This window comes from Prionailurus viverrinus, chromosome A3 (genome assembly GCF_022837055.1).
Source record: "Prionailurus viverrinus isolate Anna chromosome A3, UM_Priviv_1.0, whole genome shotgun sequence".
Lineage (NCBI taxonomy): Eukaryota > Metazoa > Chordata > Mammalia > Carnivora > Felidae > Prionailurus > Prionailurus viverrinus.
In genome coordinates, this window is record NC_062563.1 from 15,081,362 (window position 1) to 15,192,900 (window position 111,539).

General features: G+C 53.8%; 11 protein-coding genes across 23 annotated transcripts; 6 read left to right on the forward strand and 5 right to left on the reverse strand.

The window, feature by feature from the left end:
• The first annotated feature begins 3,397 nt into the window (after window positions 1–3,397).
• On the forward strand, window positions 3,398–22,362 carry ZNF335 (zinc finger protein 335). 2 transcript variants are annotated; one of them, XM_047852447.1, is made up of 28 exons: window positions 3,398–3,526; window positions 4,205–4,455; window positions 5,752–5,992; window positions 6,829–6,906; window positions 7,157–7,456; window positions 7,554–7,697; window positions 8,536–8,682; window positions 9,977–10,229; window positions 10,314–10,491; window positions 11,462–11,574; window positions 12,404–12,422; window positions 12,552–12,668; window positions 12,752–12,828; window positions 12,911–13,071; window positions 13,786–14,018; window positions 14,934–15,027; window positions 15,149–15,243; window positions 18,022–18,281; window positions 19,118–19,229; window positions 19,350–19,724; window positions 20,524–20,666; window positions 20,746–20,900; window positions 20,991–21,094; window positions 21,185–21,262; window positions 21,461–21,544; window positions 21,627–21,692; window positions 21,776–21,857; window positions 21,944–22,362. In XM_047852447.1, the coding sequence occupies exons 2-28, from the start codon at window positions 4,255–4,257 to the stop codon at window positions 22,069–22,071; spliced, it is 4,038 nt and encodes a 1,345-aa protein (XP_047708403.1). In that variant the 5' UTR covers window positions 3,398–3,526; window positions 4,205–4,254; the 3' UTR covers window positions 22,072–22,362. The 2 variants fall into 2 exon arrangements, with proteins under 2 accessions (XP_047708403.1, XP_047708404.1); XM_047852448.1 differs by lacking the exon at window positions 3,398–3,526 and having other exon boundaries at window positions 3,775–4,455; window positions 7,557–7,697.
• Window positions 22,363–23,092: 730 nt separating this feature from the next.
• On the reverse strand, window positions 23,093–34,784 carry PCIF1 (phosphorylated CTD interacting factor 1). Of its 6 annotated transcripts, none has more exons than XM_047852455.1 (18): window positions 34,410–34,784; window positions 32,129–32,403; window positions 31,817–31,993; window positions 30,713–30,855; window positions 30,498–30,622; window positions 29,193–29,330; window positions 28,873–29,003; window positions 28,581–28,735; window positions 27,857–28,004; window positions 27,687–27,770; window positions 27,374–27,473; window positions 26,142–26,304; window positions 25,299–25,471; window positions 25,067–25,153; window positions 24,796–24,980; window positions 24,002–24,095; window positions 23,724–23,899; window positions 23,093–23,586 (listed from the first exon to the last, which is right to left on the reverse strand). In XM_047852455.1, exons 3-18 carry the CDS (start codon window positions 31,837–31,839, stop codon window positions 23,532–23,534), a joined length of 1,980 nt encoding a protein of 659 aa, XP_047708411.1. In that variant the 5' UTR covers window positions 31,840–31,993; window positions 32,129–32,403; window positions 34,410–34,784; the 3' UTR covers window positions 23,093–23,531. The 6 variants fall into 6 exon arrangements, with proteins under 6 accessions (XP_047708411.1, XP_047708408.1, XP_047708407.1 ...); XM_047852452.1 differs by having other exon boundaries at window positions 23,093–23,638; window positions 31,817–31,930; window positions 32,231–32,403; window positions 34,410–34,783; XM_047852451.1 differs by having other exon boundaries at window positions 23,093–23,638; window positions 31,817–31,930; window positions 34,410–34,783.
• A 13,106-nt stretch (window positions 34,785–47,890) lies between these two features.
• On the forward strand, window positions 47,891–58,316 carry PLTP (phospholipid transfer protein). The gene is made up of 16 exons (XM_047851225.1): window positions 47,891–48,141; window positions 48,749–48,859; window positions 48,947–49,046; window positions 49,717–49,845; window positions 50,127–50,282; window positions 51,672–51,735; window positions 51,816–51,879; window positions 52,574–52,665; window positions 54,263–54,439; window positions 54,530–54,589; window positions 55,815–55,979; window positions 56,077–56,144; window positions 57,138–57,180; window positions 57,285–57,348; window positions 57,433–57,509; window positions 57,923–58,316. The coding sequence occupies exons 2-16, from the start codon at window positions 48,760–48,762 to the stop codon at window positions 58,052–58,054; spliced, it is 1,491 nt and encodes a 496-aa protein (XP_047707181.1). The 5' UTR covers window positions 47,891–48,141; window positions 48,749–48,759; the 3' UTR covers window positions 58,055–58,316.
• On the reverse strand, window positions 58,159–64,221 carry CTSA (cathepsin A). 2 transcript variants are annotated; one of them, XM_047851220.1, is made up of 15 exons: window positions 64,082–64,221; window positions 63,700–63,890; window positions 63,431–63,542; window positions 63,121–63,171; window positions 62,943–63,029; window positions 62,557–62,712; window positions 62,152–62,243; window positions 61,720–61,804; window positions 61,011–61,102; window positions 60,851–60,929; window positions 60,626–60,765; window positions 59,881–59,956; window positions 59,139–59,228; window positions 58,847–58,951; window positions 58,159–58,593 (listed from the first exon to the last, which is right to left on the reverse strand). In XM_047851220.1, exons 2-15 carry the CDS (start codon window positions 63,888–63,890, stop codon window positions 58,510–58,512), a joined length of 1,440 nt encoding a protein of 479 aa, XP_047707176.1. In that variant the 5' UTR covers window positions 64,082–64,221; the 3' UTR covers window positions 58,159–58,509. The 2 variants fall into 2 exon arrangements, with proteins under 2 accessions (XP_047707176.1, XP_047707174.1); XM_047851218.1 differs by having other exon boundaries at window positions 58,847–58,984; window positions 64,082–64,217.
• Window positions 64,222–64,464: 243 nt separating this feature from the next.
• NEURL2 (neuralized E3 ubiquitin protein ligase 2) lies at window positions 64,465–66,258 on the forward strand. The gene is made up of 2 exons (XM_047851229.1): window positions 64,465–65,255; window positions 66,017–66,258. Exons 1-2 carry the CDS (start codon window positions 64,514–64,516, stop codon window positions 66,130–66,132), a joined length of 858 nt encoding a protein of 285 aa, XP_047707185.1. The 5' UTR covers window positions 64,465–64,513; the 3' UTR covers window positions 66,133–66,258.
• A 196-nt stretch (window positions 66,259–66,454) lies between these two features.
• On the forward strand, window positions 66,455–68,719 carry SPATA25 (spermatogenesis associated 25). The gene is made up of 2 exons (XM_047851230.1): window positions 66,455–67,474; window positions 67,848–68,719. Exons 1-2 carry the CDS (start codon window positions 67,354–67,356, stop codon window positions 68,477–68,479), a joined length of 753 nt encoding a protein of 250 aa, XP_047707186.1. The 5' UTR covers window positions 66,455–67,353; the 3' UTR covers window positions 68,480–68,719.
• Window positions 68,720–69,129: 410 nt separating this feature from the next.
• ZSWIM1 (zinc finger SWIM-type containing 1) lies at window positions 69,130–72,189 on the reverse strand. Of its 4 annotated transcripts, none has more exons than XM_047851224.1 (2): window positions 71,982–72,189; window positions 69,130–71,140 (listed from the first exon to the last, which is right to left on the reverse strand). In XM_047851224.1, exon 2 carries the CDS (start codon window positions 70,993–70,995, stop codon window positions 69,625–69,627), a length of 1,371 nt encoding a protein of 456 aa, XP_047707180.1. In that variant the 5' UTR covers window positions 70,996–71,140; window positions 71,982–72,189; the 3' UTR covers window positions 69,130–69,624. The 4 variants fall into 4 exon arrangements, with proteins under 4 accessions (XP_047707180.1, XP_047707178.1, XP_047707177.1 ...); XM_047851222.1 differs by having other exon boundaries at window positions 71,936–72,189; XM_047851221.1 differs by having other exon boundaries at window positions 71,869–72,189.
• Window positions 72,190–73,528: 1,339 nt separating this feature from the next.
• On the reverse strand, window positions 73,529–83,397 carry ZSWIM3 (zinc finger SWIM-type containing 3). Of its 2 annotated transcripts, none has more exons than XM_047851216.1 (2): window positions 82,881–83,397; window positions 73,529–75,948 (listed from the first exon to the last, which is right to left on the reverse strand). In XM_047851216.1, the coding sequence occupies exons 1-2, from the start codon at window positions 83,033–83,035 to the stop codon at window positions 74,013–74,015; spliced, it is 2,091 nt and encodes a 696-aa protein (XP_047707172.1). In that variant the 5' UTR covers window positions 83,036–83,397; the 3' UTR covers window positions 73,529–74,012. The 2 variants fall into 2 exon arrangements, with proteins under 2 accessions (XP_047707172.1, XP_047707173.1); XM_047851217.1 differs by having other exon boundaries at window positions 73,529–75,778; window positions 82,881–82,993.
• Window positions 83,398–83,437: 40 nt separating this feature from the next.
• On the forward strand, window positions 83,438–94,932 carry ACOT8 (acyl-CoA thioesterase 8). Of its 2 annotated transcripts, XM_047851226.1 has the most exons (6): window positions 83,443–83,657; window positions 84,947–85,083; window positions 90,227–90,452; window positions 92,354–92,511; window positions 93,071–93,265; window positions 94,701–94,932. In XM_047851226.1, exons 1-6 carry the CDS (start codon window positions 83,539–83,541, stop codon window positions 94,817–94,819), a joined length of 954 nt encoding a protein of 317 aa, XP_047707182.1. In that variant the 5' UTR covers window positions 83,443–83,538; the 3' UTR covers window positions 94,820–94,932. The 2 variants fall into 2 exon arrangements, with proteins under 2 accessions (XP_047707183.1, XP_047707182.1); XM_047851227.1 differs by lacking the exon at window positions 94,701–94,932 and having other exon boundaries at window positions 83,438–83,657; window positions 92,799–93,199.
• A 378-nt stretch (window positions 94,933–95,310) lies between these two features.
• On the reverse strand, window positions 95,311–104,235 carry SNX21 (sorting nexin family member 21). The gene is made up of 5 exons (XM_047852727.1): window positions 104,218–104,235; window positions 100,299–100,613; window positions 99,700–99,967; window positions 99,114–99,271; window positions 95,311–95,986 (listed from the first exon to the last, which is right to left on the reverse strand). The coding sequence occupies exons 1-5, from the start codon at window positions 104,233–104,235 to the stop codon at window positions 95,312–95,314; spliced, it is 1,434 nt and encodes a 477-aa protein (XP_047708683.1). The 3' UTR covers window position 95,311.
• Window positions 104,236–105,969: 1,734 nt separating this feature from the next.
• Window positions 105,970–107,192, forward strand: TNNC2 (troponin C2, fast skeletal type). The gene is made up of 5 exons (XM_047852728.1): window positions 105,970–106,072; window positions 106,208–106,351; window positions 106,444–106,558; window positions 106,727–106,863; window positions 107,029–107,192. The coding sequence occupies exons 1-5, from the start codon at window positions 105,970–105,972 to the stop codon at window positions 107,058–107,060; spliced, it is 531 nt and encodes a 176-aa protein (XP_047708684.1). The 3' UTR covers window positions 107,061–107,192.
• Window positions 107,193–111,539: the final 4,347 nt, after the last annotated feature.

The window sequence follows — 111,539 nt, forward strand, 5'->3', positions numbered from 1 at the left end:
TCGCGGTCCACGAGTTCAAGTCCCACGTCAGGCTCTGCGCTGACAGGAGCCTGTTTGGGATTCTCTCTCTCCCTCTGTCTCTCTGCCCCTCCCCCACTCTCTCTCAAAATAAATAAATAAAATTTTTTAAAATGTTGGGGCTGCTGGGTGACTCAGTCAGTTAAGCCTCTGACTCTTGGTTTTGGCTCAGGTCATGATCTCATGGTTCATGAGTTCAAGCCCTGCATCAGGCTCTGGGTGGACAGCATGGAGCCTGCCTGGGATTCTCTCTCTCTCTCTCTCTCTCTCTCTCTCTCTCTCTCTCTGCCCCTCCTCCACTCTCTCCGTCTCTCAAAATAAACATAAAAAAAATTTTTTTTATGGGGTGCCTGGGTGGCTCAGTCGGTTGAGCATTCAACTTTGGCTCAGGTCATTATCTCTTGGTTTGAGTTTGAGCCCCATATCCAACTCTGTGCTGACAGCTCAGAGCCTGGAGCCTGCTTCGGATTCTGTGTGTGTGTCTATCTCTCTGCTCCTCCCCTGTTCGCACTGTCTCTCTCTCTCTCTCAAAAATAAACATTAAAAAAAATTTTTTTTAGGGGCACCTGGGTAGCTCAGTCAGTTGGGTGTCTGACTTCGGCTCAGGTCATGATCTCACAGGTGGTGGGTTTGAGCCCCACGTTGGGCTCTTGGCTGACAGCTCAGAGCCTGGAACCTGCTTCGGATTCTGTATCTCCCTCCCTCTCTCTCTCTCTCTCTCTCTCTCTCGCTCTCTGCCCCTTCCCCACTCGCACTGTCTCTTTTTTTTTTTTTAATTTTTTTAAACATTTATTTATTATTGAGAGACAGAGAAACACAGAGCGTGAGCAGGGGAGGGGTAGAGAGGGGGAGACACAGAATCCGAAGCAGGCTCCAGGCTCTGAGCTGTCAGCCCAGAGCCTGACGCAGGGCTTGAACTCACAAACTGCAAGATCATGACCTGAGCCAAAGTCGGTCGCCCAAGCAACTGAGCCACCCATGCACCTCTCTGTCTTTTAAAAATAAATAAATATTTGAAAAATTTTTAATTGTTTTAAATAAAAAATGCATAAGAAGCACCTACTGTATCATTCGGTATTTGGTAAGTGCTCAGTAAACATTTACTAGTATGATTAATCCTCCCCAATCCTATTAGAAATTCACTGTGTGATCTTGAGCAAGTCTCTTTCTCTGGGCTTCAGTTTCCTCACCTGTAAAATGGGAAAATAGTAACCACCCTAGCTCAGGAAAGAACAGTTAAAGTATCACCTATTACTACTATTACTACATGAGCAACCGTACAACAATCGAAAAGTGTGGAGTCTGGGGCCACATTGCCTGGTTTCCAATCCCAGCTCTACCCCCTACTTAGATTCCTTTACTGCTCTGTGCCTGTTTCCTCATACCTAAAATGGAGACAATGATGGCAACTACCTCACAGGGTGGTTGTGAGGATTAAATAAATTAATGCAGGTGAAGTGCTTAGAACAGTGACTGGCAACAGAGTATTTTAAGTGTTGCGATTACTAAGCATACAGCACTTGGCACCTCAAGTGCTTGGGGCTTTGAAATCAGATAGACCTGCGTCTACATCCCACCCTCCTGGTGGTGTGACTTTGGACAAATCACCACCCTTCCCTGAACCTCAGCTTCCTCTTCTCTACAATGCAAAATGAGAACGACCCCTGCTTCCTTAAGGCACCATGATGCAGCAAAGTGCATGTGCAGCCTGGCACATGGTAGGTACTCGTTCAAAGTGTTTCCCTCCTCTTTCCCTCTTGGTTCCTCTTAGCACTTCTCTCAATGGTGTGCCCTGTCCTTCTGACCCAGACCCACTTCGCTGCTTCTAAAAAATCCCATCGGGGCTAAGGCCACAACTACAAACTGCATGTTTTGGTGGGAAGAACCGTGGGATGGCGGTCGGAAAACCGGGGTTGGCTTGCTTCTTTTTGTAACGGAAGGACTCTGACATGCTGTTTCCAACGTGACCTTGGGCCGTGAGCTTTCTGTCTTTGGGCCTTGGGCTCCTCAGTTCTGTTCCATGATGAGGTTGTTGCCTTTTATTTACATCATGACATTCTGCAATCTTGTGATTTGGTGCCAAAGACCAAGGTTAGGGTTGAGCCTTAGTTGGGCTGGGGATGGAATGGTGCTGTGGGACTAGTCCTGAGTACCCCCAACATCCTTGGCAGAGGTGACTTGTCAGAGTAGTGGCAAGTGGTGGGGGTTGGGGGTGGCTCTACAGAGCTGAGAAATCAGGTCCTCATGGGAAACCTGCTCAGGGAGTGCAGAACCAACCTGTCATCATCCATGTCGGCCCAGCTTTCCGGGGCTGCTCTGGGGGCCTGATCCTGCTGGATGGGAGGTAGGAGGTGACGAGGGGACCTAGGCCATCCAGAGGCCTCATGCTTTATTACCCCTCGCAAAGCCTGCTCCTAGTAAAGGACCAGGGAAACCCCCTCATACTCGAGTACACACAGATTTTAACAACTCAAAGCACATTTGCCCTTTTAAAGTTGTTTTTTTTTTTTTTTTTTTTTTTAATAGGAGTCTTTTGAGATTCTTCCTCTCCCACCCCATTTGTGTTTTTCAATTGAGGAAAGTAACTAGCGCAACGCAGAATTAGGGACAAAGGAGAGCACCCGGCTTAAACAAAAAAGTAAGGCCAAAGGTGGCATTTGCAGTATCAGGAGAAAGGGGCCTACCTGAAGGGCTGTAGACCTTTAAATACACCTACACAGGTCTACACTGAGCAGACGAGGGTTGTGGAGGAGGTCTTGACCTCCATCTCTATTAATGCAACAAATACGTAAACAAAGTTCACTAAGGGCCGCGCTTTGATTCCCTCCATTTTCCCGCATGCAGCCATCCGGGCTTGCCTCCCGAGTGCCTTGTTGTGATTTTGGACCAGCCACTTACAATCTCCCGACCCGTACAGTTTCCCCATCTGGACAAGGATTATATGCTCCCCTCCTCCCAGGACATATCAAACCTAATCGGGAAGGATTCGATTAGGCTCGATAAGAGCGTTAAGTCATCGGTCACGAGCCAGGCGAAATGACTAATGATGTCTACTCCTCTCCCGCCAAGTTAAAACCTCCCGGTGGCCCACACTCTCAGGATTGGTTCCGGGAGGGGCGTGGCCAGGTCACTGAAAGCCACGCCCCCAGACGTGGGGCAGCCTTCGCCGCGCCCAACCCTGCGGCCCAGGGAAGGGACCCAGCAATGACGTCTCATAACCACTCCCAGTGTAACCCTCCGCCAAGCGAGAAAGTAGTTCCCAGCCCATAGCGGACTCCGTCACCCATACTTGGCAACATATAAAATCCTAGACTCTCTCCGGACTGGACTAGGGTTCTGAGGCCTCAGGGCGACCTGCCGACACACCGGAAAGCGGTCTTTCTCTGGGTCGGCGTAGGAAGTAGTTCCGGCCTACGGTGGGCCGATGGGTCCCTCCGCAGCGGGGGAAAGAGGATGGCGACCTCGTCGATGCCGGAGTCGGAAAGAAGCACGGCTACGAAAGCGTCAGGTGAGCGTCTGGTAGAGTCAGGTCGCCCCACTGCACCCTGCCGCGAAGTGGGGCCAGAATACGGGGATAGCCGGCGGCGAGCTCCCGGGCCGGCGGGGCTGTCCGAACAGGGCCCCGGGGTCCCAGGCCCTTTAGTCGCTCTCGCACTTGCCTGAGCGGAAACCCGGCGCCGCCACAAGATGGCGTCGGGCCTGGAGCGCAGGCAGCGCCGGGGACAGCCCCGAGTCGCCAGGCCCCGGGACCGTCGCTGTCAGCCCCCTCCGCATGGGAACCAGGGGAGGGGGGGGAGCGAGCCACTGACCCAGGGGGCCTGCGGGCTGTACCACCGACCCTGCACCCGGGGGGACTCGGGGGGCCGAAGGGCTGAACCACTGAGCCCGGACAGGGCTCTTAGAGCGAACCACGCTGCGGGAATCATGGAGGGGAGACGAGGAGGGTCAAGATTACCGGCCACTGACCATCCTCCTGGGGCTGGGGAAAGGCTCTAGACTGGGAGGCCAGGCTTCTCGGTCCTGTTTTCCCAAAGCTCCTGTCTCTGTACACGAGAAAGCCCCTCCCCGTCGGGGACTCCGTCATTGCACCTGCGAAATGGGCACACGGGTGCAGCTGGGTGGGCCGTGGTTGCCGGGGCCGGGAAGGAGGCCCACCTGTTCCAGCCCGGGTCACCTCTTCTGGCAGAGTGAAGGATCCAGACCCTGCGAGTCCCTGTCAGGCGGCCCCCCGAGCCGATGGAGGAGAACGAAGTGGAGAGCAGTAGCGACGCGGCCCCTGGGCCTGGCCGGCCCGAGGAGCCCTCTGAGAGCGGCTTGGGCGTGGGCACCTCTGAAGCCGTGTCGGCCGACAGCAGCGACGCCGCGGCCGCCCCGGGGCCGGCTGAGGCCGACGACTCTGGCGTGGGGCAGAGCTCCGACCGCGGCAGCAGCTCTCTGGTATGGACCGTGCTGGCCGGCGTGGGTGGAGGCAGGGACCGCAGGCCAGCATGCCTGGCAGCCAAGGGCAGCAGTCAGAAAGGCTAGCTTGTAACTAATATTTGGTTTTGGTTTACTGTGTGTCAGGCACCATGCCAAACCCCTAACATGGATTTTCTCATTTAAGCCTCATACCTTGTAAGGCATATCACTCTTTTCCACATCTTACAGGGCACAGAGAGCAAGCCGACAGAGCCAAGGTTCAAATCTAAGCAGTGGCCTTACCCACTCCACTCTCTTCCTTCTTTGAGATGCAGGTGTCCTGGTTCAAGTCTTACCTCTACCTCCGATTCACTGGGGGACCTCTTTGAGCCTCATTCTTCTGTCTGTAAAATGGAGCAGGAATGCCTGCCTCATAGAGAATACTCTTGGAAATGCTTTGTAAAACTGTCTCCTTCTGGCTCTGCCATTCCTGGCTTTGTGATTTTGGACATGCTACCCCACTTCTAGCTCTCAGTTTTCTCATCTGTAGAGTGGGAATGATAAATACATATGCCTTAATAGAGCTTTTGTGAGGATTAAATGAATTAGCATATACAGAGCAATAGAAACAGTGCTCAGCACATAGTAAGCACTCAGTAAATATTAGCCATTACCATTATTATTATCTGCAAGATAATGACATCACATTGTGGAGCTGCACGATGATGGACCCCATTTTGGGGTCCAGGATTTCATTAATTCAGCAGAGATGGGCCTACCGTGTGCCCAGCTTGTGTTGGACCCGGGGGATACAGCAGGACACAAGACAGATGTGAGCCCGGCCTTAATGGAAAGTACCGTCTGACCTAGATCTGACCTAGAACATATTACTCTAGAGTGAACCATAATGGAGGGGACACAGACAACTGCGGCACTGAGGACAGAGGGGTCCTACTCTGGCCTTGGGGGTCAGGGTTAACTTCCTAGAAGAGGTACCAAGTAAATGGTGGTGAGAAGGCTGGGCAGGAATTAGCCATGGTGCAACGCTGGGAAGCATTTCAGACAGAGGAAATAGCTAATTCAAAGGCCCAGTGAAAATAGCTCTGCCTGGTTGTTGTGTGGGTGTGGGGATTATGGGGCCTCTTACCTGACCAGAGCCAGGGACCCTGAGACTTGTTCTTGTGTGGCTCTGTGACTGGAGGGCTTCTGCTGGTCCTTTGTGGGGCTGACAGCGTGGATGCCTCTACTCACCGTGGCCAAGGAGCTCTATCTAGTGGGTGGCAACTGGTCCTGCTCCATCCGTGGCTCCTAAAATCCCTGTTTCCAATCACCCAGGAAGAAGTATCTGAGAGCAGCTCCAGCACAGACCCCCTGCCCCACGGCTACCTCCCTGATTCCTCTTCTGTGTCCCGTGGGCCAGTGGAGGGAGTGACAGGCGGCCCCCCAGCACTGGTGCACTCCAGCGCTCTCCCAGACGCCAACATGCTGGTGTCCGACTGCACGGCTTCTTCCTCGGACCTGGGCTCAGCCATTGACAAGATCATCGAGTCCACCATCGGGCCAGACCTAATCCCAAGTGAGTCAGGCAGAGGGCAGTAAGAGCTGACCCACAGGGGTCTTCCTGTGGGGTCCAGCAGAACCAACCATGCAAACTTGGACACATAACCCTGCCACTCTAAGCGTATGATGGGGGAACGGCAGCCTCTGTCTCGTAGTGGTAAGTGAGGTGAGGATTTAATAAGACAGTTCAGTGTAGTGCCTGGCATGGGCATGTGATAAACAATAAATATAGAAATAATAATACCTAATTTGTACTGGAGTTCGTGCCAAGCACTTTACATATGGTAGCTCATTAATCCTCCCAGTGACCCCCCAAAAAGCTGGATGCTATTATCATCCTCACAGTCGAGATGAGAGTTTTGAGGTACAGAGGACCCACTGCAACCAGCAGGTGTTGGGCCATGGGCTCAGATGGTCTGACTCCAGATTCTGTACTCGTGATTGACCACACTGTACCTTCTGTTGTTAATGGTGTAAAGGCCACAGTCTTCAAATAGTCCTGGGGTGGTGTGGAAAGCCAACCCTGATAAAGTGGTGCAGGGGCTAGGCCTTGACCTTGGAGAAGTTTGGAGACAGGAAGGGAGACTCTCCAGGTTTAGTGGTCAGAGGTGGGGCAGCTGGGGTAGCCATGGCATCTGTGTGACCGTAGGCCAGCTCCTGGGCCAGCGTGTCATGCACACTAGACCTCCCAACAGCCCTGTTCTGGGTGGGGGCGTGGACAGGGGCAGGGCACAGATGAGGCTCCGGGGGGCAATGCAGCTGGTTCATAGTTGCATGGGTGAGCCAGAATGAATATGGGCGGTGACGGTTGTCATTGTCAGCTGGGAATCCCCTCCCCCCATCTCTGCCCAGGCTGCATCACCGTAACCAGTGCTGAGGATGGCGGAACCGAGACTGCCCGGTACCTGATCCTGCAGGGCCCGGACGATGGTGAGACCCCAGGCAGCAGACCCAGGGCGCCCTGCAGTGGGCGAGGGAGTTGGAGAGGGAGGCTCCGCCACAAACTCACTGTGTGATCCTAGCAGGTCGTCCTCTGCTCTGGGCCCTAGTTTCCCCACTGCCACTCTGGTGGGGGGGTTGGGTTCTAGGATCCCTGGGCCTGCCTGGGAGGGACAGCTGTTGTTCATGGCCAACCTTCCCCTCCACCCCCCTGCCCTCCGACTCCCTCACCCACCCACAGGTGCCCCCATGGCTTCGCCGATGTCCAGTTCCACCTTGGCCCACAGCCTGGCAGCCATCGAGGCCCTGGCTGACGGCCCCACGTCCACATGCCTAGAACCCCCCGAGGAGGCACGGGGGAGGCCCAGCTCCCCAGCACAGCCGCCCCCAAGCTCTGGTACCGAGGAGCCAGACCTGCAGAGCCTGGAGGCCATGATGGAAGTGGTGGTGGTACAGCAGTTCAAGTGCAAGATGTGCCAGTACCGGAGCAGCACCAAGGCCACGCTGCTGCGCCACATGCGGGAGCGGCACTTCCGACCAGGTGCGTGGACGGCGGCCTGCCTGGCTGGGGCTGTGCGGGTGGCGGGGGGTGGGGGGTGCCGCCAGCCAGACGTGGCAAGCTTGTCTTCTCTTCACAGCAGCAGCAGCAGCAACCGCAGCCGGTAAGAAGGGGCGTCTGGTAAGGAAGTGGGGTACCTCTGCCAAGACCCCAGACGAAGAGGGGCCAGAGGAGGAAGATGATGATGACATTGTCGACGCTGGTGCCATTGACGACCTAGAGGGTAGGTCACCTTAGCTCCCAGGAGTGCCATCCCCATCTACAAATACCGAATTCCCTCTGGCCCACATAGAGGACTGGGAAAGAGGAGTTGGTACACATGTGTGCCTCCGGTATAAAACAGAGGAGTTGGGGCTCTGGGGTCAGGACCTCTGTGTGCGGTCGTGGAGACTGCACACTGAAAAAGAGCACCACCTTTAAGAGGGCCACGTTCACATTTGTCCAACAGAAATAGAATAAGCTGCATATGAACTTCTTACATAGCTTTGTAGCTATGTTTTAAAAAGTTAAAGAAAAAAGATGAAATTAAGCTTTATCAGAATTATCAGTGGGTTGTTTTACTTTGCGTTTTTATACTAGTCTTCTGAAAGCCGGTATGTATTTTACACTTAATTATCTGTTACTGAAAAAAAAAAAATTATGTGTTAGTGTAGACAAGGCACAAGTTCTCGGTCGTTGCATATGGCCAGTGGCTCCTGCACTGGATAGCATAGTCGTCACAGTTTGTAGACTTCATTGTTTATTTCAATTATCTTCTAACAATGGCTATGAAGTGTCTTAAGAAACGGGCACCTTTTTCTAATTTTCATAGTGGAGCGCTGCCTGAGTTGGCGGTAGGAGTCAGGAAAGGTACAGAGAAAGGGGCTTGGAGAGAGGCACTCATAGTCAGCTAGTGGGAGGCCAGGAGGGCTTTTTGGAGGGAGGCATCACTGGTTGATAGGCTTGAAGGAGGAGTAGGCAGGGATGGGAAGTGGGCCTCTTCCTAGGGAAGTTGGGCCAGGGATTAGGGCTGAAAGGGCGGGTCCGGCACTGATGCCCACCTTTGCTTGCGGCCCCCACAGAGGACAGTGACTACAATCCGGCCGAGGATGAGCCCCGGGGCCGGCAGCTACGGCCCCAGCGCCCTACTCCCAGTACCCCAAGACCCCGAAGGAGACCTGGCCGGCCTCGGAAGCTGCCTCGCCTGGAGACCGCAGACCTCTCAGATGGTGAGAGTTGGTCACGTGGGGCCGTGTGGGGGGCTGAGGGATGGCCTCCTTCCCTGCTTGCTTCTGTGGAGCCCTGGGAACTGAGGGTGCCACTCAGGGCAGCACATATCAAGTCAGGGTGACCTGAAGGCCGCCTCATAAAGGGACGGCCCTCCGAGACCAAGCTTGAGAAACCCCGATAAGCAATATATCAGCTTTGTGACAGGGCCTCTCGGTGGTAAGATGTTGGAGCGCGGGAGAAGTTTAAATCTTTATAATTGAACTAAGAAGATAAGTTGTAAGTGTGATTACTGAAATGAGAACAAGTCTGAGGGCTGAAACTGTGTCCAAGAAACACTGGCTTGGAGCATTACAGGCTGGGGACTAGAAAGCACGATCATGGCCATGAATGGCTCCACCACCTACTGGCTGTGTGACTCAGAGTGTGTTATTTTGCCTCTCGAATCCCCTGTTCCCTTGTTAGGAATGGAGGTGATAGCATCTGGCTTTTCGGGATCGCTTTAAGGGGTAAACATACACACACAAAAACACATGATAACTGTTTTTGTATGTGCTGTATAGGGGAGATTGTTACACATTTTCAGTGTCTTTTTTAAGAATAGCATTTTATTAAGGTCTGCATGGGAAGGCACACACATCCTAAGTGCAAGGCTTAGGGAATTTTCACAAGATGAATGCGCCTGTGTAGCTGAGCATCCCAATCAAGAAGCAGGATGTTGCCAGCATTGTCTATGTCACTTTTAATTTTTAAAACATTGCATTGGAATACAATGGATGTTTTTGGATAGGTAGCACATTCAGACTGTTCAGACTTCAGAAGGTTAGGAGTGCGTGCAGCGATGCTCTGTCTTCTCTCTTCCTCCCATCTGCCCTCCAGCCACCCGGCCTCCCTAAAGAAAGCCAATGTTAAAGTACTGCTGTCGTTCCCAGACTCTAGAATGTTCCCATGAGGTCACTAGAGCAGCACTTATCGTCTCCATCTGACAGATGGGAAAATGAGACTCAGAGAGGCGCGAGGAGGCACCGAAGTCTGGTGTCAGAGCTGAGCTGGCACGCGGGTCTCTTGACGGGGAGGTCGCCAGCTCTCTCGCTGCTGCCGCAGACCGTCCTGTTTAAGTTGTGCCATCTAGCAGCATGTCAGTTGCAGGAGGGGCCTGCGTCTGTCCCACGGCCTGACGTGCCCGTCAGTGGTCTGTGACAGTGGTTGAAGGAAGTATTTTGGCTGGCCTCTGGCACACCTGTCCACGTCTGTCCTGGTGCGTCCGTGGCTGATTTGCCACCATGTGCCCGACAGGTGTGGAAGGAGAGCCTCTAGTGAGTTCCCAGAGCGGACAGAGCCCACCAGAGCCTCAGGACCCCGAGGCACCCAGCTCCTCCGGCCCGGGATGCCTGGTGGCCCTGGGCAAGGCCGATAGGGGCCCCGTGGAACCTGGCGTGAGCCAGTCGGATGCAGAGAACGCAGCCCCCTCTTGCCAGGATGAGCCCGATGCCCCACCCCGCCGCCGGGGCCGACCCTCCAGGCGCTTCCTCGGCAAGAAATACCGCAAGTATGTGGAGCAGAGATGAGGGTAGGGGGAGACAGCCCGGCCGCCCCGGCCCAGCCACACCTCTTCCCAACACCCTCCTGGCAGGTATTATTACAAGTCACCCAAACCGCTCCTGAGGCCCTTCCTGTGCCGCATCTGCGGCTCCCGCTTCCTGTCCCATGAGGACCTGCGCTTCCACGTCAACTCCCATGAGGCCGGGGACCCCCAGCTCTTCAAGTGCCTGCAGTGCAGCTATCGCTCCCGCCGCTGGTCCTCGCTCAAGGTGCGCGGCGGGGAAGGGCAGGCGCGGCACGGGACCAACGTGAGGGTGCCAGGAGGGAGTGGAGTTGACGGGTCGTTCGCTGGCACCTTCTGCCCCTTCGCGGGGCACGCGCCTGGGCCGCTGCCGTGCTGAAGGAGCTGGGGGGGGGGGAGCCGCGGGCACTTCCGCAGACTGCACGCGACATAGTGGCGTCGCATCTTCAGGGGGGCTGTTCACGCCGCAGCCAGCACAGATGTGCCTGTTCACCACACGCACTGGCAAATGGCAGGGAAACGGGCTCTCCCTAATTCCGTGTGTTAGAAAGTTTTCCGGTAGGTGGCCGTCAGGTGTCTCCAGAAAGGGGCTCTTTTTTTATCATTTACCCAAAAGCGCCAGTGGGCTTGCTGTGACCCTGAGCCGTTTTTATCCAGTACCTGGGCCTGGCAGGCAGGCACGCTCGGGTTCCAGGCTTGCGCAGCCTGGAGAGACTGTAGGTATCGATAGTGCCATTTTACTGACCCAGGAAACCGTGGCTTGGCCAAAGTGAGGCAGAGAATTGGCCGCTGTGGGGAGTGGGGGCCACCTGAAGCACAGCTGGTCAAAGCCCCCGTGCTTTCTGCACGCGGTAGTTCCTCCCCAGACAGGGCCCCGTGACCTGGAAGTTGTTCTCCGGAGCCCTACCGGGGCTGGGTTGTGCCAGAGTACGCTGGGGCCGTGCCGCTTGGGTTTGGCTCCAAGCTCCACTGTTCACAGGGTCACTGTGGGACCCCAGCACGTCCCTTCCCTGTGAGCCTCAGTTTCTGCCTCTGTCAGATGGTGAGCTGCACAGGGCCTGGTGCCAAGTAGGTGCGCGTGTTGGGGAGAGTCCCCAGCCCTCACAGGCTCCGGCCCTTCCTGCACTCGTTCTGGGAGCAGCTCTGAGGCTGTGGGCACAGGCTGGGGGGGAGGGGGAGGCCAGCCCCAGCCCACTGTCCTCTTGCCTCTGTCCTAGGAGCACATGTTCAATCACGTGGGCAGTAAGCCCTACAAGTGTGGCGAATGCAGCTATGCCAGCGTCTACCGGAAGGACGTGGCCCGGCACGCAGCCGTGCACAGCCGAGACCGGTCAGTGTGCGTGGGTGGGGTGGGCCAGGGCAGGAAGCAGAGGCCCGGCGTGACCACATTCCCCCTTTACTGAGCACCTGCTCTGGGCCACACTATTCACAGCACGTCACAGACCTGTGAAAGATAAGGCCGTTCATCCCAGCTCATGTGGCTCAGAGCAGTAGCAGGGCCTGAAGGGTTCTTGTTCCGTCTCTTCCCTGCTATGAGCTTTGTAAGATGGGGACAGTCATTGTTGAGGGGATTAAAGGAGCTCAGTAAATGATCTAAAGATCTTGCAGACTCCCGACTCTCAGCACTGACAGAGCAGACATGGGACAGATGGGTGGAGGAAAATCCTTAGGGGCCCTGTGATTGCTCACTACGTTGTCGTTAGATCTACAGCTTTGGGAAGGAGTTCACTCTGCTTAGGATGGTACGTGAGCAGAGGTCAGATACAGGATTTCAGGAGAAAAGTGACTTTCAAATTGTGCTTGTGGGAAAGGCTGTTCTCCATGATGCTAATGGGTTTTCTTAAGAAAAGGGGAGAGCGGAAGTAAGATTAGGGACACCAGGTTGAACACGTGCTTTGCCAGCTCTTTTCTACAGGACTTCTCAGGGCCTTTAAAATGCATGTGTATTTTGTGACAGGAAGAAGGGACCATTCTAGAATTTGTTTACAGCGTGCCTCTTAGCATTTCTTAGCAAACTCCACTTGGGGAAGCCCTATTCTGAGAGAAGGGCTTGGCTGGGCAGAAGGGACACTCAGGGCCGAGACAGTCCAGTCAATGTGAGAGAGTTTGTGGTGGGGTTGGGGAAGCAGTGGTCTAACCCCTATGCCTTTCTCCCTCAGGAAGAAGAGGCCAGATCCGGTGAGTCTGGGGCCTGGCCCGGGAAGGGAGCCTGCTTGAGGGCTGCTTATCAGGTGGGGGCAGGAGGTGAGGTCTCCCCCTCTCTCCTCCCCTTCTCTCTTCATCTGGTCCCGTCTTGTCCCTTCCCAGACTCCGAAGCTGAGCTCCTTCCCGTGCCCTGTGTGTGGCCGTGTGTACCCCATGCAGAAGAGACTCACACAGCACATGAAGACACACAGCACTGAGAAGCCCCACATGTGTGACAAGGTGGGTGGGGCCAAGGGCTGGGGGCAGGGGCTCAGGGTCTCCCTGGGCAATCTCCCATCTCTAACTCACCCTACCCCTCACAGTGTGGAAAGTCCTTTAAGAAGCGCTACACCTTTAAGATGCACCTGCTCACACATATCCAGGCTGTCGCCAACCGCAGGTATATCCATCCCTAAGGAGGCCCCTGGGGCTGGAGCACCCCACCCGACCCCACCACTGAGCTTTCCTCCAACCACCTCCAGGTTCAAGTGCGAGTTCTGTGAATTTGTTTGTGAGGACAAGAAGGCGCTGCTGAACCACCAGCTGTCCCACGTCAGCGACAAGCCATTCAAATGCAGCTTTTGCCCCTACCGCACCTTCCGAGAGGACTTCCTGCTCTCCCATGTGGCTGTCAAGCACACAGGTCAGGCCAGCCCCACCCTGGCCTGAGGGCAAGTTGGGGAGCCCTCCACTTGCCATGCCCCTAGGCGGCAGGCTCGGCTCTGTCCTCTTCCTCCCCCTCCGCAGCCAGCCGGGCTTCTCAGGTATCAGGACATCCCCTCTGGGGTGTCACCCGCTCTCCTGGGCTAAGCCAGCTCTTCTCTGTGTGGCCAAGGGCTAACTTGCTATGAGAGGGAGTCAGAGCACCTAGCATGTGGTGGTTGCCAAAGTGAGTTCTGTTTGTGTCTGGAGCCCTGTCTGTACTGGGCGCTGGGTGCTGGGGAAGAGGTGTTTCTGGAGGCCCCGGTCTCACACGTGAAGTAGGAGAAGAAGCGTCACGTGCTCGGCCCGCCGAAGGTGGACAGAACGGTTGGTTCTTTCTCCTCCTCGGCGCGCAGCCCTCTGATGGGCACACTAGAGATGAGACACCGTAGTGGGCCAGATCCCCGTCTACCCGGGAGGGATGGTTCGTAAGAGAAGTGTGTGGTCACCTGACATGAAAATAAGACGCTCCTGCGAAGGCTGGGAGTGCCGGAGGTGGGCCTGGTTCCTCTCTGTCCTGGCCCACCAGATCGGACAGCGGCATGTGTTGGGAGCGAAGCCCCAGGAGTGAATCCCTCAGAGGGGTCCTTGGGACCACGGAAGGCTTCCCGGAGAGGGTGGGGAAGCCTAAGCGTCCCTTCCCGTGTGCCTGCAGGGGCCAAGCCCTTCGCCTGTGAGTACTGCCATTTCAGCACCCGGCACAAGAAGAACCTCCGCCTGCACGTACGGTGTCGGCATGCAAGCAGCTTCGAGGAGTGGGGGCGGCGCCACCCTGAGGAGCCCCCTTCCCGCCGTCGCCCCTTCTTCTCTCTGCAGCAGATTGAGGAGCTGAAGCAGCAGCACAGCGCGGCCCCCGGGCCACCCGCCAGCTCCCCAGGGCCTCCTGAGGTAAGCTCCGCCAAGCAGGCAAGCGGACAGAAGGGGCTGGGGAGCATGGGCCAGGATGACCGTGTCCTGTCACCCCTCCAGTCCCTGGCATCCTCATTTACGCATTGAGGCAACAAAATGGCCCCAGCTTCTCCAGTTGAGCAGATGGGGTCACACACATGTCAGCCCTAAGCTCAGAGTGGGCGTGGCTTTCCAGTGCTAGTAATAGAGCATGGAAATACGAGTTTAATTGTGGCAATAGTTCATTTTTCTCTTGCATAAAAGAAGTCCAAAGGTTAGCAGTTTAGAGCTAGTTTGGCAGCTCTGTGGTCAGTCATCAGGGACCAAGTTCTCTCAATATTTTTTCCCAGCCATCCTAGGCATACGACTTTCATCTTTGTGGTTGCCTCATGGTCCAGTATAGCTGCAGGAGCTCCAGCCTTCTAGCCACATCCCAGGCAAGAAGCAGGAGGAAGGGATGGGAGAAGGGCAGAAAGGAAGCCTGCCATCTCTCCCATCTGTCTTCCTCATGAACTTAACCGGAAGCTCCTGCTTAGCCACAAGGCCACACTTTACCTAGCTGCAAGGCAGGCCGAGAAGTATAGTCTCATAGCTGAGTATACCACCTACTCTTTTTGTGCCCCAGAAGATGGACCACTGCGATGTGCTGGTAGAACACAGCCTCTAGTGTCAGTCTTGTGTTCAGACCCCAGTTCTGCTACTTACTCGCTGTGGGATCTTAAGCAGTCGCTTCATTTCTCTGAGCCTCGGTCAGTTCATCTGTGGCACCGAGCTGATAAATACCTGGCATTGTAGTTGTGTGAAGGTGAGACAAGCCGGCAGATGTGAAGTGCCTGACACACAGGAGGTGCCTGGTAACCGGTGCTCGAATCTGAGCTGCCCCCTCTCAGGTTTGGCCACATCCCCACCCCGCAGATTCCCCCAGAGGCAGCACCTTTCCAGGCACCTGAGACCCCCCCACTGCTCTGTTCCGACACCCTTGGTGGCGCCACCATCATCTACCAGCAAGGTGAGCCCTGGGGGAGCTGGGGAGCCTGGGGAGCGGGGCAGGGGCGGGGCACGTGCCGGGGCTGGAGGAGGGAGAGAGGGGGCCCCGGCCCATCCTAAGGCTCAGGTCTCACCCGACCCAGGAGCTGAGGAGTCAACGGCAATGGCCACACAGACAGCCTTGGATCTGCTGCTGAACATGAGTGCTCAGCGGGAGCTGGGGGGCACAGCCCTGCAGGTGAGCTGCCCGAGGCCGCCACCGCCTCCCCCGTGCCGCCACCTTAGGCGCCCGCTGTGCACTGGACACTGGGAGGGGAGGAGGGTGGTGAGGCAGACATGCCCTGCCCTCGGGGCGCGCCCAGTTAACCGGGAGACAGTCCACTGAAACCCTGTGGGCAAACACAGAGGAGGGGGACCCACTGTGCCAGGGAGGTCAGAGGGGCTTCCGCTCAGCTCCAGTCACCAGCGGCCTCTGCCAGGCCGAGCGGTAAGCGCTGCTCTCGTGGCTTCTGGGGTCCTGCTGGTTCAGGTCTCCTAGCTCTGCGGCCGCCCTGTACTGCAGGTCCCGGCCAGCTTCTCATCCAGCCTAGCACCCTCGTTCCGCGACACCCCCTCCCACGGCCCGGAGGCTCCCAAGGCTCCCTCCCCTCTAGCCTGTCTTAGCCCTGAACCTCATCCCCAGCAGACCCCCTGCCCCCAGCTCATCATCTTCACTTCTGCCGCCTTCTGGCCGCCTGGGGTCACCCTTCCACTACCCCCGCCCTGCCCGTACTGCACACCCCACACTCCTCTAAGGTAGGGAGAGGTTTGTTATCGGTCTCCCAGCCTCTCGAAAAGATGTAGAATGTGTGTTGAGATGATAAATTCCAGGAACTGGGAGCAGTGATGTGCTTCCAGGGGCTGGAGGGCAGACAGAACTCTGTGGAGGGGGGAGCCTGGTGTTGGGCCTGGGGACCTCCGTAGGGTTTCATTATGCCTTTGGGGGTGTTTGGAAGTTCTACGTTTTTAGTTAGTTAAATCGGTCTTTCATGGTTTTTGCCTTTGATATCATCCCTAGAAAGGCCTGTAATCACCCCAAGATTATATAAACATTTGTATATTCTTCTTAGGGTTTCTTTCTGCTTAGGGTTTCACTTTTTTACACTTAAATCTTTACTCCACCTGGAATTTATTTTTGGTGTATACAGAAAGGTAGGGGACTCGCTTTATTTTTTTTTTCCCAAAAGTTGTACAGTGTAGTATATCAAATCTTCCCCTGTGGTTGGAAATGTCTGCTTTATCACGTTCTAGATTCCCATATTTATAGGAGCCCATTTCTATACAAGTTCTGTTTTATTGCTGTCTCTTGTTCTCATGCCAGTTTTTTTTTTTTTTTAATCTGATTACAAAAACATACGTTAAACCAAAATGACCATTAGGAAATGTTCTATACAGAAAGTGAAAGTCCTTAACAACCCTCCCCCCCACCGCCACCGCCGCCAGCGACAAATAGGCATTTCTCCAGTTTTGACCATGTACACGGTAACATGGAGACATTGTTTCTAAAAAAGATGGGATCACACAATTCATGCTCATCAACACCTCCACTTTTGCTTGCTCTGGAGTGTGTGAGGCGTGGCCTGGCCGGCACGCAGAGTCCTCTCTCTTACTGTTCCCATTTCACATCCCCAGGCCACTACACCGTAGAGATGCTGTGAGCACGTTCGGTCCTGTATGGCTTGGGTTTCCGGCTTTTTGTCAATCAGGGCAGTGCTTTAGTGCACACTTCAGGTGGTCCTAAAACATTCTTTTGTTGTAAAAAAAAGCCTCCTAGGGGCGCCTGGGTGGCGCAGTCGGTTGGGCGTCCAACTTCAGCCAGGTCACGATCTCGCGATCCGTGAGTTCGAGCCCCGCGTCGGGCTCTGGGCTGATGGCTGAGAGCCTGGAGCCTGTTTCCGATTCTGTGTCTCCCTCTCTCTCTGCCCCTCCCCCGTTCATGCTCTGTCTCTCTCTGTCCCAAAAATAAATAAATGTTGAAAAAAAAAAATTAAAAAAAAAAAAAAAAAGCCTCCTAGAAGTAGAGTTGGTGGGTCTGAACGTGTGAAGCCTCATAAAAAGAGAGTTTATGTGACCACCTCTAAAATTGCGCTCCCTTCCACCCTTGCCAACACTTGGGTATCCCGAGCTTTAGAAATGTCTTCCGCATGGCAGAAGTATGTTTCATGGTTTTGGTTTTTTTTATATATAATTTTATAACCGTAAATGAGTTTGAACTATGTTCGTAGAGTCATTTTATTTTCTGACTTGTGTTCTATATCTGTTTTTCTATTGTTGGTGTTTTTAGCGTCACTTTGCAGGAGCTCTTTGCAGATGAGGGAGACTCCCCTTTTCTCGTATTTATTGTTAAATACCCCCTCCCCCCATTTCTTCGTTTTCTAATTGCAGTTTATGGTTTGTTTTGCTGTAGGCTTTAGCATCTTTTTCTGTCATGATTATAGAAAAATCTTCCCACCCCAGATCATAAAATATCCATCCACATTTTCTTTTCATATACTTAGAGTTTTATTACATTTCGGTCTTTAATCTATTTGAAGCAGGCTCTGGAGCAAGATGTGAGGTCAAGCTTTTTTCTTCTTAAATGGTTTGCTAGCTGTCCCTTTACCAGGGTTTCTCAATCTTGGCCTTTTGTGCCAGATAGTTCTTCGTTGTGGGGGCTATCCTGTGTGTCGTGGGGTTGTCAGCTGCATCCCTGCAGATAACTCCTAGGTGCCAGGACCACCCCTCTTCCGATTGTGACCACCAAAGAATGTCTCCAGATGTTGCCCGACGCCCAGGGAGGGCAGGGTTGCTCTCCCCGGGTCTTGTTTCTTTGCAGGTGCCAGGCAGGGCTGGGAGAGCCAGGGTGTGTTTTAGATCACACAGTGGGGTTTGTACAAGTGAGTGGTGGTGGCACGGGCCCTGGCCAGTGTGGGTGAGCTGTGAGGCCCTGCGTGCCAGCCTCTGTACCTGCTTGTAACACCCTCCGGTTCCCTCACAGGTGGCCGTGGTGAAGTCGGAGGACGTGGAAGCAGAGTTAGCCTCCCCTGGCGAGCAGCCTTCCCCGGCAGGTGCCGCTCCCCAAGTGGTCACCCTCCACGTGGCAGAGCCGGGGAGCAGCCTGGCAGCGGAGAGTCAGCTGGGTGCCCCCGACCTGCCCCAGATCACCCTGGCACCCGGTCCATTTGGTGGGACTGGCTACAGTGTCATCACAGCACCCCCTATGGAGGAGGGGACATCGGCTCCTGGCACACCTTACAGGTGAGACCTGCTGCCCGCGAGACCCCCTTCAGCCATTTATAAGGTGTGCTGGGAGGTGCCAGAGAAGGGCTCTGCCTGCTCGAGCTTAGTTGGCAGGAGGCAAAAATCCTAATACATACCATGTGATTAGCCATCGGAGTCTCTCTTGTTAGGAGGTTGGAAGCTACTATTTCTTGGTCTCGTAGATGTTCCAGGCACTAGACCTAAACACCTAAACATTTGGTGCACTCACCAAAACCATTCTCGTGAGATCCAGGTGTCCCTCATCTCACAGGTGAGGAAATAGGCCAGGGACATTGAATAACTTACCTAAGGTCAGATATGTAGTGAGGAGTCGAACTTTGCGTTCCAAAACCATGTGCTCTTTGTTCTGGGTGATCCCTGAACACACCTGGGTGATTCCAGTTCTGACCTCCAGAGCCAGCTCAGGCTCCTTGCCAGCATTGCAGGCCTGACAGCTGCCCTCAGTGTCCTCCACACCCAGCAAGTTCAGGGCAGAAAGACTGTGTGTTTGCTGCACTCCTGGGCAGCCTAAGAAAGCCCTTAATCCAAGCACCAAAGTACCACAGTGTGTGGCTGGGGTGGAAAGCAGGACCCCTGGGCTGGCGGCAGGCAGCCCAGTCTCCACATCTGCCCTCCACTCTCGGCCCCTGCTTGCCTCCCGCGCTGGCCCGCCCGCTGCCGCACTCGGCCAGACCCGGGCTGGAGCGCTGGGCTTCGCTGCCTCACCACCATCACCCCTCAGTTGATGACTTTTCTTGGGGAAGAGGACTCCCGTGGCCTTCCATCCCCTCCTAGAACCCCGCCTCACTCCTCCCCGCTCTCGGTGCCCACAGCGAGGAGCCCCCAGGGGAGGCAGCCCAGGCCGTGGTCGTGAGCGACACCCTGAAAGAAGCTGGCACCCACTATATCATGGCAGCCGATGGGACGCAGCTGCACCACATTGAGGTGAGGCTTGGGGTGGCTGGCCCCGCCCCCATTCCCCGTCAGTCCCCCCCCCACTCCCCGTCAGTCCCCCCCCCCACCCCAATCCTCCCCAGTCCATCACGCTCCCCCGTCTGTCTACAGCTGACTGCAGATGGTTCCATCTCCTTCCCGAGTCCGGATTCGCTGGCCCCTGGAGCCAAGTGGCCGCTGCTGCAGTGTGGGGGCCTGCCCAGAGATGGCCCTGAGCCCCCATCTCCAGCCAGGACCCACCAGGTGGGAGACCCCCAGGGCTCTGCCTCCCCACCTCCTGCAGCCAGCAAAGCCCCGGGCTTGGTAGTACCCCCCTCGCCGCCACCTGCAGGCACGGCATCATCAAAGAAGTTTTCCTGCAAGATCTGTGCCGAGGCCTTCCCTGGCCGAGCAGAGATGGAGAGTCACAAACGAGCCCACGCCGGGCCTAGTGCCTTCAAGTGCCCCGACTGCCCCTTCAGTGCCCGCCAGTGGCCCGAGGTCCGGGTAGGTGCTGCCCCCTGGTGCTCATTTGGCCACTTGTTTGTGTAACAGACTTTAACTGAACACCGCAAGCCGGGCCCGCTGTCCCTCTCTGGGGTCGGAGAGGACTCTGTGAGGCCTCAGCATTGAGGGAGCTCTGTCTGGTGGGGAAGCAAACCAGATGGTGTGACTAATGCCCCACGGTGTCCCCAGTGTGAACAGAATGCATATGGCAGAGCAGAGACAAACCGGGAACAGGTCGTGTGGACTCGGGGTGCTGGCAACAACCGGGCTGGGCCCGTAGGGGCAAAGGCACAGGCATGGCAGCACCAGGCACGTTTAGGGAAACACAAGGCATCTAGAATAGGGAACGCACACGGTACGAGGAAGGTGGTGGAGACAACATGGAGAAGGCGAGGAGGGAGTAGTTCTGGGTAGGAGGCGGGGGTCCCTTTTGAGGACTACCGGTTTTCACTGCCACCATGCACCAGATCCTCACAGCAGCTCAGTGAGGGGAGCAGGGCCTAGAACCCCAGAACATCAGGGCTGGAGGAGACCTCCAGGGAGGGGTTCCTTCATCTGAACCTGTACCTTACGTGACATGGCGGTAACCTGAATCTAAGCAGGGACAGGACTTCCTAACTGACCTAATGGCAGGGCCTGTGGCTTTGCCCTCTCTTGGCACACAGCAGCACCAGGTCTTGGTCTGGTTTGTACTTGTCACCCAGTTCTTCCATCTGAGGACAGACTCCCCAACAGTTGTCTCAGTGGGAGGCTGCTTGTCCTCACGTGGCCAGTGCCCCTGACTCTGCTCCTGCTCCAGGCCCACATGGCACAGCACTCGAGCCTGCGGCCCCACCAGTGCAGCCAGTGCAGCTTTGCCTCCAAGAACAAGAAGGACCTGCGGCGACACATGCTGACCCACACCAACGAGAAGCCTTTTGCGTGCCATCTCTGCGGGCAGCGGTGAGGCTGGGGACAGGTGGGTAGGGGCTGCTGGGCACGCGTGACGGGACTGCCCTGAGCCTTCTTCCTTCCCCCACAGTTTCAACCGGAATGGGCATCTCAAGTTCCATATCCAGCGGCTGCACAGTCCTGATGGGAGAAAGGCGGGGACACCTACTGCCCGGACCCCAGGCCGGACCCCCACCCAGACCATCATCCTGAACAGTGATGATGACACGCTGGCCACGCTGCACAGTGAGCCGCCCCTGGGAGACCAGGGTGGGTGCTGGGGCACCTCAGGTTTCCCTGGATCCGCTGTATGAGCACCCTCTCTTCTCTGCCCAGCTGCACTCCAGTCCGGTCATGGGGTCCTGGGGCCAGAGCGGCTACAGCAGGCACTGGGCCAGGAACACATCATTGTCGCCCAAGAGCAGACAGTGACCAATCAGGTGAGAGCCTGGATTGGGGCCCTGCTGGCAAGTCACAGGCTGGGGTGGGGGCACACAGAGCTGAGGCTAGAGCTGACTTGGTCCTGGCAGGAAGAAGCCACCTATATCCAAGAGATCACCACAGCTGATGGCCAGACAGTACAGCATCTGGTTACCTCTGACAACCAGGTGAGCACCTGCTCAGCCAGGAGAGCCTGCCCTGCCCCTCCCCCAGACTCCACTCTGGGGAGGACCAGTACTTCCCCAACCACTCCTCCCAGGGTCTGTGCGGCTTTCATCGTTGATGGTGGGTGTCCCTGGCCCCCTGCTCGATCTTCCTGGTTCAGCAGGGCCCCCAGCGCCTGCCTCTTCTCCACCCTTCTCCAGGTACAATACATCATCTCCCAGGACGGAGTCCAGCACCTGCTCCCCCAGGAATATGTCGTGGTTCCAGAGGGCCATCACATCCAGGTGGGCCAGGCCTGGGCAGGGATGGGAATGAGGGGAGGGGTGGACAGCCTCCTCAATCACCAGATCGGCTTCCTCTCTCCAGGTACAGGAAGGCCAGATCACACACATCCAGTATGAACAGGGGGCCCCGTTCCTCCAGGAGTCCCAGGTAGGACCTTTGGGGAATCGTGCGGAGTTGGGGCACAGGCAGTACTCCTCCAAGGCCACATCTCACTGGCTTCTCCCCTCTAGATCCAGTATGTGCCCGTGTCCCCAGGCCAGCAGCTTGTCACACAAGCCCAACTGGAGGCAGCAGCACACTCAGCAGTCACAGGTATGGGGTGGGACCCTGAAAACCATGGGGACCCAGGCCCAGCTTCTGGGGCCTCAGGCTCACCGTCCTTTCCCCTCCCCTGGCAGCGGTGGCCGATGCTGCTATGGCCCAAGCCCAGGGCCTGTTTGGCACAGAAGAGGCAGTGCCTGAACACATCCAACAGCTGCAGCACCAGGGCATCGAGTACGACGTCATCACCCTGACCGATGACTGAGCCCCAAGGGCCCAACGCAGACCGTGGATATTGGGGCCAGCCATGTTAGGGGTGGGGGGACCCAGTGGGACTCACCTCCCTGTTCCACCTAGGGTCTCCAGACACTGGGCAGCCAGCATCCTGTCACTCTAAGAGAGCCAGACCTGTGCTGCTGGCTTTAGGGGACAGCCATGGGCCCCAGCCAGGACATGCTGGGTGCCCTAGCCTGCAGGCAGGCTTTGGGGAGAAAAATTTATTTTTGTTTGGATGGACCCACTGGCCCCTCAGTCTCAATAAAGGGACCAGAGTCCAGTCCTGACCATCTTACTTTGTCCGCAAGGACTTGGGAAACAGAGAGGAAGAGCCTGTCACAGCTCCCAGGAGCTGCCAAGCCCCACAGTGCGGCCTGCCCGGCCTCTCAAAGTGCAGTGGCCCGACAGCAGGGCAGGCCCTTGGGGCAGAGGCCTGATACTGGGACAGATGGCTGAGCTGGTAAGAGCCCCCTCACCCCCCACCCCCCCAGCACCTTCAGACCCTCTTCCTCCCCTGGGCTCCAGGGGAACATCTGCTCCATGCCTAGAGGTCCTCAGGACAGCTCAGCCGGGTGCCTGTCTGTACAGAGGCCATACCCTGAAGCCCATGGTGGCTCAGAGCTGCTCTTCCTCCTGACCCTTGACTGTGAAGCATACCTGGCTGCTCACTCACTGTGGTGGCTGCAGGTCAAGCAGGAGTCTAGCTCGCTACCTGGGCACAGCCTCCCGTCCTCTGCTCCCTAGAGGTACGAGGGCAGGCCTGGCTGTGGGAGTCTGGGACTTACAGATGGATGGTGCTGGGCTCTGGACTCTTCAGACCCGATGGACACAGGCAGAGGCCACCAGGGACCCAACTGTGGGGTCAGCAGGGTGAGAAGTTAGACACTGGATCCCGGGGCTGGGGCGTGGAGGCCCAGGGGTCCAGAAGGTGAGCCTGAACGCAGAGGGTGTGGTCCCAGGACTAGCTCCAGACTCTCCGCCTTCTCTGCCCTCAAGACCCTCACGCGTTCTTAGGGAGGCTTCTGTATTTCCTTTTACAAATGAAACGAGGTGGCAATAAGACGGTATGGGTGAGGGGGTGGGGGTGGGTAGGAAGGGAAGGGATGGGGCCTATTTACACGGGAGCTGGAGCAAGTCTGAGGTGAGGAGTCAGGGGATCGGGCAGGGAGGGGGAGCCCTGGCAGAGCCATAATCTTCCTATGTCACTGGCAGCCTGAGCCCTGCTGCCACCTCAGGGGGAGGGTCCTGGGGTCTGCTCAGCCCCAAGAGGCCCAAGTCCCAGCAGTCCGTACCAGCACCCTGGGGCTCCTCCTCCCCGCAGGATGTGTTAAGTGGGGTGAGGCTCGCGGCTGGGGCCCTGCTCGCGGCCGGAGTCCCGGTCCTTGTTCTCGGAGGAAGACGACGAGGAACTGGAGCCGTGGCTGCGGCCTGACTGCCGGTAGGCGGTGCTCAGCTCCTGCAGCCGCTCGGGCGTCGGCCCCCACTTGGCAAAGCCAGGGTCGTTCTGTAGGAAGAGCACGGCCGTGTTGTGGACGGCCTTGTAGTGCATTTCCTCCCTGTGGGCAAAGGAGCAGCTCAGGGTGGGGCTTGGCCCGGCCCGATCGGCCGGCCCTCCTGCCCCTGCCCTCCCCAGGCACCCACTTCTTGCAGACGTGCTGGGAGCCACTGCGGTACTCGTGCTCAAAGGCAGGCAGGACCAGCTGGTGGCGTTTGAAGCGGCTCTGCTCCATGCGGGTGAGCGCCGGTGTGGGGGGTTCTCGCCACTCCGGGATAAACACGATGAAGGACAGGGGCTCCGGGGAGCTCTCGAGCAGTTTCTGTGGGAGGGGGTACGGGGTGGACGTCAGAGGCTGCCCTCCGGGTGGCTGGCGATCCCGCTTGCCAACCTACCCCACCCCCACCGCCAGCTGCACACCCACCTCAAAGTGAGAGACCATGGCATCCATGAGTTCCTCGCAGAACGGAGGGTTGGCCTCAAAGGAACCACTCAGCGGGGAAAAATCCAGGCAGGGCCTGGGGATGGAGGTGAGCACTCTAAGTCCTGCCAGAATCCCAGCCCTCAACTGGAAACAGGTGCCGCCCCCACCTCGTTGAAAGGACGGCCCTGGTCAGGCCACAGGCCGACATTCACCCTTAATTCATCCTGGGACAAGGTGTGGCCGACTCCACTGGAGTGCTGAGGACAGAGAGGCTCGGGCTGGGCAGCCAAGTCCACCAGGCTGCTTAGTGGAATGGCTGGAGCTCAGATCCAGTTCGAGCCCCGCTGCCACCACAGCACAAGCCACAGCCAGGAGTTCCCCAGCTGCTGTGCTTTCCCTCTTGCTGGCCCAGGCTGGTCTTCTTACTGGAAGCTGTGTCCCCTTTCACCCATGCTCACCCCCCTCCAACACCCCACATTAGTCTGTAAGGTCCCCGAGGTCTGAACGATCTCTGAGCTCTGAATTACCATTTCCCATGTCTCTCAGTGCTGGGAACCACATGCTCCTATCCCAGCCTGGGCTTATTCACAGAGAAACCCACAAGATGAGTTAGGGACTATCACAGGCTCCTGAAGTTCAGCGATAAGTCCAAAGTCACACAGCTAGCAAGGGGTGAAGGCAGGGACTACACCCAACACTGCCCAATCCCAAGTAGCTGGCCCGGGTGCTATCTATGCTCTAGAAGACCCCTTCCAGGGCCTGGGCAGAAGGGCCCAGCAGCCCCTGGCTCTCACCCGCGGGAGCCGAAGTAGCCATCTGTGTCTGGGAAGGCAGAGCAGTACTGGCGGAAGTAGCAGTTGAGGGGCGAGGCGAAGCACTCAAAGCTGACACTGAAGAGCCGGTGGAGGGCCTCAAAGACGTGCACGGGCAGCGATCCCTGCAGGCCTGTCCCCTCGTAGAGGCCCACGCCAAACATCATCTACACAGAGGCCACGGTCAGCCTCCAGGGCTCAGCCTTCCCCCTGCGTCTAGAAGAGCCCACCCCCAGCTGCCCCAGGCCCATACCTGGTACCGTCGGAGAAGACACCAGACTCGGGGCAGGAACCGCTCAAAGGCAGAGTCGTCAATGCAGCTGTAGCGGTAAAGCAGCCACTGTGGGACAGAGAGCAAGGCCCTTACACAGCGGCCCCTCACTCCCTCGTAACTGGCCTCTTGCTGAGGACGCTGGGTCAAGGAGGAGGCAGCCCTCACTTCTTGCACCTGTGGGGACCTGCCTCCCCTTCACCCTAGCTCTTACCAGCTTGCTGAAGTAGTTGCGGCTGACCTTGACCATCTCCCCCTTATACCGGATGCAGACCACGTTATTCTCCATATGCATCTCCACGCTGGGCATGGGGGGCGCAGACACGGCCAGCCGGACCGGGTAACAGTACACCAGGCGGGGCTCCACTTCTGGGGCCTCCACCTCCTCTGTGGGCAGGGAGAGCAATGAGGGGCCTCCCTGCAGCGGCTCTGCTAATCCTCACCCCGGACGGACGGCCTCTGCCCCCCGTGTGCTCACACACGTACCCCAGTAACCAAGGGAGGTAAGTCTAATCCCACGGAGGAGCAGAATGCAGCTCAGATGGTTTGAGAACAAAGTTCTTGGCAGGGGCAAGAACTGGTGGCCTGTGTCGCCATGCTGCATACTGACACAAACCCCCGGTTGGCCACGTGGAAGTAGAACTGTGGCACGTCCGTGATTACGGTACCCTACTTAGGCATCTTTTTGGGTCAAGCGCTTCGAATTACCACTGAGTTCTCGTATGATCCTACGGCTGGGTATTAGCCTGCAGGGTGGGGGAACCGGGGCTTGCAGAAAGCAGCTGTAAATGCAAGTCGTCCACCTAACTGCTTACCCCTGGCCTGTCGTGTCCACCCCCTTCCAGCTCCCCCATTCCCAACCCTTCTCCAGTTCCTGGAGGAGTGCTGGGAACCCTGCACCGAAAGACAGCAGGGCCTGCCTCAGACACTGCCGGGAGAAACGGGCTTGCCCAAACCAGCCGTGGCCTAGAGGCTCAGCCTTGCTTGTCCCTTCACTCAGGGCCTGGGGTACACCGTTGACGGCATCACAGCTGGCTCCCTGCCACCGGCCCCTCACCTGGGATGTTGTTTTCCTTGAGGATGGCCAGGTGCTTCTCTCGGATCCGTTTGACATACTCCAGGGAGATGTGGTAGATCTTACTGCAGATGCCCTCCACGGAGTCCTTGGCCGCGGCCGAGACGTGGGGGCCACACTGCCTCCGCAGATGCTCCAGGCGGTCCTGGAGGAGACACTCTTGATCAGGGCTCTAGGTGGCTGTTGAGGGAGGGCTGGTGGATTCTAGCAGTCCGCGCTTTGAAACCGGTGGTTACTTACTAGCTGTGTCACTTGGACAAGTCCCTTGGCATCTCTGAATCTTAATTCCTCTACTGTTAAGGGAACACACAGTACTCACCTGATAAGGCAGTTTAAGTATTAAATGTGATCATTCCCATTAAGGGCTTACCAAGCCCCTGGCATACAGCAAGTGTCCGATAAATGCCAGCACCTATGGTTGGGGTTACACTGTGCCAGATCCCATGATAATTGCTGGGGAAACACACAAACCAGGCACAGTCCCCGCTTATAAAGCATTTGCCAACTATCAGGGAGAGACACCATTACAAAACGGGGTCCTTGGTCATTGCAGATTTGAAATTTGAGCTTTTAGCAACTTGCAAGGATTTAACTAGGCATTTGTAATTTTGCCGAATCACACGTGTGAAAGTGATGAGTGAAAATGAGTCACTCTGGCTAGTGAGCACACCTACCTTTGTCACTCTACGTGTCAAGTACAGTTACTATCGTGAAGTGCGAAACCTTGTCTCTTGTGAAAAATGGTCCTGAAAAGAAAGCCCATTGCTAGTGCTGGCGGACAGTTAGAGAAGTGACGGGTCTGGGCCAGAAAACAGAACTGTTGTGGACACAGTAAAGTAGGGAAATGAGTCTGGTGCCAGCTCGTAACTGTGAAGTCGCACACACCCCAGAAAAGGCAGTCTGTCAATCTGTGTCCAAAAATCTATTCAAGGGAGATGCTGAACATTAAGTTGAAAAAGCTACTTATGGTGTGTAGCTGAGCACGGGATTCTGTTAAGAACCTTAATGAAGAGAGTCTTTTAGGAGAGAGCCAGGAACCTGGACAAACCTCTCTACATGCAGGAGTTTAGGGACCAATGAGTGTCAAAGGTTTACTGAAGTGCACAGGAACAGGATGCTGTGGGGCTCCGCCCGGCCTGGGCAGGCAGAGTGGGCTTCTTGGAGGAAGCAACCCCAGAGCCTTTCCACGGGCCTCCTTACCCGGGGCCACTCACCATGTAGTCCTCCTTAGAGGCAGAGTGGTCCTTCCGCAGCCAGCTGAAGGTGTCCTCCACGTTCCATTTGACCACCTTCCTGCTGTCGGGGGACGCACTCCTGCCGGTGGGGGGAGCTATCAGGCATCTGTCCACACTCCTTACTCCTCCCACCCCACCTGCACTGACATTCGGGCTCTTGTTCTGCCTTTGGGAGCCAGCCCTCCTCCTGCCACCAAGCACAATGACCGCACTCCATTAGATGGGCCACATGGCCCAGGACCTCCCCACTTTGATCACACACCCAGCTTGCTGGGGGCAGGAGAGAGCAAACCTGGATTCGATGAGCCGCCTAGCAGCCTCTGCATATTTAAAGAGCAGGCGCTTGGCTTCCTCCCGGAACTTGATTCGGGATAACCTGGGATAGAGAACGGATAGAGTTAGGAGCCTTCAATGCAGAACTGGCTACACAACCCTTAGCTGGCCCCAGCTGCGCAGGTGTACCTGATGGGAATGTCATTCATGATTTCTCGAAACATGGAGGGCGACACGACCGGTTCACAGTTGCTCGGCAACAGGGGGTCAGAGCCTTTGTCCACGACCTTGCGCTCCAGCATCCAGCGGTTGAAGGATTCTCGAGGGGGCTCGATGCCTGCAGGACAGAAGAGCTGGTGAAGGTCTGGCTTTAGACAGGAGGCATCTTGTGGGTACTGGAGGTGCAACAGTGAATGACAGCCTGTTAAGTCAGGAGCTCATGTTCCAGGCAACACCTCCCAAAGTATATTCTAAGAATCGCTAGTTTTATAAAGGGTTAGATGATCCTTAGAGTAAAAGGGGAAAAGAGAAACACTATATTCCAGCAAAGTTAAGCAGGCTTATTTACTAATTAATAAAAGCTGCAGTTTACTGAGGACTTTCCATTCCTCTTACTCCTAGTAGTAGCAAGGCCACCAGGACAGATACTTCTGTTTTTGTATCACAGATACATAAAAAGGCTTCAAATGATACCTGGCAAACGAAGCACTCTGGAAGTGTTAATGATTCCTTTTGTAGTTACTGATGCCAGCCACCCTTTCTGGAAGCGGTTAGAGGAGCTGGGGCTCCAAGCAGGCCCGTCCCCATCCACTGCCTATGCTCTGGGCCACTAGGCTCCCCTGCACCATTCCCCAAGCCCGGTTCTTGCTCGCAGCAGGTGGAAACAGGGCTCTGAGGCCCCGGAGGCAGTTACCCTCTCGCTGCTGGCACAGCTCCCGATAGTGCTGCCGAAGCTTGAGGATGAGCTGGGAGCGCAGCAGCTCCACCTCGGGGTGCGGGGGCAGCACCTCTGAAGGCCCCCGGTGCTTGATGACCGCGTTGGTCTGGATGTCCAGATCCCAGTACACCCTTGGGGCACAGAAAAGAGCAACGAGGACAGTAGAGGAAAGGGAAGGAGGGGTGCCCTGGCTGCCACCACACCCCAGTCTCCCAGGCACGCAGGCCGCATCAGTGCGTGCCCCCGAGGGACTATAGCAGGGACTCACTCGGTGGGCCGGAGGAGAGCCGCCTGCTGTTTATCTTCAGGGGATGTCCCCCACATCTTCAGTGTTGGGGTTCCTGGGATACTGGGGGAGCTAGGCACCGATGGGCCCGTGGGTGTCACAGGGATTTCAATCTGGAGCAAAAAAGGAGAAGGCATCAGGGTCAGGAGTCAGCCTATGGTTCCAGCGCCAAACCCAGCGAGCTGTGCCCAGGCCCCGCTCCTGACCGACCTGCCACTGCCCGGCCTTTGCAGGGAAGCTGCTGGCTGCCCGCCTGGCTTGGCCACTTGCCAGCCAGGTCCTCAGAGCCCGCCAGCACTCACCTTGGGCTTCTTCACACCATTGCCGCTTGGCTGCTCTTCCGAGAGCTGCCGCTTTCGGGGCTTGTTCTCAGCCGGGGGGGTTTCCACCAAACTGGAGTCTTGGGGCAGTGGGGTCGCATTCAGCCCCAAAGGGTCCGACTGGTGGAGGGAGACCAGCAGAATTGCAACCGGGGCCAGTGGGTTAGGAGTCCCGGTAATACGGAATCCTGATGCCCTCCTGACCCCTGCTCCTACTGCTCAGAGACTGGGATGCAGAAAGAACGCTGGGCTCCAGTCCCACTGGCTACTTGCAACCATGTGACCTTGGCGGAGTTCCATCCTGTCCTAATTCCCTCACATTCAAAATGGCCCTCCTGCTAAACAGGCCCAACCTCCCACTGGGAAGACGATTAAATGAGTCAGTGAATATGACCAGCTTAACATGACCTCTGGTATGAGATAAACACACTGTACACATTAATTTCTTAAATACCAGAGAGTCAGGAATAAAGGAAAGAGTCAAGAAATGCTTGTTTTTGAAAAAGCAAGGCCCTGTGGGTGGAATGCCTTTGGCAACACCAAAAAGAAGCATGATGGTAGGCAGGGTGGCCCTGAGATCCTAAGAGGTTTGAGTCCAGCTCTGCCTCTTACTGGCTTGAGGTCTCAGGCCAATCATTTCCCATCTCTGAGCCTCAGTGGCTTCATCTGCAAAATGGGAGTGCCAACTGGCTTGATTATGCCCAGAAAAAAAAGTTCACCCCAACTGACAGGGATCCAAAAGCCCACGTTTCTGGCAGACAGCTCGTGTTGCTACTTCCCTATCACATTGACCTTTCCACTTCTAGAACGTGCTTCTCCCCAACTTTTCTCTTTCTAACTCTGTCACCTTAAATGCTAATTCAAAGAGACGCTTTCCTGTCCCGTCCTGTCCACTCCCCTCCCCCAAACCGGACCATGGTCCCTGCTGTACTCTAACACTATTCTTCATACACAAGCCAAATATAATCGTACTGGCCCCTCAGTAGACTGTGGGCCCCCCGAGAGTACAAGGGAACGACCATGTCTGTCTTGGCTCACAACTGCATTACAGGCACAGTAACAGGTAGTTCAATATCACATACTATTTACAATCGTCTCTTTACATGTCAGTCTCCCCTATTTGAGTATAGGTTCCTTGCGAGCAGGGAATATGTCTTCTCTCGTGTATCACTATATCCCCAGGTCCCAACACAGGACTAGGCTCATAATAGCTGCTCAAGATACGTTTGGGGGAAGGCCCAGACGCCAGAAGCTGCTTTGAGACCCCTGCCCTAGGCTGGCACTCACAATCACGTCATGTTGGCCCAGCACAGGCATCTCCCACAGGGACTGGTTGGTAAATCGGTTGAAGTAGTAGGGACGGTTCTCCCTCCTGCTCCAGCACTTCTCCCAGCCCGCGTGCACCAGCTCCTCTGCAAACAAGCATGGAACCCAGCCAGGGTCAGGGCTGCTCCTGGGGCATCTTTCCTACCCCACCACCCTACCCTGCCCCTCGCCAGTACCTGGGAGGTCCTGCACCAGGCGGATGGGCTTTGGAGAACAGGGCTGGCTCTGATTGGAGGTGCCCGGGGAGTGACTCAGCAGGGACGCTTCCTCCCGGGGGCTGCCGTGATTCTCATTGGCCATCTCCGCACCCACACCGGACCTGCCACACAGAGGACCGAAGGGTGTTAGGCCAGCAGGGTGTGGAGGTCAGCTCCACCCCCAGCCCCCACCCACCAATTACAACCCACTGAGGGCCCCCCTGACCACTTGTAGATCTGAAAAAAGTCACTCTGGTCCTGTCCTGGAGGGCCAGTGTGGTACCACGGGAGCCCTGGGACCAAAGTTGCAGTTCTCTCAACTGTAAAATGGGTGCAGTCCTGTTGCTCCTTCTGCCTGAAATGCTCTCCCCAGTTCTCTGCCTGGCTTGTCACTATGTTCACATGCTCCAGGAAGCCTTCCTAGACTCTCCCTTCCCAAAGCTAGGTGGTCAGAGCCCATCCGCAGGGCCATGAACACCTCCACCGTAGCACTCAGTCTGGTCTATGAACTGGATTTGTCTCCCCATCAGACTGTCAGAACTCCCAGGGCTAGGAACGGGGTCCAGTTCTCTCCAGCGCTCAGCATGGTACCTGGACCCAACAGGAACTCCATTCATTCTGCAAATATTTACAAAGCACAGAGTGCCACAGAAGACAGAACAGGGTCTGCCCTTGGGAAGCAACTCCCACAAAAAAGAACAGTAAATCCTCCTCTTCCCTGTTCCTATCCAATAAAATCTAACTGGAACAAAGTGCAGCCCAGAGTGGGCCATGGCATCTAACTGGCTGCTTCATTCTACACTTCAGGGCAGGAAACAATCTGTTGCTAAAGAAACCAGTGGGACTGAGAAGAAACATCTAATTCAGTCCTTCCTAATCCCCAGGTGAAAATTTACCAGGAAGCAGGTCAGCTCCTTCAGATTTGTATTCTCCGCTACCTTCGCCCAAAGCACACCCAGCACGAGCCTCAATGGCCAAAGTGATTCCCAATCTGGCTGTTAGACTTCTAGGGGCCCAACTGAGATTGAACTGGTGATCCCAAAGTTGTTTTCAATATGCCACAGCACCCAAAGAAACATTTACCCACAAAAAGAGCACGAAGCCATGTTTAACCATCAGTTATCTTTGCTTGCTGACATTTTATCAACTCCTTGTGGTCACACTGATTATCTCATGCTGATCAGAAGCTCTGATTGGCTGTTGACGACATCATAGGAATCACTGGGACATTAATTTTATTGTACACTCAGTCATAGATGTCTTTGTTAATTTGGAAAGAGAAAAGTGAATGGTTACTTTGTCAGTACAGTTTGGCAGATAAAAAATGCACGGAGCAAGAGGACATACATACAACCAAAGGGGGCCATGATAACAAAAAGGTTCGGAACCACTAACCAAGGGGAGAAAAAGCTTGATTCTCTGGGTAGGAGGGATTCCCGATGCCTTGGGGCTGAGCCCACAGGTCTCAAGGCTGGACAAGGTCCCTCTTTTTCTCACCCTCTGGGGTCTGCAATGCTAGCATGAGAGGGTTTTCTTCTCCAACCAGGTGGACCCCCACGTCACAGGGTCCAACAGAGGCAGGGGGAGGCCTGCAGGAAGGCTCAGCACAGGTGGGTGGCCGGGTCAGCAGTGGAGTGAACGGGGGCCCAGGGACCTCCTCGCATCAGCAACTGCAGAGCAAATAGAAGAGAGAGTCACAGACCTGTGAAATGCTGCACAGCAGGGACAAAATAAGAGGGGCAATGACACAGCAAGTTGGGAGCCCCCAGGACAAGGCAGGAGACACTGTGGGAGATCTGGGGATTCAAGGGATGAAATGGTACTTCTCAAGGTTCCCAAACCAAAACATTTCACGGACTTGCCGCCTGAAGTCACATGGGCTCCGGGATGAGGAGGGCCCTAAGCCTGGTTTAATGCTCCACTGTTACTGTCTTTGAAGTTTTTAATAAATTTTTAACAGAGGGGACCCACATTTTCATTTCGCACACGGGACCCCACAAATTGTGTAGCTGCTCCTATCAACCAAAATATCCCTAAGATAAAAGTGAACATATAGTTGTCCCTTAACAACATGGGTCCAAACCACACGGGTCCACTTACACATGGCTTTTTTTCAACATGATACAGCGCTATAAATGTATTTACTTGTCCTTATGATTTTCTTAACATTTTCTTTCCTCTAGCTCATTTTAAAAATACAGTATATAATTCATATAACATACAAAACATGTGTTCACCGACTGCTTATGTTGCCAGAAAGGCTTCTGGTTAACTGCAGGCTATTAGTGAAGTTTTGGGGAGTCCAAAGTTATACTGGGATTTTCCACTGCACTGGAGATCAGTGCCCCCAACTCTTGTGTTGTTCAAGGGTCAACCGTACTTATCACAGATCAGAGGCCACAAAAAACACGTTTCTTGGAATCAATCTTTTAACACGTTACATGCAAATGCATTACATAACTCGGCATGTTCAACTTTATTGAAAAATATTTTTGCCAATAAATATCGTGTGACGTTGAGGCACCACGTAGCTGAACCATGCACAGGCAGCACATGCAGCCCAGCTCGGTGAGGCCAAACAGGGACACTGCAGTGTTTCCAAAACCCGTATCACAGCCATCAGAGGGCCTGTAATAGAAATCCAGATTCCCGCCCGTCCCTCACCTCACATCGTAGGAGTCAGAAATGGAGAAGGGAGACACACGAGAATTTGTATTTTTTTAAACGCACTCCAGAGGTGGGACTGGGAAACAGGATGACAAATTTTACACCAGTTCAAACCTTTACCAATTTTTTACGATTAAAACTTTTTCTTAATTTCCCAGGTGATTTGGAAGCAGCGGGTTGGTGGCCAAAGAACCTGCTCTGGGTGTGGACAGACCCGGGGTCCAGATCCTTCTGCCGCGCATTCCGACTTAACAAACAGGAATGACTCGATCTCTATGGTCTCTACACGTAGAGTCTATTGTATATTGTACACTTTAAGTAAGAAATAACTCTATTATTAAGATAACGTTTTTATTTATCCTGAGGTTTCCCGGCCCTTCGCATACCACAGTTAATGCCGATCAGCTTACTAAACAACTGTATCTGCGCAACCGGAGGAACCCACCAGAAGGAAAAGAACCCGGTTACGGGATTGGAAGATGGGGCGGGACCATCTCAGTAATGGGCCAATCAGAACCCTCCAAACCAATAGGGCGGAGTCAAAGGACTTGCAAAATGCGCAGGCGCGGGGGCCACAAGAGACGGGGACTACACCCCCCCACCGCCAGCGCGCGCACCCTTTCCCTTCCCCTCCCCCCAAACCCCAGCGGGGGCGGGCTGTTTGGCGCGCGCGCGCCGGCCCATCTCCCGGACTCCGCCCCCCGCCCCACCGCGCGCTCCCGCCCCCGGGCTGAGGCGACTCAGAGTCGGAGCCCGACACAAAGGCGGTGGCGGCGGCAGCGGCGGAGGGGCCCTAGAGGCCGCTCCGCCCGCGCTCTCCGGGCCCACCTCCCTCACCCAAGCTACCGGCCCGGCCGCCCACCCGCGGGCCTAAGATGGCGGCGGCGGCAGAGACAGGGCAAGCGGTGGCCCCGAGCGGAAAGCGCCGGAGGGGCCACCGCAGCCCGGCTTCGGATCCCCGGAACCCGGAGCGGCTCGCGGCGGGACCATGGCTTCCTGGGGCTCTTACCTGCCCGGAGCGGACTGGAGGGGACGCGGCTACACGTTCTGCTCGACCTCCCGTTTTGCCGCCTCCGCCTCGCCCTCCCCAGCGCCGCTGCCGCCATCTTGTGTCCCGGGCCGGGACTCCGCGCTGCGCATGCGCCGGTACCGCCTCTGAGGGACCTCGCCGCTGCCGCGCCGCCATCTTGAGTGTGGCAGAACCGGCCGACTCCTCAGAGCCTGCTTGCTTTCGGCCCCTTCCCTTCCTCCCGTCCTTCCCTGCTATTCCATGCGGGTCTCAGGAGGGCAGGGCAGCTTTGCGGGCCGTGGGGTGTGAACTGAGGAAGGAACGAACTCACAAGCACGCTCCCTGCCTCTGTTTCCCCCGCGAGCACACCCGCTGGGGCTGGAGGACCTAGGTGGGAGGTGCACCAACCGGGCCGGACTGAGTGTGCGCACCGGGGGGCGCGGGGCGGGCTGGGAACCTGCGGGCGCTCGGCAAAGACGCCGGCCCGGGGGCGGGGTTGTGGTGACGCAGCTCTGGGCGTAGCGGGGGCCTGGGTCCTAGTTCCGGCGCGGCTGTGTCATTGATGTCCAGTCGCTTACCCTCTCTGAGCATCTGTCAAGAATGTTTTCCAGCCATTTTCTATGTCGAGGCTGCATGCAAATCGGATCTTCTCCCAGGATGAGGCTTCACAAGTTACAAGTGTTCCTGAGTAGAAGAAACTTAAAACAGCCGTGGGAGCCATAATAAAGGTGGCTTTGGCGAAGTTAGGAATGCAACTAAAATGCATCAGTGGGGCTCTTCCAACACTGACCTATCTATGGCTACTAGTTGCGGTGCAAAGCCTCACTGAGACCTCAGACCAGCCATAAATGCCCAGCAGGAGATACAGTTGCTAGGTTCCCCCACGCGCGGCTCCCTACAGGATTCTTGGGCAGAGGCTGTCAGACGACTCAATAGCCCCACCTCCGTCGGGCCTCCTTAGTAAACTGACCTCAACAGTGGCTTGAGACGAACACAAGGTTGCCATCTGCCGTTCGCCTTGCATCTCCCAAGTGGAGCCAGAGACTGCAGGTACCCGGGCTGGGCTGCACGCAGCCTCCGGTGTGCATGATGTCTGGCCCCGTGCAGCTGGGGGGGTGGGGGAGTGTCAGCAAAACGCGAGGCAAATAGTATGAACTAGGGTGCTCCTGAGTCTGGCTGGTTCAGATCTGTATCCTCCGCCCTGGACGTGTGGCCTTGAAGGAGTTGTTCGACATCTTTAAGCTGTAGTTTCCTGTAATGGAAGAGAAGTCCACCTGGCGAGAACTGAGATGGCGTCTGTAAAGTACTCAGCACATGTGGGACCTGGCATTTAATAAATGTTAGCTGTTACGTCTCACGGGGTTGTGAGGGTTTCTCCAAGTAGATTTGAGCCTTCCCCAAATACACCTGCTCCGGATAGGCCCAGTAAGTGCAGCCAAATCCTGCCCTTACAGAGAGTCCAGTTCACTTGGGAAGCTTGATGGGAAATCAGATGCCTGGTGCCCACCTTGGACCTACATAGGGGGGACCAGATGTCCTGCTCTCCCTGGGACAGTGTTGGTTTATATCTGTTGTCCTGGCATAATTATTAATATTGCATCCTTTCTCAAAAGCGCCCTGGTTTGGACAATAAATTATACGGTCTCTCTAGATTTACAGAATACCTAGTTTTTCTTCTTAAGATTTTTTTTTTTTTTTTTAAGTAATCTCCACACCCAATGTGGAGCTTGAAATCACAACCCTGAGATCAAGAGTCTCAAGCTCCGCTGACTGAGCCAGCCAGGTGTCCCAAAAGGCCTAGTTTTGCAAGCTCCCCAGCTAGTACTTACTAACACAGGAGTGTAAAAACCATGTACTGATTGCTATCTGTTCCTGTTTTTTTGCTTTCAAAGTACGTTAATTTGTTTCTCAGAGTCTCTTAATTGGTAACTAAAGCACCGAGCATCCCAAGTGCCTATCCCTGTTTTACCATGTAACCCTTTCCAAGAACTATGAGAGTAGAAATGATTATCTCAAGTCCACACGTGAGGAAACTGAGGCTGGGGGAAGGGGCAGGGGTCAAGTAATTATATGAAGTATCAGAACTGGTTTTTTCTTTTTGTGTTTTTTTAATGTTTACTTATTGAGAGGGAGAGAGATTCTCAAGCAGGCTCTGCACTATGGGCTCAGGGCCCAATGCGGGGCTCGATCCCAAATACTGTGAGATCATGACCTGAGCTGAAATCAAGAGTCCGACGCTCAACCAACTGAGCCACTCAGGTGCCTCCAGAACTGCGGTTTTAAAGACGAAGCTTCCCAGCGTTAAAACCCAAAGCTGATTCCATGAAGCCACACTGCTTCCCTCTCTTGTGGAGAAGGGACTCTGAACTTGAGAAAGTGACTTTTCTGAGCTCACACAATGGTCCTGGGCATTTCCACTTCAGTATCTTCCAGGTCTCAAACTCAGTGTTAAACACTGCTCTTTGCTTTCACCTCCCTCCCCAGACTCGTTCCTCCCAAAGGATTCCTCACCTTCCTGTTCTCACTTTCTGCACAACAGTCAAAATCAGCCTCTTCTCTCCAACCTCATTCCTGCTACCTTAGAGCGAAGCCCCATTATTTTGGAAACACTTTTTATTGTTAAGAGTAGCACACATACAGAAAAGTGCACAAAACAGAAATGTAAAGGCCACCTGGGTGGCTGAGTCGGTTAAGCGTCTGGCTCAGGTCTTGATCTTAGGGTGGTGAGTTTGGCCCTGCATCAGGCCTGCGTTGGGCTCTGCGCTGCATGTGAAACTTCTTAAAAGGAGAGAGAGAGAGAGAAATGTAAAACCTAGTGATTTGTCACAGAGTGAACACCCAGGTGAACGTCACTCAGGTCAAGGTATCATTGAGCCCAGGGGCACCTGGATGGCTCAGTCGGTTGAGTGTCCAACTTCAGCTCAGGTCATGACCTCACAGTTTGTGAGTTCGAGCCCCGTGTTGGGCTCTGTGCTGACAGCTCGGAGCCCGGAGCCTGCTTCACATTCTGTGTCTCCCTGTCTCTCGGCCCCTCCCCTGCTCATGCTCTGTCTCTCTCTCTGTCTCTCAATAATAAATAAATGTTAAAACATTTTTTTAAAAAAGGGTATCATCAATCACTGTTAATTTTGTGATAATCACTTCTTTCTTTGATAGTTTGACCACTGGGTGTCTCTAAACACTATAGTTTCACTTTGCCTGTTCCTTGAACTTCATTTAAATGGAATTACGCAGTTCTATATTGTGTTGGCTTTCTTTTGCTCGACATTGCACTTGTGAGACTCATTTATGTTGTTGCATGTAGCTATAGTTCATTCTCATTGCTGTATTCTGTCTTCCAATGTATATTTATCTATTCTACTGTTGGGATATTTGAAACTGCTCCCCCAACCCTGTATCTCCTTTCTGAATTATTACAGATGCTTAATAATAATAACAAAACAATTATATTTAAATAAATAACAAGTTAATAATCCACTGATTCTTTACATGTTTGAGTGAATGAATGAATGAATGAATAATAAGACTAGTCTCCACACTGGTCTTTTGGTCCTCCAGCCTTGCTTCTCTCCTCCATAATCCACCCTGTAGTCACAGAGATCTCCTTAAGTCTGGTCATATGGCACATCTGATCAAGTCACCCTGGGCTTAAAACCCCTGAATGTCTCCCCACTGACTGCAGGATAAAGTCCCAAACCCTTAGCTTGGTTTACAACACCATAATGATAATGACCGCTGCCATGGCAGAGTATTTGCTGTGGGCTGTGCCAAGCACTTTAAATACATTCATGTTATTCACGATCCGGATCTTCAAACCACCTCTCCTCATCAGGCCCCAGCCATCTTGAACGACGCATAACTTCCCCCAAAGTGCCAGGTTCTCTCTTGACCCCGGGCCTTTGCATACGCTGTTTGCTCTTCTCTCCCCCCGCCGCCCCCCGCCTTTGACTAATTCAGGCTTCAAGTCTTTATTTTTTTCAATTTTTTGTCTTTTTCGAGAGAGACAGCAAGGGAGGGGCAGAGAGAAAGGGAGACCCAGAATCCCAAACGAGCTCCAAGCTCCATGCTGTCAGCACAGAGCCTGACGCAGGGCTCCAACTCGCAAACCGTGAGATCATGACCTGAGCTGAAGTCAGATGCTTAACCGACTGAGCCCCGCTCCAAGTCTTACTTTAGATGGCACCTCCACCCGGCAGGCTTCCCTGAACTTGCCTTCACCCAGGCTAGGTCAGGCCCCCTCTTCTGTATTCCTATTCCTGCACTCAGTGGACTGCTTGAGGGCGGGGCTGGGGCTTGTTCACATCTGGAGACCCCATGCCCAGTGCTGTGCTTAACTAACCCTCTGTAAATATTTGTTGACCACGAACAGACCACATTGGGTTGAAATCTGGGTGACTTTTTCAGGTATCCCTGCTTCTATTCCAGGCTCTGGTTTCTGCGGTGGGCACACCAAGGCTGTGCCCTTTAGGATGCCAAGAAAAGCATGAGCTGCCTGCCGTGGCAGAGTCCCTGCCAGCAGCCTAGAGTCCTCTACTCCGAAGATAGGGATGGGCAGGTCGAGCAAAGATCCTGGGGCTTTCAAGCACTCCATCCAGTTTCCTGAAGTAAGATGCCTGGTGAGTTGGGAGAGATGGTTGAGATAAGCGGGGCTCCTCCAGCTTTAGCCAGCTCTGGCTGGGAGCCTGCTGGCAGGGCCTCTGAGGACCTCAGCCTCAACTCAGGACAAAGCCCTGTCTCCATATTAAAGCAGAAACATAAACATACAGGCTCAGGTTGCCACATACCTTAACCCCCTTGTTCTTTTCCACGACAGCAAGAGGCTGCGAAGACAGAACCACACATCTCAACCCCTGAGGTCCTGGCGGTGGGGGGAGGGAGGCTCCAACGTAATCCTGATCCAGGCCGCCCCCACCTGGGTCCGGTCAGAGCTGCCCATAGACTCTGTTCTGCAGTTTAAATAACACTAAGGCAGTTTCCAAGGCCAGTGGGCCTGGCCCCAGGGAAACTGCAGAAGAAATTCTTCCAACCCAAACTGTGGTTTCCACTGGGAGTGGCTCTCCGGCCATTCTGGGGCCAGATGAGAGAAACCATGTAGGCCAAGAATAGATGAGGGGAGTGGGGCGTCTCCTCTGGTCTTCCTGGTCCCGTAAGTGTCTGATGTGGTGTCACGGCCCCCTCCGTTTCTTCATCTGACCGGACCCAACGTGTGTTGGGGCCTGCCCCAGGACCGTGAGCACCAGAGATACATAAGACAGATGTTTTGTCCTCAGGGAGCCCACAGAGGAGGCAGGGGGCAGACACATAAATAAGCCCTCTGCTATGGGGAGATAAGGGTTCTGTTGGGATGGCCAGGAGGGTGGGCCCTGCAAAAGAGAAGGCTTCAGAAGAGCTGGCAATGAGCTGAATCTTGCTGGAAGGGTAGGATTTTGCAGGTGGGCAAGGACACAGCCTGTGCCGAGGGCTGGAGGGGTGGAAAGGGGTGGCGTGTTTGGGGAACTAGTCAGCCGGAGCACCGCCAGGCACGGGGGAGGTGCAGGTCGAGCCGGGGCCCTCGACCCCAAATTCAGTGTCTGTTCTGCGCCCAGCATCTCCAGGTGGCATCTGAGTCATCTCAGGATGGGGGCGGCGGGCACCTCCACCCTCCCCACCCATTCCTTCTGATGCCCGTTTTTCTACTTTGGGCAGAGTGGCCACGAACCAGGATGTTTATACTCACATAAGCTGAGTCTGCAGAATGAAATTCCAGACTTCTCCAAAAAAGAAGCCAGGGTGACAGCTGGCAGCTTCCTGAACGTCTGCCATCGGAGGAAACTTTGACCTAAAGAAGGGGGTGGGGGAGGACACCAGCTGAGCCTGGGTCCCAGCTGAGGGGTTCCTGGGACGCTTGGCTTCTAACCCGGATGTCTCAAGCCCGGTGGGAAAAACCTGGGGTATAATTTATGTGCCACACGATTCACCTGTTTCACATGCACAATTTCAGTGATTTTGACTAAATGTACACAGTGGTGCAAACATCGCCACAACTGAGTTTTACGACCTTTCCGTTTCCCCCAAAATGAGCTCCTATGACTGTTTGCTGTCACCTCTTCTTCCCACGCCCCAGGCCCAGGTGACCACTACTCTGCTTTCTATCCCCTTAGACTTGCCTTCTCTGGGTTTGTCATACAGATGGAATCATACAGAATGCAGTCTTCGCCCTGGTCCCTTCGCTTTGCATCACGTTTTTTTTTTTTTTAATGTTTTTTTTTTTTTTTTTGAGACAGAGAGAGACAGAGCATGAACAGGGGAGGGGCAGAGAGAGAGGGAGACACAGAATCTGAAACAGGCTCCAGGCTCCGAGCGGTCAGCACAGAGCCCGACGTGGGGCTCGAACTCACGGACCGTGAGATCATGACCTGAGCCGAAGTTGGACGCTTAACCGACCGAGCCACCCAGGCGCCCCACATCACGTTTTTCTTAAAAAAATTTTTTTTGGCGGGGGGAGGAGTGCCTGGGTGGCTCAGTCAGTTGAGTGTCTGACTTCGGATCAGGTCACGATCTCATGGTTCATGAGTTCAAGCCCCACACTGGGCTCCCTGCTGACAGCGTGGAGCCTGCTTGAGATTCTCTCTCTATCCCTCTTTTTCTGCCCCTCTCCCACTCATGCTCGCTCTCTCTCTCTCAAAATAAATGAACTATAAAAAATACTTAAAAATGTTTTAATGTTTATTTTTGAGACAGAGAGAGTGGGAGCGGGAGAGGGACAGACAGAGAAGGAGACATAGAATCTGAAGCAGGCTCCAGGCCCTGAGCTGTCAGCACAGAGCCCGACTTGGGGCTTGAACCCACAAACCGTAAGATCATGACCTGAGCTGAAGTCAGATGCTTAACCGACTGAGCCACCCAGGTGCCCCTGAGGAAGTTAAAAAAAAAAAAAAAAAAAACAAAAAACACCCACTGATGCCCAGGCTTCATCCCAGACCAAATAAACCAGAGTCTTGTGGGGCGCCTGGCTGGCTTAGTCCATACAGCATGTGACTCTTGAGCTCAGGGTCATGAGTTCAAGCCCCACACTGGGTATGGAGCCTACTTTTAAAAAAATCAGTCTCAGCATTTGGGGCCCAGACATAGGTATTCAAAACATAACAAAACAAAGCAAAACCCTTTCTACTTTAAAAGCTACTGACGTACAGAAGGGTTGAGAACCAGCGACCTAGCTCTGGGCCTGCAGTTCTGGCCTATGGGTCACTGAGAGGGGCCTCAGGCTGGCCGGCAGCCTCTCCCAGGCCAGGAAACATATGTGCTTGGGGTTAGGAAACAAGCTGCCTGCCAAGAAGTCACATGAAGTCCTGGGACAGATGAGACTTTTGGGAGGCGAGGTGAATGGGGCCTGGTGGTGGGTTGGGGCAGGGAGTCCTGATTTCTGCACAGACAGCTGAGATCCTGAGGGAGTACCCTCCCCCCCCGCCCACCGACTTCAAGGACTGTTCAGGCCTCTGAAGAGATTAGGAAAGTATGGCATTCCTGGCTGCAGACCAGCTCCAGAGAACCCCAGAGAGATGGAAGGGGATGCGTGGTGCCAGCGGGGAGCGGAGGGAGCTTAGAGGCTCAGGAGGGAATTAGGCTGGGGCTGCTCAGTCTGTGATAAAATATCCTCCTTTTGAAGGGTCTGCAGATGGTAATAACCGCCCACACTCCATGTACCAGACTCTGTGACGGGCCCTGGGGACACAGCCATGAGTAAATGTCAGGCGTCTACCCCACTGGGGCCTTCAGTCTGCTGGAAGAAACAGACAATGAGGAATTAAACAGAACAACAGGCAGCGATGGGGAGGGGGCCTTCCAAGGCAGGTGACGCTTGAGTAGAGACTCGAGGGCTTGAAGGAAGCCAACCAGGCAAGGTCTGTGGAGGGAAGAAGGGTAAATGGCCAAGTTTGAGGCTGAGTGAGTGGGTGTCCCAACAGCGGTAGCAGATAGGTGGAGAGGAAGGTAGGCAGGAGCTAGACCACCTAGAGTCCTTCTGGGCTCATGGCCAGAGTCCAGATCTTATTTTGTGTGTGATGGGGAGTGACCGGAGGCTTTTGGACAGGGTAGTAAGATACTACGGTTTCTACTTTTTAAAGATCACTGTGGTTGGTGCAGGAAGGCTAGACCTTTAGGGGCAATCATGAGGCAGGGAGAGGAGACTAGTGGTCCAGGTAAAAGAAGAAAACAGCCTGGCCCAGTGGTGGTGCGAAGGGAGAGGTGTGCACGGATGCGGGGCACCTTTTGGAGTTAGGGACACCAGGATTTGCCGCAAAGGAAACAAGAGAGTCGAGGATGAGTCCTGTGCTTCGGGTTGGAGCATCTGAGTGAGTGTGGTGCCGTGATCTGAGATGGGAAGCCTGGGAGAGCAGGAGAATTTGGCACCCGCGTGGGGACAGTGCTGACACATGGCTCTAGCTGGGTGACAACGAGGAGGGAGGCCGGAGGGCTGTGATGTCCTCATGACTCCCGGCCGTGTGCATGCTGGGCCCTCACAGACTGTGGTGGCAGAGCATCTCGGAAAAAGCCAAGATGCTGGAATGTGCTGGGTGCTTCCTGCAACCTTTGCAAAGGCCGGCAGAGAGGCGAGCGTTGGCTGAAGACGGTGGCCCATCCTCATCGTCAAAAGGAAAAGTCCCTACCGCTTGCTGCCCGCTCCCGTCAGTTACTTTGGAATTATATTTCTGGCTCGTGAACTCCAGACATCTAGCCGGCACCATACAGATATTCCACCCCCTTCCTCAAAGCAGTGAGCAGCTGGGAAGCCCGTGCCCAGTGCTAATGAAAGCGGGGACAGGAGGTTTAGAGGGCCATCAGCAAAGAGGCCCCCAAGAGTCAGAGTCAGCTAGGCTGCAAGAGGCATAGAAACTGGGAACGAGGGTGAAGCGCGAAGGAAACAAAGGAGAGAAATCAGAGGGCGAGTAAGCGGCTCGAGGCCACATGGAGCCGGAGAGGTACCAGGACAGGCATTCACAAGACCCGCGATCCAGAAGATCCTTTGGGGGCCAGGTGGCCGGCTCCATCTACAGAAAAAGGAGCTGGTCTCTGAGGAGAAAACTAAAGAAAAGGAGAAACCAAAAGGCCAACGTCCAGGCTTTAGAAGCCACAGAAAGGCAGTCAGCGGCTCTTCCCTGGCCAAACGCAGAGAGCCCCAGTCCTGTCTTCTCCCCATTTGGTAAATGTCTGGCCCCCACGCGGGGTCATTCCGCCTGCCTGGGGAGATGGAATCGGAGGCTGTCGCTCTGACATCTGTCCCCCCACACATACCTCTCCCCCGTTCCAACACCATCCCCTGTCACACATTCCCAGGCACACCCACGCTGACCAACCCAGGCACGTACAGCCACAGGCTCCAGCGGACCGAGAGGGAGGGGGTTCATTTCCTGAGGGGTAGCTTGGATGGGCGTCGGGGGCGGGAGAATGGTCAGGAGGGGAGATGGGCTGACGCGGCTTCTCCAAGCCATGCGAGGATCCAAAGAAAACACAGCTGGAGACAGGGAGAGGGCGGGGGAAGCCGGGCTACACATGTTGACATCTTGGGCAGAAATCCAACTTGGTATCTTGTGGTCAGTGGAGACTGTGTTTACTCACTCGGACCAGTTACTTCCTCCCGCTGTACCTCAGTTTGCCAGTCTGCAAAACGGGCAATAACAGCATGTCTCGGGGCACCTGGGCGGTTCAGGCAGTTAAGCATCCGACTCTCGATTCCGGCTCAGGTCCATGAACTCACAGTTCTTGGTTTTGAGCCCCGCGTCGGGCTTTGTGCTGACAGCTCGGAGTCTGCTTGGGATTCTTTCTCTCCCCCTCTCTCTGCCCCTCCCCTGCTTGTGCTCTCTCTGTCTCTCAAAATAAGTAAATAAACTTAAAAAAAAATAACGATCTCAAGGAATTGTGGTGAGGACTAAATGGGGTCATTTAAAAAGAGACACAGTTGAGTGGGTTGGTTAAGAGCATGGGTTCTGGAGCCAGATTGGCTTGAGCTAGTTAGGTAACCTCTCTGGGTCTCAGTTTCCTCATCTGTAAAATGAGATGATGATACCTGTCTTACAGGATGTTATGAATTTTCAAGTGAGTTGATATTTGATTAAAAGAATTTTTTTAATGTTTTATTTATTATTGAGACAGAGAGAGTATGAGCTGGGGAGGGGCAGAGAGAGGGAGACACAGAATCCGAAACAGGCTCCAGGCTCTGAGCTGTCAGCACAGCCCAATGCGGGGCTCGAACTCGTGAACTGCGAGATCATGACCTGAGCCGAAGTCGGACGCTTACCCTACTGAGCCACCCAGGTGCCTCAGTGAGTTCATATTTTGTAAAGCACTTCTTGTTTGTGAAACAACTAGCTAATGCTAGTGACCAGAGACATTTATTGAACCTTTAGCATGCCAAGTACTAGGCTCATCACTTTATATACTTTATTACTTTAAAATCTCACTGCCACCCAGAGAGGTGGGCAGGCACTAGATTGTCTCCATGTGACAGATGTGGAAACTGAGGCTCTTAAAGAGATTTACTTTTTCATTTACTCTTGAACGGGGTTGGCCAACTGTGGCCCACGGGCCACATCCAGGGAGCCTTGTTTATAGCTGCCTCCAGGCTGCAGTGGCAGAGTTTGAACAGCTGTGACAGAGACCACAGGGCCAGCAGAGCCTGAAATATGTACTACCTGACCTTTCACAGGAACACCTCTCTGACCTCTGCTCTAGGAAACGACAGACGCAAGGTTCGAACCAAGTCTGTCTGATTCCAAAGCTCTTAACTGCTTGGCTCCTCTCATGTTTTACAATATCACTGTCCCCGGTGCGTAGCAGGGGCTAGAAAAGCACTGTTTTCCTGTCCCTTCGAGTGCTGGGAAGTCCCTCCTTCCCTCTTCAAAGCCGGGAGTGAAAGTGCAAAGGGATTTGGGTATTCTGATCTCTTCATCCCTCAAGCCAAGTGTTGAGGAGCTTGGCAAAGTCCCTCCTGGGCTTCACATCTGCCAGTATCACTGAAATGTGAGGGTTGGGGGCACAAGCTTTGGGAGAAAGGGGAAACCAGTGTGATGGAGAGGGCTGGGCTGACCGGGCAAGTCCCTGGAATCAAGGCCATCGGGTACATCTTTTCATCCCCCAGCCCAGGGCTGTATTTAGGGTCAGTTGGGCTGAGACAGTGAGGTGCAGAAGTTGTGGAAGAATCCAGAGTGGTATAGGTATCACCTGCTCCCCGGGCACATTTGAGGTCTCTGAACCTGTCCAGTCAGTCCGCAAATGGGCACTGCCTACGCTTAGTGCCAGGCACCGTTCTAGGTACTGGGAATGAGTGGTGAGCCCGAGCCCAGCTCTCATGGAGACAGGCCATGTCTCCGACAACTTGGTAAACCATTAAATAGTCACAAGATCAATAAAAGCAAACAAACCAGGCTGATGTGATTGAGAGTAACTGCTGCGTAGGCAGGAAAGTCCTCTCTGAGCAAGTGCCATCGAAGCTGAGACCGAAATGACAAGGAGCTAGCTGTGGGAAGATCAGGTGGAAAGGCATTTTGAGCAGAGGGAACAGCAAGTGCCAAGGTCAGTGTGGCCAGAGCAGGACGTGAGTTCGACTCAGATGGTGAACTCACGGTTCGTGGGTTTGAGCCCAGCTTCGGATCCTCTGTCCCCCTCTCTCTCTGCCCTGCTCTCCTCTCTCTCTGGCTCTCTCTCTCTCTCTCTCAGAATAAAGACATAAACATTAAAAAAGAAATGCCAGGTGCTTATCAAGCCCTTTAAATGCATTAACTCTTTTAATCCTCAGGAGAGCAATCCAGATGAGGAAACACAGGCCCAGAAGGTTAAACCACTGGACCAAGATCACGTAGCTATGTTTAAAGCTCACTGGGGCTGCTGTGGGGACAGGGAAGTTCAGGGGATAAGAATCCCCTGCATCTCCCAGGAGATAACAGTGGTACAAAGACGAAGCTTGCATTTCAGTGAGGAAAATGAGAGGAAAGAAAACTAACATCCACCAGGTTTTCTGCTTGAGCCAGGCTCCAGGAAGAGCGGGGTTACTAGAGTTCAAAGGCATTAAGGCACTTCCTCCTCTGGATATCCTTAGCACTCTCTTTGTTCCTGTCCTACATGCTTTCTGTCTCGTGTGCTTGTGGTTTGTGCCCCTAATCTTAACAGCCAGCATTTATTTGGCACCAAGTGGTGTACCATGTACCATGTCTAAAACATGCACTATGCCCACTTTTTAATTTTTTAAGTCTATTTATTTTGAGAGAGAGAGAGAGAGAGAGAGAGCACGAGGGAAGGTCAAAAAGAGAATCCCAAGTAGGCTGTGCACTGTCAGTGCAGAACCTGGTGGGGGGCTTGAACCCACGAACCATGAAATCATGACCTGAGCCGAATTCAAGAGTCGGATGCTTAACCACCTGAGCCACCCAGGCGCCCCCATTTAATTTATTCTTGCAATAACTTTATGGTTTCTGTTCTAGGAAGAGGAAACTAAGGCTCAGAGCTGCCTCAGCAAGGGGTCCAACAATTGGACCTGAGAACTGACAGCCTAGGATTTGAATCCTGGCTGTGCGATAACTACTAGGCTGTAAACACCACCTCCCACCCTTTCACAAACAGTTCATGGCTTCTCTGATAGTAATGGCATGATGGTCTGTTTTCCTGCTAAAGCCGGTCCATATTAGCACCAGCCTCATAGGTTAAGAAGATTAAATAAGTTAATCTAGATCTAGTATGACTAACCATCCTGGTTTGCCTGGGGACCCTGGAACCATCCTGGAAGGGAGACATTCAGTTTCAAAGCCGGGAAAGTCCTAGGCAAATCAGGACACGTTGGTATTCCTACCTGGATGAGTGCTTGGTGCTAAATACACTTTCAATGGACACTAATCTTTATTGCTTCTCCTTTCCTCTTTCATCCATTTGATAACAAAAAGGTAGCAAGCACTTACTGTGTACCTGTCCCAAGAGCTGGGAACACTGTAGGCAGCATATGGAGATACTGTGCAGAGAACCTAGCTTCAGAGGTTCACCAAAAAAACCCACAGAAAACAAACAAGGTTCACAGTCCCTGAGAAACACCAAACCTCCCTCTGGGGTGATTCCAGCAGCCTGTGCACTGTCCTCCTGAGTGGGCAGCACTTGCTTGGATCCCAGTGGGAGATGTCTCTGGGCCTGTTGGGACCCTAGTCAGTGACCCAGAGACATTTAGGGGGTCCCATAGTGAAGCCTGGCAAGGAGAGGTCTTCAGATGATTGTGGCTGGAAGGGAAGGAAAAAAAAAAATGTGCCTCCAGCATTGATTTTGTGGGTGGTTCCAATTACCATGCACATTTTGCTGGATGAGGAAACTGAGGCTCAGTGACCCAAGTGAAGTGACTTGTCCAGGATCATGCAGAAAGACATGGGCGTTTGGCATTTGAACCAAGGTCCCAGAGAAGCAAGGACTGTTGGGACTGGGCGGGTCAACTCCTGCACTTCCCTCCCTCCTTCCCGGCTTGGGTCCCCCACTTGTCTTGACAGCGGCCGGGCCTGTCACGGGGCTCCGTACAGCCCTCTCCACCCTCCCGGCTGCCAGCGTTCCGCCCCATCCCCTCCCAACCCCCGAGGGAGGAGGGGAGAGCGGGAGAGAGGAGGGGGGTCGGAGAGGCCCGGCATTATAAAGGCTGCTGGAACAGCACAGCCCGCCAGACCCCGCCGCCCGGATCCCCTGCGCAGCCCGCCGCACCACGTGACCCCGCCGACCACCCAGCTCCGCCGCAGTGAGTCGGGGCGCGTCCCCATCCACCCCCAGACCCTCGCCGAGCCGCCTGGTCTACTGAGCCCGGGGAGGGGAAGAGATCCCATGAAGAAGGGTGCTGATATGGGGGGTACCAGGCCGAATCTCGATGGCAGGAATTTAGGACCCAGCAGAGCCGGGAGACCCGGGAGCCCGAGTTTGGGCAGGCAGCCCCCTTTTCTCCCCCGGCGCGGGGCCTGGGAGACCGCAAGCCACCCCCCAGGAATGCGCGTGCAACCGTTCCCATGGTAACATGCAAGCCGCGCCCGCCCTCTGCTAAAGGAAAGGGGGGGGGGGGCGCTGGTCCCTGGGAGGTCCAAACTCGTCACGCGGCGGGTGCACGGGGGGACTGAGGATGTCCCCTCCCCTTCCCCCCCGTGCCCCAAATCCTCTGGGAGCCAGAGCGCGAGTCGCATCGCCCTTCTGAGCCTCAGTTTCTGCATCTGCCAAATGGAGGCAATATAATTGGTTCCGAGTTCCCCGAAGAGCTATTTCGAGGGTAACCATCTCGCCAGCCCCTCTTCTGGCTGGACAACCGGGGAGTGGGTTCTAGCGGTCCTGATGACTCCAGCGACCCCACCCCACCCCAGGCCCGCTCGCCATGGCCCTCTTCGGGGCCCTCTTCCTAGCGCTTCTGGCAGGCGCTCAGGCCGAGCTCCCCGGCTGCAAGATCCGCATCACCTCCAAGGCGTTGGAGCTGGGTAAGGCGCGGGGCCGGATGAGGGCGGGTGAGGGAGGGGTCGCTCCAGCAGTGGGCGCAAGACCTAAGGGCCTCGCTGCTACTTCAGTGAAGCAGGAGGGCCTGCGCTTTTTGGAACAAGAGCTGGAGACCATCACCATTCCGGACCTGCGGGGCAAGGAGGGCTACTTCTACTACAACATCTCGGAGTAAGTAGGAGACCCGGAGGGCGGGGTCTCGGACTCCGGGGTGGAGCCTCTGCGTTGGGGGCGGGACCTAGGGGCGGGGAAATTGGCTGGGTCTGTGGGGCGGGTGGGGGCGTGGCCAAACCGGGGAGGCGGGACTCAAGAAACTGGACGGGGCATTGAAAATAAAGGTCAAGCCCTCCGACGTAGGCCGGACTGAGCACCGCGAAGCAGAAGGTTTGGGATTGAGGTGTAGCCAAAGAGCACCGAAGAGGCGGAGTCACGAAACTTGCCCAGGGATGAGAGTGGGGTCTAGGATACCCGGGAGAGGTGGGAGAGGTCAGGGGAACAAGAGATAAGAGCCTTGCTTGGGATGGTGGGGATAGGAGAACTGGGATATGGAGCGGAGCTCAGCCGATGGAGACAAAATCAAAGGACTCTGTTAAAAGACCAGGTCTAGCGACCATGGGTGTGAGAGGGAAGGGAATGGAAGCAATAGGCTTCTAAGAGAAGGGGGGAAGCTCCTCTCTGAGCTGTCCAAGTCCAGGCTGGGCGCTCGAGGGGCAACGGAAGAATTCGTTCCACCCGCCCCGGTTTCCCCAGGCCTGGACTGGAAGAGAAGAGAAGGAATTTCCTGTAGTTGGGCGGGGCCCCCTCTTCTCGGTCCTGAATATGACCCCGAGGCCTCCTGCAGGGTGAAGGTCACAGAGCTGCAGCTGACATCCTCTGAGCTCCATTTTCAGCCAGAGCAGGAGCTGATGCTACAAATCAGCAACGCCTCCTTGGGGCTGCGCTTCCGGAGACAGCTTCTCTACTGGTTCTTGTGAGGATCTGGCACCCCCAGGGGAGTGGAGGGGGGATCTGGAGGGCTGGGATGCTGTGGGGCTGTGGGCAGCCCTTTTGCCTGAGTCACAGTTTCTTCATCTGTACAATAGGGAAAAGCATACCCACTACATAAGGGTTGATAGGGCTTGGTAAAATGGTAAACTGCCGAAGTGAAGCCTTATTAAGAGGTATCATGATATATATGGGGTGGGTAGCGGGGTAGAGAAGCCGTGGTTAAGCTCCAAACTGGACATTAAATGCCCCGCACCCCCTTGGCAGCTATGATGGCGGCTACATCAATGCCTCTGCCGAAGGCGTGTCCATCCGCACAGCTCTGCAGCTCTCCAGGGACCCCACTGGCCGTATCAAAGTGTCCAACGTCTCCTGCCAGGCCTTGGTCTCCAGAATGCACGCAGCCTTTGGGGGAACCTTCAAGTAAGCCCTGTCTCCAACCCTAGTTGCACCCAGGGTGCCCCCTTTGAGCCTTACTGGCCATCTGCCTAGTGCAATGCAAAGTGCACAGGCTTGGGAATCAAGCCAACTGGGTCCAGATCTCAGTACTCTCATTTCCTGGCTGTGTGACCTTGGGTAAGTCATCGAAGCTCTGTGCCTCAGTTTCCCCGTTGGTAAGATGGGGATGATAATAGAAGCTATTTTATATGATATTAGGAGGACTCTTTGTTAATATATGTAAAAATATTTAGAACGGCACCTAGCATATTAGTGGCTAGCTTCCTAGATAGAAGTCATTGTGAGGATCAATAGGCAGTTAGGCGTGAACTTGGTTCTCAATAATTGGTAGCTCTTGGGGCACCTGGGTGGCTCAGTCAGTTAAGCGTCCCAGTTCAGCTCAGGTTTGAGTCCTGTGTCAGGCTCTGTGCTGACAGCTCAGAGCCTGGAGCCTGCTTTGGATTCTGTGTCTCTCCCTCTCTGTCCCTCCCCTGCTCACGCTCTGTCTCTCTCAAATGTAAAATAAAACAACAACAAACATAACTGGCAGTTCTTACTACTACTTAACAAAAAAAAAATAGCACACTTCCAGGTTTGGGGCTGAGAAATGGACTTTGTGATGGTTCTCAAAGAGAGTGGGAGAGAAAATATGGTGGATTTATCATCTGGTGTTGGTACAGTGCAAGTTTGTTGTTGTTGTTTATTTTTTTTTGGAGAGAGAGGGGCAGAAAGAGAGAGAGAATCCCTAGCAGGCTTCACACTGTCAGTGCAGAGCCCGATGCAGGGTTCAAACTCGTGAACTGTGAGATTATGACCTGAGCCGAAATCAAGGGTCAGATGCTAAACCGACTGAGCCACCCAGGTCCCCCTCAAGTTTTTATTTATTTCTTTAACAAATAAAGTGTATGCCAGTCCCTGAGGATTCATAAAGGAGCTCAGAGCCTAGTTGAAGGGACAAAACATCTGCCATCAGGGCTTTAAGGGAGGAACGAAGAGAGTACTCCAGGGGTTCAGAAGAGGGTAGTCTGGGAAGACCGCCTGGAAGAGGAAGCATCTGGGCCCGGACTGGGGGAAAATATAGGACAGGAACATTGAGGGTGGAAGGGAGGGCATGAGTAAGCCTCTGGAGGTGGGGATGCTCGCAGCGGGTCTGAGGAACTGGGGGTAAATTCAGTTTGGCTGGTGGGAGCAGGGGTTAGGAGAGGTCTTTCGGATCAGGCTGGAGAGGGGATTTGGAAATCCTTCATTAAAGAGCTGGTGCTTCGGGCCAAAGTTGAACCACCTCCTCCCCATGTCTCTGGCCACTGATTTCTCCTGGACCTGGGTTGGGGTAGGGCAGTGTCTGGGCTCACACGGTCTCTCCCCTCCTTGCAGGAAGGTGTATGAGTTCCTCTCCACATTCATCACCTCGGGGATGCGCTTCCTCCTCAACCAGCAGGTACGGCAGTGGTGGTGGTGGTGGCGGGGGGGGGGGTGCCCTCCGTTTTGAAGGCCCTGACTCTGGACCCCGCCCTGCAGATCTGCCCCGTGCTCTACCATGCAGGGATGGTGCTGCTCAATTCCCTCCTGGACACCGTGCCCGGTGAGTTGGCGCTGGCTGGGCAGGGAGCTCTGGGCCACGCCTGGGGCTGGACCGGGGGGTAGGGAGGAGGCTGGGTATACAGCTGCCAGGCCATGGCTCAGAGCAGGCAAGGCCCCTGCCACACCCTGGGTTCCCATATGGCCTCTGCTGCGGACTTGCCCTGTGTGACCCCAGGTCAGTACTCACTTCTCTCTGGGCCTTGCCATCTTCGCCTGGCTGGGGTGCCTCCCCGTGGGGTTGCTGTGAGCATTAGCTGCGTGACGATTGTCAAGGTCCTCTGTCTTTATGTGCTCGCTGATCATTGGGACCCCGTGTGTGTTCGTCCCCTGCACTTAATAGGTGCTCAACTAACATGGATTCCCTTTTCCTAAGCTTTGACCTCTGTCTGCTGTGGGGTAGAGATCACCGTGCCCCCTACACGGGGCACAGGGAGGGAGGGAGGAGGCAGGGAAAACTCATGAGGGCAGGGAATCCCTTGCCGTGTTGTTTCGTGATCTGATAAAAGCCCTGTAGTAGTGGTGGTGGTAGGAGGAGTAGTAATAGCAGCTTCTCCCCACATAAAGCTAATTTGATCCCCGCAACAACCCTATGAGGGAAGATTGATGACCGTCATTTATGGGTGAGAAACAGGCCCCAAAGGGTGAACACCTCGCCCAGCGTGACACAGCGTGAGTGACTGAGCTCCTTCCCACAGTACGCAGCAATGTGGATGAGCTTGTTGGCATCGACTACTCCCTCCTGAAGGATCCTGCAGCTTCTGCCAGCAATCTGGACATGGACTTCCGGGTGAGCTGCCTGGCTGGTGTGGCATCTCTGACCTGTCCCCTGCGTCGCTGCCTTTGTCTTCCTGAACCACAGCTCTGATGAGGCCACTCCGTTGCTGAGCCTGCCATGGCTCCCCATTGCCTACAGAATCAGGGTCAACTCCTGGGGCCGGCCCCACCTTTCTAACTTCACCCTGTTTCTCTGCAGTCATTCTTTCCCAAATATACACCCTCGTTTCCTACCTCAGGGCCTTTGCTCATGCACTGCCCTTCCCCATCTTCCCTGAAGGAGCTGGACAGACGGCTCTATGCACATAATCTCATTTCACTCTCATGACTGTGTGAGTCAGGCACTTCTGTTTTATTTATTTTGGGGATGTGGACATTGCTCGAAGAGGTGATGTCACTTGCCCAAGGCCACACAGCTACTCCGTGGCCATTTCCTTTGCTCCCCACAGTGGATGGAGTGTAGCGGTTTCAGAGCAAGGATTAGAGCTGGCATGTCTGAAGTTCAGGTCCTGGCTCTGCCACTTATTTGCTGCGTGATCTTAAGCAAGTGGCTTAGGGGCACCTGGGTGGCTCAGTCGGTTAAGCATCCGACTTCAGCTCAGGTCACGATCTCACGGTTCGTGAGTTCGAGCCTCACGTCGGGCTCTGTGCTCCCCTCACGTGGGGGAGGGGCAGAGAGAGAGGGAGACGCAGAATCCGAAGCAGGTTCCAGGCTCCGAGCTGTCAGCACAGAGCCCGACGTGGGGCTAGAACTCACAAACCGTGAGATTGTGACCTGAGGTGAAGTTGGACACTTAACCGACTGAGCTACCCAAGCACGCCCCCCCCCCCCAATTTTTTTTTTTTTTAACGTTTATTTATTTTTGGGACAGAGAGAGACAGAGCATGAACGGGGGAGGGGCAGAGAGAGGGAGACACAGAATCGGAAACAGGCTCCAGGCTCTGAGCCATCAGCCCAGAGCCTGACGCGGGGCTCGAACTCACGGACCGCGAGATTGTGACCTGGCTGAAGTCGGACGCTTAACCAACTGCGCCACCCAGGCGCCCCATTCCCCAAAATTTTTTTAAGCAAGTGGCTTAACCTTTCTGTGCCTATTTCCTACTAATATGTAAATGGCTATAATACAGTAAGAAAACATCTCTCATGGAGATTATGTGGATTAAAGGAGTTGGTGTATGTCAAGGGCATGGAAGAATTACTGTGTAAGATGTAAGCAGCAGCTATTATTGCTGCCATATATCGTTCAAGGCCCACTGAAATGCCACCTCCTCCTGAGCCCTTTCCTGAGCTTCCGTTCTCCAGTCTGACGGGAGTGCTCCCTTGAAGCTGCCCTCCTCTGCATGCCTTTTTAAGAATTGTGCTAATGAGGGTGCCTGGCTGGCCCAGGTGGGAGGAACATGCGACTCTTGATCTTGGGGTCGTGAGCCCAAGCCCCACGTTGGGTGTGGAGATTAAATAAATAAAACTTAAAAATTGTGCTGAGGAGTCCCCTAAGGACAGCAGCTGGGTCTGACCCCCACCATCCCTCACAGTGCCTGCCACAGGGTGTGGGAACATCTGGGTGCTGGGCCAGTCTGCCTTGGCCTTGACCCTGATCCCCCAACTGCAGGGGGCCTTCTTTCCCCTGGCAGAGGGTAACTGGAGCTTGCCCAACCGGGCGGTTGAGCCCCAGCTGCGGGAGGAGGAGCGGATGGTGTACGTGGCCTTCTCCGAGTTCTTCTTTGACTCCGCCATGGAAAGCTACTTCCGAGCGGGTGCCCTGAAGCTGTCACTGGTGGGGGACAAGGTATGCCAGGGCCTGTTTGTGGGATGGGCAAGAGGGGCCCTGTCACGGAGCTCCTGATGACCCTGCTTCACCCCCAATTTCCCTACCCAGGTGCCCCACGATCTGGACATGCTGCTGAGGGCCACCTACTTTGGGAGCATCGTCCTGCTGGTGAGTGCGGGCAGGAGGTAGGCACCTGGCCAGGGTGGGAGGGCATAGCACCTGCATACCAGTGAGGGAACGGTGGAGGTGTGCGGGTGGAGTCCCCCCGAGGCCACTGTGGAATAGACAGAAGGCCTGGCCTCCTGCCTGTGACCCGGTCCTCTTATTTGTCAAACTCATTTCCAAGTCCTTGAAGGGCCCTTGCTACTTCCTGCTCTTCATGAAGCTATGAGGACAGGCTGAGACCCAAGCTCTGTAAGTGTAGGGGCGCTTTAACAATGACTGATGTAGTCTTTTTAAGTTAGTTAATTAGATTGTTAAATAATCTCTATGCCCTTTGTGGGGCTTCAACGCACGACCCCAAGATTAAGAGTCATGTGTTCTACCGACTGAGCTAGCCAGGTGCCCCTGATGTGGTTTTCTTTTTTGCCTTATTTTCCCTTGTTTAATGGAGGAGTTCCCACCTACTCTTTCAAAATGTAAAAAGCATCTTAGTGACCATTAAAGGACTTGCCCTTAATTTCCTTTATACTATACAACCTCACAGAACTGTCATGAGTATTAGCTGAATCAATTCATGCAAAGGGACTGGAACAGCACCGGGTGCAGAGTAAGTGCTCAGGAAACACTCACTGGCTGCTGTTCTTATCATTGCTGTTAGCACCATCGTCTCCATCAACCTGATGGCCAAGCGTCAGCGAGAGTGTGGACTCTCTTGCCAGACTGCCTGGGTCTGAATCCCAGGTTCTGCAACTGGAGGGCCACATAACCTTGGACAAGTACTTAACCTCTCTGTGCCTCAATTTTCCCATCTCAAAAATGAGTAGAATACCTGCCTCACATGGTCATTGAGAGGTTTCAATGAGCTAACACAAGTGAAGTAGGAGTGCCTATCGGACAAAGGACACGGCAGGTTAGAGAGAGGAAATATGGCAGAGAGAGGGGATATTTGATGCAAACGCAGTCTCAGGAGGCTGGTTGAAGATGGATCCCCACGACCAAGAGCTCAGGAAGGCAGGAAAAGAGGAGACGTTTCTAGAATGAGACATTCCCTTGTGTGAGCAAAGGCACAGAGGCTAGACACAATTCTGAAGGGTCTGGGAAGCCACACCAGCCTTCATATTTGTGTGCCTGGGCTCCCAGCGGGCAGAACCTGAGCCAGCCCTCCTCCCCTCCTGGTGCTCATCAGGGAACAGATCTGGGTTTTGATCCACCCTCGCTCCTCTGTCCCCAGAGCCCGGCGGTGATTGACTCCCCGCTGAAGTTGGAGCTAAGGGTCCTGGCCCCACCTCGCTGCACCATCAAGCCCTCGGGTACCACCGTCTCTGTCACCGCGAGTGTCACCATCGCCCTGGTCCCGTCCGACCAGCCTGAGGTCCAACTGTCCAGCATGATTATGGTGCGGGCACCAGATTAGGAGCTACTGAGGGTCAGGGAGATGCGGGCTGTTGATCCTTTGGGTCAGTAACACCCCCCTCCCAACTCCTTGCCTGCAGGACACCCGTCTCAGCGCCAAGGTGGCACTCCGGGGAAAGGCGCTGCGCGTCCAGCTGGACCTGCGCCGGTAAGCAGATGGCCAAGATCTCGGGCAAGCCCTTAACCTCCCTGAGCCTCCGTGTCTTCAGGTTAATTGCACCTGCCCAACAAGTGGGGAGCTGAAATTCACTCAGATCTACAGCCACTGGAGAGCTAAGGTCTTTGTTAATGCATAACAAATGCATCTTATTCAAGGGTAACTTCTCTGCCTTGTCTTACACCCGAGAGAGAGGCAGAACAGATATTATGAGGTGTCCAAATTGGCCCAGCAAGGTTAAAGGACGTGCCCTCAGTCACACAGCAAAAAGCCAAACAACATGGGTTCGGGCAGAAACCTCAGCACAAATTTTGTGATCTTGAGAAGAGTCACTTTATCTTTCTAAGCTTCATTTTCTTCCTGGGCTAAATGTAGGGAAAAGTAGCATCCGTTTTGTAAGGTTGTGCTGTTTGTGATGCTAGCCACAGGTGCTAGGGGTTAAATGAGATACTGCGGGGCAGTAGTTAAGAGCCTAGATTCCAGAGGCAGATTCTGCCATTTACCAGCTGTTGAGACCTCAGACAAATTACTTAACCTCTCTAGGCTTGATCTGCCCCATCTAAAAAGCGCGAGTTGTTTAACAGTGCCTACTTCTTAGGGTTGTTAGGAGGATTAAGTCAGTTGGCATTTTAAAATATCTTAATGATAGTTAACTGTTTGTAACACGCTTAGTATCTGGTAGGGAGGAAGCTCTGTACGTTCTGTTAAATAAACACAAACAACACAGGCAAAGCTGCCAGCACGAGTCTGGCGTAGAGGAAGCGCTCAACAAATTAAAAGTAGTAGCCTTGGAAAAAAGGAACCCAAAGAGGGAGAAATGACTCACCCAGGGATGCACACCTGGAAAGCGGCAGAACCCCTGGACAGGTGTGTAGGTGGGAGCATTGCAGGCTGAAAGTCAGGGGCTTCTGGCGGGTAGGCCTGGGTGGCCTGAGGAAGGGGAACTTCCAGGGTTCGTGCCCACCAGACACTTGTCTCCCATAGGTTCCGAATCTACTCGAACCAGTCTGCACTGGAGTCGCTGGCAGTGAGTTGGGAGTGGCGAGGGGGCCAGGGCTGGGTTGGGGCCGGGCAGCTAAGGCAAGTCCGCTTCCTGCTGGCTGCCCTGACTTCCTGCCTCCTCCCTCCCAGCTGATCCCACTGCAGACCCCTCTGAAGACCATGCTGCAGATTGGGGTGATGCCCATGCTCAATGGTAGGGCTGGGGACGGGAGGGAGGAGAGGGAAAGGAGAGGGGAGCTGGGTGGACCCAGGTTGAGCCCGCTGCTCCCACCCACAGAGCGGATGTGGCGGGGGGTGCAGATCCCACTACCCGAGGGCATCAACTTCGTGCGCGAGGTGGTGACCAACCATGCGGTGAGTGGGGGTGGGGAGTGAGTGATGGAGAAAGAGGGCAGAGCCTTCCCCCCACTTCACGACCCTGACCTCCCTCTGCTGTCAGATCCCAGCCCCTCCCTTATCAAGTGTCACTCCCATTTTAATCTTCCATCAGACCTCAGCCCTCTGCACAGGCTGTGCTTTCACCTTGCAACACTCTTCCTGGATCCCACTTTAACACCTGAGCTAAGAGGCCATCTCAGAAGCCCTCCTTGACCCCCACAGGCCACGCTCCTGCAGCCTCTTTCACACCCTTCACAGGAGCTAGAACTTCTTTGAGGCTCCTCTCCCACTAGATTGAGAGCCCTTCAAGGCCAAGGGCCTGTCTCGATCTTTAGATTTGGGTCTCTGTAATGGAATGAAGAGGCTCCCCTCTCTGCCCCACTGCACAGGGCTTCCTCACCATCGGGGCCGACCTCCACTTTGCCAAAGGGCTGCGAGAGGTGATTGAGAAGAACCGGCCTGTCAGCACCAGCGACACCTCGGCATCCAGTGCCCCACCACCTGCCACGACGGCTGCCTGAGCCCTCAACCCCACGCTGGCAGGGGCATCCAGGACTTCGACCCTCTCGGCCCCTCCCAGCCTATAGCATCCTGTGTAACCCCCAGTGCCACAGAGAAGACAGGGTTTTAAGCTGTACCCAATTTAATTCCATAATCACACTCAATCCACCAATTAGTCCGTCCACCCTCCCCGTGGGCTGTCCTGAGCTCTGCTGTGTTCCAATGCATTAAGGGAGGGGGCCAGGCCGCACCCCAGTCAGGAATAAAGTGCTAACTCCCCCAGGCTGTCTACGTGAGGCACTGGGGCCCGGTCTGGGAGGCAGAGGGCTGTGGGGGAGGCAGGGGCGGGGGAGCAGTTCTGGAGGCAGGGACCTGCCCCACAGGGGCATTTTGCATAAAGGTGGACCTCCCTTCTAGCAGGAGGGGCCAGGAAGAGGGGCTGGATCAGGCAGAAGGGGACCAGTCTCCGTGGTCATCAGTATGGCTGCTTATTCAGGAAGCGAGAGAACATGGTGAGGGCAGCCTGGGGCTTGTCGGTGGGGACCATGTGTCCAGCGCCCTAGGAGCAAAGCTCTGTGAGATTCCCCTTCTTGTGTAACCCCTGCCCCTGGGCGCCCCTCCATCCTACTGGATCCCCTCAGCCAGCGACCTTCCTCTTCTCCCAAGCCCTGCATTCTCCCCATCCTGCCCAGAACGCTTGCCCTTATGGGGCCAGATGGTAAATGGGTGTAAAAGGGAGTCGGAAGGAGAGGACGGGTGGGTTCTGCCCCATCCCCTCCAGCCAGGTAGCCCTTGCCAGGCCCAAGCCCTACCTTGATGGTGAGAAAGGCGATGTGGGAGAACTCCTTCACGAAGCCTGCGATCTGCTCCCCGCTGTCCCCGTAGTCCACTAACCAGGGCCGGCGCTGGACCTCCATCTGCCCCACCAGGGAAGCCTTAGCAGCCTGTGGCTGTCCCCAAATCTCGCTCACATCTGCCAGCAGGACCTCAGGGGCCCGAACTCTCCCCAGGTTTGTCCTCTCTGTCTGCCAGAGCCAAGCTGCCAGGCACAGCTGCCCTATCCCTGCACCCAGCCTCACCCCAGAGCCGGGATCCTTGCCTTACCTTCTGGTTCAGGGAATCCACAAACCACTCGTCCCCCATGAAATTGCAGGCCATGTCCACATCTCCGTTGTAGAGCAGGATCCGGTATTTCTGGAGCAGAGCAGGGGGGGAAGTGGGAGGGTCTGGAATGAGCCCAGGCCCCACCCCTTCCCGGGTTCAAGCCTTATCCCCTCAGGGAATTCAAGGGGCCTTGCTAAATAGCACAAAGCAGGAAACACTCGGGTTTTCTGACTGTTTCCTACATGACTGGTGTTTTACTAAATGCTTTACCTACGCAAGTAGATACCATTAACCCCATCTTATAGGTGGAGAAACCAAGTCTCAAGATGGGAAAAACTTGCCCAGGGGCGCATGGCTAATGAAGGGACGTACACGCAGACGATCTGACCCCTAGAGGTTATGCTCTAACCACTGGTCCTAGCCTGGCTCTGTCAGGATTTCCTAGATGACCTTGGACAAGGCCCTCTCCCACCCTGAACCTCCATTTGCTCGTTTGTAACACATTCTCGCCAGCTCTTCTCAACCCAAAAAGCTCCTTGGCTGATGCAGCCTCCTACGACAGAGCAGCATGGGGTGGGGACAAAGCAAGGTTCAAATCATGACCCTGCCAGTCACTGGACTTCATTTCTTGGAGTTTCAGCTCCCCGTGTCCGGAGTGGCACGCTAAAGGGGGCCCCGCCTTGTCATGCCACTCCAGGGTCCTGAGGCTGCTGGTGGACCCAGCTGTGCCGCTCCCACTCACCTGTGTGGTGAGCAGCTTAAGGTACTGGGACTGCATGCTTTGGTAGAGACGTTGGTACTGTAAATTCACCAGGAAGCTGCGGGAGCACGTGGGCGGGTCCCAGGAAGACCAGGTAGAGGGAGAAAAAGAGATCAGATCTCCTCTCCCGTCCCCTCCTACCTCCAAGCTCCAGCCTGGGAGGCAGAGTTGGGATTCAGTCCCCTCCTCAGGCATATCATCTCTCTAGGACTTACGTGGATGGGGGGCTGGGATTCAGCCCACCCCCGTGCAGAAACGCATATGGGAACATTTAGTGATTGATTTGCAACTGGCATTTAGTGTGCAGGAGCCCACCGGTGGGAGAACCACAGCCTGTAACAGCAGTAGGGCAGGGGCACTGGCCAATCAGCACAGACCCGAGTGGCCTCTGCTCTGCCAGGCGGCATCCTCTTACTCATACGGGTCATAGGAGATCTCTGTGGCTGGGGACTATATTGGAGTGGGGGTGGGGGACAGTGTCTATTTACTAAATGCCAGGGGGGGTAAATCGCTATTTTACCAGCCCAGGTGGCCATTTAAGAATGAACTGGCTAAATATCGATCAATTTAGGGGCGAAACACCTGCACGGGACCCTGTGTCACACCCTGGGTGCCTGAAGCGCCCCCACAAGAAACCCTAGCCAAGGGATCCTGGGAAACCTTTCTGATACCCAGGAGCCCCAAGTGCCTGCCACCCCTGGGGCCACGGCTGGCCGCAAAGCCTCACTTGCACATGTCCCAGTGGGGCAGCTGCTCGGGGATGTGGAGGGCCTTCCGCACATAGGGGTTGTTGAGGTACGTGGAGGCGGCTGTGGTGTTGGTGCAGGGGGGGTCCATGCGCAGCCTATCCCCAGAACGTAGCAGTGCCTGGGGGCACAGACGGCAGGTCAGGGTCTTCGTTTCCTTGCCTCCCCCCCGCCACCAGGAGAAAGTCCATGCTCTTCCTGCACACCTGATGCCATGTCCGCTTCAGCGGTAGGCGAGTGAAGATGTTGCCCAAGTCATGGAGCACAATGGCGTCCTTCTCGTACCTGCAAGTGAAGCGGGGGACGTGTGCCTCAGCCTCCAGATGGGGGCTGGGACTGGCCCCCAGGGCACACGGCAGGGCCTACCTTAAACGGCCAGGCACACCCCCAGCACATGGGGCATAGAGGTTGTAAATGTTGAGGCCGGAGTTGCCCACGATGCGGGACACTTCCTGCAGCTGCAATGATACATGGGAGCCACCGTGCTTCACAGAACCCCGGCCTCCCCATGATCTCACCAACTCGTCCCAAGATTGACGGCTCTCCTACTCCACTTCTTGTCATTACCCTTCCCCCACTTTTTTTCCACAGGCAGGGAAACTGAGGCTCAGTGGAAGGAATCTGCCAGACCTGGGTCCAGAGCCTACTGCCGCTACACCCTAGCACTGCGACTTCAGGCGAGTGACTTTAACGTTCTTGGCCTCGGTTTCCTCTTCTGGAAAACGTGGATAATACGATCTCCCTTAAAGGAATCTTGAAGATTAAATAATCTATGTTGATATAGTTCGGCCCAGTGCCTGGCACAGAGTAGATGCTCGACAAGAGGGAGATCCTTTCCCTCACAGGGGTTATGGGATTTGCCTAGAAAGTCCCAGGAAGTAGTGGTGGGAACACATCCCTAGGTAGTGGTGGGAACACATCCCTAGACGTGTCCCAGAGGACATCAAATTGCTGGAGGAGGCAGGATAGGAAAGCAATAGGGGATGGGGTCAGGGAGGCCCGAAGGAGGAGATGTGGTCCTATTCTCAGGGCTGGGGGTGTCAGGGGTGACACAGGTTGGGCGGCAGAACCTCACATTGGTCACGCATTGTGGGTCTGTGTTGTCATAGAAGTTACACTTGTTCTGAGAGCAGCAGTGGGTCTGGAGAGAAGACCAGAGCCTGTAGGAGACGCATGAAAGTGTTCAGGCCCAAGGTGGGCCTCCCACCTTCCACATCCAACCTCCCACCACCAACTGACCCCAGCCAATGAGGAAACAGATCACAGGGGATGGTATGCAAGTTCCAAACCTAGCTGCTCTGGGGCCACACAGCCAGCCCTCCTGAGTCCATTTAAGTTCTGGTCTCCATTCTTTGGCCTTTCAGCACCAAACACGTCTAGCAATCCCAGCCCCCACCCCCTGCTCAGAAACTAGGGTAGGGCCTGGGGTATCATGTGCTTGGAGGGCAGACCTGAGACCTCAAGATCTGCCCCACCCTAGAGATTGCCCAACTGCCCCCTCCCATACCTGTTCCCAAGGAGGCCGTGGTAGTAGGCGAAATAGACCAGGGAGTTGTCATTCTGCTCGTAGGAGGAGAGTCCGTTGCCCACAGCCAGCCCCTGTGAAACACCCAGGGCATTCAGGTCATCTGGAAGGAGAGGGGGAGCCTCCCCTGACTACACCCAGACCTTCAGCAATCTGGAAGCTGAAATCCAAGGTGGTTTGTGGGGAGGCCACTTGAAGCTAAGAACAGAGCTGGCTGGCTGACAGGTGAGCTTCCTGTTGTGGGAGGCACGTGAGCAGAGACAGGCCACCCAGTGGCAAGCATGTTACAAAGGGGACCAGGTTGGACAGAGAAAATGGCCTCTTTCACGCTGCTAACCACAAGGCCAGGACAAGTTGCCTCTCTTCCCTCCTGCAGCGGCCCTGTACCTGAAGGTTCATGCTGGGATCCTGCATGACCAACACTGCCAGGGTGGGGATGTAAATGCCGGCATAGCTCTCTCCTGTCAGGAAGAGCTTGTTGTCCTTGTACTCCGGGAAGAGGTGGAAAAAATCCTTAAGGGCCTCAAAATTACTCTGGGCGACCTAGGGAAAAGAGGAGGAGAGGATCAAAAGGCTTTGGTATTTGAGCTGGAAAGAATCTGAGATAACGACATCCACCCGCTCTGAGCAAGAGGAAGTGGCTTGGCCTAGACCACACATAGCATGTGACAGAGCCAAAATCCAGACTCCAAGGCCACGCTCTTTCCCCCCTGGGTCTCGCTGCCTTTAGAGAACCAGGGAGGCTGGGGCACAAGGGCAGGCACTGGACTCACCTCCGTGTCATTGGTTGCATAAGACTTGTCATCAGAGTAGGAGAAGCCCACCCCAGCTGGGGACTCAAGATACAATACGTTGGCAATCTGGAGGGGAGGAGGAAATGAACTGAAGAGGAATCCCCAACCCATCCAAGTGCTCAGACACCCCCACAGGACCCCCCCGCTCCGGCTATACCAGGTTCCAGGAATAGGGGTTGTACTCCAGGGTGGCACCATCTGGCTGCACCTGAAGAGGAAAGAGATGGCTAAGTCCCAAGGACTAACTGGATGGAAGGAAAGGGCGACCATGCTGGGCAGTTCACATTTGGGCAAAACCCTTGAAAGGTACAGACAGTGAAACGAACGGTACAGATGAGGAAACCCAGGCTCAGGAGAAGGGTGCGCCTGGGAAAAACCTCCGAGTCCGGTTCTCCCTCCTCCCGGGCCCTTTCCTTCAGGAATGCTTCCCTTGCTGGTCAGGGGGCAGATGGTGGCTTTCGACTCACCAGGAAGGGGCCGTGCTCCGTGAGGAAGCCGTCTAAGGAGCTGCAGCCCGGCCCTCCGTTGAGCCAAAGCACCACAGGGCTGCTCTTGGGATCCTTCTGGGACTCCACAAACCTGGGAGGGGAGGCAGAGCAGGGTGGGTGCAGGCGGAGGGGCCCCTTCCAGCGCTCCCTGCTCTCAGGCTCCCTCAGGGGTCTTCAGACCCTCCCCCACCCCGCGCCCCGTCACCTCCCCGCCCGGGACGGGGTGGGGGGTGGGGGGTGGCGCAGACCAGTAGTGGAGGTGCTTGGAGCCGGAGCCGCGGAGGTAGCCTGAGTACTGGCGGAAAGCTGGCTGCTTGGCCAGCCCGGGCAGGCACTGGATCTCGTCCAGGTCCGGCGCTGCCCGGCCCGGGGGCGCCCAGGCCAGGAGCAGCAGCAGCAGCAGTAGCAACCACGGCGGCGACAGCGCGGCTCCGACCATCTGCGGGAGGAAGTGGGGCCGACTGTTTCCGCGCTCCCTTGCTCCTCCAACGCTTCGGTGCGATCGCCCCGCGGAGGAGCTGACGGCGCGGCGGCTATAGGAGCCCCCCAACCCGGCCCGGCCCCAGCGTCCGCCCGCCCGCCGCGCCGCCCAGGACCGCGGGTCCCCTCCAGCCTCCAGAGCGACCTCACCTCGGCTCCCCAGCGTCGACGCTCTCCCGGAGGGGCTCGGCCACGGGAAGTCAGGTGGAGTCCGAGTCACGTGGGCGCCGGCGCCACGTGACAGTCTTCCTCCGGCGGCCTCTCAGGTCTCCGGGGACCCAGGGGACGCAGGCGGCGGCGGCCGGCGCTGGGTCAGAGTCCGCGGGCTTCTCAGGTTATCTCGCGGGCGCCAGCCATCGGATGACCCAGATGTGGGCGGCCAGGATCCCCCGGCCTCCTGGGGGCCCCGGTCCAGGCAGGATGGCTGAGCGAGCGGCGCTAGGACCCCCGGGCAGAGACTCGGGGAAGGGGGTGGGGGGGTGGAGTGGGAGGGATACCTTACATGGTGCCCCCGCGGTCACCCTCAGAGCACGCCGCCCAAAATAGCCCCCGGCGCCCGCTGGCCTATCTCACGGCTGGGAGATGGCTGCTGTCTCCGAGCCCGTGGACTTGGGTGCGCCTTGGAGAGCCGCGCGCCCCGAGCCCCCTCCCACCCGCTTCCACAGGGTGCATGGTGCCAACATCCGGGTGGACCCCTCCGGGACGCGGGCCACACGCGTGGAGAGTTTCGCTCACGGCCTGTGCTTCAGTCGCGAGCCGCTGGCCCCGGGCCAGGTATTCTTGGTCGAGATCGAGGAGAAAGAGCTGGGCTGGTGCGGGCACCTGCGCCTCGGCCTGACTGCGCTAGACCCTGCCACTCTGGCCGCGGTGCCCGAGTTTTCGCTGCCCGACCTGGTCAGCCTCGGCCACACCTGGGTCTTTGCCATCACGCGCCATCACAACCGCGTGCCCCGGGAGGACGGCCCGGAGGCAGAGGCAGCGGTCCCCAGCCGCCCCCCAGCCCTCCTGGTGGAACCCTATCTGTGCATTGAGCAGTTTCGCATTCCCCGAGACCGCCTGGTGGGCCGCAGCCGGCCCGGGGTCTACAGCCACCTCCTGGATCAGCTGTATGAACTGAACGTGCTGCCTCCGACCGCGCGCCGCAGCCGCCTGGGCGTTCTTTTCTGCCCGCGCCCTGACGGCACGGCGGACATGCACATCGTCATCAACGGCGAGGACATGGGTCCCAGCGCCCGGGGGCTGCCAGCCGCCCAGCCCCTCTACGCAGTGGTGGACGTCTTTGCCTCCACCAAGAGTGTGCGCCTTGTCCAGCTGGAGTATGGCTGTAGGTATCCCACCCCCTGGGCAGCGACCCCTCCTGGCCCAGTGTGGGACAGGAACTTGCGAGGACTCCCAAGCCAGCTAGCAAGGCCTTGGTCTGTCCAGCATTTGTTTAGAAGTTGGGGAATCGAATTTCCAATTATGCCTCTGCTTGTGATCTTGGACAAGTGGCTCTCTGGCTCTGGGTCTCAGTTTAGCCATCTCAGCTGTGATGGATTAGGATGCTGGCTTTGCCAGTATTTTCTGTATTAACCTAGAATCCCTAGGGCAGGGATTCTAAACTGATTTTACATCCAGGCTGCTTTGAAATCGTGTGCCCTTTTATTCGACAAATGCTCCTAGATTTAGGCATACCAGTTCAAAGGCACTGGAGGCCCCGGATTGAGAGCGTCTTAATCCTGAGGTCTGGTTCTTTATAGCTCTGCTAAGCTCTTTATTTATTCCTGTGATCATTTTATGGATTCACTGAACTAGAACCCACTCTGTCAGGCCTGTGCCGGAAGCTGGATGAGCATAGGTGAATCAAGCACTACCTATATCCCCGGAAGCTGCTAAGGAGGGGTTAAAATAGAAATAGGGCTGCAGCAATGTCAAAGTTTGGAAAAGAGGTGCTTATCTTGACCACACGAACAGCCCCATGACTCAGGCTGGGCCTGGAGAGCAGAAGGAACTTGCCCAAGTTAATGACAAAGGGAGAACCGAGACCTAGATCTTTTGGGTCTCAGCCTCAAGTTCAGTTTGCCTTTGACAGCCTTCTTTCCACAGTGCCGTCCCTGCAGACTCTGTGCCGCCTAGTCATCCAGAGGAGTGTGGTGCACCGGTTGGCCATCGATGGGCTCCACCTGCCGAAAGGACTTAAGGATTTCTGCAAGTATGAGTAAGGGCTTGCGGCCACCCTGGAACAGGGCCACAGGAGCACGTCCTGGCCCTGGAGCTGTGGCTGGTCCGAAGCTGGCCGTACTGCTGCCGGCCAGGCCTGGAAATAAACACAGCGATGCTGACACTGATCACTGGAGGGTCTCCTTGCCCTGGAAGCCTGTGAGGGGCACTTTTTAGAATTGTTGTGGGTCAGCAGGTCAGAGCAAGAGAGAGCATTTTATTTTTTTAAGTTTATTTATTTTTGAGAGAGAGAGAGAGAGAGAGAACGAGTGGGGAAGGGGCAGAGAGAGAGGGAGAGAATCCCGAGCAGGCTCCACACTGTCAGCACGGAGCCCGATGCTGGGCTTGAATTCACGAACCATGAGATCATGACCTGAGCTGAAACCAAGAGTCGGGCGCTTAACAGACTGAGCCACCCAGTCACCCCAAGAGAGAACATTTTAGACATTACCTAGACCAGTGGTACCCAGCCTGTCTACTCATTAGGGTTATCTGGGATACCTAGAAAGCTGATGCCCCAAACTCCATCTCCAGAGATCCTCATTCCATTTGTCAAAGGATTAGGCCTAGACATCGTTGGTTTGTAAAAACAGCCTGGAGGTTCTAACATAGAGTCAGGATTGAGAAGCGCTTCTTTAGAGTAGAGGTCTCGACTTTGGCATATATTATAACCACTTAAAGACCTTTGAAAAATACTTACAACTGGGTCTGACCCTGGGATTCTGATTTAATTGGTCTGGGATGAGACTGGGCCTCAGTATTTCTAAAAGCTCCCAAGAGAATTTAATGTGCACCCCAGTGTGCGACCCAGTGTCCCAGACCAACGACTTCATTTTGCCATCGGGAAACTGAAGCCTAGAGATGGGAACGTATTCCAGAGGCACACAGCAAACTCCCTCTCTCATACTGCAGAGCACAAAGCACTCGCCTCCTTTATTTCTATCTCTGATCTTTTGCTTCCGTACAAATAATCGCATTTAATCCTCACAACGCTGGTGAGGTGGTGGGCGGCCATTACTCCCACTTTAGAGAAGACTGTCCAGGAACAAAACTGTCAAAGTGACTCGCCCAAGGTAGAGGTAAGAACCTAGAATGTCCGGTCCCTGGTCCAATGCTCTTTTAACCCCATCCCATTGTCATATACGGGTTCTAGAATGAACAGGTCAGTGCTGTGAGGTGGGTTCCGGGTGTACAAGGGAGGGACTATGAAGTGACGTTCTAGAATGGTGGAAAGGGTAGGAGAGGAGGCAGGTGACTGTTCCCTCACAAATGGGGGCTTTGGGGCAGACATGTCCTATTTCATGTCTCCACAAGCTCATCAAGGTCTTCTGCCTTCCAGCCAAGGTGAGAGAGGGTCTTCTGGAACTGGAGGGGGCACCACAACTTCCCCTGAGAACTTGTTTCCTGCCTCCTGGGAGGTGGAGGTTCTGCGGGGGATTTGGGGGCTGGCCCTGGAGTCAATTCTCTGAAGAACGCCATTCCAAAAGTCCTTGCCGGTAGCTACCTGCCTGCTCACTCATTCATTCAACAAACACTTCTCCGTTACTTATTCGATGTTGGGGCCTGGGGATGTGGGTATGAGTAAAACACCTAGTTCCTCACCACTAGACAGCCCTGCTGGGGCTCCTGTTTCCAGTGCTCTGCTCCTATGCCCTGCCCCTCAGGGCCTCCTCAAAGAGACCAAGAATAACATTCCATCTCCTTCCTGTCTCTACAGGTGGGGCTGCTTCTCCGGGCGCATCCCTTGGCCTCTATAGTGCTGTAGAGCCAGTAGTGGTGGCCCCTGGTGGACTAGGCCCACTGAGCCAGAAACCTGAGCAGGTGGCGCCTGCTGCCCAGGCCCGGGGCCCGGCCCTGGCAGTGCCGGAAGCCAGGGGCTGCCCTGGGGGGGCTAGCTGGGAGACCCTGCGGCGGAAGGAGTACAGCCGATACCACCACAAGTCCCCCCACGCGAGGCAGCCGGAGAGCTTGGGCTGGGAGGACGGCTGCTCCAGAAACACAGCTCCCCACCTGGGTGGCCCCAGCGGGCCTGGGCCCCTGCTGCTGTGTGGGCTGTCACCAGGGATTTTACCCATGCCCTCTGAGGCAGGGGGGAAGGAGGCCGGCTCCCAGCCTGACATCTGCATCCTTACCCTGGCCATGATGATCGCTGGCATCCCCACCGTGCCTGTCCCCGGCCTGCGGGAAGAGGACCTGATCCGGGCAGCTCAAGCTTTCATGATGGCCCATCCGGAGCCAGAGGGGGCTGTGGAGGGGGCGCGGTGGGAGCAGGCACGCGCCCACGCAGCCTCTGGGCAAATGCGCCTAATGAGATCCAGGAGAGGCCAGCCTCCTGGCTCCTGCTTGTAGCTGGATGAAATAGCACCAGACACACAGGGTGGCTTCTCCGTATGGTTTTTGGGCAGACAGGATTGGGGGTGCCTGTGGCAAGGATGGGGACAGGGCAGTCGTTGGAGCTGCTCTGACAAACCAAGTCTTTCATCAGGGTCCAGACCCCAGGAAGTTTCTCCAGATAGCACTAAGTCAGGAAATAGATCTTATCAGAGGAGTTATGATGAAAATTACCTGAGGTAGGGGGCCCGGCTCGGAGTGGAGGTCGCTTTTGTATTGTTTTGGGATCCGATCAAGATTTCTTGGACAACGTCCTAGGCAATGTGAATTTTCCTCTTGCCTTACATTTCCCGGCCAGCTGAGGGCAGGTGATGGGAGCAGAGGCAAGGAAGGAAAATGAACAGTTATTTGAGCACCCACTGGGCACTGGGCCCATTACATGCAGGCTCTCCTTTAGTCTTGCCAATGCTGTGAGATCTCCATTTTTACAGATGAACAGATTGAGCCTTTTTAAGGGTGGCTTGCCTGAAGTCTCAGAGCTAGTAACAGGCACAACTAGGCCTCAGAAATCAGGCAAGGAACCAGGATTTGCATGTAGTGTCAGACTCCAAGTCTTTTTGCGATATTTGCTCTGCTGCCTTCTAGAAGACAAAAAACTAGACAAGTGCTGGAATAGGCAACATTTGACTTTAATGACCTCTGGGTGGGGGATAGGGGACAAAGGCTGGGATCCACCTTCTCTGTGGGTCAGGTGAATCATCTAATGACTGGGGAAGCTGTTACCAGGCCCCTGCCCTTGATCTCCACTGTCTTATCCTAGAGCAGGGGGTCACCGGTTTTTGCAAGGCCCTTGAGCTAAGAATGGTTTTTAACCTTCTGAAAAGGCTGTCAACGCAAAACCAAGCCAAGAATATACAACAGAGACTGTGCCCAGCAAAGTCTAGAGTATTTACTGCTAGGCCCTTTACAGAAAAAGTTTGCTGACTCCTGTCTTAGGAACTAGACACATTTTAGGTAGCAGTCTGCAGTAGAATAGAAGAGCCTTGTCCTTTCCTGGAGGGAGGGCCCATGGAAGTACAACAGTGTGAGTGCATGTTGGTGTGTGTGTGTCGGGGTGGATGTGAGTGTGTACGTGTGTGTGAGCATCTCTGGGCACAGGGTAATCAGAGCTGGACCTGCTCATAAGGGCCGATCCAGCTGTCGGCCAGTTCCCGCAAGGTGCTGTACCTCCGTTCAAACTCCTCCTGGCTGCAGTGCTGCAAGAGCTGACTCACCTCCTCAGTGAGGAGCGCCACGGCCAAGTGCTTGTCCAGTGTCTCACTCCACTTGCTGCCCAGGATGTTGTCTAGACTGGCAGCACAGCCTGCTGTCCACTGGGCTGGCAGCATGTCGGGCTGGAGCACCTGGTGGCGGGCACTGAGCAGGGCTAGGATGTGGCGGCAGGGCAGGTGGAAGGCCTGGTTAAAGTAGCAGCTGCAGCTGGCAGGGGGCTGAGGCTGCACCCTATGGGTGTCCTCCAGGATCTGTATGTTCACCTTTTCTGAGCCGGAGCCAATGAGGTGCACCGATTTCTGGACCACAGCAAGCTCACCCAGGCAGAGCTGGGCCGCTGGCCCCGTGCAGATGGCATTGAGGGAGTGCTGGATGCGGGCTTCTACTAACTGCTCCACTCTGGGGCTTTCGGGGCTGACGTCTAAGGGGGCGTGATTGTTCTGGGGACTCAGGCCCAGGCTGGAGCTTGCCTTGTCTCCAGAGTTCTGCTGCATGTATCGGAGCAGCAAGGTCATGCCTTGTTCCACACACGGGGTGGTGCCAAAGAACTGGCTGAGGACGCGGGTGGTGACCTCCAGGCCCTGGAAGTAGCGGCTGCTCTCAGCCCGGCTTCTCCAGCGGTGGGCCAGCCAGATGCGGTCATTGAGCAGCCAGTGTGAGTGGAGCTCGGGCAGCTGGGCCGGAGGGATGCAGCTGCTCAGGAGCGTATACAACTTCCTCAGGTTGCCAGCTGTGGCCGAGCACATCGTGCTCTGCAGGGAAGTGAGGAGCACCCTCTCCACAGGCTGTTCAAGGGACAGCTGATAGAACTTGCCCTGGAGGAACTTACAGATGTGGAAGGCTGAGAGCAGGACCTCGGCTGCGGGGAACTCCATAGTGAGGGTGGGCAGGGGGAGGAAGTGGGGATCCACCAGGATGGTACAGACTCTCTCCCATGCTGGGTTAAACTTCTTAAACACCTGGAACATCTGGGCCAGGCCTTCAGCATCCTCCTTGGCGGGAATGGCGAAGTAGACCGCCCGGGCAAGATGACCCTCCAGCTGCACCCGAGGTCCATCTACCAGGAAGGTATATAGCACCTTGCCCACTGGGTTATAGGTCCGGTGGATAAATAAGATCTCAGGGAAATGGGCAAAGACACCTTGCATAAAGCAGCTCTGGTAGTTGAGGGTATCTAACTCAGCAGTCTTGCTAATCTGATACAGCAGCATAGGTGGGTTTGGGTCCTCAATCAGGAGCTCATTCAGCATTGTCAGGGCCATGGGGAGATGGGAGATGTCTGGATGCCAAGGTCAAAGTACTTTCTCTGCAAGGCTGCCGTCCAGGAGACTCTCAGGATCTCAAGCTCCAACTAAGTTGAAGCCTGAGGCTGGACTGTAGTTCCCAGATCTTGTTCCGAAGATGGGCCTAGGGAGAGGAACACAAGTTTAAGGCAATAGTAGGGGCTCAGCTCTTCAATTGTGTATCCAGACAATATTGGTCACTATGTAAGTATTGCTTATTACTGTGACAGTATGGCTTACTGTTCTGGGGGAGATACACAATAAACGTGTAAACAGATAAAGATATAACAAATAAGGAAGGTTACAAAGACCACAAAACTGGGTAACAGGTAGAGAGTAAGGTGGGGGAGGAGGGATACTTTAGCTAAGGTGGCCAGGGAAGCTCTCTCTGGGTGGGGAGAGAGGATGACATTGGAGCTGAGACCATTTGGTAAGGTCGCCATAGGAAAATTCAGTTCCAAGAGATTGAAATGGGCGTGAAGGCTGGAGGTGCATGTGGCCTTTTTTTTTTTTTTTCTTAAATAGCAATTTAAATATCTGTTTAGTGCTTTATATTTGCGAATTACTGCTGGCATCCATTCTTCCATTTGGTCCTGGTATATACAAGCGAACTGATTGCCCCCCAAATTGTATGATTCTGGGCAAGTCAGTGACACTCCCTCTGAGCCTCAACCCCTTGAACCATGAACAGGGGCTATCAAATGTGCTTGACTTCTCCTGCCTCTCCATTAATCCCTCTATTAACTGCAGTACTCTGTTCAAATGTTTCCTCTATTTGGCCCCAAATCGGGTTACTGTCCCCATTCTACAGATAAGAAACTGAGGTTCAAAGAGGTTAAGTGACTTGCCCACCATTACTCTGTAAGTAGCCGGAAGCTGAGTCTTTGACTTCGGATCCTGACTGCTTTCCACACAGTACCTGAGGTCCGAACACCAGAGAGGGGCCGCAGCCTCTGACCTCTCACCTCTAACCCGGGTGGGAGGATGTAGATGTCAGACGTTCCCATTCGGAGTCCGGCCGGAGCCGGAAGAGAAGTCAACCTCCCACCCCTTTGGGGGCTGTGTCACGGCTGACCGCGGTCATCAACTGCCTCACACCTTCACGCCTTCAGAAATCACTCACCCACTGCCTGGCTCCGTCGCCATGTCTCCCTATTTGACCCTGCCTGACTCTGACTGACCTCTAGGCTCACCAACCGCGGCGCCAGCTTCGCCGTGACTCGGACCAATGGCCTGAAGAGTTCGCGGTCGATCTTTAGGGCATAGACCAATCGTAGCCTGGCGATTTGTGGGCGGGTGCTGTTCCTAGGGTTACGAGGGGCTCGGCTGGCGGTGACCAATGAAAGCCCGAAGATACTAGCATCCTGGCAAGCCTAAGCTCTGAGGCTGGAACTCCGGAGCCCCGCGTCTGGGGAGAAGACTCTGGAAGAGCCTGTTACTATGGAAACTCCTCAGAGGCCGAAAATGAAAAGGAAAATAAATTGCAGTGCTTTATGGATTTTTTTTTTTCCTTTTCTGGCCAAATTCCAAAGCCCCGGGGAATAGGAAAAGGTGCCTATGCAGTTGTACTGTATCTTCTGCCTAATGGGGAGATGGAGGCCCAGGTCTCAAATTCTGCCCTCTCCACCAGGGGTCAGGGGCCCAACCCTTAGCGCAGAGGAAATCCAGATCTCCTTGAGAGAGCTGAACCTTGGTGTTGCGCAGCCCCACCCCTTCCAGTGGTTTACAGAAGAAAGAGATCCAGAACGGCGCTGTGACTTAAGATCCCGGTGCAAGCAAGAGGCAAGACCGACTGCTAAGTTTGACCTCGGTTCCCCTGAAGGTGGTATCTTGGACAGCTGGGTAGCTTCCCAGCTTTAGGTGGTTAAGATTACCAACCAGCAACAACAACAAAAGTCCATGCTGGTGCTTAAAACTGAAACGGGGGCGTCCGGGTGGCTCAGTCAGTTAAGCCTCTGACTTTTGATTTCGGCTGGGGTCATAATCTCACGGTTTGTAAAATCAAGCCCCGCCTGGGACTCTGCGCTGACAGCGAGAAGACTGCTTAGGATTCTCTCTCTCCCCCCTCTCTCTGCCCATCCCCTGCTCTCTCTCAAAATAAGTAACTACACTTAAAAAAAAAAAAAAAAATGGAAGGAAATGTTCTGTTTGTATACATCTAGAGGGTAAATTGGGACTTGAACAGGGCAACATTTATTTTTACAGGTGAGAAACCTGGGGTCAAAGAAATTAGAAACTTGCCCACAGTCTGCCAGCAAGTTCAGGCTGTGGTGTCTAGCCCCCACCCCCCTCATCTATTTGGCCTCCTCCTGCTAGAATTCTAGGCAGCCTGAAATCAGTGTTGATGGCTTGGTTGGTAGCAAGAAGATGAAGTCAGTAGTGGACTCCTAAGTCTTTGAGTTTAAGGCATCAGATTCTGTTTGGCTCTACAACCCCCATTAGGTTCCTTCCCTGTTTAAGCAGCGCACATTTTCCCTGCTTATTTGATTTTATTAAAAAAAAACAAAACAAAAAAAACCAAAAAACCAAAACTTTATTTAATATGAATAAAAATAAGTACAAATAACAGATTCTTTGTAAAGAGCAGCAACAGCTAAGGATCACCCTCCATCCCTTTGTCCCTGGAAACAGGTCCTTTTACCAGGTATATTTCGTCTCACCCTATCCTGGGGCAGGAATTCATCCCTCTGACAGGAGTAAGATCTCATCTCAGGAGTCAGGGCAGAAAGAGGGGTGGGTGACCTTTCAGCATGGAGATAACTTTGGCCTTGACAACGAACGAGGTTCCCGAGGAATGACAAAGGTAGGGCAGAAATGGGGTGGATTCAGAGGACTGTCACATAGTGGGGTTCCTCTTCTCCCTGTTGTAACAATCTTCCTAGCCCTACCTAGGAAGACATTGGTTAAAATGCTGACCCCTGGCATGGCCTGCCCACTTTGAGTTCTTAGACTTCCAAGGAGAGGGGCCTGTGGTCCAATGCGCCAGTGCAAGTGCCTTAATCATGAATCGTGGCTCCAGCAAGAGGGAGTCCCTCCCCTTCCTCTTGCTTTCCCCAGAGGAAAGGGAGGCGGCCCACATCCTTGAAGTCCTCCGGCTGCTGACTGGGCTCAGGCGGCTGGCAGGGGTCAGCCCAGATGTCCACAATCTTGCGCAGGGTGGAACAGCGCTCCTCTAGCTCTGGCCCCTCACTCTGCATTAGCAGGTTTGCCAGCTCCCTGCTGAGGTCCTGAATCACGTCACTCCGTCCTTGCTTCCCAGGCTGGCCTATGTTTGGGGCCACAACAGGGTCCCGGAGCTCCCCGTTGGGCCCGAGGAGGTGCTGGTACCTCTTCTGCCACCGGCGGCACACCATGGCTTCACCCACAGGCTTCTGGCTGGTGTGCAGCAGGGCCAAAATGTGCCGGCATGGCAGGTGGTACCACTGTTGAAAGGAACAGCTGCAGCTACAGCCATCCTTGCTCACCTGGTGAGAATCCTCTAGTAGCTGAATGTCCACAGAGGAGCCAGCCACGTCCACCAGGTGGGTGGAGTTCTGTACCACCTCCCACTCATTGTGGCACAGCTTATAGGCCAGTTCAGAGCCACTCCCATGCAAGGTGGCTAGCATGCCCTCCTGGGAGGGCTGCATCTGTGGCTGCTGCTGCAACGGCGCCCGCTGTGGCTCTGGCTTTGTCTTTTCCACAGGGAGCCTGGTGAGGCTCCCCCCACAGACTCCAAATGCCTTCTTGGACTTTGGCGGCATGCTGGCTGGTCGGGCTCTTTTTAACTTGGGAGGAGCTGTGGGCAAGTTTTTCAAGCCTTTGGTATTAAAGAAGTCTATATAATCCACAAAGCGGAGGATGCAGTCCAGCAGAGACTGCTGTTCCCGAAAGAGGCTGGACACCTTGCTGGTGACAACGTCTAGGCTGTCCATGTACGTGTTACACGCGTGCAGGCCTTTCCTCACGTGCATGTACCACAGCAGCTCACAGGAGAACCAGTGGGCCTGCAGGAAGCTGAAGAGCTCCTCATCCAGTAGGGCTTGGGACATCTGACAGAGATTTTGCAGGCTGGCATCAGAAGTGACAAACACAGCCTCCCGCAGGGCTTCCTTCATGAGCCTTTTAAAGGATGGATTTGCTGAACTACGATGCAACTTCTTCTCCAAGAGCCGGGTGGTGTGGTAGATGGACAGGAGGATGCGGGCAGCAGGGAAGATCTCCTGCAGGATGGCTCGATGGGGGAAGGACGGGTCCACAAAGACCACCTTGACCTTGGGCCAGTCTGTGTTGAACTCTGTGAAGATACTCAGCATCTTGGCCACGGAGGTAGCTGTCTCAGCCTTGAGCACGGCAAAGTGTACCACTCGGCCCTCTCGCTCCTTGTTCTCCACCAAGAAAGCATAGAGGATGTGGCCCTGGGTGTTCTCCACGCGGTGTAGCAGGAGATTCTCTGGGAAGCGGATAAACAGATCGGTCATCTTGCTGCTCTGGAAGCTGAGCCGGTCCAGGTCTTGGCTGTTGCCCACGCTGAGAGAGGCCATGGAACCCTCATCCACCTTAAGAAAGTTTTTCATCACTTTTGCTATCTTGGCCAGGTCAGAAGGAGTGATGCCCTCCTGCTCTGGCTTGGAGGGTGCTTGGACCTTGTCTAAGCAAAATGATGGTTCAACGGGGGACTTCTTGGCTAGGTCAAGGTCTTTCTTGGTTGCAGGCTGCTCAGGCTGGGGTTTCTGCAGGTACATGGTCTTTTGAGGTTTGCCAGTGGTGTCTCCTCTGGGTCCTGCAGTTTTGGAATCAACATGGACATGCTGGGTGTTGAGTTCACTAATAAATAGTCGATCCAGTTTCTCATTGTACCGCAGGAGCAAGTATGCTGGGCACATGTCTGCCTCTGATGTTCTCTTCCTGTTTGACTGGGTCCGAATACAGACAAATTTCACCTGCATGTATCTAGGGAAGGTAGATGTGACAGTGAGAAAGGTACTGCCCACCCCTTTCCCTTATAAGACAAGACCCTGGAGGGATTTACAGTGACTGATGGGTTTTCCAGAGACCACGAGGCAGTGTAGGATGTAGGGAAGGAAGACTGACATTCATACTCCAATCCCAATTCGGTGTCTTTTGTCAGGACCCTGTCCAACTAACACTGCATCCATTCTCATGTATAGTAGTTTAAAGCCCCACTCCTTCCATTCACTCTCTGTGGCCCAGCTGAAGCTCCCAGGGATTCACTGTGAGACCAGACGGGAGAGAAAACAGACAAGAGGCAGCAGCAGCAGGGCAGCTGATTATGCACTGTTTAAAATGTTGCCTCTGGGGCCCCTGGGTGGCTCAGTCAGTTAAGCATCTGACTCTTGATTTTGGCTCAGGTCATGATCTTATAGGTTCGTGAGTTTGAGCACAGCGTTGGGCTCTGTGTTGACAGTGAGGAGCCTGCTTGGGATTCTCTCTCTCTCTCCCTCTCTCTCTGCCCCTCCCCTGCTCTCACTCTCGCCCACCCCTCTCGCTCACTCTCTCAAAATAAATAAACTTAAAAAATATATATCCCCTTCACTCCTGCCTTTTGGGAACTATTACCTTTGCCTCCTATTCCTCCAGACAGCAAAGATACAAGTGGCCCTCTCTCAGAGGAAAGATCTCTATTCATCTTTCATCTAAAGAAAAATGTCCAAATCCTAGGAGAGTTTGAGAACCCCTGGGCTAGATGATCTTCAGGTCCCTACCAGCTCTGCCATTCTAGGCTGAGAGTGAGAATTCAAAGGAGAAGAGTAAATACATTGAATCTCTGCTCTTTTCCTCTTCCTGTCCCCATTCAACCCAAGCTTCAAGGCCAAATCAGCTCCCACCTTCTCCAGGAAGCCTTTGTGGATGTTTTCAACCCATAGTAACTGCTCCTTTCTCTGAATTCGTAGCATTTACTTAACATAAAAGGCTCAAAATCTTCTCTGGGGGGCAGTATACCTAGTGGTTCCATAGTGGAGATGCTGGAGGCTGACTGCCTGGATATTAATCAGGGCTCTAGCACTCAGAAGCTCCTTGCCCTTGGGCAAATCACTTTAAAATGAGACTCTTTTATTAAGATTGTTATGAAGGTTAAATAAGCCACAGACACAATATTTAGCCCAGAGCCTGGCTACTGTTATTATAGTTCCTATGCCTTGTGACACTCTATTGGGTGTTTATAAAGTACCTTTACAATTGGATGGGGCTAGGGGGTGCCTGGGTGGTTCAGTCGGTTAAGCGTCCAACTTTGGCTCAGGTCATGATCTCAAGAGTCATGGGTTTGAGTCCCATGTCGGGCTCTGCACTGACAGCTCAGAGCCTGGAGCCTGCTTTGGATTCTTTGTCTCCCTCTCTCCCTGCCCCTCCCCCCTTGCGCGCTCTCTCTTGCTCTCTCTCTCTCTTTCAAAAATAAATAAACTAAAAAAAGAAAACAAAAAACAATTGGATGGGGCTGTCACGAAGCGGCAGGACTGAGTTACTTCTCAGTGTATTCCAAGCACCTAACAATGTTATTCCTGCAGCAGATGCTTACCAAAGATGTACTAGATGAATGACGCATAGATCATGGGTGGGACAGGTTACTACCCTGCCTCTTCAGGGAGTGTCCCGGCCCAAAGACCAGGAGAGAGGGGGAAAAACTCTCAGCCCCTGGCATGCAATGACACAGCCTGGGCACCTCACTAACTCTTTTCCAAACACTCTAATCCGGCTGGTCCTGTCTGCCCACCCTGTGGGGTAAGCTTAGAAAAACAGGATACGCCAGGCCTGCAATAATAGGGCGGAGTGGGCTGAAAATGCCTGCACCTGTTGTGTGCACAGTGCTGGGGCTACAACACCATCCCCAGCTCAGGGCTGTGAAGGGGCTGGAGCAGTCCAATAGTATGGCAAGGCCAGTCAGTGGTGGCCGCAGTGTGGCTTCTGCCTACATTTCCAGTCCCTTTTCCACCCCCTCACCATCTCATTTTTCTGTGCCCTAGAAAGACAAAGTGTCTACAGCTTCCTGCATTCGTTATGCTAGGTCTCACTTCTCTGCCTTTGCTCGTGTTTGTCTCTCTCTGGAACACCCTTCCCACCTGCCTTCACCTCAAAGCTTACTCACCCTTCAGGACTACGTGGAACGGTCATCTCTTCTAGAAAGCCTTCCCCAAGCCCGTAGATTGGGCCCTGCCCTTTTGCTGGCTCCATAGCTTAGCATGGCCCTAGTTCATCAAATTAGATGGGCTTTGCACGCTCTTAGTGCATGTTAGGCTTGTCCAAAAAAAAAAAAAAAAAAAAAAAAAAGAAAGACACTGGAGAACGTTAGCCATAAAGCTTTTTCAAACCTTTCCTGGTTCCATTAATGACTGACTATGCCTCCAGGGGGGGAGACCTTGGCCTTGTTCTTAATTCCTCCTTCTCTGTGTCTATATCCAATATGTTAACAAGTGTTTTACATTCTTTCCTACCAGTACTACATGTACTAAGGTATTCTATGCCAGGCTATATTAAGCCCCTAACATGCATCACTTTATACTAGGAAAAGGGTTCTATTATCCTCATTTTTACAGATGGGGAAACAGGCTTTAAAATGTTCTCAAGGATGGGGATCCGGGATTTGAACTAAGCCTGCTTGGCTACAGTCTGTGTAGTTAACCCTTATGCTGCCTGTCCACTTTCAAAATATTTCTCCTTTTTCAGGATACTCGACCCTCAACACACTGTTCAGGTTCAATAACTTGCTTAAAGATCTGTAAACATAATGTCTTTGTTGGCATCGTATGTTTCAAACATAATGGGTACTAGGCTGAAGTCTGTTTTTTTTTTCCCCCACTTTGTTCAATCTTTTTTATTGAGATAGAACTTACATACAGTGAGATACACAAATCTTTTGTTAAGAATTCATTGAGCACTGCGGTTATTTTCATCTGTACTTAGTTGTCTAAGTTAAAGCATTGACTCCCTTCAAGACAGGAACATGGTTTCACACCTTTCTGAATCCCCCTGACTGCTTATACCTAAGGGTGCCCAGCCAGGATCTGGAGGGAGGGAGTCAGCCAGCCTTGCTTCCCATCTACTTTGCAGGTGTCTGTATTCCCTACTGGACAGAGCCACCAGTGTGCTCCCAGTGCCTGCTCCCGCGCGTGGAGCACACCCGGTGCTCTAAGCACGCGTACCGAATGAGAAATGATTGACTATGGCACAGAAGGTTCTCCTTATAAAACATGAAAAGTATACTAGGAACACCACTGAGAGGGTTCTGTCCAACAACTTGGCTTCTAGTCCCAGCACAACTACTTTTACTAACTATGGACAAGTCCTTTGTTTAATTTCAAACATTTACCAAGTCCTGCTATGTACCGAACACTATACTAATTGCTACACAGACTCGTTAGCCAGTCTCTACTCTCTAAGTCTAGAGAGCAGAGAGAGAATTACATAGGTAGCCAGTAAAGTCAAAATTAAGTGAATGGTTAAAGAGAGGTACAAGCAGTATATTTATAACTGACTGAACAGTGATTCACTCTATAGGGATTGGTACAGATTAACTAAGCCTTTTAATTTTACATAAGATTTGTGTCCTTGTGTGTAGATTGCACCTTGAGCAATACTAGGATCTTTATAGGTGCGGTAAAGCCATTTTAGAAAATATAACTTGAGTTAGGAACAAGACTCAGAGTCAGAAGATCTGAGTTTAAATTCTAGCTCTACCACTTATTAGCTGTGTGAACTTGGACAAGTCATTTTACTTCCTCTGAGTCTTCAACTCCTAATCTGTAAATTAGAAATAACAAGAAGTTAGGGGGGCGCCTGGGTGGCGCAGTCGGTTAAGCGTCCGACTTCAGCCAGGTCATGATCTCGCGGTCCGTGAGTTCGAGCCCCGCGTCGGGCTCTGGGCTGATGGCTCAGAGCCTGGAGCCTGGTTCCGATTCTGTGTCTCCCTCTCTCTCTGCCCCTCGCCCGTTCATGCTCTGTCTCTCTCTGTCTCAAAAATAAATAAACGTTGAAAAAAAAAATTAAAAAAAAAAAAAAAAAGAAATAACAAGAAGTTAGAAATAGCAAGAGTACTGACTGGTCTGTAAAAGTCGGTACCTGATCCAAAACCAATCAGAACCACTACAAAGTGAATTCATTCAAAAGGTTGTGACTGGATCTGTGGGTTGCCCTTAGCCCCCTTCTTCCTTCCCAACAGAAAGCCAACTTAATTTGGGTTGCCATGACTCCCCCACAAAGCTAAGTACTTCAGGGCTAGTCTAAGCCAATTGAGCTCATCTCATTGGGAATGGGCATGGATACTGGCCCAATTCTGGAGAAAGAAACAGGATAGGAAATCTGCAGGAAACTGAGGAAGGCTTTTCCATTTGGATGTGACCCCTGCATCTGTACCAAGCTGAGACCTGAGGGTGGCAGAGCAGTAAGAAACAAAAAGCCAGGGGCGTGGAAACAATCACCTTCACAGACCCACCTCTAGGCTTCTAACAAATAAGCCATTTTGAGTCAGAGTTTTCAGTTAATTGCAGCCAAAACTATCCCTCAGAAACAACATATGATAGTAAATAGAGGGGGAAAAAGATTTGAGAGGAACTTTATCTTGAAATAGGAGCCTAAAATTATGAAGTTAATATTATATTTAACAAAACATAGGTTATAATGGCAGCTATATACCAATTCTTAAAATAATCCAAGAATAACTTACAGTGTCAACTGTTTTTTTTTTTTTTTTTTTTTTTCCTGGTGCATTTCCCCTCAAACACTAAGATATTTCATTTCCTGTCTCACTTTTACAACACGGAAAGGTCAGTTTTACTGAAACATTCCTGGGCTTTATCAGGTTTCCCAAAGGCCTAATTTTATTCTTTGCCATGAAAATCCTTCGTTAGTCAAATTCCTATCACATCATCATCTTTGCTCATTTTTCTTCTCCTCTTGTTCACTGGTGTCAGGCTGAGGGTGATGTAAGTAAGGAGTTCTCATTACTTTCAGAGATTTCACGAAGTCTTGCTCTCGGGAGAGGTGTAATTTTTGTTTGCAGTTAGTTTCTTTTCCATTGTATTATCCTGATGTTTACCACACTTACTGATTAGCCAGAAACTGACTGCCAAAGATATTAATGGGACTGGTAGGGATAAGCAGGAAATTATTAAGTAGTGACTAATTTTATAAGTGGCTGGCTTATTAGCAAGACTTTTGTAGGACATTGCTTTCCTACTCGGCCTTGTGACTATGGATACATAGAAAATGAAAAATCGGGTAACAAGGGCCTAGTTCACAGGGTGTAATGAGGATTAAATAAAACAATGCCTGTAAAGTTCTTAGCACAATCTCTGGAATGCAGCCCCCAAAAATGTTCCAAAAAAGGTAGCTATTAAACCGAACAGCAATGGAGAGAGACATGAGAATACTTCCTGGACTCTTTGAAGCATTATCAATCCCCCCCAAAAGACATAACAAAAGCAAAAACACAACAGCCATATATAAAAATATGAGAGGGAAAACCGGGCATAAAAGCATAGAATCTCCCAGTGGAGTGGGACTTTTGGTGGTCTAGTGATAATTCCCGCAGCACATGTGATTCTCAAAGTACTGAGTCAGAGTACCGCTTTCTACCATGTACTGATTGCAACTGAGCACTGAGAAACTGAGCACTACGCTTCCGCTCCTACACGCGTTCGGTTATTTAATCTTTACCATATCCACTTCAGTTTAGAGGATTAAACCGTCACAGAAATTAAGTCTTGCCCAAACTCAAGCGTAAAGCCTGTCTTTCTGACTCCAGAGCTCTCTTTTAACTCCTTGATGGGGTTTAGGGCAGGCTGCCCCAGAATTTGCTACTTGGACGTGTGGCTTATTTTGAGCTGAAAACAATCAAGGTCCAACAGACTCAAGATGAGCTCTTCACCTCTCCCTTAACTGCCTAGAATAATTTAGATAGAGACACTCTGCCCATACAGCTTTGACTTGGCCCACGTGGACTGTGTTCGAATTGGACCCGATTTTCAATTTTTAAAAAGTGGAGAAACTGACCTAAAGCCTGGATTTCTGACTTCCCTTGCCCCAAAGCCTGGCCACAGGGGATCTTCATTTTCACACGGCGGCCATTAGCTAATGGCAGTTGATTAGATAGGGCCTGCTCTCCATTTTGCCCAAGTCCCACTTCTGTGGTCCCTGCTGCAGAGACCTGGTGTCTGTGGTTATTTCATCATTCTTTCTCTTATGGTGAAATTACAAGTTAAACTTTCTTACCCGGGGCTGTTTCACCTGAACCCTGAAGACAACTGAGTTGTCAACCCTTTTCTTAGCCTCTCGGCCTGTTTTCTCCGCTGCCAGATGGGAAAAAATAGCTTTTGTCTATAATTCTCAATTCAGCCCTGCGGGGTAAATAAAGCACGCACACAACGGAGAAGGATGCCTGGGGCATGGGGAACGTTTGGAAAACGGCTGTGAATCTCAGAAGCTCAGGGACCATTTACAAAACGAATGAATGAATGAACAAACTAATCCACAACTGACCGCGTTAATTGCCTGGTAGAGAGAACACTGATGAAGGGAATCACCGCGAAGGCGTTTTTTTTTGTTTGTTTTTTGTTTTTTTTTAATCCATTTGTGAAAACAGTGTACTTTGAACTAGGGATACCGCAGGTGCTCAAAAAATGGGACAAATTACAGTTATTCCGGGAAAGCTGTAATGGAGTGAATGAGTGGAGGGGAAGTGGGGGGTCAAAAAGCGATGCCTGTGAAGCTCTGGCTCTTTTCACCAGGCACAGGGCAGGTGCTCAGCGCCCTGTGGAATGCTAAGACACCAGGGCCCAACTGCACTCCCTCCACGTCCAGGCCTCCTACCAGGGGACAGTCCGGCCTCCTCCCCACCCCCCTGCCCCGCCCCCGCCCCGCCCCGCCCTTACAGGATGTCCTCGCGGATTGACGTGCCGTGGTTGAGGTTGTGGAAGCGGACGGAGACGCAGTCCCTGAGAATGAAGGAGCACCTGTTCTCCTTTTTGTAGGCGCTGAAGCACTCCTTGAAGTCCTCGTAGGTTTTGAAGCAGCTGCCCAGCTCCATGGCCGCCCCGCAGCCCGCACCAGGGGCTGGTGCCAAGACCAACACCAGCGGTCAGAGGTCACACCAGGAGGGCCCGTAGGCTGGCGTGTGTCCGGGATGCCTTAAGGGTGGGCCCCGGCGGAATGGCCTGTTACGGAGCTCAGGGGGATCCCTAGGACTGAGAGGGCTACCAGGGGCCGGGGGCGTCTTTGCTATCTGACAGAGGGGAAATGACACTCAGCCCTTATTATCCAGTCCCGGGTTCCGCCCCCTCACGGCCACGCCCAATCACACACGGGATTCCCGGACTGGCACTCCTTTTCTCCAGTCGCTAGAGGAAAAATCGACGCCCTCCCACGAAGACTGACAGGAACATTGGCCAATCATAACTTGGATCCCGCTTTCTCAGGGCCCGCAGGGGGCTTCCGGTTGCTGGAACAAGCTGCCGGAAGAAGCTGCTGGTTCAATGCGGATCTCCGCGTGTCTGCCCAGCGCTGCGTCCTGGTCGGCAGCGAGTGAACCCCATGTCGTCCTCGCAGGCTCCAGAGGACCAGCAGGGCGGCGGCGATCCCCCCGGGGACCTCCGCAGCGTCCTGGTTACCAGCGTGCTCAACCTCGAGCCGCTAGACGAGGATCTGTTCAGGTAGCCGGCCGCATCTGGCCTGCACTCCCCCCCGTTGGGACAGAGGCTTCTGATCTCGACTGCCGCCACCACGTTGCCCCCTCCTCATAGTCTCCCGGACGAGGATGGGCTCTGCGCGGGATGCAGGCTCTGCATCCTGCGGTTGGGAGAGAACTTATCCCTGAGAGATCTGGCTTCGCTGCCCTAGCTTCCTCCTCCTCCGCACCAGGTCTGCGCAGCCCCATCCCTAGGAGGTCCTAGCAATCTGGGCAAATAAAGTGGTGGCCTGAGATAGCCTTCTCAGCAGCCTCCCTTGAGGAGTCATGTCCCTGGGGGAGCCAGCCCCCAAAGGGCGGGGACTTGTCCAAGTGCACGCAGCTGATCAGGTTTAAAACTTAGAAGCAGCTGCTTGCGTATTCGTTGTCCTTTTCCTCTTACACACCTTATCCCCTCCACCACTAGGTGGAGTCTAGTAGCTCATTACTCATTCTGAGGCCTGAGCCAGTTTCCTTCCCAATGCTATTTAAATTCTCTCCGTAGCTAGGGATTTAATAATTTTGGTCTTCAAGGCTTTTCAGAAGCCATCTTCGGGTGTTAGCTTCCCTTCCCGTCACTGAAGAATTACAAAAAACTTCCTGGAGAGCTACTTAGAATGCGTGATATTAAAAAAAAGTCTAACCTTGGGCTGGGCTGGGCTGGGTGATGGGAAACTGGAATTTCACCTCTGGGGCCTCAGTTTCCTCCCCTGTGCATTGAAAGGCTTCGATTTGAAGTCTGAGGGCCCTTTGAGCTCTAAATCTAGTTCTTGGAAGAACTGGGCTGTCCCAAGTTGAGAGATGTAAGTGGCAGGTCTCAGTGCAGTTTGCCCCCAGCTCTTGGGGTTCATTTTCGCCCTCACACGACCTTGAGGGGGCTTCTGCCTTACCCTGGAATCAGCAGTGGAAGAAACACTGGACTTGGGGGGAAAAGACGCAGATAGTGCACAGGAATGGTAATGTTTAAGTTGTGTGACCTTGCTCAAGTCACTTTGCCTCTCTGATCCCTGTTCTCTGTGTAAAATAAGGGCATTGGTTCCTTGTCCTTAACCGAAGCCCGGAAGGGTTGAGCAGTCTTGAAGACCCTGAAGTTGTACGCTGTGTGCAGAGTAAGGGAATTTGCTTGGGAGAAGGGTCCATGGCTCTCACTAGATTCTCAAAAGGATCCCAGACCCCAATAAGGCCGAGAGATCCTGCCCTATAGGCTCAGTGATGGTCTGGTCCCCAGATTTGGTCTGGTCCCCAAGTATTTCCTGCTTTCCCCTCTCCCCACAGAGGAAGGCATTACTGGGTACCCACAACCCAGCGGCTGTTTGGGGGTCAGATCGTGGGCCAGGCCTTGGTGGCTGCAGCCAAGTCTGTGAGTGAAGACGTCCATGTGCACTCTTTGCATTGCTACTTTGTACGGACAGGTAAACTACCCCCCTCCTTATCCCCAAGCCAACCCTGGTGGTCCATTAGCCACTTCTTCCTGGACTTGGGGGGCTGACCTAGGAGAAAGAGGGAAGGAGGGGGAGGGGGAGAGAGAGACTATTAGTTGATTCCTCTCAGGGGAGCCTAGAGAGGAGCAAAGCAGGGGGTCAAGAAGAATGTTAGACCTCACATCTGCTGAGATCACGGCGTACCTGTTTTCTGGGGCAGAATGACTTTGTTGCTTAACTGCTCCCTACAGGTCTTTTGTTCTTTGCTCTTTACACACCTTCTGGTGCCACGTACTGTCCTGGATCCCCAGAGGGGTGCTGTCACCTCTGCTAGTTCAGCAGTAGGCAGCTTGGCTTGGAGAAGAGAGCACCAGCCTGCAAATCAGGAGACCTTGGGTCTGGTTTCAGCTTTGCCACTAACGTGCTCATCCATCTTGAGTGAGGTTACCACCGCCACCCTCACACCCCCACTCCCACCCCTCCTCTCTGCCAGGCTTGGTTCTTCCCACCTGAAAAATGGAGAAGGGGAGGGGCCTAGTATGAGATCCCTACAGCCGCTTACCGCTCTGGAATCAAAGGAAGGAGGGAGGGAGTAATCCTTTAAAACCCACGCTTTCTTTTGGGAAGCATAAACATCTCACCTTCCCTCCCTTTCCCTCACTCCTAAGGCAGATGCCTGAAATTTTGAGTCCCTGTCTTCTGCACAGTCTCATCAGCTGTGATGAATTTATGGAACTTTATAATATATGATTTATGTTAAAACAGTAGTGAGGTTTTCCCCTTCATGTTACAGATACAGTTATAACTTTTTTAAAGTTTATTTATTTTTGAGAAAGGGAGTGCGCAAGTGGGGTAGGGGCAGAGAGAGGGGGGGCGGAGAGAGAGAATCCCAAGCAGGCTCCACGCGGTCAGCGCAGAGCCCCATATGGGGCTCGAACTCAAGAACTGTGAGATCATGACCTGAGTCAAAATCAAGAGTCGGACGCTTAACTGCCTGAGCCACCCAAGCACCCCTGCAGATATAGTTATAATAGTAAGTATCCCTTTTTGTCATACTATGTTCCCCTGCTGCCGCTCACTCCTTATCCTTGTGCTGCCTGTCCCTCCCTGACAGTCATTGCTGTAGAGTATTTGAATACTTACTGTGGGGTCAGCCCTGTTCTCACCTTCATGCTAGCTGGGAGCAGATGTGCTCTTACTTCTTCAGTGTAATCGTAAGCTCCAGAAGTGCTACGCTTACGCTTTCGATATTGTAACCCTTCTAGCCCAGTGCGACAGTTTTATTTTGTTTTGTGGCAGTGGGAGCACTACCTGATCCCTCTGAATGGGCCTCTTTCTCTTGTTTCTAAAGAATTTTGGGTCTTTGTGAGTAAGTAAAGTATCCAGTGCAGGGCCTGGACTGTTGCTGGTTCTTTTTTGATGAGGAACTTATGGGAATAACTAAAATTTGCATGATACAGTGCATAGCTATGTCCATTACCTTGTTTAGTCCTTAAAAGTAAACACGAGGGGTGGGCATTCCTGGCACCATTCCACCTGTAAGGAGATGGGGACCAGAAGAGGTTATGTAACCAGCTCCCACAGTGCTCAGGGAGGCAGAGCTGGGATTTAAATCCAAGCTCCACACTCTTTCCTCCTCCTTTGCTTTTCTCTTTCACTCTTGGGAGATCATTCCAAACCATGAGAGAGCTACCAGGTTCTGGGGAAAGGATCCTTTTCCTTGGAAAGTCTCCATCCAGGGAAAGCATGAAATGAGACATGCCCATGCTACTGTTTTAAAATAATCATCAATTATTTATGTCCCTACCTGCTTCTTGAGAGGCTGCAAAACAGCTTAAAATAATTGGTAGTGGGGTGTCTGGGTGGCTCAGTCACTTAAGTGACCATCAGTGCACAGCCTGCTTGGGATTCTCTTTCTCTCCCTCTCTCTCTGCTCCTACCCTGCTCTCTGTCTCTCTCTCTCTCTCTCTGTCTCTGTCTCTCTCAAATAAATAAATAAACATTTTAAAAGAAAAAAACGGGGGCGCCTGGGTGGCTCAGTCGGTTAAGTGTCTGACTTCGGCTCAGGTCATGATCTCGCGGTCTGTGAGTTCGAGCCCCACTCGGGCTCTGTGCTGACAACTCGGAGCCTGGAGCCTGCTTCAGATTCTATGTCTCCCTCTCTCTGCCTCTCCCCCACTCGCACTCTGTCTCTCTCTCAAAAAAATAAACATTAAAAAAAAATTAAAAAAAAAAAGAAATAATCGGCAGCTATTACAGGACTATTGAAATAGAAGTCAAGGGACAGGAGGCTAGTAACAGGATTTGGAAGAAATGATTGTGTTAAAAAAAACTAAGCTAAGGCATATTGTGGCTCGTTCTGAGCTTCCTGGCAGCAAGGAAAAATGGGAAGCTCTCTTACTAATTTGTGATGTGACCTCTTACTGGTTCCAGTAATGATGGTTCCATATTTTTAACTTCTTTCTTTTTTTTTTTTTTTTTAAGTGAGCTTCACGCCCAGCACAGAGCTCAGTGGGGGGCTTGAACTCATGATCCTGAGATCAAGGACTGAGCTGAGATCAAGAGTCAGACACTTAAAACGACTGAGCCACCCAGGTGCCCCTCAATATTTTTAAATAAAAGATGCTGGGGTGGGGGTATTGTCCTTGGCTATTTATCATATCAATTCTTTGTCTGAAAAACCGGGAAAGGGGCACCTGGGTGGCTCTGTTAAGCGGCTGACTCAGGTCACGATCTCACGGCTTCAAGCCTCACATCGGGCTCTGTGCTTGACAACACAAAACCTGGAGCCTGCCTCAGATTCTGTGTCCCTCCCCCCCCCCCCCCCCCCGGGCCCTCCCCCGCTCGCTCGCTCTCTCAAAAGTAAACATTAAAAATATTTTTTAAAAACCCAGGAAAGAATGACAGTTTAATTTTTTGTTTGATTTATTTTTTTAAGGATGCTCTAGAGAGGTATAAGAATGTAGTGTAGGAGTCATCTGACTTGGTATAGGTTTAGAGCTTGGTGAATCTAGAGTCCTCACACATTAATCTGTAAAGGACCAGATAAAAAATATTTTAGGTTTTGGGGCCCCTGGCTGGCTCAGTCTGCAGAGCATAGAACTCTGGATCTCAGGGTCTTGAGTTCAACAACCCATGTTGGGCGTGGAGCCTACTCGAAAAAAACATTTTAGGTTTTGTGGGCAAAAGCAACAACAGACAATATGTAAACAAATGGGCTTGTCTGTATTCAAACAAATGTTAATGGCATCAGTTTCCTCATCTATTCAGTGGGGATAGAACTTTGCATAGTTATTGTGAGACCCACCGGACAAAACCCGCCTTAATTACTAATGCCACCTGGCACCCACCAGTCACTCCTGCAGCCAACAACCTGTTGACTCCCTTCCTTCAACACATTCCAGGGCCTACCTGCTCTGTTCCAGTAAAAATGTCCAAGAACTCATTGACACCGAAAGGTAAATCACTAGTAACTGAAAGTAGTACCTTTTAGCTGCAGCCTAAGGGTAGGGTTAGGGCTTTTTTTTTTTTTTTTCTTTTTTTAAGTTTGTTGGTAGGGAAAAGGGAAAGGAGGGTTCCTTTCCAGCACCTGAAATCAGACTGCACATGTAGCTGTTTCCAGGATCTGGACTCTTGGGAAGCCCTTCCTAAAGGCCTTTGACCTTGAGGAGCCCCCACCCTTCGGCAATGCCCGAGAGCAGCCTGCTGAGCAGACCGGCCAGCTTCAGACGGTGATGTCTACCGCTGTTGAATGAGCCTCTGGTGCCCCGTTGGCTCCCCATTTGGATGACGGTGGAGGAAGCAACACTTCCTGAGACCTGCTCCTTTCATCTGAAAATTGAAAATCATCCCCAGGACGTCTCACTGCCAAGGTGTCAGAGCTCTCCAACATCGGCCTGACTCAGGCACTGAAGAACTTCAGGGACACCAAGGACATGCTCCTAAAAATCCTCCAGACTAGCTTGTTGAGGGCTAATAGGCCTCAGGGCAGGGCCAGTGGCTTCCGTCCTACACTGGGGATGCAGACATCCAGAAGAGAAGGGCCAAGGGACTGCTATTTCCATCTAAGATGAAGTGACTGGCCGACAGTAGGCTTCTGAGGGACGAATAGTCAAACAGACAATGGCCAGACCATCTATAAAAATAGGATTCTGATCCCCAGTTGGCAGGAAGCAGCACAGGAAGCCAACCTACTGTCTACACATCAGACTTGTAGGAAGTCAGACCACCATCTCTAGCAACCGGCACAGGAAGCCAGACCATAGCCTCTAGAATGATCAGCCCCAAACAGCCAAGACTTTATTAACAGAGATAACTTCCCTAATTTTTGTCCCCACTTCCAACTTAGGACCAACCAGAGAAAGCCAAATATGCCCTGTTTCTAGTTAGCTCCCTACGGACTTCCTGGGCCGACAGCTTCGATCGTGGCTTATGGTGTATCTTTTTTCACTATAATGCTTTCCCACTTCTCTGCCTGCCTTTGAGTTTCTGCCACACACAAGTGATGGTGGCTGACTCCCTTGCTATACTAAACTCTGAATAAATAGCTTCAGCTTGTTCTTAGAAAACAAAAAAGGCAGCAGGCCAGAGTTACTGACCTCTGATCTAGAAGAATAGTATTGGACTCATGACAAGATCCCAGTCACAGATGAAGCAAGACAAAAGCGGAGATTATTTAGTTTCTTTAACAAACACTTATAGAGCACTTACTCTGTGCTGGATGTTCTAAACTTTACAACTGTGGCTAATCTAATTATCATTAAAATACTGAGAGGGATTAGCATTGATGATCCCTATGTAGAGAAGGGTAAAATGCTCAGAGAGGTTGAATGATTTTCTCAAGGCCACACAGTGAGTGGCAGGGCCAGGATTTGAATGCAGGGAATCTGGCCATGCCCCTCTGTTCTGTGCTGTTGAGAGAGGGGAGCTCCACTTGTCCCAGAGCATCTGGATGACAGGGTCTGGTATTGTCCCTGTATCCCCAGTACCTAGGCCGTAGCGGACCTCAGTCAGTTGCTGCAGAACAGAAAAGGAATAAAGAACGAGTAGCAGAGGTGCCTGTCCAGCCATTGTGATGATGACTTGTCCCGTGGGGCTTACTTGGGCTCAACTGTATCCCTTGTGCCCACTGCAGGGGACCCAAAGGTGCCGGTACTGTACCAGGTGGAGCGGACGCGAACAGGGACGAGCTTCTCTGTGCGCTCCGTGAAGGCCGTGCAGCATGGCAAGCCCATCTTTATCTGCCAGGCCTCCTTCCAGCAGGCACAGCCCAGCCCCCTGCAGCACCAGTTCTCCATGCCCGCTGTGCCCCCACCGGAAGAGCTGCTTGACCATGAGGCCCTCATTGACCAGTATTTAAGGTGAGAGACCTGGAGGCTCCAGGGTAACTGCTGCTGTCACCTGTTAGTGGGTCATAGAGTCCATTTTAAAACTCTAGGGGAAAAAAACCCATATATGTGTATGTATGTGTATACATATACATATATATATATATATATATGTATATGTATACGTATATGTACAACGTGTGTATACATACATAGAAGGAGGGAGAGAGAAGGACCAGGAAAGAAGATATTGGAGCATATCGCATAGGGAGGGTAAGAACCCTTTCGTGAAGCTTTAGTTTCAGTTGTGTGTGTTGTGGAGTGTGTGAGTAGGTGTGCATGGGCAAGTGTGTTGGGTCACGATGTAAACACAGAGCTTAGTGATTCAGCCAGTTCAGGTACTGTTGCAGCTTTACTGATTGCGCAAATACTGAAATACTTCTGTAATTACTTGGTGCGTCCCTTCCCGGTCTCTGAGTGATCCCTCTCCTCCTCTGGGGTCACTCGTGATCCAGCAGCCCAGGAGTTCATGCCGGGCAGGGGTGACGGTCCCTGCTGCCTTTGCCTTCGTGGGTGCTAAATATTTTGAGTATCGCCTGGTAAAATATATTTCTTACTTGGATCGTAGCTAATAAAGTTGGAAAAGTGCTGGGGCAGGGGAGAGAGCTCTGGGTCCCGACACAGGACAGACACAATGGATTCTGGCCGGGTCTGTGCCTTTGATAGCGCTCGCCTGCTGTGCGACTTTGCCTGACTCCCCAGCCTCTCAGAGCCCTGCTTCTTCATGTGGAAAATGGGAATGGTCATGTTTGTCCTGCCTACTTCACAGCTGTCTCAGAAGGAGAGCTCCCGTGTCTTGTGCTGCACGCTGGGGACATAGCATGGTATTGATAGGATGGATGTGGGTTTTATCTTTTGGTAAAGGCCTGGGTTCAAATTTAGACTCTTTCTGCTAGCTCTGTGAGTTTGCGCAAGTTGCTTTCCCACGCTGAGCCGGTGCCCACGGTTAGGAAATGTGCTAATCATAATTCCTCCCTCATAAAGCTGCCGTGAGGATTAAGTGAGGTAAGAGACAATAAGGTACTCAGTGGATGCTCCATAAATTGTAGTCACACCACTACCGACAGAGAGGAATAAGCAGAGAGCCTGGTCTGCCGTCAGAGCTCAAAAACGTTTGCTGAAATAAAAGGAGGACGTTGTTCTTAAGGGTCCGTAAACCTAGAGCTGTGCAGTCCAACAAGGAAGCCACTAGCCACATGTGGCTGGCGGCTTCTGTGGTGGAGAGTGCAGGTACAGAACATGCCATCGTCACAGGAGATCTGTGGGAGGGTGCCCTCGAGGGTGGGGTGAAAGTGGAAATACTGGTGAAGAGCACCAGGGCTGGTTGTTACTGTCACTAGAAATGGGCTCCTCCCCTGTGGGGACACAGTGTTCCCACTTGCTTAGGGTAACTCAGTCCAAGTTGTACAGCCTGTTTCTGAAAGTTGAGAATAGTGAAGTAGTTAAGAGCATGCGCCACACTGCCTGGGTCCGGACCCTGCCTCCTCCACTTGCTGAGCAAGCTACTTGGACTGTCGGGGGCTTAATGCATTTATTGGATCGGGGTGATAATAGCATTGTCTCACGGGGTCGTTGTGAAAAGTGAGCGGACGCAAAATGCTTACAACAGTGCCTGTTATGGGGTACGCCTTGGTACTCCGGTAGCTACTGTCATTATCTACATTTTGCAGATGGGAAGATAGGCCCAGAGAGGTTACTAACTTGCCAAGGTCACGTGGCTCATAAGTGGCAAAGAAAGGATTCACACACTCTCCTTTTCTGCCTGCCAGAGAGGAGGTGAGCTGTGGGGGAAAAGTCAGGAGTCCCTGTGGAGGACCGAGGGGGGGGTCACAGAGGCAGCTCAGAGAGGCTCTCCCCTCCCCCTTTACTTTCAGGGACCCCAACCTCCAAGAGATGTACCGGGTGGGACTGAACCGAATTGCTGCCAAGGAGGTGCCCATTGAGATCAAGCTGGTAAACCCACCGATCCTGAGCCAGCTGCAGAGCAAGGAGCCCAAACAGATGTTCTGGGTGCGAGCCCGGGGCCATATTGGTAAGAGGACCCCAAGGAGTGGAAGAAAACACTCTCCAGGGGTCTCGGCCTGTACCTCATATGCCCTGTGTGGTGCTGGGCATGTTACTTCCCCTCTCTGGACCTGTTTCCTTGTCTGCACGGTGGGGAGTTGGCTTAGCTTCTCACCGGGACCCTCTCGGCCGCTTGTATGGGGAAAAAGGGGAGGGGACTATAATCATCCTGATGTCGGCCCTTTCTGGGGAAGGCAAGGTACCTTGCTGGTTCTTCTCCAGGACCTCTGCTAACCATACAGTGCCTCTGTGCAGGCTGGAAGAAGATACCCCTTAAAGGACCCAGTGAGGGAGACCTACGGAGTGAAGACTGGATTTCAGTCTTCACTCACCCCTGTCCTCTGCCCATCCCTGCTGCCTTTGTCACCTGCCACACACACACACACACCCCGTAGGCCAGGTGCCCTGATACAGTGAGTAGTCTACACATCTGTGTGTGGCAGCCCCTCTCTGCCCCCCGCCTCCCTGCAGGTCCTGAGCTGTAAAGCCCAGGAGCCCAGGGCTGATGGGGCTGGAACGTGTTGCAGGGGAGGGCGACATGAAGATGCATTGCTGTGTGGCTGCCTACATCTCGGACTATGCCTTCCTGGGCACAGCACTGCTGCCCCACCAGTGGCAGTGTAACGTGCACTTCATGGTCTCTTTGGACCACTCCATGTGGTTCCACAACCCCTTCCGAGCTGACCACTGGATGCTCTATGAATGCGAGAGCCCCTGGGCTGGTGAGTATGGGGCCACCAGGACAAGGGTGCTGACGTTGGGGGGCAGGAAGCCTGCTTTCTGGGGTGATGCTGCCCTCCGCCCCCAGCCTGTGGGGCACTGCACATGTCACTTCCTCTCCTGCCTCCTCTAGGCTCTGGCATTCTTCTCTTCAAAAGGACAGGGTGAGGCTTGAAACGGGACACCTGCTCAGCTTACTATCTGTAACAGGCAGAAGGTACTAGAGACCCAATTCTAGTCCAGAACCACTTCAGATTCTCTGTGTGATCCTGGGCAAGTCCCAGCGCCTCTATGAGCCTCAGTTTCCCCATCTGAACAAATAGGGTCCCACGAGCAGTGGTATCTGAACCTGGTGGCCCATCAGACTGCCACTTGGGGGAGCTTTTTCAAAATAGGTTCTCAGATTTTACCCTCAAGATTCTGACTCAGCACGTCTTGGATAAAATCCAGGAAACTATTTTTGAGAGGCTCCCTGAGCAATAGTGCTGATTAGCCAACCTGGTTGGGGTCAGGGCCTTCGGTCGTCTCTGAGGGCTCCACAACTTGGACACTGTTAGTGCGCAGAGAAGCCCAGACTCGTTCATCAGTGCCTGGTCTCAGAGCCCTGGGCTCCTTTCTAGGGAACTACTTTTCAAAGGAAGAAAAGCCTCGCTTTGTAAAACAGGGACAAAACTTAAGGGATTCTATATTCAGGGAAGGGGGTACTCTCCAGTACCAACAGTATCACAATACAGGATCAACAGCCTTGCAGTTAGGATGCTTGGGTTCGGGTTTGGCCGGCTCCTTATGGCCGAGTTCCTGACCTCCTGCGACTTTGCTCTCTTCATCTGGAAAATGGGTGAGGCCTGTTTCACTTGGCTACTATGAGAACTAAGTGAGCTCTACTCTGTGTAGGGGAGACCAGCAGCTCCCTTCAGAACCTTCCAACTCAGGCCCAGGGTTAGCAGGGGAATCTCTAAGCAGGGAAGGAGGGGTGGCCAGCCCTGATGGCCCCAGGCCCTCCCAACACCCCCTTCTTCCTGCTAGTGGGGTGGGGGCAGTGTGGGAGTCTTTTTCATGAACCACCCTGGAGGACCGGTTTCATTTATTACAGGGAAGTGACAGGTTTGCTACCACAAGTGGCCAGGGTGGGTGGCTCGACCCGGCCAAGCTACTGACCAAGACTGTCCTCAGAACTCCTCCCCTGTGATCTTTTTGAGGAAGCCAGTGAATATGTGAAAGTGCTTTCAGACTGTCAAGTGGGGTTCCCACAGGAGTTACCCCCAGGGACCATCCATAATAGGCTCATAAAGGGGCACCTAGAGATTTGAAGAGGCCACAACACTCAGTGTGCCCTTGTATGGGGCTGTCAGACCAGTTGCACCCTTTTCAAGCAGCACATTATGCTGGGCTGTGAAGGAGCGAGAAGGTCATTCTCACCCTTCTCCTCACCCGCAGGTGGCTCCCGGGGACTGGTTCAAGGACGGCTGTGGCGTCGGGACGGCATCCTGGCTGTGTCCTGTGCTCAAGAGGGCGTGATCCGAGTGAAGTCCCGGGTCTCAGAGAGCAAGCTGTAGCCAGAGGTACCAGCTTGGCCTGGGGCTTCTCCCCCAAATTCCTGAGGCAGGAATTACAGTCAAGGTCTGGGCTTTCTGTCCCCAAACCCAATAAAGAGACTAATACCACTGGAGCTGCTGGCCTTTAATTCCCCTGGGCCAGGCTGCAGCTCTGCTCCAGCCCTCAGCTCCAGGACTCCAGAGGCAGAGTCCCTGGCCCTCTGGCCAAGGAAGAGGTGACACTGACCTACCCTGGGGCATCGTCCCCAGACATTCATGACCTGGAGAGGCTGCATCCGGCTTCCTCCCTGCACCATCCCAGGGCAAGCCCAGCCGAAGCTTGTCCTGAGCCCAGCTCGACAGAAAGAACGTATTTCCTTGGTTTGCTACAAATTCTCTGTAGGACTTACAGGGGTTCCCAGCACCCCCTACCACTTCCCAACTGCTGTGTCCTTACTGCCCACCCCCATCCCCCATCCTGGGGCAGTGCCTCTCCCCACAGCGGCAGTAAGTCTAGTCCAGTACCTCCTTGATGAGCAATTCTTTGAGACTGGGGGGTGGCGTGGGGGTCAGACCTGCTTCCTGCAGGGCCTGGAGGCGGGCCTCTGATTGGCGTTTGTCCAGGCCCAGGCGCCAGGAGAGCCGCACGTGGGCCTCCAGAAAGGGTGCCAGCAGAGGGTGGGGGTTCTTATCCCCCAGCAGTTGCAAGGCTCTCTCACAGCACGCCCGGGCCTCCCCAGGGTCCTCCAGCTCCTGGTGGCACACAGCCAGCCCAGCCAGGGTCAGCAGAGGGCGGTCTGGGCCCGAGGGGGTGCCTAGCTGGGTCTGCAGCTGCCAGGCATTGGCCCAGAGTGCCAGAGCCTCACGATAGAGGCCAGTGCAGGTGAGGCTCTGTGCCCGTCGCAGCTCAGGCAGCACGAAGAAGTCCTGCAGGTCCGGGGCATGGCGCAGCTCAGGCACTGCCTGCAGGTGGCTCAAAAACTGCTCGAAGGCCCGGCTGCGGCGGGCGATGGTCTCCGCGGTAAAATTCCGGCGCAGGCGCTTCCGGGGGAAGGAGATGGCAGCCATGGGGCCCCGGAACTGTCGCTGCAGGTTTCGGTGCAACCGTTCAAAGTCCGAGTAGCGGCGAGAGATCTGGGCTGGCTGGCGATCAGGTGGCCCTGGACCCATCACGGCGAGGGTGTAGAGCTGCGGGGAGGGTGGGGTCAGGGCAGGTGTGAATTGTCCATGTACCCCTCCCCTCCCCACACCCGCACTTCAAGCTCTGTTCCCCCACCTCTCCCCTTAGTCCCTGAGACTGGGCCCAGGAGGGTGGGAGCTGCTGGGGCAGCAGCTAGGGAGCCCAGTCCCATCTTACCTGAGGCTCGTCTGAAATGACCCAGGCCCAAGGCAGCACGGGGAGAGAAAGACAGAGATGAGCTTCAGTGCCTAGAGCTGCCACCCCTTTTGTCCCTTCCAGGGAGCACTCCCTTCCCATAGGGTAGTTAGCTCTTCTGATAGCCTCTCTGGAAAACCAGCGGTGAGCTGAAACCCAGGCGACTTTCTTGGGCCTCTGAACCAACCTTCAGGACCAGCCTGGGGCTTTGCTCCACTCTGGACACAGAGCCCCCACCTCCTTAGCTAGGTTATTCCAAACTGGCGGAGAGGTCTTCAGACAGCCCTGGTAGCGGTCATTGTGAAAAGGACACTGGGCACTGCACGAACTCCTGGGCAGCTACTCCCCTGGAGGTGTGTATCCTCAGGCAAGGCAGTTCTCCCCCTTGGGTCTGCCCTCCTCTCTAGTGAACGAAGCACTGGCCTAGGTCATGTCTACTCAAGTGGAATGTGTATAAATACATGTTGGTCCCGAGATTTTAGGTGCTGTGTGCTGGAGTAAATAACACTGAATCAGAGACAAGAGGTGACTCCCCCTAATTTGAATCCTGACTACAGATTAAGAGGCTCTCAGTCTGATTTTTAAAATGCACTTCTCCAACACTTCTCATCTCCACCTTGAGAAAAGTGCTAGAAAGCAAATCTCCGGGCAGAGCCTTCGGGCAATAGCATTCACACAGGGTTTAATGACACGGTGTCATTTTTCACGGATTTTATTGTATTAATTTTTATGGTTCTCTTTATGGCAAACTAGGCTTTCCCCATACAGTAGAACTTTAAAATCTTTTGAACTTGTTTAAGACGAAAAATGTTAAGCAAGGAGCGGTACAAGTAGCATTTGGCCAGGACAAGAATTGTGAAGGTGGTACTGGAAGGACCAGTGTCTGAGAAACACGGGGCAGGATGACCGTGAAGCTGAGAACCTGAACACGGATTAATCTAGCATAATGCTGAGCCACCAGACTTAAAAAGGGGGATTAGTGAGCATCAGGTGTTGAAGGCACACCAACACCAAACCCAGACTTTTCTCGAATTTGCTCTGCGAAACTGCCAACATTACAGCCACCTCTGGTCAATTAGGCTTGCTCATTCTATACTTCTCTGGAAGATTCAGTGTACGGTAATATTTTAAAGGATTAAGAAGTCTAACCTTGGGGTGCCTGGGTGGCTCAGTCCGTTGAGCATCTGACTTTGGCTCAGGTCACGATCTCACAGTTCGTGGGTTCGAGCCCCATGTCAGGCTCTGTGCTGGCAGCTCAGAGCCTGAAGCCTGCCTCAGATTCTGTGTCTCCTCTCTCTATTTGCCCCCCAACCCCCGCCCCACTTGTGCTCTGTCTCTCGCTCTAAAAAATAAATGAACATTACAAAATAAATTAAAAAAAAAGTTTAACCTTAAAGAAATTTATTTTATTCTTCAATTCTGCTTTCCCAAAACATATCGACTGCAAATCTTTTTTTTTTTTTTAATTTCTTTTCTTTTTCAAAGGAACAATTGTTAACATTCCCGGAAAACAATTTCCTGCAGAATACACTTCAAGAAGCATTGGTCTAAAATGACCCCCTTATATTTATCTAGCTTTTACTTTTAGTTTTTTGGCAAAAAGAAAACATTTTAGATCCATTATCTCATCTGACTCATCAAACACGTCCCCCCCAAGTCTCACAGCTGGTAAATGGCCCAGCTGGGATTGAAACCCAGGCCAACCTAATTCCACAGCCTGTGCTCTTAACCCCCAGAAGTTAAGTCAGGATGTAGGGTCCCCACTGGACAGAGAAGGGGATTTGTCTCCCCAAACACAGGTCAGGACCTATCTGGCCATCCTGCTCTGTCTTATCATTCTCTTCCCAGAGTCCCACCCCCACCATGCTGCCCAGCTGCTCCTCGGGGTCCCTCTCCTGTGCATGACGCCTGGCTGGGACTTTTGCCACTTAAGACTAGATCATCAGAGGCATCCCTGCTCAAATTGGAGCAGGCACCCCATGGGCGTGGCCCCTGTTTACTAACAGCGGCAGAGAGGAATGGAGAGAGGCCCAGATGTGGGACAGTGCTACAGGCCCCTTTCCTGCTGAGTCAGAAATGGAGGAGGGTGGCGAAGATGAGGGATGTCTGAGGCAGGGAGCTGCCACTGCCCAGACTGGCCAGGTCGGGCTGGGGCTCAGGACCTGGCGACCTCATTCTCCATGTCAGTTTCTCCTTTCCACAGCAAGAAAAACAGACTCCAAGGCCTTCCCCCACACTGCTTTTCACCCTAACCCCACCTACCCCCTAAATCCAGCCCTCAGAACAACATCATGGGGTACAGTGTGGGTGCCTGGGAACTGGGTTGTAAGGATGCCACAACAGGCCCTACCTGGATGCCAGACATTTTCAAGCCAAGGTTAAGTCATAATAATAGAGGTGCCATTTTATCAAGCACTTCATAATGCCAGGCACAATGCTAAGGGCTTTCTTTCTGTGCACTGTCTCATTTAACTTCTGCAACTGCTCAGATGAGAAAATAGCATTATCAAGGTTACACAACGCACCGAAGGTCAAACAGCTGGTAATAAGTGGGATCTGAATCAAGATCTGGATCCAAAAACCTTTTTTTTTTTTTTTTTTTTTAACAACTAACCAATGCAACTTGGGTTTCAGGTCTGACCCAGATAATATTTTTTCCTATATATCTTGTATTTTGCTACAGTCTGCAAAACCTAGGGTTGGGGGGCACACACACCAGTTCTCTTTAGTCTCAAAACCAGGATGGGGGGCAGGTCCATAATCCCTCAGAGAAGCTAAATCATTTGCCTGAGGACTTGCTCAAGTTGTATCTCCTTTCTGGCCTCAGTTTCCCCATCCCTAAAAAATGAAGTGATCCTTTAGAACTACACAGCCAGACTGCCCCCCTCAGGAAGTTGGAGTCTCCCCTAACAGCCCAGGGGTTCCTGGACCCTCACTCACCACGTACTTGGAGGGCGGGTCCTTGACCACGTTGGCGCTGGTCACCTCGAAGAGCAAACGCTGGGGAACCAGGGTGTTCCGGGACTTCTTCCAGAAATCCTGCAACTGCCTTGTGAGGGGCTGACTGCCCCGCTGCCCATCAGGTGGGGGGCTTCGTTCTGCATGAGCACATGACCAGTTACATCAATGGGCCTGGGGCTAAGGTCGACATAAACCACATGCAGTGACCTCACTCATCCTCCCAACAGGTGAGACAGGCTTTATCTCCATTTGACATAAATGTAAACCGAAAGCCAGGGAGAGGTCTGGGGCCAAACACCGCGCCTAGCAGAGCAGACGGCCGACTCTAAATAAATATTTCCACCCCCCAAACATCGCGAGCACATTGTTCGGATTTGTACATCCCGGATCCTGTACATTTAATGCCTGCGGCAACCTCGAGATGGGAGTGATTTCCCCCATTTGACACGAGGGAAAACTTGGCTCAGAGAGGTGTTGTGATTCTCTCAAGGTCACACAGCCAAGAGGTGGCTGGGGTGGAGGCCTAATGGAGCCCCAGGTCCCGCCTCTGTCCTCGGGAACTCGCCTGCATCTTCCCCCGACGCCCCGTCCCCGGCCGGCAGCGGGTCGGGGCCAATCTCTCCATCGTCCTCGTCGTCCTCCTCCTCTTCGTCCTCGGCGCTGGTGAAGCTGAGGGTGCCGCTGAGGCGGGAGGACAGGCCCTCGGCGTCGTCGTCCTCTAGCTCCGAGCTCTCCGGGAACTGCTCGGCCTCCGGGCCGGCCGCCGCCTCCCCCGGGCTGTCGCCGGCCAGGGCGTGCCGCAGCCGGTGCAGGAGCCGTGAGGCCATGGCACCCTGGGGGGAGCGCGCGACGCTGGGGCTGGGGCCGGGGAGGGAGGGAGACCGCCCCCCCCAACCGCGCGAGAAGGGGCGGGCCCAGTCAGGGGAGGGAGGGAGGGGCGCCGCGGAGGCCCCGCCCCTGCCCGTTGGGGGTCCTGCGAGCCCCGGGCGTCGCCTGGCGTCGTTTCCCTCCCACCCACGCAGCCTAGGGCCGAGCTCTGGCCCCGAGCGGCTGGGACCCTCCCCTTGTCTCTTTCTCCCCTTGGCGCGTCTCTCCCTCCGGCGCCCGCGGTGCGCTCGGCGGCGCGCGGTCCCCCGGGGTCCGAGTGCAGTCCCGGCAGCTTACCGAGGCCGGCCGGGCTTCCCCGGGCTCAGGCCGCTCCGAGCGCCGCTCCGGCCGCTTCCTGCCGCCGCCCCGCCCCCGGCCCCGCCCGCTCCCCGGAGCCTCCCGGGAATCCCGGGCCTTTCGCTCCGGGAGGGACTTGGGAATCCTGGGTAGGCCTGGGCGAACCCGAGACTCCTGCGGGATCCTACCCAATCTAAGGGGGCTCACGCCCTCAGTGAAACCTCCCGCTCGTCCCGAAGATCCCGTCAGTCCCGGTTGGCCCCAATCTGTCCCACAATCTCCACCCAGCACTCTTAACTTTCCAAAGTCATTATGCTACCGTTGGAAGCCCATCTCTGGTGAAAAATTTGAGGCCAGGAGAAGACACGTGATCTGAGTTGGAATCTGGCCTCGATGAGCCTAGGTTTTCTCCTATGTAAAACAGGAATAATTAAACCTAGGACTAATCTTTCAGCCTTTGAAAGGGCACTGACTGGTTCAGTGCCTGGCACAGAGCAGAGGCTGACAGATTGATCAGTTACATAGTGATTATTGTTTCCATAGTGCTCTCAGGTTCTTACAACTTCATAATTTCATTTGAGCCTCACACATAGGAAGTAGCAAAGGGGGAAGTGAGATCCAGAAAGGCAGAGTTACTTGCCCAGAGTCACACAGCTTGCCAGAGGTTTCTGAGTGTGGGGCCTTGCAGCCTAGGTCTCCTGAGTTCCTAATTCTGGTTTTGTTTTGTTTTGTTTCCCCACACACGGGAGGCGTGGTACTCAGCAGCTCTTCTAAAGGGCTGGCTGTGTTTCATCTTTTACCAGGAGGTCAGCAGGAGGAAGAATTTATTGTCACTTCTTGTCAAAAGCCCAAACTATCAGTCCCTAGCGGGGCAGATATTGTTGGTTATACAATTAAACAAATAAAATCTCTCTGACAATCGTTCCTACCCTTTTTGAATGGCACAGGAGAGAGGTGGAGGGAAATCGCTTTGAATGGAAAACAGACTCCCTGCCCCCCTGTGTGCAGAAAAGGCAGGGCTTTCATTTGAGGCTCCACTGTGTCCTACATCCTGTTCTAGGCACTTTATATGGGGTCACATGTCACACTCAACCTCTTGGGGGAGGGGCTGTTATTGGACAATAATGGTCCATTTTCAGGATGAAGAGGCAAATTGACTTCCCCCAAATCCAGAGCTAGGAAATAGGGGAGCTGGGATTTAGGGCCAAGTCTGTGTAATTTCAAGGCTCTAACTACTCTTCATTCAGCTTAGCAGTAGGGTGTTGGGGCAAAAAAGGCCCCCTTCATTCATTGATTGATTCAACACTCACTTATTCACCAAACACCAAACAAGAATATTAAGTTGTATTTTGGCATGTTTCACAAGTCTGGGTACAAGGCAGGTGTTCAAAAAAAAACCATGGGTTGTCAGAAATCTGGTTTGGCACTTCTATTTTACAGATGGGAGGTCTGAAGGTCAGTGAGGGGAAGGGACCTACCTTGGGTCATACAAACAGGACCAGAACTAGATCTCCTGATGTCTTGTATCCTCCACTATCCTTGGATTCTGTGTAATATCTCCCTATAGCCTCCCTGAGAGATGGTCATTGAATTCCTGATTGCATACATTCAGTAACAGGAAGCTCATTATCTCCTGAGGCTTCCCGTTCCTGTTATTATTCAACCACGACAGTTAGGAAGTTCCTTCTCATAACCAGATGTCACCCAGTTCAGTTAGTCTTATAAAGAACAAGATATTTATTGAGCACTTGCTAAGTGCCACGTGCTGAGGTGCTGGGGAATGCAGTGATGAACAGGTAAGTGTCTCTGGTTCACGGAACTCAGAACAGGTCATGTCATGTGGCATGCTCAGGGATATGATTGAAGAAACTACCAGAAAACCACCCTGGACTTCTTTGGCCCGGGTAGAGGAGGAGGGATCCTGAAGGAAGTGATGTTATTTTTGATTTGTATTTTTTTTTGCAACTAATCTCTACACCGAACATGGGGCTCGAACTCAATATCCCAAGATCAAGAGTCGCATGCTCCACCGACTGAGCCAGCCAAACACCACAAGGAAATGATGTTAAAGCTGAGAAAGACGGGGATGTCTGGGTGGCTCAGTTGGTTAAGTGTCCGACTTCGGCTTAGGTCATGGTTTCATGGTTTGTGAGCTCGAGCCCCGCATCAGGTTCTCTGTCAGCACAGATCCTCTATCCGCTCCCCCTCTGCCCCTCCTCTGCTTGTTCTCTCTCTCTCTGTCTCTCAAAATAAATAAATAAACTTAAAAAAATTTAAGAAAGATGACAGGGAAGTAGGCAGGTGTAGAGAAAGAAGACAGAATTACTGGCAAGAAAAAAACCCAGCATGTACAAAGACCTGAAGGCTACAAAAGGTGGTGTTTGGAGCCGCATTTTAGTCTGACCAGAGCAGCAGGCAAGATGTGGAGGAAAGGGGATTGGGATTGGAAGGGTCAAGGGGAATAGATAAATTCGGACCTTCTGTATTTCCCTGAATAAATGAAAGAACAAATCAGGGAACAAATGATTGCTGAGGGTTCCACACGCTGTTCCAAAGGAATCCTGCAGTTCCAGGGCTCACATCCAAATTGGAATCCCCTGGTGTCGCTGCCCCTTGGCCCTCTGCCTGGACAGGGGAGGCCTTCTGTAGCCTGGCCTAGCTCCACTGAGCTTTTCTTGGGAATGTCTATAAATAGAGGAAGATGGGCTGGGCTGCCACTGTCCGTCTGCCTTCCTTGGAATCCAGCCTCCTTTCACTGGCCCCAGGCTCTGTGCTTAGTTGTCTTAGTGCTCTTTCTGTTGACTTAGCCACTGTCCACAGCATCACCTACCCCTCCAACATCCACCCTAGGCTCTGTGGATTCTCGGGGTGGACCCCCTCTGGACTGGGCTCGCTCTGCACATCCCTTTGCTCTCCGGACGGCCAGCTGAGCTGCTCCAGACTTTCTCACCGAGATCTAGGAACGGGCCAGCTGCCCCTTTACCCACGTAGAGAACCTGCCCCTAGTCCTCTAGTCTCCCTCTCCCTCAAAAAAGTGACTCCCAAACATCTTTTCCCTGGAGAAGGTGTATTTGAGAGATGGATCTGCTTCATTTCTTTTCTTTTTTCTTTTTTTTTAATTTTTAGGTTTATTTATTTTGAGAGAGAGAAACAGAGCACGTGAGTGAGGGAGGGGCAGAGAGAGAGGCAGAGAGAGAGAATCTCAGGCAGGCTCCTTGCTGAAAGCACAGAGCCCGATGTGGGGCTCGAACTCACAAACTCTGAGATCATGACCTGAGCTGAAGTCAAGAGCCCCATACTTAACCAACTGAGTCATCCAGGAGCCCCTTGGGAACTGCTTTCAAAGTTTATTTTTCCTCCAACTGCATACCCATTTCCCGGACCCCTCCACAGATTTCTTATTTGGATAGGACTTCCCTTGAGGATTAATAAGAATCACCCAACATGACTATAGACCTTTACGATTTACAAAGGTCCCCCGGGAAAAGGGAATAATAATAGCTTCTACCTCAGAGGATGAGCACCAGATGAGATCACGTGGTTAAAATGCTTAGCACAGAGTGTGGCACGTCGTAGAGGTTCACAAACTGTGGCTGTCACTTCCTCCTCGCCCCCTCCCCTGCCATGGTTCAAAGACAGGACATTCCACTTGCCAAGCATCAACCCTCTGGAGCTGGCACAAGCTAGGTGACTTGTACCTGGGCCCCCGTTTACCGTGGTCTCTCTGTGAGGGAGGTTATGACCGTCCCCATCTCCGTCTCGCAGAGAAGGAAACTGAAGCTCAGAGTGGCATCGTCACCTGCCTAAGAGTGCATAGCTTGCAGAGACAGGATTTGGATCTTGGGTTTTAGACTCCAAGTTTTGTTCTCTTCCCAGTCTACCTTGCTGCCTCACTTGTCTGTCTTCTGATTGTCCTTACCCATCTTGGAGCAAACATGATTCTTGAGCAGGGGCTTGCTAAGGCGGTGAGCGGGGCGGGTTCTCCTCCCAAGAATCTAGGACATCAAGGCCTGCCACCTGCTCAGAGGCTTAAATTTCTCTGCAAGGGCCCTTGGCTAAATTAGGTAATGGGCTAGGACTCTGGGATGGGGCGGGGGTTGGGGGGGAGGCACTCACTGACCCCAGGATCTGATTGGCTGGGGCAGCCAGTCCTGGGGAGCAGGGAGGTGGGAGGGGAGGGAGCCCCTACAAATCCTAGGGGCTGGAGCAGGCCAGGGCAACTTTGGGTGGTGGAGTGTCTGAGGCGGTGACCTACAGCAGAGGAGGCCCTGTGACTAGCAACCATGGTAAGGACAAGAAAGGACTTCAGCCCTTTGCTTGCTGGAGCACCTCTGGACCTCTTCCAGGCCAGATCTGGGTGCTCTGTAGTCCAGTAATTGGATGTTTGAAGATGGACCGTGAAGGTTCCTGGAGCCTGGGTGTCTAGAAGGAAGTCTGGGGAAGAAGCCCTTGGACTTCTCTAGAAAGGGGAGGGCTGGGATGTTCCGGGTATTGCCAACTCCCTGCAGACCTGAGGCTTTGGCAGTGTTGGTCATGGAAGCGTGAGGGGGTCCTAGCTTGTCTCTCTCATGGTAGAGGTGGGGACTCCGAGGGCCAGAGTGAGTCACCCAGTGAGCCAGTGGCAGGGGTGGGCTAGAAGCCTTGCCAAACCTTCCTACTGCCAGTGAGAGAAGACTCTTCTGGAAGAGGGGAGGTTTGCAGGGTCTCAAGTCCAAGAGCTTCAAGGGTGAGGAGAAGGGGCAGAAGAGGACAGACCCCAGCCTCTCAGAGAGGGGTTCTAATCTGGGGCTGTTATGTCTGCTGAGGTCCCCCACCCCACTTCACTTCAAGGGGTAACTAGACCCTGGAGGACAGCTGCTGTGGCCCACGCCAGACTAAAAATAGCTGACTCTCCTGCATGGACAAGGAGGAGGGAGGAGGGGAGGGGGGGCAAGGAGGAAGGCATCAGCCAGCCCGCCAAAGAACACCTTGGCCACCTCAGCCCCTCCTCCTCACCAGCCTCAGTCCAAAGCCCCATAGCCAGTTGGCTTGGCTTGCATGTGGCCAGATCCCCTGTCTCAAAATCTTACTTTCACCTCCACAAGGCCCCCATTATATTCGGCCCAGCATGAGTGGTATTTACTCCTATGACTGAATGATAAGAAGGAAGCTTAAAATCTCCATCTCAGCAAGTTCTTGGAGGGGGGGGATGCTGTGTCTGAATCTTCTTGGTTTCAGTGCCTAGTCTTTGGCCTGATGGGCACTTAGTAGGTGCTCAGCGACTTTGCGTTGCATTATTGTTTATTTGAGAACATACGTTTATTGAGCACCTATTACAGTGCCAGGCTCTGTCAGGAGCTAGGGAAAAGTGGGAAATCATGCTGGAATAGTGCTGGCACTTTACAAAACCCTTTCACACCCCCAATGCTATCTCATCTCTGAGAAGCTGATGAGAAGAGATAAAGTTACAATAAGTGACTTGCCCAAGGTTAGTGGGTTAGGGATTCCTGACTTGGCATCTGACTGGCAAGTTTGAAGACCTTGGGTGTGATCCGTTTTCTCCCTAGTCCTTCATAACTGGGGCCAGGTGCTGTGAGAACATGGAGAAGGTGTTGCTAGTTTGGCATTGTTCTTCTGGAAGACCAAAGGGCACTGACAGAAGGGGGTTGAAGAGAATGGGGTTGAGACAGGAATGAGCTCGGGGGTCTGCCCCTTCTTCTCTCTGACTCTGTGTCTTCTGCAGACGGACCAGCAGGCAGAGGCCCGGTCCTACCTCAGCGAGGAGATGATCGCTGGTGAGTGCAGGTGGGCGGGCAGGCTGCTGGGGGGATGTGTGCTGGGCAACGGTGTTTGAACAGGGTGGGAGACAAGATGTGAGGCTGACAGTCCAGGCAGCCCCACTTCAGTCTTCTGCCTCCTTCCTCCGGCAGAGTTCAAGGCCGCCTTCGACATGTTTGACGCTGACGGTGGCGGGGACATCAGCGTCAAGGAGTTGGGCACGGTGATGAGGATGCTGGGCCAGACACCCACCAAAGAGGAGCTGGATGCCATCATCGAGGAGGTGGACGAGGACGGTGAGCTGGTGGCTCTCCAAGGCAGGGCTGGGACGGTGGCGGGAGAGGTGGGCATCCAGGGCTCAGGCTCACTCACCACCTGCTCCCCACAGGCAGCGGCACCATCGACTTCGAGGAGTTCTTGGTCATGATGGTGCGCCAGATGAAAGAGGATGCGAAGGGGAAGAGCGAGGAGGAGCTGGCCGAGTGTTTCCGCATCTTCGACAGGTGCACTGGGGGCCTGGGAGCCGAGAAGGCGCTGGGCTGGGCGAGTCTGGCCCGCAGGGCACTTACATTCTCGGCGTGGGGTGGCGGTGAGGGAGGGGAGGCGTCGACGTGGCCGGGGCAGCTCGCCCCTGCCTGCCCTGAGCCCTACGCTGTCCCTTCGCTTCAAAGGAACGCAGACGGCTACATCGATGCGGAAGAGCTGGCTGAGATTTTCAGGGCCTCCGGGGAGCACGTGACGGACGAGGAGATCGAATCCCTGATGAAAGACGGTGACAAGAACAACGACGGCCGCATTGACTTCGACGGTGAGGGCCGCGACAGCTTGGTGGCGGCGGGCCGGGGGCCGGAGGGCGCGCTACGCGGGAACGTCCGGGGCGTGGCACCCACATGAACGTCCTTGGCCTCGTGGGCAGGGTGGGGAGCTCTCGGCGGTTTTGTGCAAGATTTCCTCCCCCTCTCCTTCCCCGCAGAGTTCCTGAAGATGATGGAAGGCGTGCAGTAAGAAGTCGGCTTCTCCTCTGCCCCGACCGCGCGTCCCTCGGGCCAGGGCGGTGCCACCCCGCCCCATCCTACTCTCCGCCCCGGGAGGGAGGCGCGGCTCCTGCTGGCTCTGTGTCCAGAAAGAATAAAAACAGACGCTGAGAAGCACGTAGCCTGAGTGAGGGGAGGAGCAGGGGAGTGGGTGTCATGGCCCGCCGGGCTGGGCCGTGGTCCAGGGCGCCACCCGAGCGCACTTGGGATCCGAGGAGGGGCGACCCGAGTTGCCTGACGCGCCGACGCGCTGGTCAGGTTCCCGGCCGGCTCCCGGTAGCTGGCGCTGGGCGTGGGCAGCTCGGCCGACGGGCTGCGGTGGCGCCTGGCGCTGGAGGAGGGTGGCCGGGGGCTTGGGGCTGTCGGGGTGAGTGAGGGTGCCTGGGATGGGGGTAGGGTGAGGTCGCCGCAGGCGACCGAGGCCCCTTTCCTTCCCTACCGTCCCTCCTTTCTGGAGCCTTTTTGGGTCTTCGGTGCAGACTGCCGGGGTGGGGAGGGAAAGAGGAGTATCCGTCCGTTCCAGGCAGCATTCGTTTCTGCTTGACTTTTTCTACTTCGTCTGTTCTGACGTCTTCGTCTCCACCCTGGACCCCTGCCTCCAGCCCCAGCCAATGCGCTCAACACACGGCCGTCAGCACGATGGAGCCAAAAGAAATCTGACCCTCCCCCGTTGAAAGACCTTCAAGGCTCCCCATTGCTTCTAGAATCCAGTCCAAATTCCTTTCCCCTCCTTCCCTCCCCTCTGGGCTCCAGTCACGCTGGGCGATTTGTCACTCCTGCCCTGGACAGTGGGGGTGCACTTTCGAGCCTTCTGGCTTTTTCTCCTGCCTTCTCCCTCCTTGGAATGCCCTTCCTCCTCTAAAAAGCCTGGCAAGTTTCTCAGCCCAGCTCAGATACCACGTCAAAGATACCAGGACCCAGCTCAGACACCACCTTCTCCCTTGATCCCTTCTCCCACTGGCTGTGCTCTGGCTTCTGTAACTCTTTGTGCACGACTCAATCACAGCAGGCAGCAGGTCAAAGCTAATGCCGTGCAGTGGTGCCTTAGCTTTAGAGGCAGGGTGCCTCTGAATGAGTTCGAACCCTCACTGCCATGACAGACCACTCTGTAATTCAGTTTCCTACTCTGTAAAATGGGGATAATGAGAATTCTCACAACCTTGCAGGGTTGTGAGAACAAGTTAGTTTGTTAGTGCAGAGCGCTTAGAACAGAGTGTGACTATGTTAGTATATATTAGTAATGTTAGTATATATTAGTAATGTTAGTAATTATTAGTAATTAGTAATGTTAGTAATTATTAGTAATTACTACTATAAGTTAGTAATGTTAGTATATATATTAGTAATAGTACTAATGCTATTATTATTTTTAAATGTTTATTTTAACAAATAAGTACATTCGAGAGCCCAACGTGGGGCTCGAACTCTCGAACGGTGAGATCCTGACCTGAGCCGGAGTCAGACGCTTAACCCGACCGAGCCACCCAGGAGCCCCACTAATGCCGTTATTAATATCACTACTACCACGTAGAAACCCTGACTTGTGCGGTTATTCATCGCTACAGTCCTCCCTTTCCAGTTCCTTCGTGTTCTTGGCTCCCCTTTCTGAGGCATTCATGTTTCCCAGTTTCTATTTCCAGCCGGGGTCAGCACTCATCACCAGGACCGCTTGCTGTGTGCTGTGCCTTGCGGGCCGGTCTGATTGATGCACACAACCCTAGAGGCAGGCAGAGGCTGTTCTCTCCGTTTTATAGTGGAGGAAGGCGGTGACGTACCCGGGCACACACACGTGGAAACAGGAGCAAGGCTCTTAACTGTGGCACCACCTACCTGTGGACTGTTCTCCCTAGCTGCCCTTAGAACTTCACACCCGTCCTGCTCTAATCTCATAAATTCCCCATCTCAGAGATGGCACCCTGGAGTTCTGGAGCCGCCTTCCCACGCGCAGTTTGCTCTGGCCTGCTGCTTTCCTTCTGTCTCCTTACTCTTTTATCCGTCCTCTCCGAGCCCGCTCAGTGTTGTGACTCAGAACAGTAGTTAACCTCCTGGCCGTTCCCTCCCCTCAAGGCTGCCGGAAGCAGCTTTCTGACACCAAATCCTACTCAAGGCTTTATTAGGTGCCTCAAGGTAAAGCCCCTGTATTTTATTATTTTTACTTTTTTAAAGTTTATTTATTTTGAGAGAGAGAGAGTGAGAGAGAGGACTGAGAGCAGGAGGGGCAGAGAGAGAGAATCCCAAGCAGGCTCCATGCTATCAGCAGAGTCTGGCGTGGGGCTCGAACTCATGAACCATAAGATAATGACCTGAGCTTGAAACCAAGAGTCAGTCGCTTAACTGACTGAGCCGCCCGGGTGCCCCAGAACCTTCTCGGTAAAAGCCTTTAATTTAAAGGCCTTACAAGCCCTTTGCGACCTGACGTCCATGCCACCATGCCACTATTCCATACTGCTGAACTTCTTGCTATCCAAGCAGTGTGCTCCCTTCCTTATCCCTCCCTCATGGCCCAGTCCATTCTCCAGAAAGCCCTCCTTGACTCTCCTGGTCTTTGTTAGGTGCCCCACCTCTGAGCTTTCATAGTACCCAACATCTAAGGAGGGCTTACCACATGCCAGGCACTACTCTAAGGTCTGTCTATCCTATGAGGTAGCTACTAATATTTCCATTTTACAGAGTGGTTTAGTCTAAATGTATGCAAGTAACAGGGAGGGGTGTGGGGATTCTAACAATTGTTCTGCCTGTGAGGTCTGAGCTCTTAACCACCACTCTTATGGCATTTATTCTACCCCCACTGACCTGCCTGTCTGCCCCCTGAACTTCAGCCTCTGAGGACAGGACTGTGTTTTTTCCCCTGCTTGATCCCCAGCCCCAAGCATAGGGCTTGTATGGGGCGAATGGGAACAATACCTTCTCCGTCTTGTTGCAAGTGCCAGAAACCGAAATCAAATGGACCTAAACTAAAAAGGGATTTGCTGGCTCACGAAACTGGGATGCTAAGGCGTCAGCTGGAGGCCAGTCTCAATGTCACCTCCATCTCCCAGCTACTGGTCTCTGCTTGGCTTTCTCCCATCTGCCCAGACTCCCTCCTCTTTTAAGCAACCCTATTAGTAAAATCATTTTACTTTCTCCCAGGGATTAATTCTAAGGAACACTCTGATTGGTTCTGAGCTATAGTCCACCCCTGTGACTGACACAAGGCAGGCCATGTGGCCATCTGGGTGGCCCAACAATTGGATCAAGGACCACGTGGAGAAGCCTCCTAATGCAGACAAAAAAATATACCCGCCTTGGCCAGCCTTTAGTAAGAACAATCTTAGTGCCCTTTCTGAGCTGTCTTCTTAGACATCCTCTAGTCACGTATTTTCAAAGTTGAGAGAGCCTCGGAATCCCGGAGAGCTTGTTGGGGCCAAGAATTTGCATTTCTAACAAGTTCCAGGTGGAAGGGCCACGCCTTGAGAACACCGCTCATCTTCAATTTCGGGAGGAATGCAGATCCTCAGGCCCCACACAGACCCACTGAATCAGCATTTGCATTGGAGGTAGAGCCCAGGCAGACTTCTCTGCACATCCGATTGGGCAGCACTGCCGGGAGAGCTATCCACCCAGTGTCATCCAAATCCCATCCCAGATCCACAGGCCACTTCTCACCTGCCTGCTCCGTGGGGGCACAGAGCAGGGAAGGAGCCTGGGCTGGCAGGAATAAGAGAAAAGTGAGAACCTTCCTGATGCCTCCCCCCCCCCCCCCCCCCCAGGCCTGCACAGTCAGCTGCTGGCAGAGCTGGGTGAGGCCAAGACCCAGGCGGTGTTGGAGGGCATCTTGCTGCTGTGTTGGTCCACGTTGGAGATTTTCCTGCAGTACCTGGGCTGGGGCCATCACCCTACTCCACCCTTCCCCCTGCCCAGACCCCAACTGGTCAGCACAGGAGTTTCCTCTCAGGGCCCCAAAGGCTGGGGCCTGTGGCAAGCCAGTGGAGAGGGCCTAGGGGCTGGGGGCCTGGGCCAGTGGGTGCAGGAGTGGGAGGAATCGCTGGTGAGGAGTGGGTGAATGTGAGTGGGGGCATGGGGGGCCTGGGGCAAGGGGGGAGTCGGGAGCTGTCCTGAGGTCTCTGCCCAGGAAGAGGCATTCCTGGGCTGTCTCCCAGACCCCAAGCCTGCTTAGGGTGAGCTGAGTGCTTTCTTTTTCCTTTTTCAGGACCAGAACATCCCGCCATAAAGTAGGTGGCTGGTCCTCACCTCCCAACCCCCTCCTGTGTGCACGTGTGTGCACGTACATGCTTTCTTTTTTTAACATTTATTTTTGAGACAGCATGAACGGGGGAGGGTCAGAGAGAGGGAGACACAGAATCTGAAACAGGCTCTAGGCTTTCAGCTGTCAGCACAGAGCCCGACGTGGGGCTCAAACTCACGGACCACGAGATCATGACCTGAGCCGAAGTCAGACGCTTAACCGACT

Excerpts from the sequence above, each read along its gene's own strand:
- ACOT8 (XM_047851226.1), top strand. The coding sequence starts at position 83,539 with ATGTCGTCCTCGCAGGCTCCAGAGGACCAGCAGGGCGGCGGCGATCCC. Across the intron at positions 85,084-90,226 it reads TTGCTACTTTGTACGGACAG|GGGACCCAAAGGTGCCGGTA; the intron begins GTAAACTACCCC and ends TGCCCACTGCAG. Across the intron at positions 92,512-93,070 it reads GCGAGCCCGGGGCCATATTG|GGGAGGGCGACATGAAGATG; the intron begins GTAAGAGGACCC and ends AACGTGTTGCAG.
- ZNF335 (XM_047852447.1), top strand. The coding sequence starts at position 4,255 with ATGGAGGAGAACGAAGTGGAGAGCAGTAGCGACGCGGCCCCTGGGCCT. Across the intron at positions 7,457-7,553 it reads GGAGCGGCACTTCCGACCAG|CAGCAGCAGCAGCAACCGCA; the intron begins GTGCGTGGACGG and ends TTCTCTTCACAG. Across the intron at positions 19,725-20,523 it reads GCCAGTGGCCCGAGGTCCGG|GCCCACATGGCACAGCACTC; the intron begins GTAGGTGCTGCC and ends CTCCTGCTCCAG.
- PLTP (XM_047851225.1), top strand. The coding sequence starts at position 48,760 with ATGGCCCTCTTCGGGGCCCTCTTCCTAGCGCTTCTGGCAGGCGCTCAG. Across the intron at positions 52,666-54,262 it reads ATCTGGACATGGACTTCCGG|GGGGCCTTCTTTCCCCTGGC; the intron begins GTGAGCTGCCTG and ends CCCCAACTGCAG. Across the intron at positions 54,590-55,814 it reads TTGGGAGCATCGTCCTGCTG|AGCCCGGCGGTGATTGACTC; the intron begins GTGAGTGCGGGC and ends CTCTGTCCCCAG.
- CTSA (XM_047851218.1), bottom strand. The coding sequence starts at position 63,890 with ATGGTCGGAGCCGCGCTGTCGCCGCCGTGGTTGCTACTGCTGCTGCTG. Across the intron at positions 61,103-61,719 it reads ACCCACAATGCGTGACCAAT|CTGCAGGAAGTGTCCCGCAT; the intron begins GTGAGGTTCTGC and ends GTATCATTGCAG. Across the intron at positions 60,766-60,850 it reads TGAAGCGGACATGGCATCAG|GCACTGCTACGTTCTGGGGA; the intron begins GTGTGCAGGAAG and ends CTGTGCCCCCAG.
- ZSWIM3 (XM_047851216.1), bottom strand. The coding sequence starts at position 83,035 with ATGGAGCTGGGCAGCTGCTTCAAAACCTACGAGGACTTCAAGGAGTGC. Across the intron at positions 75,949-82,880 it reads TCAATCCGCGAGGACATCCT|ATACATGCAGGTGAAATTTG; the intron begins GTAAGGGCGGGG and ends TACCTTCCCTAG.
- SNX21 (XM_047852727.1), bottom strand. Across the intron at positions 99,968-100,298 it reads GGGAAGCCCGGCCGGCCTCG|GGTGCCATGGCCTCACGGCT; the intron begins GTAAGCTGCCGG and ends CGCTCCCCCCAG. Across the intron at positions 95,987-99,113 it reads ACCCGCCCTCCAAGTACGTG|CTCTACACCCTCGCCGTGAT; the intron begins GTGAGTGAGGGT and ends CCCTCCCCGCAG.
- ZSWIM1 (XM_047851224.1), bottom strand. The coding sequence starts at position 70,995 with ATGGCCCTGACAATGCTGAATGAGCTCCTGATTGAGGACCCAAACCCA.
- SPATA25 (XM_047851230.1), top strand. The coding sequence starts at position 67,354 with ATGGTGGAAAGGGTAGGAGAGGAGGCAGGTGACTGTTCCCTCACAAAT. Across the intron at positions 67,475-67,847 it reads TCTTCTGCCTTCCAGCCAAG|GTGGGGCTGCTTCTCCGGGC; the intron begins GTGAGAGAGGGT and ends CTGTCTCTACAG.
- PCIF1 (XM_047852452.1), bottom strand. The coding sequence starts at position 31,839 with ATGGCTTCGTGCTCTTTTTGTGG. Across the intron at positions 30,856-31,816 it reads GCTTCGTGCTCTTTTTGTGG|GTCCGGTGTGGGTGCGGAGA; the intron begins GTAAATGTTTCT and ends TCTGTGTGGCAG. Across the intron at positions 29,331-30,497 it reads TGGGCCAACATGACGTGATT|TCGGACCCTTTGGGGCTGAA; the intron begins GTGAGTGCCAGC and ends TCCCTCCACCAG.
- TNNC2 (XM_047852728.1), top strand. The coding sequence starts at position 105,970 with ATGAGCTCGGGGGTCTGCCCCTTCTTCTCTCTGACTCTGTGTCTTCTG. Across the intron at positions 106,352-106,443 it reads CGAGGAGGTGGACGAGGACG|GCAGCGGCACCATCGACTTC; the intron begins GTGAGCTGGTGG and ends TGCTCCCCACAG. Across the intron at positions 106,864-107,028 it reads CGGCCGCATTGACTTCGACG|AGTTCCTGAAGATGATGGAA; the intron begins GTGAGGGCCGCG and ends CCTTCCCCGCAG.
- NEURL2 (XM_047851229.1), top strand. The coding sequence starts at position 64,514 with ATGGCTGCTGTCTCCGAGCCCGTGGACTTGGGTGCGCCTTGGAGAGCC. Across the intron at positions 65,256-66,016 it reads TGTCCAGCTGGAGTATGGCT|TGCCGTCCCTGCAGACTCTG; the intron begins GTAGGTATCCCA and ends TTCTTTCCACAG.